The sequence below is a fragment of the Lissotriton vulgaris genome, chromosome 4_2 (genome assembly GCF_964263255.1).
Source record: "Lissotriton vulgaris chromosome 4_2, aLisVul1.2, whole genome shotgun sequence".
Lineage (NCBI taxonomy): Eukaryota > Metazoa > Chordata > Amphibia > Caudata > Salamandridae > Lissotriton > Lissotriton vulgaris.
In genome coordinates this window covers 17,960,820-18,104,998 of record NC_141692.1, presented here as the reverse complement: position 1 = coordinate 18,104,998, position 144,179 = coordinate 17,960,820, and the positions used below count along the sequence as shown (strand labels likewise).

Sequence of the window (144,179 nt, the reverse complement as noted above, 5' to 3'; positions counted from 1 at the left end):
TCGCCGTTTTACCAGCAGGAAACTGCCACTAGAACGGCGATAATGGGCTTGTTAAAATGCGTTATAGAATCCCAATAGAAGCCCAGGTTAGATGTGCAGGACACCTAACGCAGGAGCAGCAGCTGTGAAGATTGTAAGAGCCTCCCACTTGCCCGAAGTGCTCTGGGTCTCGGAGTCCTGCAAGGTCTGCTGCACCAGATGTGTTGGACACTAAATGGGTAATATTTCCTATTCGCAATCCAATTTAAACCAATTTGAGGTTATATTGCATTTTCTAACTCCAACCTAAAATAACTTATGGAAGGTGTTGGACACTAAAGGGGTGAGATTTTCTATTACCACTACAATCTAATCCAAATTTGGGAAGGAGTTGGAAACTAAAGGGGTAAAATGTACTATACCCAACCCAATCTAAACCAACTCTGGGAAGGTGATGTACACTAAAGGGGTAATATATACTATTCCCGCTACAATCTCAACCAATTTGGGGAAGGTGTTGGAATGTGTTGGACACTAAAAATGTCAAACTTACTATTCCCACTCAAAAAGGAAGCTAACTCAGGGAGGGTGTTGAACAGTAAAGGCTTGACATTTATTATTCCCACTCCAATCTAAACTAATTTAGGGAAGGTGTTGGACATTAAAGCATTGAAACTTACTATTCCCACTCCAATCTAAACCAATTTGAGGAAGATGTTCGACACTAAAAGGGTGGCATTCACTATTCTCACGTCAATCTAAACCAATTTGTGGACCGTGCTGGAACTAGAAGGGTGAAACATGATATGTCCACTCTAATATAAACCAACTCAGGTAAGGTGTAACGTTTACAATTCCTACTCCAATCTAAGCCAATTTAGGGAAGGTATTGGACACTAAAGGGTTGAAATTTACAATTTCCAATCCAATTTAAACAGTCTCGGGGAAGATGTTGAAAACTAAGGGGTCAATTACGATGTTGTCTGGAAAGGCTCTGAATGGCATTTGGATGTAAGGTGCGGACAGCTTTACTGAATTGGTTGTACTGAGATGGATCGGCTGTTGAAATCTGACTTTGGGGGCCCTTAGCAGACTCCCCTTCAACCTAGGCTCTCCAAATCGGTTCTTCCCTTCCCCATGTATGCTCAGTGTGGCAGGCACCATGGGGTTTACCTCAAAACCCCCTGTTGTCAATGGGAGCCTGTGTTCTCGTTCTGAACACAGGCTCCCATCGAAGTCAATGGGAATCCGACTGAACGATGTTGAGAAGCGTAGCAATGGGTCAGTTGGACTCCCAGAACCCAAATCATTCAGCAAGCATTCCAAAACCAATTCAGTTGGACTGCTTTCCTGACAACATCGTAATTAGGCCCTAAAGGTTGACATTTACTAGTCCCACTCCAATCTAAACCAATTTGGGGAAAGTGACCATTAAAAGGGTGAACCTTACTATTCCTACTCCAATATAAAGGGAAGTTGTTGGCCTCTAAAGGGGTGACATTTACTCGTGAATCGTAGAGACGCCAACTGGGGGCATCGAATGGGACCCTGACAGGTAACTACCTGAATGTGACTGTTTCGTCAGAGCCGACTAGGGATCTACGAATCTGAACAAGTGACAGTGAATAATACGTATATTCCATACACTTTAAGGTTAACATCCAGCAATAAACTGCAGAGCCTATTGTCACTAAAGATGAAAAAATGAAAAAATAGAAAAAATAGCAGGAAGGCTTTCGCAAGGAGCTTTTCCTTTGGAAGATATAAGGTAACTACCTTTTTCGAATTTGGCATCCGGTGACCTAACTCAGTCACCAATATCCAGACATAGGACATAGATATTTACGGCAGTTTGTTATCCCGGCTCAGAAAATTTCTACATTCGTCAACTATCATCACGCCCTGAAGAAGTTCCGCTTGACGGAACGAAACGCGTTGGCTGGTTTTTCAATTGGAACATTAAAGAAATCCTGAACACTTGTTTGCAATTTCGGACCCAGCGTTCTCTTATTTGGATTATTTCTTTCGAACATAGACTCCTTCACCGACACATGGTGTCAATTTGATTGTTGAAGTGGTGCATTTCAGAACTTGTTGTAACATTATGTTATGAGCTTATGTCAATCTATTAAGATATATCTTTTTTGATTACTTTTCAAACCATAAAAGCATACAGCACCACTAAGAGCCTCCATCAATGCTGCAGCCAGACTCATCATGGGCTAGAAAAGCAGGTCCCACATCTGCCCTGACTCAAAAGCCTTGAACTGCCTACCATTGGAAGTCAAAATTCTCCTGAAAATCGCCTGCATGACTCACAAAGCCATTCACCATAAGGCACCCAGCTATCTCACTCAGAAACAGACTATCTCTGAGGGTAATAGATCCAGAAGAAGTCCGGAAAACCTGCTACTGAAGCCACACAGATTCAACAAGACGAAAACGTATAAACGTTCCGTCTCAGGGATGGTTCCTAGGACTTGGAATGCACTACCCCCAGAAACCAGACTTATCACATTTACTGCATTTTTCAAAAATTCACATGACCATTACCTAAGGAAACTATGTCCTCACTAGTACCTCTACTGGTAGTTCTTTTATCACATGGGTACAAACAGACAATCTAATCTCCACAGTTGCTTTCTTGTTCTGCACCTTTTTGTTTGATTTACTTTGCACAACATGTTACTTATATTTGATCTACCTCTTTTTGTTTCAATTTACTTTTCACATTATGTCATGTATACTTGATCAACCTGTTTCTATTGTATTGTATAATTTTGCATCACTGATTGTAAAGCTCTCTGATATCCGCAAGGGTCTGGTTCGCACTCTATAAAACTTTCAAAATAAAAATAAATAAATCTGAATCACTCATAGTAACAACAGGGACAGAAAAGATTCATTACAATTTAGCAGCAAAATGTATCTTTTTGTGAACTCCTGACGGTAAATAGAATACACTCATCAGGTAACATCTGTAAAGATAAGAGAGCTGGACAAAGTTGTAAAAAGTCTCTGTCTCTAAGTATGGAACAATAAAAGGATGAAATTTACAAAACAAAATGACGTGCATTGTGCTCTGTGGAGAGCTATTGTTGCAGCTGCAGGGACCCAGGGATTTACAGTCATAACATCCACTTTGGTGGGCTACATACAGATGTAATAAATTAAACATAGCCTAATGAGTCAAAATATTTCCCTATTGTTTTTCATCAATGCTAAATAAGGCTCCATGTCCTGAATAGAGGTTAACACAACAGACTTTTGAAAGGAGGGTTTCAACAATTCATACTCCTCTCAAAACAATGTGTTCCGTTCTAAGAAGAGGTCTTTCATCCATTTATAGTTTCTCTTAAGTATTCCCTCCGGGTTGTGAAATGACTCCACCCTTCCCATCCCCTGAAATGAATCTCTCATAAACTCAAGCTGGGGGGTTTTAAATGCATAAGTAAGTGGCATGCAGTCCCTCAGTATTAGCCAGTTCAGGCAAAGTTCCTCCTTGGTCCATTCCCTAATCCATCCCAGCAAAGGGCGGAGGGGTATCTGGTCATTGAGGTACTTGACTCCCAACTCCTCAGGAATGCAAAAAGCTGATGTGCTTTGGGAGACACACATAAAATGTCCAAGGAATATGTTTTTAACGGTTTAGAGTTCATGCAGGCCACATAACCCCAGATGTCACTTACATAGGATACCCTAGAGATGCACTTAGCCTGATCAATCTAAATAAGTGCCTTGAGCGCTCTACTTCCTATTCTAGTTGTGAAGCTAAATACAGCTGCATTGGTCCAAATGAACTCCTCTTCTTTTGCCATGATTGAGAGTTTCCTGCTCATGTTGGATTTGAACAACACACCTAAATAAGGGAAGGCATTAACCTTTGCAAGAACATGTTTACTCACACTGAATGTTTTTGATCTTGTTGAGTTGGGACCCATCACCATGATAAAAGTTTTTGGAAGATTAACGGTGAAGTCCATCTTATTCATAAATGCATCAAAGGAATTAAAGGCTTTGTTGGCCTTTAACTTTCCTGGGCATAATTACTGCATCATCCATGTATAAAGGTACCAGGAGCTATCAAGGACCCATATGGGAGCTATCTACCATATCTGTCACTAATGCCTGTTCAAGCCATTGATATAAAGGTAAAATAGAAAAGGAACAAGTATACACCCTTAACAACCCCCTCTCCTTGTTATGAAACTGTTAGTACTTGCGGATCAATTTATCTATCTAACTGAAGCTGTCGCAATGGTATGCAGGCCCCGTAAAAAATAAACAATAGCAGGGTCCACCCCCATTCCAAAAAGACTACTCCACAATTTGATGCAAGGTCCATAAATGTGAGATGAACTGAAGCCAAGCAGGCTACATTGTATTAATAATGACCATATAAAGATTTAAACACTGATCTTTTGTAGATTTACCCCATCTAAAACCAAATTGTGAATCTGAAATAAACGTGTTCTCCTCCGCTCAGCTAGACAATCTATCAAATAACACCAGCCCCAGAACTTTTTCACCACAATCACTAAGTGATATGGGCCTGTAACACTGATTATTATCGCCTTTTTAATGACAGGCACTACAATCGCTGTGGAGCAAGAAAAATGGGGACCATCCATGACTACCATATTCAAAAACAGTGTCAATGCGGGTCCTCAAAAATCCACTTCACTAATAAACAGGTCTGGAGGGGGGATTGCATCTAGGCCTGGGGCATTTTGTTCAGTAAGACCTGTGATACCCTGATTGCTCTCTTCTAGAGTAAATTTGAGGTTTCACCTCCACCAGGTTGATATCCCAGTCTCAGGCGGAGATAAGCAATTATATATACCTTGGAATTGAGTGACCCATTGGCTCGGGGTTTTATGATGACATCATGCTGGGGCATCATCTTGAGCAAAACAGGGATGGTTGATGATATACCAGAAGACAGAGCTATATTTCCAGGTGCTCGCTTGAATGAGATCAACCCAATCTGCAACCTCAATACGTTTTTACACCTGTTGAAGTTCCTCCTATCTGTTCACCCGCAGATGGCTACCCGCTTGCCATTTTTGGGTGCCATTTTTGGGGCACACTTTAGGTTCCATAGGGCCTTAGTGCAGCTGGTGTCAAACTACGTTGGATCAGGTAGATTGGGTTTACTGACAGGTGGATGTAAAAGTTCAGCTACCTTATTAAAATGCTCCTAAAGGTAATTAAAGTCAGGTGGTCTTAGAAATTAATATCAAGATAATTGAAATGAAAAATTCTGAACGCAGAGACAAGATGGTGTCTCTGTGAGAGACCGCAGTGGTCACTCTCCCCATCCTGTGCTGCTCAATGCACTGTTGAAGAGGGGAGCGGAGCCTAGATGCGTCAGCCTAAAAAGAAAGCCAACAGCATGCAGATTTCTTACTTCGGGCAGGGGACCAACTCCATGGCTTGTGTGGCTATCAGGGCGCAGACAGTCCTGGTGGTGTCGGGAGCTTCGCTGGCAAGGGTCTCCCTCACCCTCCAAGCTGTTGCCAGGTTCCTGGCTGTGGATGCAGATAGGCTCAGGGGGCTCTTGGCAGGGAAGCGCTCCAAAGCCAAAATGCCTCCCAAGTCGAACCGCTCTGTCCGAGATCAGAATAAGGAAGTTGGGCCGGCTAGACTGGCTGTTGCCACTATGGGCTCATGCCCCTCCAAGCTTCAAGAGGCCACAGACCTCTCTCAGTGGAGGAAACAAGATTGCCCATAAAGGGAAGAAGGGCTTGGAGGCCACAAATGGGGACAAAGAAGAGATGGGATCAAAAATAGACTCTCCCCAGCCGCAATCAATCACTGTGTTTTTTACCCCAATGACTTGGAGGTTGGAGATATGCAGCTGATCTTCACTAATGAGGTAGGAGGATAAGGGGGGTAAGATCATCAATCTATAAATCAAGGCAAATTAACTGAATCGTGATGACTGTTCTAACCATAAGGGAGGTGAATCTGGGTCAAAGCAAATGGCACACAAATTGCCGAAAGTGACTCTTCCTGGGGCCATAGTCCATGATGTTTCACAGGTAGGGCAAGAGTTGGGTGCTGCTCTTCCAGAAGAAGTGGTTTGAGCCCCAGATCACAGTAAGGTCACTCCAGAGGCATGAGGCCCCCACCCTGCAGTGCGGTAAACCTTGAAACAAAGGTTTTACTAAAGGGTGTCATAGGCCTTAGGTCTCTAGCCCCTTCGCTGCTAGGCCTTTTCCCCTCCTATGCGTAGCCTTTTTTGGCTATTTGGGGTAGTGTGCGCTTAGGCCCCTGTAACTTTTTGACCACATAAGGTATTCACCCCAATTTTGCTTCCTTTTCTTGCTACATCATGTGGATTTTAAAGGTACCCAGGGTGTGTGGATTCCCTTGGAGGGGTCTCAGAAATTAGCCACATTTCAGCAAAATGTTGGGGTTTTTCAGAAAAATGGGGAAAACAGGCTACAAATGAAAGTGTCTGAGTTTTTCCCTGCAATTGTTATCAAAAAAGGGTTTATGGGTCTGAAATCACCATTTTCCTAGCTTTTAGGGAATGACAGACTTTTGTCAGAAAACCAACATTTTTTACACAGTTTTGGCATTTTTCTGAGACTTAGCCTATTTTGCAATGTTTAGTGCTTCAACCTCTTTCCAGTTAATAGTAAAAATGAGTATGAAAGCAATAATGTATACTGGAAAGCTATACATTTTAGAAAAGTAGACTAAATTCTGAATTCACAAAGGGGGCATTTTTGTAGACCCATCAAGGTTTCTTAATAGATACTAACAGTTAAATATTGGAAATTTTTTAAATTAGTTGAAAAGAACAGTCTTTTGTGTCAATGTTTTCACCTGTAACTTCTTGTAATTATGACAGCTCTTTGAAAGCAATATACCGTTACATCCCCTGGACCTTTCTGGTTGTGGGGATATGTAGGACTTGTAGGTTCACTAAGAACCAGACGAACTCAGAGTCAAAAACTGAGCAGCAATTTGCAATGCCTTTTTATTATGTACCGGGCATATAGTAGTTATTGTGTGAAAGTGTATACATGGAAAAATCGGTATGAAAGACACCCATGTATTTCTGAAATGGGTACAAGTTATAGAGTTTAGAAACAGTAAATATTTGCACATTTCCAAAATTGGGAATACTCATACTAGCATGAGAATTATTATTTTCATTTTTTTTAAATTTCTAATTTTTTTACACAATGTCTTTCATTTGGAAGGAAGAAATGCATCAAAAGTCAATAGGTAATAACAGTTTCTTTACCAAATCTGATTTACCCCAAGTCTCCTGATAAAAATGGTACCTCTCTTGTGTGGATAGGCATAGTGTCCACGTCCGGAAAGGGCTCAAAACCCAACGTGAACACACCACATTTTCTCAATGAAAATGTACCCTTTTTTACAAAGTGTGTAGCTGTCATTTTTTAACCCTAGTTCTGCCGGCACCTAATGAAAATCCTTGCAAAGCTATACATTTTTCAAAACTAGACACCCAGGGGAATACAGGATGGGGTGACTTGACTGCCAGCCACCAGGTTCTGTTACCCAGAATCCCTTTCAAACCTTAAAAAATTGTCAAAACAGCCACATTTTCCCCTCATTTCTGTGGTGGAAAGTTTTGGAATCTACATGGATCCACACATTTCTTCCAGAGTCTGGATGCCTTCCAGAGTACTTGCTGCAGTGCCTTCAAGTGGTGCAGAACGCCGCGGCCAGGGCAATCTTCGGCCTTAGTAGGCGCTCCAGTGCCTCGGGCTTGCTGGTAACGTTACATTGGTTGCCCATCCGCAAGAGGATCGCCTTTAAGGCTCTGACCTTGGTCTATAAAGCTCTTCACAAGGGGGGAGCTAAGTACCTCCAAAAGAGACTGGTCTTTTATCATCCGACCAGGTCTCTGAGGTCGGAATCCCTGCACCTTGCTGTTGTCCCTCGGGTAAAGAAAGCGCGCCTTGGCGGGCGCTCTTTTGGATTGCTGGCATCTCAGCTATGGAACTCTTTGCCGTTGGCCCTGCGGGGAGCCACTAGCTTGCTGGCTTTTAGGAAAGGCCTTAAAACGTGGCTTTTTACTCAGTAGCCGTTCTCTCTTGAATTCCTGGCTCACTGCTCTTTTAGTCTTTCATTTGGTGTTATGTTATTATGTTGCAGCTTTTTTGCCTTCTCCAAAAAAAGCGCCGGGACACTCTTTTTGAGTAGCCGTGCGCTATAAAAATGAACAAATAACATAACATAACATAACATAACATAACATAACACATTTCTACCCACCCTGCATTTTTCAAAGTCTTACGAGAAAAAAGGTACCTCACTTGAGTGGGCCGGCCTAGTGCCCGCTACAGGAAACGGCGCAAAACGCAACATGGTCATTCCTCAATCTCGCAGTGAAAAATTACCCTTTTTTGGCAAAGTGCCTAGCTGTAGTTTTTGTACCCTAGCTCTGCCGGCACCTACAGAAACCTAGCAAAACTATACATTTTTAAAAACTAAACACCAAGTCGAATCCAGGATGGGGTGATTTGACCACCTCCCACCATGTTCCGTTACCCAGAATCCCTTGCAAACGTAAAAAATGTCCCCAAAAAACAAATTTTCCCTACATTTCTGTGGTGAAAAGTACTGTGTTCTGTGGGGACTCACAAATTTCCTTCCACCCCGCGTTCCCCTAAGTCTTCCGAGAAAAATAGTACTTCACTTGTATCGGTCGGCCTTGTGCCCGAGACAGGAAACGGGGCAAAACGCCACGTGGTCACACCTCAATCTCGCAGTGAAAAATTACACTTTTTTGGCAAAGTGCCTAGCTGTAGTTTTTGTACTCTAGCTCTGCCGGCACCAAGGGAAAGCTAGCAAACCTATACATTTATGAAAAGTAGACACCCAGGGGAATCCAGGATGGGGTGACTTGACTGCCTCCCACCAGGTTGTTTTACCCAGAATCCCTTGCAAACTTAAGAAATTTAAAAAAAAACATTTCCGTACATTTCTGTAGTGGAAAGTACTGGAATCTGTGGGGATCCACACATTTCCTTCTACACTGCATTCCCCAAAGTCCTCCAAGAAAAATAGTACCTCACTTGTGTGGGTCGGCCTAGTGCCCGGGACAGTAAACGGCGCAAAACGCAACTTACTCTTAAAACGTGGTAACATTGTTTATACCTGATTGGCATATTTAGTTTACCTATTAGTTTACCTATAAGTCCTTTGTAAAATGGTAAAATAATGGTGTAAGAAATACATAGGGACTGCAATTTATATGGTACTATTGGGCCGGCAGCACTGATTGTGCCACCCACAAATGTAGTCTTTCAAACCTGTCTGATGCCTGCCATTGCAGGGCTACTTGGAGAAGTTTACTGCCACTTCAAATAAGCCTTTAGACCATGTGCCAAGACTTAAACTCCCCTTTTATTGCACAAAGGTCAGGGTGCTGTGTAAGTAAAAGGTAGGAGATGTATGTTGAAGTTTTTTAGGTCCAGGTAGTGACAAACAGCTACATTTGTTTTTCACTACTGTGAGGCCAACTCCTCTCCCAGACTAGCAGTGGGAATTCTTTAAAACACTTCTAAGCTGTAATTCCTTACTCAAAAGGAGTAGCTAACTAAAGTTTCATATCTTTGGAATGGTAAGGATAAATCCTATTTAGGATTTGACTTTACTATTTTAGAAGTGTCACTTTTAGAAAGTAGACATTTCTATGCTCTTAACTTTACTCTGTTTGCCTGCAGCCTGTCTCCAATACATGTCCGCGCTGGGTGACAGCTACACTTTGTGCATTCCCTTTAGACAGCCACATACCCAGGAAGGGAGGGTTTGACAGAGGACTAATCAGCTATTATCTGTATGCTGAAAACCTTTCTTTGCCGTAATGGGAAGCTCATACTTACACCAGAATAGGCACTGTTCTGTCCCCCCACAAACAATTGATTACCCCCCACAAACAGGGCTGGTATGAAAGGAGAACTGTGCAGTGCAAGGATCTGTTTGAAGTCACCCATCATTTTAAAGGCACATTCAGATATAAGTACTGGGGCTCTGAACCTACCAAATCAGTACACGACTGGACTGTAGAAAGAACTTTACTGGAGTAAGGACTGATGTGCTGTAAGGATGGCCACTTTGCCTTGACTGACTGTTATGAGGAACTGCTTCTCTGCTTTGCTGAGCGGCTCTGCTGCCTGATGATCTCTACCCTTCTGAGGATAAGGACTGTACCCTTATCACTTACAAACTGCTGTGCTGTAAGGATAGCCACTTTGCCTTGACTGACTGCACTTAGGAACTACTTTTCTGCTAACCAGTGCTAAAGTGCACGTGCTTTACTCCAAAACATGGCAACATTGGTGGATACCTGATTGGCATATTTAGTTTACCTGTAAGTTCTTTGGGAATGATACAAGAAATACCCAGGGCCTGTAATCTAAATGCTACTTTTTGGCCACAGCATTGATTATGCAACTCACACAAGTATCCTTTCAAACCTTCTTAGGCCTGCCATTGTAGGGCCTCTGTATGCAGTTTACTGCCACTTCAAGTAGGCATTTAATCCACATGCCACAACTTAACCTGCCCATTTATTACACATATGTCACCCATAAGGGAGGCCCTAGGAGCCCTTAGGGCAAGGTGCTGTGTAAGTAAAAGGTAGGACATGCACTTTGATGTTTTTTAGGTCCCGGTAGTGACAAACCGCTACATTTGTTTTTCAGGCCCTAAGGACAGGGTGCTGTGTAACTATGTTTCATATAATTGGATCGTATTTCACATTATTATTTTATAAATGACACTTTTAGGAAGTGGAATTCAAGGGTTCGACACCCACCAACGAGGGTGAGGATTTGCAAAGTTGTCGCGTGCTGCTGGGGCTTCGCTCTCTGAACCTTGGAGCGTGTGGAAGAAGTATCGGAAACGCAAATCCAGAATTGGAGTTGTCCCCCTATGCACAGCATTCAAGGTACCCGACAAGGTACCTAAATCCAAATCACTAGATTAGTCCATTATTGATTTAATCTCATTAATGGTTTCAACAGTTCAATCATATATTGCAGGTTAGATGTAACAAATTATGTCAAAAATGCTTGAATTGTAAATCCCTATGCATTTCGGGCTTTCCAATGAGCCCTTCGTTAGGGAAAATCTAAAGAGAAGAACAAATGAACGGTCTGAGAAATAAGAAATATATCTCCATCAAATACATCATAAATATGGTACTTAATCAATCATGGTTTCAAAAAACACAATAATTAGTCGTAGAGTAATTATGCAGCTAAATGGAATGTGTGCTTGGAACCCAAGTTACCCAGAAAGAATATGTCGAAATAATGTATGATAAATGCCTGCTGTGGACTGAGGAAAAAACGTGTTTAAAAACAAGCAGTAAAAAATGTGACAGAGAACTGTGCGCTTGAGTGAATTTAAAGCACGGTGATAACGTTCAGCGTGAGCCTGTTCGGAGAATCAATGGTGTTCAAAAGAGATGAGAGAAAGTGTCGACCAAGTATCAACCAATACATGGTCTAACGTGGAAAAGTGCGGGCGGTATTGCGGAGTTAGTACTTACTTCCAGCATTCGTGTAGGACAGTCAGACTGCTTTACGCGTGTTATGCAGCTAGCGTTTAGGTAAGTGTTAAGAACCAGTGGACGTGTAGCATGGCCGGTTAGTGAAGATAGAAAGTGGACTGCGGATGAGAGAGTGTGGCGGCCATCTTAAAGTGGTGTAGATGAACGAAAGAAGAACGTAGTGTATAAAAACAGTGAAACAAAGATCAGGGATGTGTATGTGAGTACATAAAACGGGTGAGAATAATGTAAAGCACACATTGAAAAATACCAGTGAGTATGAATTCATCACAAATAATGAAGCAACAGTGATGTGGAAAGTACAGTTCATAAGTAGCAAAGAAATTCCATTCTATTGTTGAGCCCAGTGGGCTGCATCGAGCACAGGTATCTGATCCAAAAGTTCTCTCTTTGAAGCAACTTGTCCTTCATGTTCATGGTGACTGTGGTTTGTACATTTTCAAGCACAGTGAATTTCAGTTGTGCGACATCGTGTCTGTTTTCAGCGAAATGTGATGCAATGGTGGATTTCATATTGCTGGTCCGAATGTTACTTTTGTGTTCCAAAATTCTTGTCCGAATTTTGCGTTCAGTATGCCCTACATAACAAAGGCCACAAGGACACTTGAGCAAGTAAATCACATTGTTGGTGTTGCACGTGGCATTCACTTTTAATTTGATGGGATTGCCTTTCATTGGATGATGTAATATGTTGCCCTTGACACTGGCAACTTCTCAGCAGAGAGTCAGACTTTCAAGGTCTGTTTGAGCAACCTCCAATCTTCTCCTACACCCGTGGGCCCAATCTCAAAGAAATACTCACCCACCCCAAAAATCTCAAACCTCATGACACATACAAAGGATTGCAACCTTGCTACAACTGCAGCAATTGCAACAACATAATCAAGGGCAACAGTTTCTCTACTGTTCGACTCGCTGGAGTGGGAATTGTCATTTTCATTTACCCGCTAGAACATTTTCCCTACTGTACCTCTTGTTGGAGTGAAAATAGAAATTGTATTTTTTATGCTATGCAATTTTTTCAGTATTGTTATATTTAATGTAGTGTAAAATCTTTTTTTAATAAAACTAATTTCAATGTTTTAACTTTTATATCATTTATTTTTATATTATAGGTTTATTTATATATATGTAATTATATTTGAAATTATGTTTTTGCACATTTAATTATTAGCAATATAGATTATTTTGTAATATTATTTTTTAAGTTAATATATATGTAATAAAAAATGCATGATTATTTAAGTATTTTTAATTATGTTTTACTTAATTATAGTTATTATTGCATTAATTTTACATTACTTTTAAAAGATTTAAAAAAGTCGATATTTTAGCAAAGTGTGTTATTTGCAACAATATTTAGGATTCGATAATTTTGTACTTACCTGTTTGTAGATAGGAATTTGTTATTCTTGTAGTCGATATTTTGTCAGCAATATTCTGGCAGCTCGATATTTTGATGGTCGATATCCTGTCAGTGATTCTTCAGATAGCCTGGCAGACATGGCTGGGATTAAAGGAGACCTGTGCACTTCAAGGAACTGCTTTGAAGTCACCCCTCACTTCAAAAGAACATTTGGATGGAAATACTGGGGGCCTGACATAACAAATCAGTACACAACTGGACCATAGAAGAAATTTGCTGGAGTAAAGACTGCTGTGCTGTAAGGATGACCACATTGCCTTGACTTACTGTTTTGAGGAACTGCTTCTCTGCTTTGCGGAGCTGCTCTGCTACCTGATGATCTCTACCCTGCTGTGGACAAGGACTGTACCCTTATCACTTAAACCTAGAGTGTGTTGGTCAAAACCGACGCATCAACCTTGAACGTCAACCCAGAGGCTGTTCAGCAGCAGTGGTTATACAGCCTGCAAGTGCCAGCTATGATGCTCGATGCTGCTCAACGATGATGCATTGCCTTCATCTCAACGGAGTTTAAAGACAAAGCAGTGACCCATAATGCCCTCAGCATCAATGCTTTGCTCCATCCAAGGCCCTTTTTCAGCGGGACCTGCATGAGTCTCATAGCCACCCTGCCCTCCATCATGGTCAGTTTGAACACTGTATTTAACCCAGTCCCCCGCAACCTCAAGTAATCTTCTAGCGCTAGACTTCAAAGCACTGCTTTACCATTTATTCTTTAGCCAGCATGCTGGTGAAGGTGAAGGTAGCTACTAGTTGTTCTCGCTTGGGCTGCTGGGCGTGACATAACCAGTACACTTGATATGTTAAAAAGGATCCCCACCTTGGTCTAATTTTTTAGATAAAAGAGGGACTGCTGGCTTCTTAACACTGGCAGGTCTAAAAGAAATGAAGAGTTGGATTTTTTTCACTTAGGTCCTTGATGTGTTAAATAGGATCCCCAAATTTAGCTGTTTTTTAGTTAAAAGAGTTTTTTAGGGATTGCTGGTTTCTTAACTCTGGCAGATCTAAAAGAAGTGAAGAGGTAGATGTTTTCACTTAGAATGCTGGAGGTCAGGCAGGTGGTATGCACTACCCCTGGATGTGACAGAGCGTGTAATTAAGAAGTTAGGAAACATTTTGACCTTGTTGAATGAGGTGTAGCTTGTATCTGGCCACAGAGGGCTGTTAATTATCAGGTTATTCCTTTTGTCCGCACATATCATTGTGATTTTTCTCCACTGAGCCGATATTGATAGACTATAGGGCTTACTAAGCTCTGTGTATTACATGAGGCATCCCCTCTGCTCGGGCTGTAAGCGCTAGAAGGGGGCTAACGTTTTTAGGACAAAATGATCATTTTTCTGTCAACATTCTTGTCTTCATGTTTAAATGTGTTATGTTAGTGAGTTTATTAGTTTATGAAATGATAATTTTTTTCAACAAATCGGAACTCCATATTTGCTAGTTTACTGCTACAATCAAATCATACTGTTCTGAACTAACCATTTCACTTTGCTACAGGTTGTTGTTACTTCCTTCCATTTGTCTTTGTCAAATTATTAAGAGTTTGTGTATGCATCTATTTTTATAGAGCTCATGTTAGAAACAGGAGTCTCTAGTTAGCAGGTTTGTACCCTGTCAAAGTAGGGACCCTTCTTTCTAGCTAGGGTAAGGGGATTACACTTCTAAAATAACCCCTTCTCACCCACATGGTAGGTTGGCACGAGCAGTCAGTCTTATCTCAAAAGCAATATCTAAAATATTTGCACATAACACACATTAACATAGTGAAAACACAACAAAGGACACCACACCAGTTTTAGACAAATAGCTAATATGTGTCAGTGTAAAACAAAACCATATTGATAAAAATCCAACATACAGCATTAAAGATATGAATTTGGCAAGAATAGACTTAAAATGCAGTTCAATGACGTTGATAGCCATCCATGGCTAACACAAAGTTGTGAATAAACAAATTCAACAGTTCAGACCAACCGCGAGGTCGCGGGCTAGCTATGGTGTCGGGGAGACCCACAAACAGTAACTTGGAAATACAGGGTGCCGTGGACCGTCCAAAAAAGATCCGGAGATGCATCATCACCGTTGGTGCAAGAGGTTGATGCAGGAGTTTTCAGGACTTGAATTCACACGTGTCCAGTTCGAACTCTATAAATATATAATGTAAATGTGTTTGTATTTATATAGCGCCTTCTATCCAGAGGTCTGGTAGCACTGTGGAACCCTTCCTGGCTTTCCTGTGAGATGTCCCCTCCTGGGCACCCCCAAGGTGAAGCCAGGCATCCAAGCGCTGCTGGGGCCATTGTGGAGATTAAGCAAGCTATTGTCGAGAGTCACAGATTGGGACCGATGATTAGACTAGGCACCGAGGCGAGAATTATCAGGTCCGGGGAGATTGAGTCCAAGAGACGCCGAGGCGGGAATTGAACCCTGGTCCCGGGTCAGACCTCTGCATCAGGGTCTGCCACTCTAACCATTGAGCCACGCTTCTCCACCTGTAAAATCAAGGGTGTTGAGGTTTCAGTCAAGTGGAGCGGTGCTGCGTGTGATACCCTCCGGTCACGGTGCGGGCAGCAGCTCGGTGACGGCATCCAGCAGTGTCAGTGAGACCAGGGCTACAAAGTGAAGTGGAGTGGTGTTCATTGGAGTGCTCGCTGGTCACGGGCAGACAGCAGCATTGTCATTTCCAAAGCACTGTTGTCTGTAGACCCAAGGCAGTCATGCAAAACAAGGCAATGAATAGTGCACGGTGCAGAGGACACTGTGGAAGCAGTGGCATAAGTTTACAATCTGGAGTCGATGGCGCAGGCATCGGTGGGCCAAGGCTGCAGTGTGGGATGGAGCAGTTCATTGAGTCAAAGCCCCCCAACCCAAGAGACTGGCATCTGTTAGAGCAGGAAGGGAGAGAGGGATACTCTTCAGGTCATGTACCTTGACTTGCCACCAACCCAGGTCCATCCTGATCTTAGGGGAGAGAGGAATCTGAGCAGATCATGGATGGGCTGCATCAAAAGACCCATAATGAAAGCCTGGATCTTTGCCACTCTCACACCTGGCAATGTGACCATGCCCTAATAATTACAAAACCTTGCCCCATTAAATTGACGGTCTTGGTCTGGGATAAGACAGGACTTTTCTGGATTGACAAGAAAACTGAACCCTTGCAAAATGGCGAGCACCATCCCAATGTGTTTGAGAACTAACAGTGTTGTGGGAGTGTGAACCAACCAATTGTCCAGGTAAGGATGAAGGAAGATCCCTTGATTGCCTGCCAACACCACCAAAGGGGCCAGTCACCTTGTAAAGACCCTTATTGCAAATTACAGAAATCTCTGATGATCTTGTACCATGTGAACATGTAGGCAAGAGTCTTGGAGATCTTGGGAAGTCATAAAGTCCTGGACACTTATCAAGGGAATTATGGACTGTAAGGTCAATATCCTGATCCACCCATTCACCCTCTTCAGATAGAGAACAGGACTGAAACCCCCGGACACCTTCAGCACTGGAAAAATAGTTGAATAGCATATATTACCTTTCTCCACCATGGGAATTGGAACTATTATCCTCTTTAATAGAAGAGCTTGAAGCCCATCCAAAAGAGCCTATTTCTTCTCTCGATCCTTGGGGACAGGAGTATGGATGGTGCCCCATCCGGGAGGCTGTTTGATAAAGTTTATAAGATAGCCTTACAAATCTCAAGGCCCATCGATCTTTCAAATCCTATCTTCAGGCCTCCTGGAAAAACAAAACTCTGCCACATACAGGAATCAACGACATTGCGCAATAGTTCTCATGGCTTCTGTTTGAAGATACTTTGTTGCCCTTTGGCCCCAGCTGGGGCAGATTACTTTTTGGGCTGGAACGTCCTCTGATGATCTGAAAATAGTCTTAAAGGTTTCCTGGAGGAATGAATAGAAGAAGAGGAAGAAGATTGATCCCAAAAGCGCTGAAAGGAATAAGCTTTCCCTTTGTATGGTACAGCATGTTTGCGATCCTTGAACGCCTTGGTAATCATGAGGTCCAAGTGAACAGCGAACTGCAACTTTCTTTCAAAATGCATTTTTCACTGAGTAGACTCCTCCGAATAGTCTGCCTTTCAACCCCAAATCCAAAAATTCCTTCCAGCAAACACCATGGAACCTGTCACCATGGCCGAAGATTTCAGGTCATCTGAAGGCACGTCAGCTAGTACATGGTCTGTTGCTCCATGAACACCATCAACTCAGCACCATCAATTCAGAACAATCCTCTCCTAAATTGCTGTGGCCAAATTTTCAAACTCCAAAAGTAGAGACTGAGCTGCATCAGCCGAATAAATCCCAGCTTTCAGAATTAGATTCTCAGCAGAGCTTGCCTTCTTTAGGGCACCTTCTACCTACTTGTCGATAGGATCGTGAGGGAGCAATCTTCAGGATGTATGGCAGTATGACCAATTAAAGTGTCTAGAATGGCATGCACCTTAACGGTGTGTAGAAGAGAGACCTCACCTTTCTCCAGTGAATACAGTTTCTGCACAAACCTGGTAACAAAGGAGCATTCCAGGTCCCACCATTAACCAGTAATCAAGTCCCTAATCCTGCCATGAATCGGTATCGCACTTACTGGAGGTTTCACACATTGCGGTAACATGGCTTCTGCCACCTCAGAAAATGAGAATGGCGAAAAAACATATTTCTCCCGGATGTGCTTCAGAATGTCTAGGACCTCTTCTTGACGCAAAAACTTTCCTGTAGAGGTGGACGGAACGTCAGCCTCCGAAGCTGATGAATCCTCAGAGGGTCAAAGCACAACACCCAAATCATGATGTGAGCCTTTGCGCCTGGGCTCAGCTCTGTCATCCAATGTTCTGGCCGCAGTCGTCTCAATCATAGCCTGGACGTCAGTGAGAGAGAACTAAGCCAAAGGCTCAACTAAGCCCCTGGACCTGCTCCTAGGAGTTGCAATCGGCTCATCCTCCTCAGAAGAAGACAAAACAGGCCTTCCCCTGGATGTTAGCTTCCCCACTATTATAACAATAATGACCAAGGAATAGGCACCCCCTTCAAATAGTGAGAAAACACCACAAGGAACTAATCCAAAATAAAGTAACAAAACAACATGCCATTGTACCAATATGGACAGCTGTAGAAGAACCAACCAATCCCCAAAGTACACAGTTGCAGCAAAAGTAAGTAAAAATGACCTCATATGAGGGGGAAAACTACCAACAGAGGAGCCACGCTGTCCCCCAAATGCTGCAGCCTCCCCGGCTGGTCACCAAGGTGGAAGCACAGCCCCAATCACCGCAAGCTGACAAAACACTGTATTTCCAGCCTGCAACAGATGCGCTGGCTATGAGGGCACCACGTCTCCCTTGCCACAGTGCATCGTGGCCCCCATGCTGATCGGGCTGGCCCCACAGCAGGGGCGGCCTTAGGCATGTGCAAGCTGTGCACTTGTACAGCGCCACCAAACCCCAGGGGCCACCACGCCAATATATATCCTTAATATAATAATCCTCTGAGGATGGATACAAATTTGCGTGGCGGCCCCTGGCAGGGATTTGGTGGCCTTTGGCTCTGTTCCACTTCCAAACACCCTGACCCTCCCCTCTTCACTGGGCTCCGCGCTCCGCACGGACCCCCTCTTCTGGGGCCCCCTACCTACGTTCACTGCCCAGGGCCGCCATGAGCCTAGAGCCACCCCTGCCCACAATGCCCAATAAGCAGCAGCTCCGCTCCAGCGCAAGCAGACACAACATAATCCTGAGAAAGAAAAACAACTGCAGCACCGCAAAAGGCCAAAGCATGGAACGGGCACGAAGTAAGATAAAAAAAAAAGGGGGGGGAGTTTTTATTTGTGTAAGAACATCACGTGGTATTGGTGTCTAGTGAGGCAGGAATGCCTCAATGTCGTATTGAAGGGAAGCAAGGGAGGGGACCATGAGGAAATGTTAAGTGCTTAAACTTGGGTTTAGCCGCTAGAGGCTATTTTTAGGTCGAGCCTTCAACAGTGCTTGTGCAAGACCTGTTGTATCTCTCTATGGGCTTTTAGCAAACCTCCCAATATCTATCTGTTATGTGTGGCATTTAAAACTGCTGGCTTATTATTGGTGCATTTGTGGAAATGTCCCTCCTTTGTGTGCTGAGCTCCCTCCCTGGCGATTTCACTAAGACATTCAGCTGTTATTTGAATTTTTTGTTTTTCTGATCTGCTCCGTATTGCTATTTGTAATAAAAAGCAAAGTGCCGGACCTTTTAAAGCTCTTGCTCAACGTGCAGTGACGTGTTTTGAAAATGAAGCTTAATTTGTAAAGTTATATACAGGAATGATTAGGATTCCCCATGTGTTTAGAGAAATCATTTAATCATGCATGACCCTTATGAACGTTATGCAATATAAATGTATTCAGTTCTATAAGATGATTCGTCTAGAGACATGAGTAGCTGGTGTGCATTAAAGAACGTTCTTAGGTTAGCCAATCGTGTAGGCCTACTTTCGTTTTTCTTAAGTTTTGTATCTCCTTGTTTGCTCTCAAGTTATAAGTGAATTAGAATGTATGTGTGTGTAGAAAGTTGAGTTACTGCAGGTGCAGCAATTCAACCTCGATATTTTAGATTTAAGAAGATACATGGGGAGTAAAGGAATGTCTTTGAAGAGCCTGAACAGAGAGGAGGGAGGACACCTTTCATGCCCTGAGAAACCTGGAACCCAAAGTCATTGGAAAGAGCTCAAACTAATTGGAGTTTGTGGAAAGTTACTCAAAGGGGGTGTCCACAGAAAAAGTTAGAAATGACTTATGTTTGGACTGAGGAAAGGGAGCATCTTAGAACAAGCTCTGTAGCTTTACGCTACTTAACCCATTTAACGTGAGTGCACTTCTTAGGAAGTCGACAGGTGCTAACACCGTTTGAGAGGAATTAAAATGGGAAGCTAGGTAGGGATGTCACTCTAGAAGAGGAGTATGTACAGATTATTATTTTAATTCCTGAAATACAAATGAAAAGGCATTTGGACAGCGTCTATGCTTAGTTGTGTTCTGATATTGGAGTTCATTGTTTTGTGCCTATTGTGTCAAATGAACTATATTCATAGACTTGGCTGTGTATTATTATTCATGTATCTTTATACTCTGATATTGAGGTGTTTCTATGTTCTGCTATTTGTGGCCTTGTGAACGTGCCTAGCATCGGCCATAAAGAACAAACGGCGTTACAGGACATTTTTGGGTAACTAAATCAATGAAATTACATCATCAATAATATTGTTCAATAAAGTATAGTATTAATAAGGATAGCAACGGTGCTATATTTTATCGATGTATTTCATGAAACAAACCAGGTATTACCTGCACTGATTACTATGTGGTTTCCACACACATGCCCTTATATTTTGCTTAACCCCTTCGACACTCATGACGAGCTGGGCTCGTCATGGTGTAGCCCGCTCGCACACTGATGACGAGCCCAGCTCGTCACGCAAAGTGCGATTTTGAAAAACCCAGCGCGCTAGCGGAATTCCGCTAGCGCGCATGCGGTTAAATCATCTTGAATGTGCGAACGCCTATTTAGCAGAGGGCTGCTTGCTTCTTAAGCAGTACTATAGCTGATTCATAGTTAGTCACTTCAGCTCATGTGGATCACGATATCCAAATTGCTTTCCTAACATTTGCGTGCACGTTTTGTTCATAGGATTATGCCACAATTCCCAAACTCCGGGAAGGTCACATCAATTTTAAAGCTCACTTGTCTCTCTTTTTTTATACTATCACAGCCTCTCAAACAAGGAAGCGTGATTAAGAACATTTACCCAGGCCCCCATTCTCTGGCTGAGTGCTGATCCACGGAGGTCAGACCAAGCACAACGCTGCTTTCCAGGGTTGTGATAAATTTGTAAATACATTTTCCAAATATGGTTTGATTTAGGTTTGTTCATTTTCCAACTTTTGTGGATTTACAGATTGTACTGTCCATAAAATTATTTAATTGCATGAATTGCCTTGTGTTTTGACTATCTATCTTATACAGCACTTTAACTTTATCAGTTCTTACTTTTCAAATGTGTCGAGAGTATGACACACAATGCTGGCTGATTTCTTCACGTTTGGGCTGCTCTCCCCCACCGGGGTTCCCAGGGACATTTCTCCGAGGCCGGGCTTGGCTCCGCCCCTCCCACACATTGGACGACCGGCTGGGCTTGGCTCCGCCGGTCTAGCTCCATACTACATCCCCCAGCATCCTTAGGGGCTTGACGACGACGTGAGCAGGAGCGCGCCAGGAGGCGCATAAAGACTGGACAGGGGCCGAGTCCCCTGGTGTCCTGCTGGCTGATTTCTTCACGTTTGGGCTGCTCTCCCCCACCGGGGTTCCCAGGGACATTTCTCCAAGGCCGGGCTTGGCTCCGCCCCTCCCGCACATTGGACGACCGTCCGGGCTTGGCTCCGCCGGTCTAGCTCCATTACTACATGCCCCAGCATCCTTAGGGGCGCGACGACGACGTGAGCAGGAGTGCGCCAGGAGGCGCATAAAGACTGGACAGGGGCCGAGTCCCCTGGTGTCCTGTTGGCTGATTTCTTCACGTTTGGACTGCTCTCCCCCACCGGGGTTCCCAGGGACATTTCTCCGAGGCCGGGCTTGGCTCCGCCCCACCCGCACATTGGACGACCGGCCGGGCTTGGCTCAGCCGGTCTAGCTCCATACTACATCCCCCAGCATCCTTAGGGGCGCAACGACGACGTGAGTAGGAGCGCGCCAGGAGGCGCATAAAGACTGGACAGGAGCTGAGTCCCCTGGTGTCCTGCTGGCTGATTTCTTCACGTTTGGGCTGCTCTCCCCCACCGGGGTTCCCAGGGACATTTCTCCGAGGCCGGACTTGGCTCCGCCCCTCCCGCACATTGGACGACCGGCAGGGCTTGGCTCCGCAGGTCTAGCTCCATACTACGTCTCCCAGCATCCTTAGGGGCGCGACGACGACGTGAGCAGGAGCGCGCCAGGAGGCCCATAAAGACTGGACAGGTCCCTCGTCCCGCGAGGACGCGCGTGGGACGCGCCGGGCGAAGCCTGGGCAAAGGGCGGGCCCTCTGTGGCCCTCCGTGGACTGACAGGGCCGGGACGGGCCCCTCCCTTGATCCTACTGTGAGAGGAGGTAGAGTCATTCTAATTACTAATTGGCTTTTTTGTTTGGTCCGATTAATCCTACTCTAATAATGCTTATTATGGGTTATTAGGTTATGCTGTCCAAAGACGGCTGCGTGAGAGAACCCACGAGTGAATTGAGACTCGCCTGAGACCAGAGCCGACTCCCGTGCCTGCCCGCTTCCCCCTGCCGGGTCCTCCCTGTCGTGGCGCAAACTACTCCAGCGACGCAGGTAGAAGGAACTCGCTTTCCCAGGGAGCACTGCAACCGCGCATTGGAGCGCGTCACCAGCCAGCGCCAGGCGGTGCTACAAAGCAGGAGTCTGACCGGCCAATTGTGTGTTATGCTGTCCAAAGACGGGTGCGTGAGAGAACCCACGAGTGAATTGAGACTCGCCTGAGACCAGAGCCGACTCCCGTGCCTGCCCGCTTCCCCCTGCCGGGTCCTCCCTGTCGTGACGCAAACTACTCCAGCGAGGCAGGTAGAAGGAACTCGCTTTCCCAGGGGGCACTGCAACCGCGCATTGGAGCGCGTCACCAGCCAGCGCCAGGCGGCGCTACAAAGTGGGGGTCTGACAGCAACGCGGGACGCGAGCGGGACGCCCGGGGCGAAGCCTGGCCAAAGGGCGGGCCCTCTTAGGCCCTCAGAGTCCTGAAGAGACTGGGCTGGGCCCGAAATCCTGGTTTAATTGTTGAGTAAGTAGTGATTCACCTACTATCATAGCCCCTCCACTGTTATCACTGCATGATGGCCACAGCTGCTGCTAGCCCTGCTAATGTTGGTTTGGACAAAAATGGGGGAATGTTAAATCGAACTCTGGAAGACTATTTCCCTAAAGTAGCTTCTGAGGGTAGTAAAGAACTATTACTAGCAGAGCGGCGGGCAGATCGTCGCTGTTCAATTGAACACATCAAAAACAGGACTCTGTCTGAGCCCAATATTTCTGTCACCTTGGACAATGATCTGAATACCATACTGTCAGATAATATATCACCGACCGCTAGTGTGCCCCTACTACTTAAGGAATGTCTAGCTCCTGCCATTTCCCCCACGCAAACCCAGCCAGAAACACAAATCGTGATACACGATCTCCCTAGCACACCTAATCCTCTCAAAACTATGATTTCGCCTACAATTAGGCCGGGGAAAGTAGTAAGAGGCAAAAACCTGAGGCCATTGCCACACAAAATACATGGGCCCCCACCTTCCAAAAGGAGACGGAAAAAAATGGACTTAAACAAGCCTAGATTAAGCCACACTGAATTTGGGAAGAAGTCCAACTCTGTTACTAACACGATTATGGGAGAACTTGCTAGCAAACAAACAATAGGAACTGACTTAACCCCCCCCAACACATGTGATACCATCCTCCCAAACAGCTACAGAGTCTGATATTATCCACATTCCAATGGAAGAAGGACCGCAACCAGCCTCCCCTAAGACTCTTTTGGACAATATAGAACTGATTGTGCGAAGTTACATGCTGGCCATAGCTGAAAGACTCAAGGGAGTGGAACTAAGGCTGGGGAAAATAGAGGTGGATCTGACAGCTTTTGGGAATTCTGTCAGGTCATTAGGGCCTCCGAAAGCATTACAACCTCACAAAGCTCTAACTCCGATACATACCCCCTCAACAGATGTAGTGGCTGTAACATCCTCCACTTCCACTATTGACAACAATCAGAAAGCAGTTATCCCAGTTGCTTCTAATCACTTGCCAACAGATGCATCATCTGTTAGTAAACCTCCCAATAAACCTAAACCAAAACAGTCAAAAACATCTATGGGTAGACCAATTACAACACCTAACTGTAACACTGATATTCCAGTTAACATCCAAGCAAGGGAATTAAGTATCCCCCCGAACAGACCCCTAAGACCGGAAGAGAACAAGATTAGCCATGTAAGAGGGGGACAGGTTAGGAGACCACCCACGGAACTCCCGCCGGAAGCTCTACCATACGTGGTGGTACTCACTGGGGTTCCTGAACTGTCAAGAGGTAAACGGGAAGGCTACTTTCAATTAAAAAACAAGATAATGCACTGGTTGTCACTGTATAGACCCAAAGATAGTCATGTAAATGGAGAAATAGTCCATGTCCGTCGCTTGTCATGGTTGGGAGGAAGAACAAAAGATATAGGGGGTGATATTGTTGTTGTAAACTTTAGGGACAAAAAAGCTGTTTAATACATCCTGAATTGGCCTTATGGCAACAAAAACAATTGTATTGTACCGCGCCCTTTGACCTATTTTTACCCAAGATCTACAGTATTTCCCCCCCAATATTTAACCAACAATATCCCCTTCACCAATCATTTTTCTAATATGGAGACTGCCAGGAATCCTGCCTACATGCATCAATTAGCCCCAACTCCTGCGATGCTTGGGTGGAATATTATACCGACTAGCCACAACTCAGGAGAAAATGGAAATATGGCTCACTTGATACCATTTACTCCCTTAGAGTTATCAAACAGGTTTGAGGTATTCAGTGGCATGGAGGAGTGTGATTGAAGTTTAAAGAGCAGAGAGGATGATAGGAGAGTTGAAAATGTATCATGCACTGTGGGGTATAATGAAGAAAAAGGGACTAGTTGTCCAAAGATGGGCTCACGTACTGTTGTAATAGGTGATGAAGTTAATAGTAATTTGTCCGTTGTCTCACCAGTAGTGCCTCTTGGGTCAAATGAGGGAACCCCCTTGTTTTCACTTGTTTCATGGAATATAGCAGGGGTGCGTGCAAAATTATGTGATCCTGACTGGAACAAATATATGAACACTTTTGATATCTGTGTGTTACAGGAAACATGGGCCACAGCACAGTTGCACAGGGTTGGCTACAAATCCTATCAAATAGAGGCTGTGCCTTCATTAAGAGGTTGTGCATCTGGAGGTCTACTAATATGGATCAGTGTTTCCATCAAAATAGGTATAAAAATGCTTAACACCGATTCTCCAGACATTCTTGGTCTGGAAATAAGCACAGCGGACAACAGGGTGATCTACCTCTTTAATGTGTATAACAGTCCCCACTCTTCCCACAAGGAATCACCATGTATAGGGAAGTTAGAGTCATTCATGGATACATTAAAAACAGATGTAAGTGTTATCCTATGTGGGGATCTGAATTGTAATTTTGAACCAATTACAGACATAGCCCAATTGTTTGAAGATGAGGACATTGCCAATGGAATACCTGCCCTGAATGAAAATAGAATGGTCGTTGGCACTGCACTGGCTCTTCAGATCACAAGGTTGTTAACTTCTCATGGCCTGAGAGCATGTAACGGGTGTATGCCATCTGACAGCCCGAAAGCCCCCACTTTTAAGAGGCGTGACTACGAAAGTAAACTAGATTATGTCATTGTCTCTTTTGACCTGTAGCCGTTTACAGTAGACTTAAAGGTCAAAGAGAGATATGAAAGTGACCATTGCCCTTTAGAAACGAGTTTCCTCCAAAGTATGTTAAAGGGGCTGGGAGCTACAGAGGGAGGCCATAGCCTAGCATCCTTATCTACAATAGACGATATTATCCTTAGTAACAATCGCAGGGCGGTTAAATGGGCCTACATATTGGAAAGAGAGGATTTACTGGCCAACATTTACTGCACCTTTACAGATACCTTTGACTCATATTGTCCTTATAGCTGCGATTCTAAAGAATTCATTAAATTGCATACGTCCCTTTTCAGTAAACTATTAGAACTTCTTACAAAAAAACCTAAAAAAGGTGCAGGTACGACTAATGCCAAATCTATAGGTACACCTTGGTATAACAAGGAATGTCGTCTTGCCAAAACTTCACTGATTGATGCTGTCAAAGGGAAAGGTCCAACAGAATTTAGAGATAAAAGGAAGGCTTACAATAAAATAATATTAAGAGCGAAATCCTCTTGGGACGAGGAAATATGGCTCAGTATGTTATCAGCTGCCAAAAATAAGGACCAGAGACAATTTTGGGAACTTGCAGCTAAGGAGAATAAACGTGAGAAAGGCTCCAGGGAGGTCTATCTAGACGAGGATACTTGGGTCAAGCACTTTACATCGCTGTATGCAGCCAAAACTTCAATTGATGTTGCAACAGACGTATCCACTGTCACAATACCAGCTAACACCCACCCGGTAGTCTTTGACATACAAGAAACAGAGACAGCAATTGCCACGATAAAGAAAGGGAAGGCGCCTGGGCTTGATAAAATTCCGGGCGATCTTTATCTGTATAACGCTGACGTCTGGGCACCCTATTTGAATCATTTATTTAATATAGTTGCGGCTAGCGGCCATATTCCGGACACATGGAATGGCGCAGAAATCATTACTATTTTTAAAAAAGGGGACCGTGGCGATCCAGCCAATTATCGCCCCATTAGCCTTTTAGACATAACACAGAAGATATATGCCAGGCATATTTTAAATCGAATAAATTCATGGTTGGAGGATGAGTCAGTTTTATCTAAATATCAGGCGGGATTTAGGAATAAAACGGGAACCATTGACCAGGTATTTAGGCTATGCTGCTTGTATTGGAAATACGTTATTATCCGCAAAGGTCACTTGTATGTGACCTTCGTAGACCTACGAGCAGCATTCGACCTAATTCCTCGTGATTTACTCTGGAAAACTCTGAATAGGCAAGGCCTGCCAGGCGAATTGATACAACTAGTGATGGGCTTGCATCAGGAGAATTACACTAAGGTTAGGTGGGGCCCAAATGGGGAACTTACAGACCCAATCCCCATAAAAAGGGGAGTACGCCAGGGATGCGTACTGGCCCCCACACTTTTCTCCCTTTACGTAAATGATATAGCAGCCTATATGGAAAATTGTGACAATGACTCGCCCCGATTGGGGGGGGAACGTGTTGCGTCCCTCCTCTTCGCGGATGACACAATTTTAATTTTGCAAACGCCACGCGGCCTACAGACCCTACTAGATAGGTTCCAACAGTATTGCATTTCAAAAGGATTAGAAATCAATATAAAAAAAACAAAATACATGGCACTAAACCTGCATAAAACTTTTAAAAGGAATTTAATGTTGAACGGTCAAAAACTAGATTACGAGCACAGTTTTACATACCTGGGGGTCCTGCTAGACTCGTTAATGGGATGGGGCCCACAACTAGAGAAATCAAAATTGGTGTTTAAACAAAACTGTTTTCCTATATTACAGAGATACAATAAAAGTGTGAATAAGGCAGTCACCCCAGCATTAGAGCTCTTTAGATACAAGGTTCAATCTGCCGCACTGTATGGGGCGGAAATCTGGGGGCCAGTATGCAAGAAAACCTTTGAAATACTGGAGAATAAATTTATCAGGGGGATTTTAAAAGTTCCCATCAATACCCCTTTGATACCCTTATTCCTTGATTTAAACATCAAACATACAGATCATCATGCAATATTGAGACCAGTACTGTTGTGGGTCAGATTATGGACAACCTTTGAACTATCCGACTATAAAAATGGCTTGAAAGAAGTCCTTGAGCTTGATAGTGACAGTAACATTTTTTGGTTCAAGCATGTAAAAATCTAGTTAATTAAGCTCGGATTAACACACTTTTGGAATGAGCCAGAATGTCTAAATTTAGCCTCCAAGAAAATAGTCAAACTGTCTTTTTGGTCATATGTGAGCCATGATTCCGTGTATATAAGAACACACGGCCTTCTTACAGAAAAATTCCTTATGGTAAAAAATGAGGCATCCTTTGAACAATTTTTTGATGAAATCCACCCACCATTGGCCAAATCTTTGTATATAAAATTCAGATATGGAACGCTGAGGACAAAGGTAACCGAGAAAAGATGGGGGAAAGCAGATAATGACTATTGCACCTTGTGCACCAACAACCAAAGGGAGGATATTTTTCATATATTGTTTTTCTGCCCTAGTTATGGTAAGGCAAGGAAAAGATGGATATTCCCTTTGTGCCGCAATATTGGCTCTACCTCCCATAGGGAAGCTGGCAGGATCTTAAGTACGGACACCAGCCAAGTAATTGTGTTCGGAATCAGCAAATTTTTATTGGCCGTACATTTTATTAGAAGGAAACTAATTCTTTCATTTTAATTAAGAAAAAACTGCTTATCCTGTACTTGTTCAAACCATGAATCATGTTTAGCTAGTTGTACCATCTTAAATTCCTGGCTGTTATAAACCAATTTAATGTTTTTTTAACTTGATTTTTAAACATTTTAAATATTTATTCAACTTCTGTGATGAATTCAAACTACAATTTCGTGTGTCCAAATAAGATGAAATGTAGATTTTATAATAGGGTGCTCAATTATAATGAATTGTAAATTCAATTATTGTTGTGAGTTTTATCATGTTATGTTTATATTTTATTGTTATCTTTTATGTTGCAATGCAACTAAATAAAGATTGAACTTGACTACTCTAATAATGTCATGCAAGGGGGGAACAAACATTGCTTCTGAGAGGGGCCCGTGCCAAAGGCTACAAGAGCATCACATGATTAGCACCAGCACACTGCCTACTGTTCATGAGATAGACTATAACTCTCCTTGCCACTCCTTAACCAGTATGCAATCTCCCTTATAAACTCCAGTAAGAGTGCAAAACCTGTCTTTGTGGGACGAATTAAACATCCTATGCAATACCAAGTACGCCGTAGTGGAATCACCCTCTCCTGCTAAAGGCACCAGCTCCTCAAGTACAAACGGCAGTTTACGGGATCCTCCCTTTTCAGCTAAGAAAGACAACATCCAAGATCCAGCCCTCCTTCGGCCTTTACCCACTAAAAGGAAGCATCATGAGGACAATCCCGAAGGGAATCATTCCCACTTACAAAAACTATCCGTAAGTCCTACATTACCTGTCAACAACCTCCCTACTACCATGGAGTCTGCAGACAAATCAGACAATACAATACTATACCCTCAGTTGACTCTATTGACCCAGATCGAGCATCTTGTCAAAGCCATCATCTCTCCACTAGTTGAAAAAATCAATTCCATAGGGGAAAGGCTCTCAGGACTAGAGAATACAATCCCGACCATTCTGAAACCTATCAATAATATGGTAACATCTAACCATTCCCAACCACTTACAATCTTGGAAACATCTAAGCCAACTCCTAAACGTGTAAACGCCCAAATCACATCACAACCACTCAAAACCCCAGCCCCAATTGCACCCAAAGCCCCCTTCAAACCTGCTCCATCAAGGTTCACAGGGGTTACAACAGAATCAAACAAACCACCTCGTATACACCTTCCTCCAGAAGCCGCGCCATATGTGTCCGTTCTTTCAGGAGTACCAGCACTTGCTCTTGGGAAAGCCGAAAGACAGCAGGACCTATTAAACAGGTCATATTTTGGTTGGGGAAAAATAGACCCCTACCACCGGATCAAGATGGTGGAATCCTGAGCGTTAGAAGGGTGGGCTGGCTGGGCTCATTACCAAAAAACATTCCCGGGGACTTGGTACTGGTTAAATACAGGAACAGGAACATCGTCCCATACCTAAGATCTTGCCCGCCCCAAGAAGGAGATGGCCCTATATGCACTTGGGATCTACTTGATTTTTATCCATGCAGGCCAAACATCCCCCTGCTTAGACCAACTGTAGAGCACCACCATCCGCTGGGAAGAGGGGTTCGTGCATCCAGTGGCTTTAGTTTCTCCGCTCCCAATAGATTCGAACCATTATATAACTGTCGCAACTTTTGAGTGCTCTATGTATTACCACAGTCGATAGTGATAAACTGTACGAATAACTTGTCTTATTATTGAACCCTGAGGTTGGGCATATGTCCTTTTAACTTGTAGTCATATTGTCATTGTATGTATGTATTCATTTTAAGACTGTTTTTATATGTACGCTTTTATGATTTTAAAACAAAATCGAATAAAGCATTATCGTTTTGGGACAGACACTGATGGTGCGACTCTTGCTCTGTATAAAATCTAAAGAAAATGCTTTCTTATCTTCATCTCTTCATTGATTAATATGATTGTCACTGTTGGACTTGGCCTTTTTCCCCCAAATTTTTTCGCTTTTGACCCCCTTACCTAGGATGTCTCCCCCATGGGATTAAACCTGTATAGGCCATGAGTGGTGTGAGACACTTTGTGAAAATGTAAAATTACATGTGGTTAAATGGTGTACAGAAAATATCCCCCATTTTAAAACTGCACCTGACTGAAATGTATTGTATTTTAAAATGGATGCCATGGCCTGGGTAGTGCCACCTGACTGCGTTAGGTTGGCGGTCTAGTCATTAATACCCAGCAACCCCTAGCTTTTGGAGGGAAAGCCCGGCACCCAGGGTGCTCACCCCCTCCCCTAGAACCAGTTTAGGCTAGATGTGCCAACATTCTAGAAGGTCCTGGCACTGCCTGGGAGGAGGGTATAAATAGGGGGAAGTGTCACCAGAGAGTCAGTCAGCGCTGGGAAAAGGAAGGGAGGGGACCTGCTGTGAGGTGCTACCGCCACATGGGCCTGTGAGCTGTGCCCTGCACACCTACAAACCCCCCCGCTGCTGTCCCCATGGGCCCCTGACAAGGGAGGGCCCCTACCTAGGTCACTGACGCTGTTGGACCGGGTACCACGCCAGCACTGCGGAGGAATGCTGTGGACCTGAGCCCCCCAGGAGGTGAGGAGTGTGCCCTGGGGCTGGCTAGAGGAACTGTTGCCCCCTTGTGAGGTACTGCCTGGCAGGCGCTATTCTGGGGAAGTTGATGCCCCCAGGGAAGTTGTGGCCCCTGTGGAAGCGCTGGACGGGGAGGAGCGTGCCCTCGAGGAAGTGCGACTCTTAGACTGCCCCTGGACTGCCTAGCAAGCGCTGTGGGGAGAGAAGCGCTGGGGCTAGTGTGGCCCCTGGAATGCTGCTGGCCCTGGAAGTAGTATGGGCAGGGAGAGGAGCAGTGCGCTGTGCATAGCGCCATTCTCCTGAGGAGAATCACGCTGGAGGAGCCTACCCTCGTGTCAGCGCGCTATCTGGCATATGATTAATTAATTAAGAAGGGAGCCTACCCCTTTATCGCAGCCGGAAATCACCGTCGCAGCCCGGGCGCTGAGGGAACTGTGAGGAGAAACAGCGCTGAGGAGCCTACCCTCGTGTCAGCGCGCTGTCTGCGTATAAGTAATTAATTACAAGGGAGCCTACCCCTTATCGCCGCTGGAAATCACCGCCGCAGCCCGGCGTGTGTGTGGGACCCCCCACTGTGGTGAGTGTCGTTGCGGCGGCGCTGGGACAAGGAAGGGAGGGGACCTGCTGTGAGGTGCTACCGCCACATGGGCCTGTGAGCTGGGCCCTGCACCCCTACAAACCCCCCGCTGCTGTCCCCATGGGCCCCTGACAAGGGAGGGCCCCTACCTAGGTCACTGACGCTGTTGGACCGGGTACCACGCCAGCACTGCGGAGGAATGCTGTGGACCTGAGCCCCCCAGGAGGTGAGGAGTGTGCCCTGGGGCTGGCTAGAGGAACTGTTGCCCCCTTGTGAGGTACTGCCTGGCAGGCGCTATTCTGGGGAAGTTGATGCCCCCAGGGAAGTTGTGGCCCCTGTGGAAGCGCTGGACGGGGAGGAGCGTGCCCTCGAGGAAGTGTGATGCTTAGACTGCCCCTGGACTGCCTATCAAGCGCTGTGGGGAGAGAAGCGCTGGGGCTAGTGTGGCCCCTGGAATGCTGCTGGCCCTGGAAGTAGTATGGGCAGGGAGAGGAGCAGTGCGCTGTGCATAGCGCCATTCTCCTGAGGAGAATCACGCTGGAGGAGCCTACCCTCGTGTCAGCGCGCTATCTGGCATATGATTAATTAATTAGGAAGGGAGCCTACCCCTTTATCGCAGCCGGAAATCACCGTCGCAGCCCGGGCGCTGAGGGAACTGTGAGGAGAAACAGCGCTGAGGAGCCTACCCTCGTATCAGCGCGCTGTCTGCGTATAAGTAATTAATTACAAGGGAGCCTACCCCTTATCGCCGCTGGAAATCACCGCCGCAGCCCGGCGTGTGTGTGGGACCCCCCACTGTGGTGAGTGTCGTTGCGGCGGCCCCCGGTACCAGGAGAGGGCCGCCGAAGTGAAGGAAGGGCCGCGCTCGGCCCTGAGGCCGCCGACTCCCGCATCACGTGACGGGGGGACAGGCCGCGTCATCGGCCCGCCCCCGCCGCGCACGGATTGGCCGGCGCGGCCGTGACCTGTGAAGGCCGCGCAGGGATTGGCTGACGGCCGGCAAGGCCAGAAGAGGCGGGATCGAAGCCCCGGGTCCCCGTGAGGTAGGAGGGGGACCCGGGTGAAGCGCTGGTGTGGGGCCCCCGTGGACGAAGGGGGAGCCCCGAGGATCGAGCGACCGGAGCGGGAGGCCACCCCGCCGGTCTGTGCCCCACGCGAGGGGCCGGTGAAGAAGGCGGGGCCGGGGCACACTGTCGGTGCTAGCCCCGCCTCCTGACTAGAGGCGACCGGAGAAGGGAGCCGTGCGAGGTGGGAGGAACGCCAGGCAGGCTTCCCCCCACGTGTGCCGAGACACTTCGTGTGTCCCCTGAGGCCTCCCTGAGGTTGGATTAAAACCCCGGGCCCCTGTGAGGAAAGGAGGCCCGGGTGAGGCGAGTATAGTGGCCCCCCAGGCCCCCGAGAGGAGGAGGGGCCCGAGTGTTGCCGCAGAGAGGAGGGGCCTCGAGGCACATTGCCGGTGCCTGCCCCCTCCTCTGGAAAGGAGTCCTGCGACTCGAGGCACATTGTCGGTGCCTGGTGACCCCCCCCCTGCAGAGGACGCCCCGCAGGACCTATTGAGCCCCGCAGGAGCCATCGAGGAGAGCCTGGTGAGTGGGGCTTGGATTAACCTGTGTGGAGGTCGGGGCACAGGGTCGGTGCTCGCCCCAGGACTTGGGCTAGCCCCTGGAAACTGTACTGAGCTTCATTGGCCCTATTGATCCCCTTTTTAAGCCTCTAGACTGGGCTGGGACATTACTGAGGCCCCCCCCCCGGGATTGGTACAGGGACAAGTTAACCCCTAGCTAGGTGTTAGGCCCTGCAGAGTGAAGGGCTGGGTAATTCAGCCTGGTTGTTAATGGCTTGTTGATCCCTGAGCCCTGCAATGGTTATTTGCCATGTTCATTTCTGATCAGGATGCTGGTTGCCTAGGGTAACGCAGCGTTTCATGTTACCTGTCCAGGTGTGATGCGCCACTGCGCCTAGTGGTTATTGCCTGCCTGACCTCCCGAGTTAGGGCCAAGCTTTATGCCAGTGTGGGGTGCCCTAGGGAGTCTATTAGAGGCCTGGATCTTATGTTGTTGATGCCAATGCCCTGCTTAATGGTTGTGTTGCAGGTTGCAGGGGGGCTGAGGATTCATGTTCCTGTCTGGTATTATATGATGTTTTTCCCTTACAGGGGTTGGGTTGGCGTTGTCACGCATGAGGTGTAATTACTCTAATATGCAACTTACAATTTCAGCCAACCTCCCAAGGATGAAGGCCTGAGTAGGCCCTGCCAGACGCGTAGTTCCCTAGGTGGAGGGGGAAGAAACCTGATGTTTTATTACAGGTGTTCCTGCCTAATGTTAATGCCAGGTGATTCCTATTCTCTTTGCAGGAGTCGCCAATGCCAGCTATTTTGGGTTCTTACCCCTAATGTTTGGTTGCATGTTTAATGGGCGAATACGCCAAGTGCATTTTTCCCTGATATAGGTGTCATTGATGTTACGTGCCAAATGCTAACCTTTTGATATTTCAGCCATGGACTTTGGACTCAACCCTTTTTGTCCCATGTAAATAATCCCCCACTGAAATACTTGGCTTGGGTGCCAGTTGGCGCCATGTTATGATTACCAGTGTATTTTTCCTTTTTACCTTACAGGTTGGAGATACCACTAAATTACTTATTTTCCAACCAAAGGTGGAGTTGCGTCTCTTTTGTAGTGTGCCTGGTGTGTCGTCTGTGGGTACGGCGTGAATGCTTCACATGTCCTCGAAGTTTGGCCTGCCCGCTTGATGCCATGCTACCCCCTTTGAGATTTGGGTAACTCCCATTTCTTACAGTCACCATATTAGGTGTCATGTTTGTGGCATAAAATTCTGTACACATTTTGTTTTTCCGAGTTGTTCAGTTTGATATCTTTCCATTTTTATATCATACTAGCGGCCCATCCCGACGTTATCCGGGTATGAAAGAGAATGTCTGCAATGGTTCGAATAGGTAAGAATATGTTATTTCAAGACCTCATGGTATACAACATTTCTTGTTTAATGAGATTGTGGATTTAGAATACATTGGTTATCGGCATTCCCGGACCTAGAGAGTGCGACATATAACTGGCCATGAGTAAAGCAGTCCTCTCGTAAGTCTATCTCTTTGTATGTCTGACCGTGTGATTTTCTGAAGTTCTTTGTCGTTGGCGCTGAAGCTGAGCGTGTGTGCCCGCTCCCAAATAGTCTGGCCTCACAGTTTGCAAATTGCACAGCCGTCTTGCCGTGCACATTGTGCCCAGGTGTCTTTGTACTTTGACGCACTTCAACCACACGGCGTGGTGCACTGAGACACCACATGCCGCGTCAACGTCATCCGACGGGGTACTCGGACGCCACACATTTTCTATGTGGTTGAACGCTATTCTCTCTAGAACGCTATTCTCTCTAGAACGCAATTCTCTCTACGTGATAGAACGCTATTCTCACGCTTTACAATGCTGAACGCACACGCCCAACACAATGCTGAGCACACAAGCCCACCTCAGAGCTGCTGCTACATCCAACGTTTCAGAAAAGGGGGTGGTGATGAACAGAGTGTCTGAATTAAGCAGACTACTCTTACCCAGTCCAAAGATCAGGGCTTGATCCATCACCGTTATTTATCTCACTGCCCCATCCCAGCTCAGAAACTGGCTATATGCAAATCAGTCTGTCCCTGGCCCAGTGCATCATGGGAACAGGGCAGACTAAACTACCAAGCCAATTCTTCACCAGAAAGGAGACAAGCTACTGGGGACCGGTTTCTGGCATTTCAGCCGTCTTCGGCCCGGCTTGCTTGAATCCTGATGGAGCAGTGAGAAAGGGACTCATGTCTGAGTATACCCTGCCACACCTATAGTGGCCAAAAACGATTCAGAAAAGGGGGTGGTGATGAACAGAGTGTCTGAATTAAGCAGACTACTCTTACCCAGTCCAAAGATCAGGGCTTGATCCATCACCGTTATTTATCTCACTGCCCCATCCCAGCTCAGAACCTGGCTATATGCAAATCAGTCTGTCCCTGGCCCAGTGCATCATGGGAACAGGGCAGACTAAACTACCAAGCCAATTCTTCACCAGAAAGGAGACAAGCTACCGGGGACCGGTTTCTGGCATTTCAGCCGTCTTCGGCCCGGCTTGCTTGAATCCTGATGGAGCAGTGAGAAAGGGACTCATGTCTGAGTATACCCTGCCACACCTATAGTGGCCAAAAACGATTCAGAAAAGGGGGTGGTGATGAACAGAGTGTCTGAATTAAGCAGACTACTCTTACCCAGTCCAAAGATCAGGGCTTGATCCATCACCGTTATTTATCTCACTGCCCCATCCCAGCTCAGAACCTGGCTATATGCAAATCAGTCTGTCCCTGGCCCAGTGCATCATGGGAACAGGGCAGACTAAACTACCAAGCCAATTCTTCACCAGAAATGAGACAAGCTACCGGGGACCGGTTTCTGGCATTTCAGCCGTCTTCGGCCCGGCTTGCTTGAATCCTGATGGAGCAGTGAGAAAGGGACTCATGTCTGAGTATACCCTGCCACACCTATAGTGGCCAAAAACGATTCAGAAAAGGGGGTGGTGATGAACAGAGTGTCTGAATTAAGCAGACTACTCTTACCCAGTCCAAAGATCAGGGCTTGATCCATCACCGTTATTTATCTCACTGCCCCATCCCAGCTCAGAACCTGGCTATATGCAAATCAGTCTGTCCCTGGCCCAGTGCATCATGGGAACAGGGCAGACTAAACTACCAAGCCAATTCTTCACCAGAAAGGAGACAAGCTACCGGGGACCGGTTTCTGGCATTTCAGCCGTCTTCGGCCCGGCTTGCTTGAATCCTGATGGAGCAGTGAGAAAGGGACTCATGTCTGAGTATACCCTGCCACACCTATAGTGGCAAAAAACGATTCAGAAAAGGGGGTGGTGATGAACAGAGTGTCTGAATTAAGCAGACTACTCTTACCCAGTCCAAAGATCAGGGCTTGATCCATCACCGTTATTTATCTCACTGCCCCATCCCAGCTCAGAACCTGGCTATATGCAAATCAGTCTGTCCCTGGTCCAGTGCATCATGGGAACAGGGCAGACTAAACTACCAAGCCAATTCTTCACCAGAAAGGAGACAAGCTACCGGGGACCGGTTTCTGGCATTTCAGCCGTCTTCGGCCCGGCTTGCTTGAATCCTGATGGAGCAGTGAGAAAGGGACTCATGTCTGAGTATACCCTGCCACACCTATAGTGGCCAAAAACGATTCAGAAAAGGGGGTGGTGATGAACAGAGTGTCTGAATTAAGCAGACTACTCTTACCCAGTCCAAAGATCAGGGCTTGATCCATCACCGTTATTTATCTCACTGCCCCATCCCAGCTCAGAACCTGGCTATATGCAAATCAGTCTGTCCCTGGCCCAGTGCATCATGGGAACAGGGCAGACTAAACTACCAAGCCAATTCTTCACCAGAAAGGAGACAAGCTACCGGGGACCGGTTTCTGGCATTTCAGCCGTCTTCGGCCCGGCTTGCTTGAATCCTGATGGAGCAGTGAGAAAGGGACTCATGTCTGAGTATACCCTGCCACACCTATAGTGGCCAAAAACGATTCAGAAAAGGGGGTGGTGATGAACAGAGTGTCTGAATTAAGCAGACTACTCTTACCCAGTCCAAAGATCAGGGCTTGATCCATCACCGTTATTTATCTCACTGCCCCATCCCAGCTCAGAACCTGGCTATATGCAAATCAGTCTGTCCCTGGCCCAGTGCATCATGGGAACAGGGCAGACTAAACTACCAAGCCAATTCTTCACCAGAAAGGAGACAAGCTACCGGGGACCGGTTTCTGGCATTTCAGCCGTCTTCGGCCCGGCTTGCTTGAATCCTGATGGAGCAGTGAGAAAGGGACTCATGTCTGAGTATACCCTGCCACACCTATAGTGGCCAAAAACGATTCAGAAAAGGGGGTGGTGATGAACAGAGTGTCTGAATTAAGCAGACTACTCTTACCCAGTCCAAAGATCAGGGCTTGATCCATCACCGTTATTTATCTCACTGCCCCATCCCAGCTCAGAACCTGGCTATATGCAAATCAGTCTGTCCCTGGCCCCTGCATCATGGGAACAGGGCAGACTAAACTACCAAGCCAATTCTTCACCAGAAAGGAGACAAGCTACCGGGGACCGGTTTCTGGCATTTCAGCCGTCTTCGGCCCGGCTTGCTTGAATCCTGATGGAGCAGTGAGAAAGGGACTCATGTCTGAGTATACCCTGCCACACCTATAGTGGCCAAAAACGATTCAGAAAAGGGGGTGGTGATGAACAGAGTGTCTGAATTAAGCAGACTACTCTTACCCAGTCCAAAGATCAGGGCTTGATCCATCACCGTTATTTATCTCACTGCCCCATCCCAGCTCAGAACCTGGCTATATGCAAATCAGTCTGTCCCTGGCCCAGTGCATCATGGGAACAGGGCAGACTAAACTACCAAGCCAATTCTTCACCAGAAAGGAGACAAGCTACCGGGGACCGGTTTCTGGCATTTCAGCCGTCTTCGGCCCGGCTTGCTTGAATCCTGATGGAGCAGTGAGAAAGGGACTCATGTCTGAGTATACCCTGCCACACCTATAGTGGCCAAAAACGATTCAGAAAAGGGGGTGGTGATGAACAGAGTGTCTGAATTAAGCAGACTACTCTTACCCAGTCCAAAGATCAGGGCTTGATCCATCACCGTTATTTATCTCACTGCCCCATCCCAGCTCAGAACCTGGCTATATGCAAATCAGTCTGTCCCTGGCCCAGTGCATCATGGGAACAGGGCAGACTAAACTACCAAGCCAATTCTTCACCAGAAAGGAGACAAGCTACCGGGGACCGGTTTCTGGCATTTCAGCCGTCTTCTGTTGTAAATATTTTTGTCCACCCTAAGCGTGGAAGGGTATTCTCAGATGTGAGACCCTTGCTCATTGCACCATCAGGATTCAAGCAAACCGGGCCGAAGACGGCTGTAATGCCAGAAACCGGTCCCCGGGAGCTTGTTTCCTTCCCAGTGTAAGAATTGGCTTTTGTAGTTTGGTTTGCCCTGTTCCCATCATGCACTGGGACAGGAACAGACTAATTTGCATACAGCCAGGTTCTGAAACTGGGATGGTGCAGTGAGCTAAAAAACGGTGTTGGATCTAGCCCTGATCTCTTGACTGGGTGAGAGCTTTCTGCTTAATTCAGAGACTCTGTCCCTCACCACCCCTTGTTGTAAATATTTTTGTCCACCCTAAGCGTGGAAGGGTATTCTCAGATGTGAGACCCTTGCTCATTGCACCATCAGGATTCAAGCAAACCGGGCCGAAGACGGCTGTAATGCCAGAAACCGGTCCCCGGGAGCTTGTTTCCTTCCCAGTGTAAGAATTGGCTTTTGTAGTTTGGTTTGCCCTGTTCCCATCATGCACTGGGACAGGAACAGACTAATTTGCATACAGCCAGGTTCTGAAACTGGGATGGTGCAGTGAGCTAAAAAACGGTGTTGGATCTAGCCCTGATCTCTTGACTGGGTGAGAGCTTTCTGCTTAATTCAGAGACTCTGTCCCTCACCACCCCTTGTTGTAAATATTTTTGTCCACCCTAAGCGTGGAAGGGTATTCTCAGATGTGAGACCCTTGCTCATTGCACCATCAGGATTCAAGCAAACCGGGCCGAAGACGGCTGTAATGCCAGAAACCGGTCCCCGGGAGCTTGTTTCCTTCCCAGTGTAAGAATTGGCTTTTGTAGTTTGGTTTGCCCTGTTCCCATCATGCACTGGGACAGGAACAGACTAATTTGCATACAGCCAGGTTCTGAAACTGGGATGGTGCAGTGAGCTAAAAAACGGTGTTGGATCTAGCCCTGATCTCTTGACTGGGTGAGAGCTTTCTGCTTAATTCAGAGACTCTGTCCCTCACCACCCCTTGTTGTAAATATGTTTGTCCACCCTAAGCGTGGAAGGGTATTCTCAGATGTGAGACCCTTGCTCATTGCACCATCAGGATTCAAGCAAACCGGGCCGAAGACGGCTGTAATGCCAGAAACCGGTCCCCGGGAGCTTGTTTCCTTCCCAGTGTAAGAATTGGCTTTTGTAGTTTGGTTTGCCCTGTTCCAATCATGCACTGGGACAGGAACAGACTAATTTGCATACAGCCAGGTTCTGAAACTGGGATGGTGCAGTGAGCTAAAAAACGGTGTTGGATCTAGCCCTGATCTCTTGACTGGGTGAGAGCTTTCTGCTTAATTCAGAGACTCTGTCCCTCACCACCCCTTGTTGTAAATATTTTTGTCCACCCTAAGCGTGGAAGGGTATTCTCAGATGTGAGACCCTTGCTCATTGCACCATCAGGATTCAAGCAAACCGGGCCGAAGACGGCTGTAATGCCAGAAACCGGTCCCCGGGAGCTTGTTTCCTTCCCAGTGTAAGAATTGGCTTTTGTAGTTTGGTTTGCCCTGTTCCCATCATGCACTGGGACAGGAACAGACTAATTTGCATACAGCCAGGTTCTGAAACTGGGATGGTGCAGTGAGCTAAAAAACGGTGTTGGATCTAGCCCTGATCTCTTGACTGGGTGAGAGCTTTCTGCTTAATTCAGAGACTCTGTCCCTCACCACCCCTTGTTGTAAATATTTTTGTCCACCCTAAGCGTGGAAGGGTATTCTCAGATGTGAGACCCTTGCTCATTGCACCATCAGGATTCAAGCAAACCGGGCCGAAGACGGCTGTAATGCCAGAAACCGGTCCCCGGGAGCTTGTTTCCTTCCCAGTGTAAGAATTGGCTTTTGTAGTTTGGTTTGCCCTGTTCCCATCATGCACTGGGACAGGAACAGACTAATTTGCATACAGCCAGGTTCTGAAACTGGGATGGTGCAGTGAGCTAAAAAACGGTGTTGGATCTAGCCCTGATCTCTTGACTGGGTGAGAGCTTTCTGCTTAATTCAGAGACTCTGTCCCTCACCACCCCTTGTTGTAAATATTTTTGTCCACCCTAAGCGTGGAAGGGTATTCTCAGATGTGAGACCCTTGCTCATTGCACCATCAGGATTCAAGCAAACCGGGCCGAAGACGGCTGTAATGCCAGAAACCGGTCCCCGGGAGCTTGTTTCCTTCCCAGTGTAAGAATTGGCTTTTGTAGTTTGGTTTGCCCTGTTCCCATCATGCACTGGGACAGGAACAGACTAATTTGCATACAGCCAGGTTCTGAAACTGGGATGGTGCAGTGAGCTAAAAAACGGTGTTGGATCTAGCCCTGATCTCTTGACTGGGTGAGAGCTTTCTGCTTAATTCAGAGACTCTGTCCCTCACCACCCCTTGTTGTAAATATTTTTGTCCACCCTAAGCGTGGAAGGGTATTCTCAGATGTGAGACCCTTGCTCATTGCACCATCAGGATTCAAGCAAACCGGGCCGAAGACGGCTGTAATGCCAGAAACCGGTCCCCGGGAGCTTGTTTCCTTCCCAGTGTAAGAATTGGCTTTTGTAGTTTGGTTTGCCCTGTTCCCATCATGCACTGGGACAGGAACAGACTAATTTGCATACAGCCAGGTTCTGAAACTGGGATGGTGCAGTGAGCTAAAAAACGGTGTTGGATCTAGCCCTGATCTCTTGACTGGGTGAGAGCTTTCTGCTTAATTCAGAGACTCTGTCCCTCACCACCCCTTGTTGTAAATATGTTTGTCCACCCTAAGCGTGGAAGGGTATTCTCAGATGTGAGACCCTTGCTCATTGCACCATCAGGATTCAAGCAAACCGGGCCGAAGACGGCTGTAATGCCAGAAACCGGTCCCCGGGAGCTTGTTTCCTTCCCAGTGTAAGAATTGGCTTTTGTAGTTTGGTTTGCCCTGTTCCCATCATGCACTGGGACAGGAACAGACTAATTTGCATACAGCCAGGTTCTGAAACTGGGATGGTGCAGTGAGCTAAAAAACGGTGTTGGATCTAGCCCTGATCTCTTGACTGGGTGAGAGCTTTCTGCTTAATTCAGAGACTCTGTCCCTCACCACCCCTTGTTGTAAATATTTTTGTCCACCCTAAGCGTGGAAGGGTATTCTCAGATGTGAGACCCTTGCTCATTGCACCATCAGGATTCAAGCAAACCGGGCCGAAGACGGCTGTAATGCCAGAAACCGGTCCTCGGGAGCTTGTTTCCTTCCCAGTGTAAGAATTGGCTTTTGTAGTTTGGTTTGCCCTGTTCCCATCATGCACTGGGACAGGAACAGACTAATTTGCATACAGCCAGGTTCTGAAACTGGGATGGTGCAGTGAGCTAAAAAACGGTGTTGGATCTAGCCCTGATCTCTTGACTGGGTGAGAGCTTTCTGCTTAATTCAGAGACTCTGTCCCTCACCACCCCTTGTTGTAAATATTTTTGTCCACCCTAAGCGTGGAAGGGTATTCTCAGATGTGAGACCCTTGCTCATTGCACCATCAGGATTCAAGCAAACCGGGCCGAAGACGGCTGTAATGCCAGAAACCGGTCCCCGGGAGCTTGTTTCCTTCCCAGTGTAAGAATTGGCTTTTGTAGTTTGGTTTGCCCTGTTCCCATCATGCACTGGGACAGGAACAGACTAATTTGCATACAGCCAGGTTCTGAAACTGGGATGGTGCAGTGAGCTAAAAAACGGTGTTGGATCTAGCCCTGATCTCTTGACTGGGTGAGAGCTTTCTGCTTAATTCAGAGACTCTGTCCCTCACCACCCCTTGTTGTAAATATTTTTGTCCACCCTAAGCGTGGAAGGGTATTCTCAGATGTGAGACCCTTGCTCATTGCACCATCAGGATTCAAGCAAACCGGGCCGAAGACGGCTGTAATGCCAGAAACCGGTCCCCGGGAGCTTGTTTCCTTCCCAGTGTAAGAATTGGCTTTTGTAGTTTGGTTTGCCCTGTTCCCATCATGCACTGGGACAGGAACAGACTAATTTGCATACAGCCAGGTTCTGAAACTGGGATGGTGCAGTGAGCTAAAAAACGGTGTTGGATCTAGCCCTGATCTCTTGACTGGGTGAGAGCTTTCTGCTTAATTCAGAGACTCTGTCCCTCACCACCCCTTGTTGTAAATATTTTTGTCCACCCTAAGCGTGGAAGGGTATTCTCAGATGTGAGACCCTTGCTCATTGCACCATCAGGATTCAAGCAAACCGGGCCGAAGACGGCTGTAATGCCTGAAACCGGTCCCCGGGAGCTTGTTTGATTCCCAGTGTAAGAATTGGCTTTTGTAGTTTGGTTTGCCCTGTTCCCATCATGCACTGGGACAGGAACAGACTAATTTGCATACAGCCAGGTTCTGAAACTGGGATGGTGCAGTGAGCTAAAAAACGGTGTTGGATCTAGCCCTGATCTCTTGACTGGGTGAGAGCTTTCTGCTTAATTCAGAGACTCTGTCCCTCACCAGCCCTTGTTGTAAATATTTTTGTCCACCCTAAGCGTGGAAGGGTATTCTCAGATGTGAGACCCTTGCTCATTGCACCATCAGGATTCAAGCAAACCGGGCCGAAGACGGCTGTAATGCCAGAAACCGGTCCCCGGGAGCTTGTTTCCTTCCCAGTGTAAGAATTGGCTTTTGTAGTTTGGTTTGCCCTGTTCCCATCATGCACTGGGACAGGAACAGACTAATTTGCATACAGCCAGGTTCTGAAACTGGGATGGTGCAGTGAGCTAAAAAACGGTGTTGGATCTAGCCCTGATCTCTTGACTGGGTGAGAGCTTTCTGCTCAAATCAGAGACTCTGTCCCTCACCACCCCTTGTTGTAAATATTTTTGTCCACCCTAAGCGTGGAAGGGTATTCTCAGATGTGAGACCCTTGCTCATTGCACCATCAGGATTCAAGCAAACCGGGCCGAAGACGGCTGTAATGCCAGAAACCGGTCCCCGGGAGCTTGTTTCCTTCCCAGTGTAAGAATTGGCTTTTGTAGTTTGGTTTGCCCTGTTCCCATCATGCACTGGGACAGGAACAGACTAATTTGCATACAGCCAGGTTCTGAAACTGGGATGGTGCAGTGAGCTAAAAAACGGTGTTGGATCTAGCCCTGATCTCTTGACTGGGTGAGAGCTTTCTGCTTAATTCAGAGACTCTGTCCCTCACCACCCCTTGTTGTAAATATTTTTGTCCACCCTAAGCGTGGAAGGGTATTCTCAGATGTGAGACCCTTGCTCATTGCACCATCAGGATTCAAGCAAACCGGGCCGAAGATGGCTGTAATGCCAGAAACCGGTCCCCGGGAGCTTGTTTCCTTCCCAGTGTAAGAATTGGCTTTTGTAGTTTGGTTTGCCCTGTTCCCATCATGCACTGGGACAGGAACAGACTAATTTGCATACAGCCAGGTTCTGAAACTGGGATGGTGCAGTGAGCTAAAAAACGGTGTTGGATCTAGCCCTGATCTCTTGACTGGGTGAGAGCTTTCTGCTTAATTCAGAGACTCTGTCCCTCACCACCCCTTGTTGTAAATATTTTTGTCCACCCTAAGCGTGGAAGGGTATTCTCAGATGTGAGACCCTTGCTCATTGCACCATCAGGATTCAAGCAAACCGGGCCGAAGACGGCTGTAATGCCAGAAACCGGTCCCCGGGAGCTTGTTTCCTTCCCAGTGTAAGAATTGGCTTTTGTAGTTTGGTTTGCCCTGTTCCCATCATGCACTGGGACAGGAACAGACTAATTTGCATACAGCCAGGTTCTGAAACTGGGATGGTGCAGTGAGCTAAAAAACGGTGTTGGTTCTAGCCCTGATCTCTTGACTGGGTGAGAGCTTTCTGCTTAATTCAGAGACTCTGTCCCTCACCACCCCTTGTTGTAAATATTTTTGTCCACCCTAAGCGTGGAAGGGTATTCTCAGATGTGAGACCCTTGCTCATTGCACCATCAGGATTCAAGCAAACCGGGCCGAAGACGGCTGTAATGCCAGAAACCGGTCCCCGGGAGCTTGTTTCCTTCCCAGTGTAAGAATTGGCTTTTGTAGTTTGGTTTGCCCTGTTCCCATCATGCACTGGGACAGGAACAGACTAATTTGCATACAGCCAGGTTCTGAAACTGGGATGGTGCAGTGAGCTAAAAAACGGTGTTGGTTCTAGCCCTGATCTCTTGACTGGGTGAGAGCTTTCTGCTTAATTCAGAGACTCTGTCCCTCACCACCCCTTGTTGTAAATATTTTTGTCCACCCTAAGCGTGGAAGGGTATTCTCAGATGTGAGACCCTTGCTCATTGCACCATCAGGATTCAAGCAAACCGGGCCGAAGACGGCTGTAATGCCAGAAACCGGTCCCCGGGAGCTTGTTTCCTTCCCAGTGTAAGAATTGGCTTTTGTAGTTTGGTTTGCCCTGTTCCCATCATGCACTGGGACAGGAACAGACTAATTTGCATACAGCCAGGTTTTGAAACTGGGATGGTGCAGTGAGCTAAAAAATGGTGTTGGATCTAGCCCTGATCTCTTGACTGGGTGAGAGCTTTCTGCTTAATTCAGAGACTCTGTCCCTCACCACCCCTTGTTGTAAATATTTTTGTCCACCCTAAGCGTGGAAGGGTATTCTCAGATGTGAGACCCTTGCTCATTGCACCATCAGGATTCAAGCAAACCGGGCCGAAGACGGCTGTAATGCCAGAAACCGGTCCCCGGGAGCTTGTTTCCTTCCCAGTGTAAGAATTGGCTTTTGTAGTTTGGTTTGCCCTGTTCCCATCATGCACTGGGACAGGAACAGACTAATTTGCATACAGCCAGGTTCTGAAACTGGGATGGTGCAGCGAGCTAAAAAACGGTGTTGGATCTAGCCCTGATCTCTTGACTGGGTGAGAGCTTTCTGCTTAATCCAGAGACTCTGTCCCTCACCACCCCTTGTTGTAAATATTTTTGTCCACCCTAAGCGTGGAAGGGTATTCTCAGATGTGAGACCCTTGCTCATTGCACCATCAGGATTCAAGCAAACCGGGCCGAAGACGGCTGTAATGCCAGAAACCGGTCCCCGGGAGCTTGTTTCCTTCCCAGTGTAAGAATTGGCTTTTGTAGTTTGGTTTGCCCTGTTCCCATCATGCACTGGGACAGGAACAGACTAATTTGCATACAGCCAGGTTCTGAAACTGGGATGGTGCAGTGAGCTAAAAAACGGTGTTGGATCTAGCCCTGATCTCTTGACTGGGTGAGAGCTTTCTGCTTAATTCAGAGACTCTGTCCCTCACCACCCCTTGTTGTAAATATTTTTGTCCACCCTAAGCGTGGAAGGGTATTTTCAGATGTGAGACCCTTGCTCATTGCACCATCAGGATTCAAGCAAACCGGGCCGAAGACGGCTGTAATGCCAGAAACCGGTCCCCGGGAGCTTGTTTCCTTCCCAGTGTAAGAATTGGCTTTTGTAGTTTGGTTTGCCCTGTTCCCATCATGCACTGGGACAGGAACAGACTAATTTGCATACAGCCAGGTTCTGAAACTGGGATGGTGCAGTGAGCTAAAAAACGGTGTTGGATCTAGCCCTGATCTCTTGACTGGGTGAGAGCTTTCTGCCTAATTCAGAGACTCTGTCCCTCACCACCCCTTGTTGTAAATATTTTTGTCCTCCCTAAGCGTGGAAGGGTATTCTCAGATGTGAGACCCTTGCTCATTGCACCATCAGGATTCAAGCAAACCGGGCCGAAGACGGCTGTAATGCCAGAAACCGGTCCCCGGGAGCTTGTTTCCTTCCCAGTGTAAGAATTGGCTTTTGTAGTTTGGTTTGCCCTGTTCCCATCATGCACTGGGACAGGAACAGACTAATTTGCATACAGCCAGGTTCTGAAACTGGGATGGTGCAGTGAGCTAAAAAACGGTGTTGGATCTAGCCCTGATCTCTTGACTGGGTGAGAGCTTTCTGCTTAATTCAGAGACTCTGTCCCTCACCACCCCTTGTTGTAAATATTTTTGTCCACCCTAAGCGTGGAAGGGTATTCTCAGATGTGAGACCCTTGCTCATTGCACCATCAGGATTCAAGCAAACCGGGCCGAAGACGGCTGTAATGCCAGAAACCGGTCCCCGGGAGCTTGTTTCCTTCCCAGTGTAAGAATTGGCTTTTGTAGTTTGGTTTGCCCTGTTCCCATCATGCACTGGGACAGGAACAGACTAATTTGCATACAGCCAGGTTCTGAAACTGGGATGGTGCAGCGAGCTAAAAAACGGTGTTGGATCTAGCCCTGATCTCTTGACTGGGTGAGAGCTTTCTGCTTAATCCAGAGACTCTGTCCCTCACCACCCCTTGTTGTAAATATTTTTGTCCACCCTAAGCGTGGAAGGGTATTCTCAGATGTGAGACCCTTGCTCATTGCACCATCAGGATTCAAGCAAACCGGGCCGAAGACGGCTGTAATGCCAGAAACCGGTCCCCGGGAGCTTGTTTCCTTCCCAGTGTAAGAATTGGCTTTTGTAGTTTGGTTTGCCCTGTTCCCATCATGCACTGGGACAGGAACAGACTAATTTGCATACAGCCAGGTTCTGAAACTGGGATGGTGCAGTGAGCTAAAAAACGGTGTTGGATCTAGCCCTGATCTCTTGACTGGGTGAGAGCTTTCTGCTTAATTCAGAGACTCTGTCCCTCACCACCCCTTGTTGTAAATATTTTTGTCCACCCTAAGCGTGGAAGGGTATTTTCAGATGTGAGACCCTTGCTCATTGCACCATCAGGATTCAAGCAAACCGGGCCGAAGACGGCTGTAATGCCAGAAACCGGTCCCCGGGAGCTTGTTTCCTTCCCAGTGTAAGAATTGGCTTTTGTAGTTTGGTTTGCCCTGTTCCCATCATGCACTGGGACAGGAACAGACTAATTTGCATACAGCCAGGTTCTGAAACTGGGATGGTGCAGTGAGCTAAAAAACGGTGTTGGATCTAGCCCTGATCTCTTGACTGGGTGAGAGCTTTCTGCCTAATTCAGAGACTCTGTCCCTCACCACCCCTTGTTGTAAATATTTTTGTCCTCCCTAAGCGTGGAAGGGTATTCTCAGATGTGAGACCCTTGCTCATTGCACCATCAGGATTCAAGCAAACCGGGCCGAAGACGGCTGTAATGCCAGAAACCGGTCCCCGGGAGCTTGTTTCCTTCCCAGTGTAAGAATTGGCTTTTGTAGTTTGGTTTGCCCTGTTCCCATCATGCACTGGGACAGGAACAGACTAATTTGCATACAGCCAGGTTCTGAAACTGGGATGGTGCAGTGAGCTAAAAAACGGTGTTGGATCTAGCCCTGATCTCTTGACTGGGTGAGAGCTTTCTGCTTAATTCAGAGACTCTGTCCCTCACCACCCCTTGTTGTAAATATTTTTGTCCACCCTAAGCGTGGAAGGGTATTCTCAGATGTGAGACCCTTGCTCATTGCACCATCAGGATTCAAGCAAACCGGGCCGAAGACGGCTGTAATGCCAGAAACCGGTCCCCGGGAGCTTGTTTCCTTCCCAGTGTAAGAATTGGCTTTTGTAGTTTGGTTTGCCCTGTTCCCATCATGCACTGGGACAGGAACAGACTAATTTGCATACAGCCAGGTTCTGAAACTGGGATGGTGCAGTGAGCTAAAAAACGGTGTTGGATCTAGCCCTGATCTCTTGACTGGGTGAGAGCTTTCTGCTTAATTCAGAGACTCTGTCCCTCACCACCCCTTGTTGTAAATATTTTTGTCCACCCTAAGCGTGGAAGGGTATTCTCAGATGTGAGACCCTTGCTCATTGCACCATCAGGATTCAAGCAAACCGGGCCGAAGACGGCTGTAATGCCAGAAACCGGTCCCCGGGAGCTTGTTTCCTTCCCAGTGTAAGAATTGGCTTTTGTAGTTTGGTTTGCCCTGTTCCCATCATGCACTGGGACAGGAACAGACTAATTTGCATACAGCCAGGTTCTGAAACTGGGATGGTGCAGTGAGCTAAAAAACGGTGTTGGATCTAGCCCTGATCTCTTGACTGGGTGAGAGCTTTCTGCTTAATTCAGAGACTCTGTCCCTCACCACCCCTTGTTGTAAATATTTTTGTCCACCCTAAGCGTGGAAGGGTATTCTCAGATGTGAGACCCTTGCTCATTGCACCATCAGGATTCAAGCAAACCGGGCCGAAGACGGCTGTAATGCCAGAAACCGGTCCCCGGGAGCTTGTTTCCTTCCCAGTGTAAGAATTGGCTTTTGTAGTTTGGTTTGCCCTGTTCCCATCATGCACTGGGACAGGAACAGACTAATTTGCATACAGCCAGGTTCTGAAACTGGGATGGTGCAGCGAGCTAAAAAACGGTGTTGGATCTAGCCCTGATCTCTTGACTGGGTGAGAGCTTTCTGCTTAATTCAGAGACTCTGTCCCTCACCACCCCTTGTTGTAAATATTTTTGTCCACCCTAAGCGTGGAAGGGTATTCTCAGATGTGAGACCCTTGCTCATTGCACCATCAGGATTCAAGCAAACCGGGCCGAAGACGGCTGTAATGCCAGAAACCGGTCCCCGGGAGCTTGTTTCCTTCCCAGTGTAAGAATTGGCTTTTGTAGTTTGGTTTGCCCTGTTCCCATCATGCACTGGGACAGGAACAGACTAATTTGCATACAGCCAGGTTCTGAAACTGGGATGGTGCAGTGAGCTAAAAAACGGTGTTGGATCTAGCCCTGATCTCTTGACTGGGTGAGAGCTTTCTGCTTAATTCAGAGACTCTGTCCCTCACCACCCCTTGTTGTAAGTATTTATGTCCACCCTAAGCGTGGAAGGGTATTCTCAGATGTGAGACCCTTGCTCATTGCACCATCAGGATTCAAGCAAACCGGGCCGAAGACGGCTGTAATGCCAGAAACCGGTCCCCGGGAGCTTGTTTCCTTCCCAGTGTAAGAATTGGCTTTTGTAGTTTGGTTTGCCCTGTTCCCATCATGCACTGGGACAGGAACAGACTAATTTGCATACAGCCAGGTTCTGAAACTGGGATGGTGCAGTGAGCTAAAAAACGGTGATGGATCTAGCCCTGATCTCTTGACTGGGTGAGAGCTTTCTGCTTAATTCAGAGACTCTGTCCCTCACCACCCCTTGTTGTAAATATTTTTGTCCCCCCTAAGCGTGGAAGGGTATTCTCAGATGTGAGACCCTTGCTCATTGCACCATCAGGATTCAAGCAAACCGGGCCGAAGACGGCTGTAATGCCAGAAACCGGTCCCCGGGAGCTTGTTTCCTTCCCAGTGTAAGAATTGGCTTTTGTAGTTTGGTTTGCCCTGTTCCCATCATGCACTGGGACAGGAACAGACTAATTTGCATACAGCCAGGTTCTGAAACTGGGATGGTGCAGTGAGCTAAAAAACGGTGTTGGATCTAGCCCTGATCTCTTGACTGGGTGAGAGCTTTCTGCTTAATTCAGAGACTCTGTCCCTCACCACCCCTTGTTGTAAATATTTTTGTCCACCCTAAGCGTGGAAGGGTGTTCTCAGATGTGAGACCCTTGCTCATTGCACCATCAGGATTCAAGCAAACCGGGCCGAAGACGGCTGTAATGCCAGAAACCGGTCCCCGGGAGCTTGTTTCCTTCCCAGTGTAAGAATTGGCTTTTGTAGTTTGGTTTGCCCTGTTCCCATCATGCACTGGGACAGGAACAGACTAATTTGCATACAGCCAGGTTCTGAAACTGGGATGGTGCAGTGAGCTAAAAAACGGTGTTGGATCTATCCCTGATCTCTTGACTGGGTGAGAGCTTTCTGCTTAATTCAGAGACTCTGTCCCTCACCACCCCTTGTTGTAAATATTTTTGTCCACCCTAAGCGTGGAAGGGTATTCTCAGATGTGAGACCCTTGCTCATTGCACCATCAGGATTCAAGCAAACCGGGCCGAAGACGGCTGTAATGCCAGAAACCGGTCCCCGGGAGCTTGTTTCCTTCCCAGTGTAAGAATTGGCTTTTGTAGTTTGGTTTGCCCTGTTCCCATCATGCACTGGGACAGGAACAGACTAATTTGCATACAGCCAGGTTCTGAAACTGGGATGGTGCAGTGAGCTAAAAAACGGTGTTGGATCTAGCCCTGATCTCTTGACTGGGTGAGAGCTTTCTGCTTAATTCAGAGACTCTGTCCCTCACCACCCCTTGTTGTAAATATTTTTGTCCACCCTAAGCGTGGAAGGGTATTCTCAGATGTGAGACCCTTGCTCATTGCACCATCAGGATTCAAGCAAACCGGGCCGAAGACGGCTGTAATGCCAGAAACCGGTCCCCGGGAGCTTGTTTCCTTCCCAGTGTAAGAATTGGCTTTTGTAGTTTGGTTTGCCCTGTTCCCATCATGCACTGGGACAGGAACAGACTAATTTGCATACAGCCAGGTTCTGAAACTGGGATGGTGCAGTGAGCTAAAAAATGGTGTTGGATCTAGCCCTGATCTCTTGACTGGGTGAGAGCTTTCTGCTTAATTCAGAGACTCTGTCCCTCACCACCCCTTGTTGTAAATATTTTTGTCCACCCTAAGCGTGGAAGGGTATTCTCAGATGTGAGACCCTTGCTCATTGCACCATCAGGATTCAAGCAAACCGGGCCGAAGACGGCTGTAATGCCAGAAACCGGTCCCCGGGAGCTTGTTTCCTTCCCAGTGTAAGAATTGGCTTTTGTAGTTTGGTTTGCCCTGTTCCCATCATGCACTGGGACAGGAACAGACTAATTTGCATACAGCCAGGTTCTGAAACTGGGATGGTGCAGCGAGCTAAAAAACGGTGTTGGATCTAGCCCTGATCTCTTGACTGGGTGAGAGCTTTCTGCTTAATCCAGAGACTCTGTCCCTCACCACCCCTTGTTGTAAATATTTTTGTCCACCCTAAGCGTGGAAGGGTATTCTCAGATGTGAGACCCTTGCTCATTGCACCATCAGGATTCAAGCAAACCGGGCCGAAGACGGCTGTAATGCCAGAAACCGGTCCCCGGGAGCTTGTTTCCTTCCCAGTGTAAGAATTGGCTTTTGTAGTTTGGTTTGCCCTGTTCCCATCATGCACTGGGACAGGAACAGACTAATTTACATACAGCCAGGTTCTGAAACTGGGATGGTGCAGTGAGCTAAAAAACGGTGTTGGATCTAGCCCTGATCTCTTGACTGGGTGAGAGCTTTCTGCTTAATTCAGAGACTCTGTCCCTCACCACCCCTTGTTGTAAATATTTTTGTCCACCCTAAGCGTGGAAGGGTATTCTCAGATGTGAGACCCTTGCTCATTGCACCATCAGGATTCAAGCAAACCGGGCCGAAGACGGCTGTAATGCCAGAAACCGGTCCCCGGGAGCTTGTTTCCTTCCCAGTGTAAGAATTGGCTTTTGTAGTTTGGTTTGCCCTGTTCCTATCATGCACTGGGACAGGAACAGACTAATTTGCATACAGCCAGGTTCTGAAACTGGGATGGTGCAGTGAGCTAAAAAACGGTGTTGGATCTAGCCCTGATCTCTTGACTGGGTGAGAGCTTTCTGCTTAATTCAGAGACTCTGTCCCTCACCACCCCTTGTTGTAAATATTTTTGTCCACCCTAAGCGTGGAAGGGTATTTTCAGATGTGAGACCCTTGCTCATTGCACCATCAGGATTCAAGCAAACCGGGCCGAAGACGGCTGTAATGCCAGAAACCGGTCCCCGGGAGCTTGTTTCCTTCCCAGTGTAAGAATTGGCTTTTGTAGTTTGGTTTGCCCTGTTCCCATCATGCACTGGGACAGGAACAGACTAATTTGCATACAGCCAGGTTCTGAAACTGGGATGGTGCAGTGAGCTAAAAAACGGTGTTGGATCTAGCCCTGATCTCTTGACTGGGTGAGAGCTTTCTGCTTAATTCAGAGACTCTGTCCCTCACCACCCCTTGTTGTAAATATTTTTGTCCTCCCTAAGCGTGGAAGGGTATTCTCAGATGTGAGACCCTTGCTCATTGCACCATCAGGATTCAAGCAAACCGGGCCGAAGACGGCTGTAATGCCAGAAACCGGTCCCCGGGAGCTTGTTTCCTTCCCAGTGTAAGAATTGGCTTTTGTAGTTTGGTTTGCCCTGTTCCCATCATGCACTGGGACAGGAACAGACTAATTTGCATACAGCCAGGTTCTGAAACTGGGATGGTGCAGTGAGCTAAAAAACGGTGTTGGATCTAGCCCTGATCTCTTGACTGGGTGAGAGCTTTCTGCTCAAATCAGAGACTCTGTCCCTCACCACCCCTTGTTGTAAATATTTTTGTCCACCCTAAGCGTGGAAGGGTATTCTCAGATGTGAGACCCTTGCTCATTGCACCATCAGGATTCAAGCAAACCGGGCCGAAGACGGCTGTAATGCCAGAAACCGGTCCCCGGGAGCTTGTTTCCTTCCCAGTGTAAGAATTGGCTTTTGTAGTTTGGTTTGCCCTGTTCCCATCATGCACTGGGACAGGAACAGACTAATTTGCATACAGCCAGGTTCTGAAACTGGGATGGTGCAGTGAGCTAAAAAACGGTGTTGGATCTAGCCCTGATCTCTTGACTGGGTGAGAGCTTTCTGCTTAATTCAGAGACTCTGTCCCTCACCACCCCTTGTTGTAAATATTTTTGTCCACCCTAAGCGTGGAAGGGTATTCTCAGATGTGAGACCCTTGCTCATTGCACCATCAGGATTCAAGCAAACCGGGCCGAAGACGGCTGTAATGCCAGAAACCGGTCCCCGGGAGCTTGTTTCCTTCCCAGTGTAAGAATTGGCTTTTGTAGTTTGGTTTGCCCTGTTCCCATCATGCACTGGGACAGGAACAGACTAATTTGCATACAGCCAGGTTCTGAAACTGGGATGGTGCAGCGAGCTAAAAAACGGTGTTGGATCTAGCCCTGATCTCTTGACTGGGTGAGAGCTTTCTGCTTAATTCAGAGACTCTGTCCCTCACCACCCCTTGTTGTAAATATTTTTGTCCACCCTAAGCGTGGAAGGGTATTCTCAGATGTGAGACCCTTGCTCATTGCACCATCAGGATTCAAGCAAACCGGGCCGAAGACGGCTGTAATGCCAGAAACCGGTCCCCGGGAGCTTGTTTCCTTCCCAGTGTAAGAATTGGCTTTTGTAGTTTGGTTTGCCCTGTTCCCATCATGCACTGGGACAGGAACAGACTAATTTGCATACAGCCAGGTTCTGAAACTGGGATGGTGCAGTGAGCTAAAAAACGGTGTTGGATCTAGCCCTGATCTCTTGACTGGGTGAGAGCTTTCTGCTTAATTCAGAGACTCTGTCCCTCACCACCCCTTGTTGTAAGTATTTATGTCCACCCTAAGCGTGGAAGGGTATTCTCAGATGTGAGACCCTTGCTCATTGCACCATCAGGATTCAAGCAAACCGGGCCGAAGACGGCTGTAATGCCAGAAACCGGTCCCCGGGAGCTTGTTTCCTTCCCAGTGTAAGAATTGGCTTTTGTAGTTTGGTTTGCCCTGTTCCCATCATGCACTGGGACAGGAACAGACTAATTTGCATACAGCCAGGTTCTGAAACTGGGATGGTGCAGTGAGCTAAAAAACGGTGATGGATCTAGCCCTGATCTCTTGACTGGGTGAGAGCTTTCTGCTTAATTCAGAGACTCTGTCCCTCACCACCCCTTGTTGTAAATATTTTTGTCCACCCTAAGCGTGGAAGGGTATTCTCAGATGTGAGACCCTTGCTCATTGCACCATCAGGATTCAAGCAAACCGGGCCGAAGACGGCTGTAATGCCAGAAACCGGTCCCCGGGAGCTTGTTTCCTTCCCAGTGTAAGAATTGGCTTTTGTAGTTTGGTTTGCCCTGTTCCCATCATGCACTGGGACAGGAACAGACTAATTTGCATACAGCCAGGTTCTGAAACTGGGATGGTGCAGTGAGCTAAAAAACGGTGTTGGATCTAGCCCTGATCTCTTGACTGGGTGAGAGCTTTCTGCTTAATTCAGAGACTCTGTCCCTCACCACCCCTTGTTGTAAATATTTTTGTCCACCCTAAGCGTGGAAGGGTGTTCTCAGATGTGAGACCCTTGCTCATTGCACCATCAGGATTCAAGCAAACCGGGCCGAAGACGGCTGTAATGCCAGAAACCGGTCCCCGGGAGCTTGTTTCCTTCCCAGTGTAAGAATTGGCTTTTGTAGTTTGGTTTGCCCTGTTCCCATCATGCACTGGGACAGGAACAGACTAATTTGCATACAGCCAGGTTCTGAAACTGGGATGGTGCAGTGAGCTAAAAAACGGTGTTGGATCTAGCCCTGATCTCTTGACTGGGTGAGAGCTTTCTGCTTAATTCAGAGACTCTGTCCCTCACCACCCCTTGTTGTAAATATTTTTGTCCACCCTAAGCGTGGAAGGGTATTCTCAGATGTGAGACCCTTGCTCATTGCACCATCAGGATTCAAGCAAACCGGGCCGAAGACGGCTGTAATGCCAGAAACCGGTCCCCGGGAGCTTGTTTCCTTCCCAGTGTAAGAATTGGCTTTTGTAGTTTGGTTTGCCCTGTTCCCATCATGCACTGGGACAGGAACAGACTAATTTGCATACAGCCAGGTTCTGAAACTGGGATGGTGCAGTGAGCTAAAAAACGGTGTTGGATCTAGCCCTGATCTCTTGACTGGGTGAGAGCTTTCTGCTTAATTCAGAGACTCTGTCCCTCACCACCCCTTGTTGTAAATATATGCTACATCCAACGTGCTTTGTCCCTTCCAAACTAAATTTCGTGCTGGTGTATAGCCGATGTTCATCTGCTTTGCCTCACCTTTCCAATCCTGTATGCGGTGTTCCGTTTGGCGCTGTAGTTCCGGAGCTTACCCGCCTCAACGGTTTGGTCTCTCTCTTTATATTATTAGTATGGATATGGATCATATGAATAATTCTAACAAGTGTTTTGAATTTCTCATTTGTGACCCTTTTCCCCCTCTTTTGAATTTTGTTTTGTTACTTCTGTGAAATGTCTTTCTTATTTACATTATCATGTTCACAACTATGTAACTTCTGTTTACTTTTCTTACCATCAACCGAAAAATCCTTTTGGCCTTGACGAAGCAGCATGTTGTCACGAAACAGGTGATGGCCAAAGTAAAAATATCTCTTGATTTGAGAATATGGAATAAAATTACAATGGATTACTATTCAATCATTGAGTTTGTACTCAATCTGGGTAAAGACCTCAAAAAAAGTCTGTGTTTACATGCATGGCGAGGGACTGCAGGACTGATGAGGCTAACACTTAAAAATTGCCCAAAGGGTATGTTGTTCTTTTGGGTCGCAGGGTGGTAGCTATTAAAATGGAGCATAGTGTTGCGGTCAGATGGTTTAGTGTATAACTCCACTGCAAGGGTGCCTTCCACATTTTTTATCGTTATATCGAGAAAATTGCACATCTCATTACTGTATGCGGAGGTGAACCTTAAGTTCTCGTCCCCTAAGTTAAGCCAAGTGATGAACTCAGTTAAATATTCTTCACTGCCTTCCTAAATTTAGACCAAATAGAGCCTCTAGACAGCCAGTAACATGCTCTTTTAGTTGCAAAAATATGTTGATTGTTAGAGCAAATACACTAGATAACCAGTGGTATAACCAGAACACATCCTCTTAACAGGACTGAAGCGTGTCCCCAATCTTTACCAAAACAAGTGACGCTCAACCAAAGACATTTGCATAAGGTAAAACATTTTTGGAATAAGTTCTTTATAGTGCAAAAACAACAGTTAAAGTAAAAAACAAGCACAGTTATCGATCAAGACCTACGATACAATTTTTCTTAGAAATAAGTGATAAGGAAAGACAGCGAGCACAAGAAGAAACGTGTTCAATCTGAAATACAAGAAAGATCACCAGGATGTTCGCACCTGGGTAAGTTAAAGGGTTCAGTTTGAAATTTAAAAAAATCAAAGAACCCACTAAGGCGATATATCTACCCTGAAAGTGAGAACCTGTAAGGAGTAGAACACTAGGTGTCTAAATAACAACAATTAGACCCCCCATAACACAAGGGATGTATTCCATCCCTGGCATTCTGTTAACAAAATGAATGCTAAGAAACCGCAGGGCGCTTGTATTGATGTTCATAGTTACCAAATATTAGCTAAGTCTAGAAATGTTATTAAATATCTATGTGCAAATGTACGAAAATATGGGCCTAACATTATGTATCACTGTATGTTTTCAGAGTAGAATAACTGAATCGTGAACGAGTCCTTGAAGAAGGTGCAAAATAAAGAGGCACCGAAACGCCGCGTCGACACTTTTTCGTTCCTATGTCCCAGTAATTTTTAACAAAAACCATTGTATAATTGACAGTATAATGTTTTAATAATAATCTTTTTTTAAATGATGAATGTTTTTTGCGTTTATAAAAAACCTAGAACAAATTTGTAATTTTGTACATGTTGTGACTTATTATAAATTGTTTGCATTATGTTTTTTAAATAAATAATTGATCAATATTTTTATACAACAACACTATTGTTTCATGTTTCTGCTGATACCTATGGGCACCATTTTCATTGAAGTGTAAATTTGGTAACTACTGTAACACTACAAACCCCCTTGCTTCTCTAGGGAAGACCCCATGACTAATTAAAGATTTGATAAATAGTGAATCCAGGAGAAGGAATTCTGAATTTTTGCTATTGTTGACCCAATCCTTTTCCTGATAGAAAGGGTAGCTCCCAAACAACCTATTTTGTAAAATAGTGGTATGCCACTGGAGCGTCAAATAAAGTGACTCTTTAAGTAAATGTGTAAAATAGTGGTACGCCACTGGAGCGTCAAATAAAGTGACGCTCAGGTGGCAAAAAGGGTTTGTAAATATGCCCCAATGTGTCAGCCCCGTCAGCCATTGGCTCTCTTTTCTGTGACCGACAGCATTCTGCTTGCACTCGTGCACATCCCTCTAAAAATTAGTTGCAGGGCTGGTGGGCCAATGATTTAGTTTGCTGATTGTTTTTCTTTTCTTTCCATTCTTTATCTTTGTTTATTTATTTTTGGTCACTCTTGTATAAACTAACTACAGGTTATAGCAACTCAAAGCCAATGTCGGTGCCCATTAAAATCATGTTTTCCCGTGATGTTCTTTCACAATAAAAAGGGTTTCTATACTTCTTCTTTGTACCTGCCAAGAAGCAACCATACATTTTCGCTAAAACTGAATGTGATGCTAAAATTTTTTTTGAAAAGTAAAAAATGTTCATTTGACATTTGCCACCATGTGTAGACAGTAGTAAGTTTTATTTTTAATTTGTGCCACATGAATGTAACAAAAATAAAACAAATGATATTGCATCTGCTTTCGAAGGCCAGACCTACTGATTTTGCCAATGCTTGTTTCAGGAGAGTCTTCAGGAGGGCAAAGAGGCAAATCATCAGGTTGTTTTTCCTCAATTCTGGATTGCGAATCGAGGAGAGCTGTAGATCACAATTTCAGTTCCAGCAGAACAGACAGCCTTTCAACCTCCAGGGCTGATAAAACGAGTACCAAAGATGTGGTTGTATGGACAATTAGTTACAGTTCAGTCTTTAGTGTGAGCTATGTAAATAGTCATTACAATTGGTAGGACTAAGTAATCACACTTTGAATAGTAAATTTAATGACCAAGATCACACAGAGAGCATTTGCTGATATCATAACTATACTGGTAAACCCAGCACTGCAACAGGAGGAGCAGGACTGGAATGCAAGACTGACCTAGAAGTCAAATAAACACCACAACGCATGATAAGTCTTATATCTATCCACCAGTTACAGAATTAGAAGATGCTTATATTTTCATTTGTTGTATAAGCACAAGGAGGTGAGATGAAGTCTGTCTTCATATTGATGAAGTCTCTGAGGTAGTCAGCATTTATTTTGTACATTTAAAAGGGTAGAAAGGGGGTCCTCATTCTGGTCTCACATGATGTTCTCCTCAATTTCTTTTTTTTATAATGCAGGTGACACAGGCAGTCCACCTTTTGACCTGCTGCCTTCCACCTAGGAAAAAAGAATAAGATTGACAAAATTTAAATGACTTAAACAATGAAAGCTATCATTGCAGTTTCATAGGTTTGTAGCGCTGCGAATAACCAGATTCAGTTGCCTCCATCTTCCGAAGGCGAGAGGCGTCTGCCCCTCCACATCTTCTCGGGTGTTTGTGGACCAATGGGAGGATTCCTTGACCCATCCGGAGGGACTTTGTTATGATTGAACTGTGTTTTTGTTCTCAGTATGGGCATTAATATGACCCCCCAGTGATTATTTTGGTATCAATCCCTATTGCAATATTTATTTTAGAGTCACAAGTCTTGAGAGCAGTTTGGATTTTTTGGGGGCCGCGCTGAATTGGGACTTTTGAGTATTGACACTTGTGGGGTCATAGATGGCCTATACCTGCTCGGTTTGGCTTCTGTCCATTAGTGCCTTATGTTGGAGATGTTGACATCACCCCCATCCTGATGGAACTCCCTTGGCTCCCCTCGCCAGCCATCGCCGTATTCAAAGCAGCTGCAGAATTGACGACAACTCCTGCTTATCTTGCAGACAAGCTCATCATTTCCGGTGCTTTGTGGTGCACTTTCATCCCACTCGGAAGTGCAAAAAAGAACAAGGCAGCAGGCCTTTTCCATCTATGCACCCAGGATCTGGAACAACACCCCTTTATGGACCAGGACCACCCCAAACGCTGCTCCAACTCGTGAAAGAGTTGAAGACGCGCCTCTTTGAAGAACACTATATCACAGGGCATTAACCGTACACAACCCAGGTCCATCTCCTCTCACCCAATGACTTTATGCGCGTCTTTGACCATCTACGGCCCCCGCTGCCTGCTTGGCTTGGTTTGGGCTCCACCAATACATACATGTATACAGCTGAATCTGAAGTGCTTGAATCAAAAATGTTAGCCTTTTTGTGTCTCACAGATGTCTATAAGAAGTTCACAGCTCACTGAGCTGTTGTAAATGCAATGGGCAGTGCTTTTCAAAACCCATGAATAACAAATACACTTTCTTAAACCACTTCAACATTCCAACCCCATCCCCTCAGTACAGATAAGGAAGAGTCAGTCACACATCAGGCTAAGATTAAAGGTCTTTCAAAGTCTCCATTTCACACAAAGTCATGTGAATTTCTCTCTCTGGGTCTGTGCTGTACCCTCTCTCCTGACAGATACCAAAAATGGAACACATGTTCTGGGTACAAAGAGAGAACAAACACACAGAGGTCTAGAAGAGGATGAAGTCCATAGGTTTCACCATCCACACTGAAGGCTAGCTCATTCTATAGTGACTGTGATAAACTTAGCCTGGAGGTCACCTAGAGGTGACGATTGTAGGTAGTTCTCAATGGGAATCATAGTCTGGCTAGACTGCTTTCTCCTCTTCAGCTGGGCTTTTGTGTGAAGGTGGATGGCCCTGGTTTAAATACAGGATGGTGGGACTTCATTAATTTTTGTGCGTGTGGTTGTGAAGGTATTTCTCCTCGTTGTGCCTCCATGAATGTTGCGTGGAAACAACCAAAAAACACCCCTTTCACGCAGAGTAATGCCATGTTTACAAGGCCGTGAAAAGCCATGCAGGGTTGCTTTATGTGGCCTTGTAAATATGGGCAGGAACACTGCGCCGCGGGTGCGTCACACAAGTTGACACACCAACAGCGCACAGGAACAAAATTTATTTTTTTCATAAATATTTGTCAGGCAGGTAGGTGTGTTTTTTGAGAATCTAACCAACAACTGTTTTCACATCTTAAGTTGCCATCCGATGATCCTTCTTTGACATGATTGGTGAACAACATATGTTTTGTGTATATGTAAATGTAAATTGATACTTGTATAGCGCACTACTCACCCGCAAGGGTCTCAAGGCGCTTGTACGAATACCGCTGTGGAACCCATCCTGGCTTTCCCTGTGAGGCGTCCACTCCTGGGCACCCCCAAGGTGAGGCCAGGCATCCTTAGCGTTTTGGGGGCTGTTGTGGAGATTAAGCAAGCTATTGCCCCGAGTTGCAGAGTGGGACTCCATGATTGGAATGGGCACCGAGGCGAGAATTATCAGGTCCGTGGAATTTTGAGCCCAAGACCCGCCGAGGCGGGGAATTGAACCCTGGTTCCGGGCTAGACATCTGCATCAGGGTCTTCCGCTCTAACCATTGAGCCACACTTCTCCACAATCATTTTTGTAAGAGGTAATTAAAGTATTGTTTGTGTTTTTGTCAATATGCTTTGTGATTGATCTGCATTTGTGCCCTCTTCGCTGCTGTTGCTCCTGTCCTATTTGAGTAGTACTGAACTGTGTTCAGGTGTAGATGGGTGAACCTACACTGCGAATACTTCAACGTCATTTCTTGTGTGGCGAGTAGACTGTGATATGATGAGTGTGGTCCAGCACTTGCATCCGTCCTAAATCAAAGTTCAATTCACACCCATCTGAGAATACCTCGCTTCGATTGTTTCGGTTTGGTTTTAATAATGGGAGGATCCTTCATCATGGCTATTCCATTGCTCCCCTCAGTTCTGTGTGGTTGTATGGATGGGGGGGGGGGGGTTGTCTGGATGATTTATGGAGTGAATGATCATTGATTTAGGGGTTTTGACACCTTAGGGACCACTCCATGATGTTGGAGTGCAAGTGGCAGCGGAGTGCAAATGCAGGAACTCTAGCCCTATGGTTCATGGGTCCCTACCTTACAGGCTAGATTGTTTTTGTTTAGGAAGGGGCACCTTCCAGCACAAAAACAATACTGTGAGGCATTTTCCTTGTTCTATGTGTGTTGCTGAATGCAGCACACAAAAAAAGAGGAACTAACACTGAAAAATAAAGATATTTCTCCCCATTATGTCTCCGTTGGGGAGGCGTAGCATTTTCATGCATTTACAGGTTCACAAGTCTTTGTGAATCTGGAAGTGCACCAACATACATGGATGGATGCATGGGAATGGTGTGCTTCACTCCTAGAACGCCTTCCTGATGCAGAGTAATGCAAGGCAGCGATTTACCCTACTATGCATTACTCTCGATCAATCAAGCCACGTCGAGCCACGCAAGGTGATTCTGCGTGGCTCATGAAATCTTATCTAAGCCTGTGCCTTGCGTCATCTTGCATGACTCAAGGGAAATGCAAGGGTCTAGTAAATCTGGCCCTACGTTTCTATAGCAACTTTGTTTGTAGAAAGTCTCAATGATGGTACCAGGTGTAAATAGGGCCTGTACGTTAAGTGTCCCTCATGGACTGAGACTGCCACCCTGAGTGTGACAATGCAAAGTATGATTCTCAGCCGTAATTCCGACAAGGTCACGGGACAGAGACTGCGCTAATTAAGGCGGCAGACGAAATAAGGGCCACAATGGACAAAGGGGGACAGGCTGTCCTGATTTTATTGGACCTGTCGGCGGCTTTCGACACGGTCGATCATGCAACTTTGATCGGCCGTGTCGAGGCCATTGGTATTAAACATAGAGCCAGGGATCTTATCTTATCCTTCCTGGCTGATTGTAAGCAAGCTGTCAAGATGGGTACTTTTACTTCATCCACCTTCAGCCTTCCTTGTGGAGTCCCGCAGGGTTCCTCGCTAAGTCCGACCCTTTTTAATATCTATGTTTCGGACTTAGCGAGGGTAATAAAAGAGTACAACATCAATTTGACAACTTACGCCGACGATACCCAGTTGGTATTATCCATACACAAAAACGGACCCACTGTTGCAGCAAACTTTAAGAATGGTATGAGGGCTATTAGCAGTTGGATGGCCTCCAACTGCCTAAAACTCAATTCATCTAAGACGGAGGTCATGCTCTTTGGAAACATCCAACCTTTGTGGTCCCCCTTATGGTGGCCTGAGGAACTGGGAACTCCACCTCAACCTGTCAGTAAAGTCAAAAATCTGGGAGTGATATTTGATGACAAGCTCCTTTTCCATCATCATGTGAATGCGGTTGTTTCATCATCCTTTAACATCTTAAGGAAAATAAAGAAACTCTTACCGTATCTCCCCATAACAACGGGAAAAACACTAATATCCACACTGGTGTTTTCACGCACTGACTACTGCAATGCCCTCTTCCTCAATGCCCAAAAAAAGGTTATTTCCAAACTGCAACTGATACAAAATGCCTCCGCTAGAGTTCTATTGGGTATTCCCAAACATAGCTCTGTTTCTGGACATCTGGACCAACTGCACTGGCTCCCAGTCAGAAGTCGTACGAAGTTCAAGACCCTCTGCATTGTCTATAAGGCAATGTAAATGTAAATGTATAGGCATTTATATAGCGCACTACTTACCCGTAGGGTCCCAAGGCGCTTCGACCGCTGCGAAACCCTTCCTGGCTTCCCTGAGAGATGGTCCCTTAATGGGTATCTCCAGGGTGAAACCAGGCATCCCCGGTGGTCTGGTGGGGCCGTTAGTGAAGATGAGGCAAGGTAATGCCCAGAGTTGCCGAGTGTGATCACTGATCAGAGTGGGCACCGAGGCGAGAGAATTATCGAGTCCGCTGACCCTGGTCCAGAAACCTGCCGCGCCGGGAATCGAACCCTGGTCCCGGGCCGTCCTCTGCTCTCGGGTCTGCCGCCTCTAACCAGTGAGCCACACTACTTCACGCAATAAACAATATGGGACCCAAATTCCTGAGAAGTTCTTTTAAGCCTTTGGCAACCCCCAGAACGCTGCGTTCCAATACGGCTCATATGCTTCAGATTCCTAGAACAAGGAAAGTAAACTGGGGAGACAGATGTTTTTCCATAGCAGCAGCAAAACTATGGAACTCCCTTCCCCTCAATATAAAAAGTAGTCCATCCTTGATTGTCTTCAGAAAACAGATAAAGACGTGGCTGTTTTCTCAACGGCACGATTCATAGATCTCTCAACCAATGTCTTAAAGTTCTAATTACTGGTCTTCAGCCTTTAGCCTCTAGCGCCGAGACACCCATGGGTAATTGTAGCGCTTTAAAAATTGCAAAAATAAATAAATAAATAAATAATTACAGGCTGGTAGGGTGGGTTTTAAACTGATTACTCAACTTTGCAATTTTAACCAATTGCAAAGTCCACTAGTCACCTCTTAGTCAAACCTTTTGAGCCCTACAGGCGGGGTGCAATATATTTAAAGTAAAAAATGTGTTTTATTAACTTTACACATCCTCTCAGTACAACTCTTGCATTGCAGTTTTTAGTGTGGCAAGGCTAGCAGTTCCATTGGGGAGTATGGAGTTATGTGCTGGTAGCTCAGCCATACTTACTTCCAAATGGTACTTCTAATTATGATACTCCAAAGTATTAAAAGAAACTTTGCCTTAAACCTGATTTGTTCCTCAAGTTGAATATCAGGTAACTATTTCACAAGGGACAACTTTAATAATGTTTTTAGTACTGTTTATGTTTATGTTTGCACACAGTTGCTGTCCTAGGCAGGCTACTGCCCTCCAGGGGGTAGAAGTGAACGACCCTCAGGAAGGGCATCAAAGCACCTGCTGAGGTGGAAATTGTGATCTCCTCCTGGCAGGATGGGCAGAGTGGGTGTGAGCCCCAAAGAGGAACTTCAAAGGGGAACCCACCTTTCAAGGGCAAATGGTAGTCACACTAAGGAAAAATTGCTGTTTTGTATAGACAGACAGGCTGGCATCCTGGATGGAGTGGGAGAAGGTGTTGTCAAACAGGTTTCTCAAGGGGAGTGTAGCTCCCAGGTAGCTACACCTATGGTTAGGCTAGGGAGCACCACATACTGAAAGAAGAGTCCTGCCATGTTGGGAGACGGCAGTCTAGTGCTAAATGTCATTATTGAAGAGTGAAGTTGCACTAATACACCATGTCTTCACACCATCTCATTGCAGTGACAAGGATTAGTTTCTGTTTTATAGCACAGACATGCAAAAAACATCAAGAACGCATAGCAAACGCGTGCCCAAAGCAAAGATGGATGGCAACTCTCAGACGGGGGGCTCAGGTTGAGGTAAAGGAGCTCCTTTCTGGCATTGATAGGTAAATATTAGGAATAAAGGCAAGGTTTGAGAATAAAGAAAATATGAACAGAAGGGGATTGGATTAGTGAAGCATTAAGAGACATGTAGGAGTGTGTGTGGGGGGGGGTTAGCTGCACTTACAAAACAGAGAAATACTGTCTCTTTAAAAGGTTTCATGAGAAAGAGTGCTAACCAGAGCCCAGAGATAGATGGTTAGTGCCTCTTCAAGAGGATGATAGGTGCAAGAGGGCTGATTAGAGTTATGAGTTAAAGGATGAGTGTCACCTTAAGAATGTAATCAAACTGAACTCAAGCTGAACAGAGCGGATAGTTGGAATGTTATTGGACCAGATCCGTAAGAACTAGGGGTCAGTGTACACCTGAGAGACAGAGGGTTAGTGCCACTTTAGGATAGATGGAGGAACGGGGGAGCTCAGCAGAACTCAAAGAGCAGTATAGTGTCCATTTATTGCACAAAAGAGCCCTGGTATGAGTTAGTGTCTCTCTTGAAGAGGTTTGTAAGAGCAGAAGACCTGAGACCCAAGTACAGTCATGAAATCAATGGTAAGTAGCACCTTAAGAAGTTTCAAAGAGCAAGTGAGCTAAGCTGAGCTCGCAGATACAAGGTTAGTTTTATTTTGAGTGATGGAGGAGAAGGAGGAGAGAGTAGCAAAGCTCAGAGATAGCTGAGCGACTCTTTCTTGGCGGAGCAGAGTTCCCATATAGGTTAGGGCATCATTAAAAGGTTTACAGGATCAGTAGAGCATAACAGAGGTCATATATAGACGGTAAGTGTCTCTTTAAGAAGGTTGTAGGTGCGAGAGGGATTAGCAGAGTTAAGAGTTAAAGGATGAGTGACACCGTAAGAATGTAATCAAACTGAACTCAAGCTGAGCAGAGCTGATAGTTGGAATGGTATTGGACCAGATCCGTAAGAACAAGTGGTCAGCGTACAACTGAGAGACAGAGGGTTAGTGCCACTTTATGATCGATGGAGGAACAGGGGAGCTCAGCAGAACTCAAAGAGCAGTATAGTGTCCATGTATTGCAAAAAAGAGCCCTGAAATGAGTTATTGTCTCTCTTGAAAAGGTTTGTAAGAGCAGAAGACCTGAGACCCACGTACAGTAATGAAATCAATGGTAAGTAGCACCTTAAGAAGTTTCAAATAGCAAGCGAGCTAAGCTGAGCTCGCAGATACAAGGTTCGTTTTAATTTGAGTGATGGAGGAGGAGGAGGAGAGAGTAGCAAAGCTCGGAGATAGCTGAGCGACTCTTTCTTGGGGGAGCAGAGTTCCGAGATAAGTAGGGCATCTTTAAAAGGTTTACAGGATCAGTAGAGCATAACAGAGGTCATATATAGAAGGTAAGTGGATCTTTAAGAAGGTTGTAGGTGCAAGAGGGTAAAAAGTTAAATGATTAGTTTGAAGGTTATTGGCTGAGTAACCAGTGATTAGGAGCTAGAGAAAAGAGTAGAACTGAGAGATAGAGGGCTAGTGCCACTTTCAGCGAGGTGGAGGAGCAGGGGAGTTCAGCAAAACTCAGACATAGATCAATGCAGAACAGAGCTTTGAAACTACCTAAGAAGGTTTGTAAGACCAGGAGACTGGAGCAAAGACAAGAGATACATGCTAGGTATCACTTTAAGAGGTTTAAAAGTGCAGGAGAGCTAAAATAGAATGTGTCACTTTGAGACATGGAGAAGTTGGCGAGAGCAGCAGAGCTAAGAGATAGGTGGGTGATTCTTTCATGGCAGAGCAGAGATGCGAGATAAGCTGGTGTATCTGTAGCACTCAGCTGACATCAGATGTAGAAGGTTAGTGTTTCTTTAAGAGGTTTCTAGGATCAGTAGTGATCAGTAGAGCTCATACAGAGAAGGTTAGTGTCTCTTTTAAAGGTTTGTAGGGGCAGTGGAGCATTGCCTCAGACATAGAAGGTTAGTGTCTCTTTCAAAGGTTTGTAGGGGCAGTAGAGCATTGCCTCAGACATAGAAGGTTAGTGTCTCTTTCAAAGGTTTGTAGGGAAAGTAGAGCATTGCCTCCGACATAGAAGGTTAGTGTCTCTTTCAAAGGTTTGTAGGGGCAAAGGAGCATTGCCTCAGACATAGAAGGTTAGTTTCTCTTCCAAAGGTTGGTAGGGGCAGTAGAGCATTGCCTCAGACATAGAAGGTTAGTGTCTCTTTCAAGGGTTTGTAGGGGCAGTAGAGCATTGCCTCAGACATAGAAGGTTAGTGTCTCTTTCAAGGGTTTGTAGGGGCAAAGAAGCATTGCCTCAAACATAGAAGGATAGTGTCTCTTTCAAAGGTTTGTAGGGGCAGTGGAGCATTGCCTCAGACATAGAAGGTTAGTGTCTCTTTCAAGGGTTTGTAGGGGCAGTAGAGCATTGCCTCAGACATAGAAGGTTAGTGTCTCTTTCAAGGGTTTGTAGGGGCAAAGGAGCATTGCCTCAAACATAGAAGGATAGTGTCTCTTTCAAAGGTTTGTAGGGGCAGTGGAGCATTGCCTCAGACATACGAGGTTAATGTCTCTTTCACAGGTTTGTAGGGGCAGTGGAGCATTGCCTCAGACATAGAAGGTTAGTGTCTCTTTCAAAGGTTTGTAGGGGCAGTAGAGCATTGCCTCAGACATAGAAGGTTAGTGTCTCTTCCAAAGGTTTGTAGGGGCAGTAGAGCATTGCCTCAGACATAGAAGGTTAGTGTCTCTCTCAAAGGTTTGTAGGGGCAGTGGAGCATTGCCTCAGACATAGAAGGTTAGTTTCTCTTCCAAAGGTTGGTAGGGGCAGTAGAGCATTGCCTCAGACATAGAAGGTTAGTGTCTCTTTCAAGGGTTTGTAGGGGCAAAGAAGCATTGCCTCAAACATAGAAGGATAGTGTCTCTTTCAAAGGTTTGTAGGGGCAGTGGAGCATTGCCTCAGACATAGAAGGTTAGTGTCTCTTTCAAGGGTTTGTAGGGGCAGTAGAGCATTGCCTCAGACATAGAAGGTTAGTGTCTCTTTCAAGGGTTTGTAGGGGCAAAGGAGCATTGCCTCAAACATAGAAGGATAGTGTCTCTTTCAAAGGTTTGTAGGGGCAGTGGAGCATTGCCTCAGACATACGAGGTTAATGTCTCTTTCACAGGTTTGTAGGGGCAGTGGAGCATTGCCTCAGACATAGAAGGTTAGTGTCTCTTTCAAAGGTTTGTAGGGGCAGTAGAGCATTGCCTGACATAGAAGGTTAGTGTCTCTTCCAAAGGTTTGTAGGGGCAGTAGAGCATTGCCTCAGACATAGAAGGTTAGTGTCTCTTTCAAAGGTTTGTAGGGAAAGTAGAGCATTGCCTCCGACATAGAAGGTTAGTGTCTCTTTCAAAGGTTTGTAGGGGCAAAGGAGCATTGCCTCAGACATAGAAGGTTAGTTTCTCTTCCAAAGGTTGGTAGGGGCAGTAGAGCATTGCCTCAGACATAGAAGGTTAGTGTCTCTTTCAAGGGTTTGTAGGGGCAGTAGAGCATTGCCTCAGACATAGAAGGTTAGTGTCTCTTTCAAGGGTTTGTAGGGGCAAAGGAGCATTGCCTCAAACATAGAAGGATAGTGTCTCTTTCAAAGGTTTGTAGGGGCAGTGGAGCATTGCCTCAGACATAGAAGGTTAGTGTCTCTTTCAAGGGTTTGTAGGGGCAGTAGAGCATTGCCTCAGACATAGAAGGTTAGTGTCTCTTTCAAGGGTTTGTAGGGGCAAAGGAGCATTGCCTCAAACATAGAAGGATAGTGTCTCTTTCAAAGGTTTGTAGGGGCAGTGGAGCATTGCCTCAGACATACGAGGTTAATGTCTCTTTCACAGGTTTGTAGGGGCAGTAGAGCATTGCCTCAGACATAGAAGGTTAGTGTCTCTTTCAAAGGTTTGTAGGGGCAGTAGAGCATTGCCTCTGACATAGAAGGTTAGTGTCTCTTTCAAAGGTTTGTAGGGGCAGTAGAGCATTGCCTCAGAAACAGAAGGTTAGTGTCTCTTTCAAAGGTTTATAGGGGCAAAGGAGCATTGCCTCAGACATAGAAGGTTAGTGTCTCTTTTAAAGGTTTGTAGGGGCAGTAGAGCATTGCCTCAGAAACAGAAGGTTAGTGTCTCTTTCAAAGGTTTATAGGGGCAGTAGAGCATTGCCTCAGACATAGAAGGTTAGTGTCTCTTTCAAAGGTTTGTAGGGGCAGTGGAGCATTGCCTCAGAAACAGAAGGTTAGTGTCTCTTTCAAAGGTTTGTAGGGGAAGTGGAGCATTGCCTCTGACATAGAAGGTTAGTGTCTCTTTCAAAGGTTTATAGGGGCAGTAGAGCATTGCCTCAGACATAGAAGGTTAGTGTCTCTTTCAAAGGTTTGTAGGGGCAGTAGAGCATTGCCTCAGACATAGAAGGTTAGTGTCTCTTTCAAAGGTTTGTAGGGGCAGTAGAGCATTGCCTCAGACATAGAAGGTTAGTGTCTCTTTCACATGTTTGTAGGGGCAGTAGAGCATTGCCTCAGACATAGAAGGTTAGTATCTCTTTCAAAGGTTGTTTGTAGGGGAAGTGGAGCATTGCCTCAGACATAGAAGGTTAGTGTCTCTTTCAAAAGTTGGTAGGGGCAGTAGAGCATTGCTTCAGACATAGAAGGTTAGTGTCTCTTTCAAGGGTTTGTAGGGGCAGTAGAGCATTGCCTCAGACATAGAAGGTTAGTGTCTCTTTCAAAGGTGTGTAGGGGCAGTAGAGCATTGCCTGACATAGAAGGTTAGTGTCTCTTTCAAAGGTCTGTAGGGGCAGGAGATCATTGCCTCAGACATAGAAGGTTAGTGTCTCTTTCACAGGTTTGTAGGGGCAGTAGAGCATTGCCTCTGACATAGAAGGTTAGTGTCTCTCTCAAAGGTTTGTAGGGGCAAAGGAGCATTGCCTCAGACATAGAAGGTTAGTGTCTCTTTCAAAGGTTTGTAGGGGCAGTAGAGCATTGCCTCAGACATAGAAGGTTAATGTCTCTTTCAAAGGTTTGTAGGGGCAGTGGAGCATTGCCTCTGACATAGAAGGTTAGTGTCTCTTTCAAAGGTTTGTAGGGGAAGTGGAGCATTGCCTCTGACATAGAAGGTTAGTGTCTCTTTCACAGGTTTGTAGGGGCAGTAGAGCATTGCCCCAGACATAGAAGTTTAGTGTCTCTTTCACATGTTTGTAGGGGCAGTGGAGCATTGCCTCAGACATAGAAGGTTAGTGTCTCTTTCAAGGGTTTGTAGGGGCAGTAGAGCATTGCCTCAGACATAGAAGGTTAGTGTCTCTTTCAAAGGTGTGTAGGGGCAGTAGAGCATTTCCTGACATAGAAGGTTAGTGTCTCTTTCAAAGGTCTGTAGGGGCAGGAGATCATTGCCTCAGACATAGAAGGTTAGTGTCTCTTTCAAAGGTTTGTAGGGGCAGTAGAGCATTGCCTCAGACATAGAAGGTTAGTGTCTCTTTCACAGGTTTGTAGGGGCAGTAGAGCATTGCCTCAGACATAGAAGGTTAGTGTCTCATTCAACGGTTTGTAGGGGCAGTAGAGCATTGCCTCAGACATAGAAGGTTAGTGTCTCTTTCAAAGGTTTGTAGGGGCAGTAGAGCATTGCCTCAGACATAGAAGGTTAGTGTCTCTTTCAAAGGTTTGTAGGGGCAGTGGAGCATTGCCTCAAACATAGAAGGTTAGTGTCTCTTTCAAAGGTTTGTAGGGGCAAAGAAGCATTGCCTCAGACATACACAGTTAATGTCTCTTTCAAAGGTTTGTAGGGGCAGTGGAGCATTGCCTCAGACATAGAAGGATAGTGTCTCTCTCAAAGGTTTGTAGGGGCAGTGGAGCATTGCCTCTGACATAGAAGGTTAGGGTCTCTTTAAATGGTTTGTAGGGGAAGTGGAGCATTGCCTCAGACATAGAAGGTTAGTGTCTCTTTCAAAGGTTTGTAGGGGAAGTGGAGCATTGCCTCTGACATAGAAGGTTAGTGTCTCTTTCACAGGTTTGTAGGGGCAGTGGAGCATTGCCTCAGACATAGAAGGTTAGTGTCTCTTTCAAAGGTTGGTAGGGGCAGTAGAGCATTGCCTCAGACATAGAAGGTTAGTGTCTCTTTCAAAGGTTTGTAGGGGCAGTAGAGCATTGCCTCTGACATAGAAGGTTAGTGTCTCTTTCAAAGGTTGGTAGGGGCAGTAGAGCATTGCCTCAGACATAGAAGGTTAATGTCTCTTTCAAAGGTTTGTAGGGGCAGTAGAGCATTGCCTCAGACATAGAAGGTTAGTGTCTCTTTCAAAGGTTTGTAGGGGCAGTAGAGCATTGCCTCTGACATAGAAGGTTAGTGTCTCTTTTAAAGGTTTGTAGGGGCAGTAGAGCATTGCCTCTGACATAGAAGGTTAGTGTCTCTTTCAAAGGTTTGTAGGGGCAGTAGAGCATTGCCTCAGACATAGAAGGTTAGTGTCTATTTCAAAGGTTTGTAGGGGCAGTAGAGCATTGCCTCTGACATAGAAGGTTAGTGTCTCTCTCAAAGGTTTGTAGGGGCAAATGAGCATTGCCTCAGACATAGAAGGTTAGTGTCTCTTTCAAAGGTTTGTAGGGGCAAAGGAGCATTGCCTTAGACATAGAAGGATAGTGTATCTTTCAAAGGTTTGTAGGGGCAGTAGAGCATTGCCTCAGACATAGAAGGTTAGTGTCTCTTTCAAAGGTTTGTAGGGGCAGTAGAGCATTGCCTCAGACATAGAAGGTTAGTGTCTCTTTCAAAGGTTTGTAGGGGCAGTAGAGCATTGCCTCAGACATAGAAGGTTAGTGTCTCTTTCAAAGGTTTGTAGGGGCAAAGGAGCATTGCCTCAAACATAGAAGGATAGTGTCTCTTTCAAAGGTTTGTAGGGGCAAAAGGAGCATTGCCTCAGACATACGAGGTTAATGTCTCTTTCACAGGTTTGTAGGGGCAGTAGAGCATTGCCTCAGACATAGAAGGTTAGGGTCTCTTTCAATGGTTTGTAGGGGCAGTGGAGCATTGCCTCTGACATAGAAGGTTAGTGTCTCTTTCAAAGGTTTGTAGGGAAAGTGGAGCATTGCCTCTGACATAGAAGGTTAGTGTCTCTCTCAAAGGTTTGTAGGGGCAAAGGAGCATTGCCTCAGACATACGAGGTTAATGTCTCTTTCACAGGTTTGTAGGGGCAGTAGATCATTGCCTCAGACATAGAAGGTTAGTGTCTCTTTCAAAGGTTTGTAGGGGCAGTAGAGCATTGCCTCAGACATAGAAGGTTAGTGTCTCTTTCAAAGGTTTGTAGGGGCAGTAGAGCATTGCCTCAGACATAGAAGGTTAGTGTCTCTTTCAAAGGTTTGTAGGGGCAAAGGAGCATTGCCTCAGACATAGAAGGTTAGTGTCTCTTTCACAGGTTTGTAGGGGCAGTAGAGCATTGCCTCAGACATAGAAGGTTAGTGTCTCTTTCACAGGTTTGTAGGGAAAGTGGAGCATTGCCTCAGACATACGAGGTTAATGTCTCTTTCACAGGTTTGTAGGGGCAGTAGAGCATTGCCTCAGACATAGAAGGTTAGTGTCTCTTTCAAAGGTGTGTAGGGGCAGTAGAGCATTGCCTGACATAGAAGGTTAGTGTCTCTTTCAAAGGTTTGTAGGGGCAGTAGAGCATTGCCTCAGACATAGAAGGTTAGTGTCTCTTTCAAAGGTTTGTAGGGGCAGTAGAGCATTGCCTCAGACATAGAAGGTTAGGGTCTCTTTCAATGGTTTGTAGGGGCAAAGGAGCATTGCCTCAAACATAGAAGGATAGTGTCTCTTTCAAAGGTTTGTAGGGGCAGTAGAGCATTGCCTCAGACATAGAAGGTTAGTGTCTCTTTCAAAGGTTTGTAGGGGCAGTAGAGCATTGCCTCAGACATAGAAGGTTAGTGTCTCTTTCAAAGGTTTGTAGGGGCAAAGGAGCATTGCCTCAGACATACGAGGTTAATGTCTCTTTCACAGGTTTGTAGGGGCAGGAGAGCATTGCCTCAGACATAGAAGGTTAGTGTCTCTTTCAAAGGTTTGTAGGGGCAGTAGAGCATTGCCTCAGACATAGAAGGTTAGTGTCTCTTTCAAAGGTTTGTAGGGGCAAAGGAGCATTACCTCAGACATAGAAGGTTAGTGTCTCTTTCCCAGGTTTGTAGGGGCAGGAGAGCATTGCCTCAGACATAGAAGGTTAGTGTCTCTTTCACAGGTTTGTAGGGGAAGTGGAGCATTGCCTCTGACATAGAAGGTTAGTGTCTCTTTCAAAGGTTTGTAGGGGCAGTAGAGCATTGCCTCAGACATAGAAGGTTAGTGTCTCTTTCAAAGGTTTGTAGGGGCAGTAGAGTATTGCCTCAGACATAGAAGGTTAGTGTCTCTTTCAAAGGTTTATAGGGGCAAAGGAGCATTGCCTCAGACATAGAAGGTTAGTGTCTCTTTTAAAGGTTTGTAGGGGCAGTAGAGCATTGCCTCAGAAACAGAAGGTTAGTGTCTCTTTCAAAGGTTTATAGGGGCAGTAGAGCATTGCCTCAGACATAGAAGGTTAGTGTCTCTTTCAAAGGTTTGTAGGGGCAGTAGAGCATTGCCTCAGAAACAGAAGGTTAGTGTCTCTTTCAAAGGTTTGTAGGGGCAAAGGAGCATTGCCTCAGACATAGAAGGTTAGTGTCTCTTTTAAAGGTTTGTAGGGGCAGTAGAGCATTGCCTCTGACATAGAAGGTTAGTGTATCTTTCAAAGGTTTGTAGGGGCAGTAGAGCATTGCCTGACATAGAAGGTTAGTGTCTCTCTCAAAGGTTTGTAGGGGCAGTGGAGCATTGCCTTAGACATAGAAGGTTAGTGTCTCTTTCAAAGGTTTGTAGGGGCAGTGGAGAATTGCCTCAAACATAGAAGGATAGTGTCTCTTTCAAAGGTTTGTAGGGGAAGTGGAGCATTGCCTCTGACATAGAAGGTTAGTGTCTCTTTCACAGGTTTGTAGGGGCAGTGGAGCATTGCCTCAGACATAGAAGGTTAGTGTCTCTTTCAAAGGTTTGTAGGGGCAGTGGTGCATTGCCTCAGACATAGAAGGTTAGTGTCTCTTTCAAAGGTTTGTAGGGACAGTAGAGCATTGCCTCAGACATAGAAGGTTAGTGTCTCTTTCAAAGGTTTGTAGGGAAAGTACAGCATTGCCTCTGACATAGAAGGTTAGTGTCTCTTTCAAAGGTTTGTAGGGGCAGTAGAGCATTGCCTCAGACATAGAAGGTTAGTGTCTCTTTCAAAGGTTTGTAGGGGCAGTGGAGCATTGCCTCTGACATAGAAGGTTAGTGTCTCTTTCACAGGTTTGTAGGGGAAGTGGAGCATTGCCTCTGACATAGAAGGTTAGTGTCTCTTTCACAGGTTTGTAGGGGAAGTGGAGCATTGCCTCAGACATAGAAGGTTAGTGTCTCTTTCACAGGTTTGTAGGGGAAGTGGAGCATTGCCTCAGACATAGAAGGTTAGTGTCTCTTTCAAAGGTTTGTAGGGGCAAAAGGAGCATTGCCTCAGACATACGAGGTTAATGTCTCTTTCACAGGTTTGTAGGGGAAGTGGAGCATTGCCTCTGACATAGAAGGTTAGTGTCTCTTTCACAGGTTTGTAGGGGAAGTGGAGCATTGCCTCTGACATAGAAGGTTAGTGTCTCTTTCACAGGTTTGTAGGGGAAGTGGAGCATTGCCTCTGACATAGAAGGTTAGTGTCTCTTTCAAAGGTTTGTAGGGAAAGGAGCATTGCCTCAGACATAGAAGGTTAGTGTCTCTTTCAAAGGTTTGTAGGGAAAGTGGAGCATTGCCTCAGACATACGAGGTTAATGTCTCTTTCACAGGTTTGTAGGGGCAGTAGAGCATTGCCTCAGACATAGAAGGTTAGGGTCTCTTTCAATGGTTTGTAGGGGCAGTGGAGCATTGCCTCTGACATAGAAGGTTAGGGTCTCTTTCAAAGGTGTGTAGGGGCAAGAGAGCATTGCCTCAGACATAGAAGGTTAGTGTCTCTTTCAAAGGTTTGTAGGGGCAGTAGAGCTTTGCCTCAGACATAGAATGTTAGTGTCTCTTTCAAAGGTTTGTAAGGGCAGTAGAGCATTGCCTCTGACATAGAAAGTTAGTGTCTCTTTCAAAGGTTTGTAGGGGCAGGAGAGCATTGCCTCAGGCATAGAAGGTTAGTGTCTCTTTCAAAGGATTGTAGGGGCAAAGGACCATTGCCTCAGACATAGAAGGTTAGTGTCTCTTTCAAAGGTTTGTAGGGGCAGTAGAGCTTTGCCTCAGACATAGAAGGTTAGTGTCTCTATCAAAGGTTTGTAGGGGCAGTAGAGCATTGCCTGACATAGAAGGTTAGTGTCTCTTTCAAAGGTCTGTAGGGGCAGGAGATCATTGCCTCAGACATAGAAGGTTAGTGTCTCTTTCAAAGGTTTGTAGGGGCAGTAGAGCATTGCCTCAGACATAGAAGGTTAGTGTCTCTTTCAAAGGTTTGTAGGGGCAGTGAAGCATTGCCTCAGACATAGAAGGTTAGTGTCTCTATCAAAGGTTTGTAGGGGCAGTAGAGCTTTGCCTCAGACATAGAAGGTTAGTGTCTCTATCAAAGGTTTGTAGGGGCAGTAGAGCATTGCCTCAGACATAGAAGATTAGTGTCTCTTTCAAAGGTTTGTAGGGGCAGTGGAGCATTGCCTCTGACATAGAATGTTAGTGTCTCTTTCAAAGGTTTGTAGGGGCAGTAGAGCATTGCCTCTGACATAGAAGGTTAGTGTCTCTTTTAAAGGTTTGTAGGGGCAGTGGAGCATTGCCTCAGACATAGAAGGTTAGTGTCTCTTTCAAAGGTTTGTAGGGGTAGTAGAGCATTGCCTCAGACATAGAAGGTTAGTGTCTCTTTCAAAGGTTTGTAGGGGCAGTAGAGCATTGCCTCAGACATAGAAGGTTAGTGTCTCTTTCAAAGGTTTGTAGGGGCAGTGGAGCATTGCCTCAGACATAGAAGGTTAGTGTCTCTTTCAAAGGTTTGTAGGGGTAGTAGAGCATTGCCTCAGACATAGAAGGTTAGTGTCTCTTTCAAAGGTTTGTAGGGGCAGTAGAGCATTGCCTCAGACATAGAAGGTTAGTGTCTCTTTCAAAGGTTTGTAGGGGCAGTAGAGCATTGCCTCTAACATAGAAGCCTAGTGTCTCATTCAACGGTTTGTAGGGGCAGTAGAGCATTGCCTCAGACATAGAAGGTTAGTGTCTCTTTCAAAGGTTTGTAGGGGCAGTAGAGCTTTGCCTCTAACATAGAAGCCTAGTGTCTCTTCCGCAAAACTGCATTAGAAAGAGAGCTGAGCAGACCTCCGAGAGAGTAGACTGTTGTCTTTCCTTATTAATTAAGTAGAGACTGGAGAAACAGGCCCTTTTTTAAGATGACTCTAATATTGCTGCTTTCAGAGATAATTCACTCATAAATATATGGATTGACACAAGCCCCCACATACTCAGCTCCTAACTGGGGCATGTGTTTCACTATGGAATTAAACAATCATGATCCGTTGATGAAGAAGGCACATGGAGAAGAACCAGCTTACACTTCTTGGATATTGATAAAAGGGTCCATCCACCCACTACAAGAGGGCCCCACACACCTGAAAGCCTCCAGAGGTTCTGCAGTTACCCCATGGTTTAGGTGCCCCACCTGGAGCTCATGTGAGGCTGTGAAAGATAAACAGTTCCAAGATCCTCACCTCAAAGCACAGCTCGGACCAGGAGGGCGCTGATGGCTGCTGCCAGGGAGAGCAGCGTGTAGCTGATCCTTGCACTGTTCGCTCCGTTGCACAGGTCACTGGTGCAGCATGTAATTTTAGTTGTCACACCTTGAAAAGTGTCTGTACCTTCCTTACAGGATGACTCACAAGTCTTGCTGATGAGTGAAATTCCTGTGAAGAAGTACAAGGATTATTCAAAATGTACTCTAAGACCCCACTTGACCTCAGTATTGCTGAGTCAATGAATAGAGAATCATAGGCGGTAGACAGACTCTGACAATCTATTGGAAACAGTCAATGCCATATCTTAACCTCTGGTTATCAGACTGACTCTGCTTGGTCTCCAGTGTCACCTTTGTTTCTACATTTCCCTGGTGGGTGTTTCCATTTTAAAAACCAGGCCTGTTTTGAGACTATTGTCTCTTTTCTCTTATACAAATTCTGTGGGTAGCTGCATACATTCACTGCAGTCTCTGCAATAAAATAATCTGGTGTCACACCTGAGTCCTCGACTGGCTGATACCACAGGCTGTAACCATGAGCCATGAGCCATAAGTCATGATCATATTGTGCAACCTCTTACCATGACTGTGTTTTATTACCTGGGCTCCCACGTCTGAGTCCACAATCGCTGAGCTCTATTCCGGATAGTTTCCTATGACCTGGGCCATTTCAACAGGCTCTGGCCTCTAACCATGGGAGCATTTGTTCGTGACCTCTGTCATTTAACCTGGGGGCATTCTACCACCTGCCCTCTCTAGCCACCTAAAAGTGTGCCCTCTAACACAGTGTGCAATCTATAAACTGACTCCTGCCCCCTGCCAGGCAGGTGCAAGTGGTTCCTGTGAGACTAGGGATCTTCAATCACCTGAGCCACCAGTCTGCTGATACTGTGACACCGCAACCCTCTGATTCTTTAATCATATGATTCCCACACCAGCGTATACAGAGGCCTCTAGCACAGGAGGAGTTCTGTCACCTTCTAACTGAAACAGTGTCAGTATTTACCAATGTCTACATGTTACAGGGTATACACTGTATACATAGGTGTGTATTTCACCCTTTCCCATACAGGAATTGACTCAAACCATTCCCAATTTTGAAACCATGTCTATAATATCTCAAAATTTCGCTTTGTCATTCTGTAGATGAAAAATCCAGAATTAGACAAAAAGATCAAATAAAACCTTCAGCATTGGACATACCAACCTAGATGAGACATCAATAACTAAACACAATATTTCAAAAGAGTTACCACAAACTAAACACTATATCTGAGCTGTACATAGTGGTCTAGAGCTCATCATTATGCCATAGAATAACGCACCAGAAATGGGGAAATCATTTGACATGTGATCTCCAAATAAGACTCAAGATGAGACCTTGAGAATCATTCTCATATCACCTGATCAATCTCAGTCTCATGATCATCTTTTCTATTGACATCAATCCTAGTAAGAAACACGCCTCATAACATAGGCTGGACACAACCTCTTTTGACTCCGCCTAGAGGTCTATGTTAAACCTGGGGAATGAATAAATGAATGAATATAAATTTTGTAGAGCGCAAACTTAGCCCAGGGGCATCAAGGCGCTGCGGAAAGGGATCAGAGTAAGAGAGGTCTATGATTTCCAGGGCTTAGAGGTTAGGACAGGTGAAAAGCCAGGTCTTAAAGGTCTTACAAAATAGGGAGTGAGTATCCAGAGTGGAAATTGGGGAGGGAAGGGAATTCCACAGGTTAGCCCCTATTAGCTTAAAAGCCCTCCCTCTCCACCTGGCTTCCCTAACCCTGGGAACTATTACCTGGTTCTTGCTTGCAAATTTCAAATCCTTACTGGGAAGGTATCTTTGATACATTTTATTGAGGCCTTCTGACCCCCTATTGTGGGCTGCTTTGTGGACCAGGCATAAGGCTTTCAACACAATTCTCCTCCCCAATGGGAGCCAGTGCAGGCTTCTGATGGTAGCAGAAACTGATTGGAATTTGGGTAGACCGATCACCAGCCTAGCGGCGGCATTCTGCACCAGTTTAAGTCAATGTAGAAGCCCCTTGTTTATCCCTACACAAAGGGCATTGAAGTAGTCTAATCTAGATACCACAAGGGCCATCCCTGCCTGTTTCTGGGATGGAAGGGAGAGAAAACTGAAGATCTTACTGAGAGTCTGTATCATCACAAAACAGGTAGAGACAGTTATATTTATTTGTGAGCCCAGGGAAAGAGAGGAATCAACAATGATGCCTAGATGTGTGGCTCTGAGACAGGGGAAAGGGCAAGATCCAAGAGTTTCAGGCCACCAAACGTCCAACCAGATATACGTGTTGTCTCCAAAGATTAGGACCTCCATTTTATCCCTGTTGAGTCTTAGGTAGTTCTCAACCATCCATGAAGCCACCGCCCGCATGCACTTTTTAAAATTTACTGCTGAGGCTGAGACACTCTCAGTAATGGAAATCATGATCTGAGTATCATCAGCATAGGATAGCACTTCTTGGCCAAAAAGACCTTCAATCAATCAATCAATCAACGCAGTTGTAAAGCGTGCTACTCACAGGTTAGGGTCTCAAGGCGAGGAGGGGGTGCTGCTACTGCTTGAACAGCCAGGTCTTGAGTAGCCTCCTGGGATTGGTGTCAGTACAACGCGGATTTTTACAACGCATTCCGTTACAACGGAATTTTTACAACGCAGGATCCATTACATCGGATGCCATTACAACGAATGGCATTACAGAGCAGATGCTATTACAACGCATACCATTACATCGTAAGTATAGGTAAGTATACCTTTTTAAAAAAAATGTTATTAAGTTAATTTAATTAATTTAATTTAATTAATTTAATTAAAATACATTTTAAAATAGCCATTAATTTAATTTAATAAAATAATATCTATTTAATAAATTTAATTTTAATAAAAAAAGGAAATAATTTAATTAAATTAAAATAATGAAATTAATTTAATGTACATATTTTTATAATTGAAAATAAATTAAATTAATTGAAATAATTTATTTAATTTAATTAATTTAATTTAAAAATGTAATTAATGTAATAAAATTAATTTAATTTATTAAATATATTTTAATTAATTTAAAAATGGTAAATATAATTTAATTATCCCAAAACACAAACCTACCCCTGAACACTACAATACCCCTGTACCCCAAAACCCAAACCCTGCCCTAAAACCTAAAAACACTCCTGTACCCCAAAACCCAAACCCTGCCCTAAAACCTAAAAACACTCCTGTACCCCAAAACCCAAACTCTGCCCTAAAACCTAAAAACACCCCTGTACCCCCAAAACCCAAACCCTGCCCGAAAACCTAAAAACACCCCTGTACCCCAAAACCCAAACCCTGCCCTAGAACCTAAAAACACCCCTGTAACCCAAAACCCAAACCCTGCCCTAAAACCTAAAAACACCCCTGTACCCCCAAAACCCAAACCCTGCCCTAAAACCTAAAAACACCCCTGTACCCCAAAACCCAAACCCTGCCCTAAAACCTAAAAACACCCCTGTACCCCAAAACCCAAACCCTGCCCTAAAACCTAAAAACACCCCTGTACCCCAAAACCCAAACCCTGCCCTAAAACCTAAAAACACCCCTGTACCCCAAAACCCAAACCCTACCCTAAAACCTAAAAACACCCCTGTACCCCAAAACCCAAACCCTGCCCTAAAACCTAAAAACACCCCTGTACCCCAAAACCCAAACCCTGCCCTAAAACCTAAAAACACCCCTGTACCCCAAAACCCACACCCTGCCCTAAAACCTAAAAACACCCCTGTACCCCAAAACCCAAACCCTGCCCTAAAACCTAAAAACACCCCTGTACCCCAAAACCCAAACCCTTCCCTAAAACCTAAAAACACCCCTGTACCCCAAAACCCAAACCCTGCCCTAAAACCTAAAAACACCCATGTACCCCAAAATTACTAAAATTAATATATTTAATTTATAATATTTAAAAACATAAATAAATATTTTTGATTATAATTAATAATAATTAATTCAATTATATAATATTACATAAAATTAAAAAAAATGATATACTTACCAATACTTACGATGTAATGGTATGCGTTGTAATACCATCTGCTATGTAATGCCATGCGTTGTAATGGCATCCGATGTAATGGATCCTGCGTTGTAATAGCTGCGTTGTAACAGCATTACGACGTAAAAGTTGCGTTGTAAGTGTTACATACCGCCTCCTGAAGGTTAGAAGGTCGTAGGAGGATGGGGAGGGTGTTCCAGGACTTGGTAGTGTGGTAGGAGAATGATCTGCCACTGGTGGTCGCTCTCCTGATGCGGGGAACGATGGCGAGGGCGAGGTCGGCGGAGCAGAGCTGATGGTTCGAGGGTGTAGAAGCTGAGGTATGTTGAGGTATGCTGGTGCGGTGTTGTGGAGAGCTTTGCGTGCGTGGGTGAGGAGCTTGAAGGTGACCCTTTTGTTTACTGGGAGCCAGTGCAGGTCTCTCAGGTGGGGTGTGATGTGGCTGTGGCGAGGAATGGATCAGGCGGGCAGAGGCATTCTGAATGTGTTGCAGTCGTTTCAGAAGTTTAGTCAGGGCTCCCGGGGTATAGGGTGTTTCTGTAGTCCAGCCTGCTGCTGACGAGGACCTGGGTGACTGTTCTTCTGGTGTCAGTGGGGATGCACTTGTAGATCTTTCAGAGCATGAGGAGGGTGTTGAAGCAGTAGGATGAGATGGCGTTTATTTGCTGGGTCATGGAGAGTGTAGAGTTGAGGATCAATCCCAGGTTGTGTTTGTGGTCGGTGGGTGTTGGAGCTGCTCCTAGGGCAGTCAGCCACCAGGAGTCATCGCAGGCAGAAGGGGCGGAGCTGAGGATGAGGATCTCTGTCTTGTCCGAGTTCAGCTTCAGATGGCTGTTTTTCATCCACTCAGCGACGGCTTTCATACCTTTGTGGATGTTAGTTTTGGCGGTGAGAGGGTCCTTAGTGAGTGAGCGAATCAGTTGTGTGTCGTCGGCATAGGAGATGATGTTGAGTTTGTGCAGTCTAGCGACGTGTGCGAGTAAGGCAATGTAGATGTTGAACAGCGTGGGGCTGAGGGAGGATCCTTGGGGTACGCCACAGATGATCTTGGTGGCTTTGGATCGGAAGGGAGGGAGGTGGATGCTCTGTGTTCTGCCTGAGAGGAAGGAGGGGGTCCAATCCAGTGCTTTGCCTCGGATTCCTGCCTCATGGAGGCGGGTGCATTGGGTGCTGTGGCAGACAGTGTCGAAGGCAGCTGACAGGTCCAGGAGGATGAGGGCTGCGGTCACGTCATTGTCCAGCAGGGCTCTGATGTCATTGGTGGAGGCGATGAGGGCTGTTTCGGTGCTGAGGTTGGGTACAGAAACCAGACTGGGATGGGTCCAGGATGTTGTTCTCCTCTAGGTAGCAGGTCAGCTATTCGTTGTCAGTTTTCTTGATGACCTTCGTCGGGAACGGCAGTAGGGAAATGGGTCCTAAGTTCTTGATGTCCATGGGGTCTTCTTTGGTCTTCTTGAGCAGGGCGTTGATCTCGGCATGCTTCCAGCTCTCCGGGAAGGCCGCGGTCTCGAAGGAGATGTTGATGGCTTTGCGGAGGTGGGGTGCGATGGTGGCGCTGGCTTTGTTGAACATGTGGTGGGGGCACGGGTATGATGGGGTGACGGAATGGATGTTGCTCATGGTTTTGATGGTGTCATCGTCGTTGATGTTGGTCCAGGTGAGAAGAGGGTTGCCGTGGGTGGAGTCCGTGGGGCCAGAAGTGTTGGTGGATGTAGAGGAGGCCTGGTTGTCGAAGCTGTTGTGGATGTCTGTGATTTTGCGGTGGAAGAAGGAGGCCAGGGTGTCGCACAGGTCTTGCAAGGGTGGGATGTCATTGGTGCTGGCCCTGGGATTGGGGAGTTTCTTCACAAAGTTGAAGAGCTCTTTGGTGTTGTGTGCCTTGTTGTCGAGGTGGTCCTTGAAGGAGGTTTTTTGGTTGCTCTGATGAGGTGATGATGTTGGCGGATGGCGTTCTTGTGGGCTGCTTTGTTCTCTGGTGTCTGTTCATGGTGCCGTTTCTTCTCCAGCTTTCTGCAGTTTTACTTGGAGGTCTGGAGTAACCCTGGGCATAGTGGGCGTAGTGGGGCTTCGCGAAGCTACCCAAAGTGGGCAAAACACTACGCCCACCCACGCACTTCGCGTAGCCCCACTACGCGCCACCCACCTCCCTAAATGCTTACATTAATATATAAAAGAATTATGAAACCACTTGCCTTGTCCTGCCGCGTCCCCGGGGCTCCCGCTCTCATTTCTCTCATGAGAAATGCGCATGCGTGGCCGCCCGCGCATGCTCATTAGCATCAAAGACGCGTGCGCAGGCGGCGCAATGACTTGCGGGAGCCCCGGGGACGCGGCAGGACAAAGTAAGTGGTTTTATAATTCTTTTATATATTAATGTAAGCATTAAGGGAGGGTGGGAGGGAGGCGGGTGGCGGGCAACTTCGCTACGCCCATGAAGTGGGCGTAGTGTTGCCTGCTTCGCCTACTTTGCAAAGGGCGAAGTAGGCAACACTACGCCCACTTCGTGGGCGTAGTGAAGTTGCCCGCCCACCCTTAGTCTGGAGATCTGCGGTGAACCAGCAGGCAGTCTTGTTGGTGCGGCTGTTGGAGGGATTCTTGATTGGGGCGAGGGTGTTGACGATCCAGCATCTGAGGTTGTTGGCGGCGGCGGAAGGGTCGGTGGGCTCTGTGGGTGGGCTTCGGGTGAGGGCGGTGTGTAGTTGGTCTTCGGTGATTTTGCTCCAGCAACGGCGGGGGATCTGTTGGGTGTTCTGTTGGGTGTGGTGGTGCGTGGTGGGCTTCTTGAAGGTGAAGTGGACACAGCGATGGTCGGTCCAGTGGATCTCGGTGGTGTGGCTGAAGGAGATTTGGGAGCTTGCAGAGAAGATGGGATTGAGCGTGTGTCCGGCGGAGTGAGTGGGAGTCGTTACGAGCTGTTTGAGTCCGAGGTTGGCAAGGTTGTCGAGCAGGATGGTGGAATTGGTATTGTTTTTCTAATGGTGGAAATTCAGGTCCCCTAGTAGGAAGTAGTCTGTGGATGCGAGGGCGTGCGTGCTGATTAAGTTGGTGATGGAGTCGATGAATTGTGGCTGGGGTCCGGGGGGCCTGTTGATCATAGTACCTTGGAGGGTGGTGTTGGGATCAGTGTGAATCTGGAAGTGCAGCTCTTCAGCAGTGTTGAGGGTGTCATCGGAGTTTGTTTGAGACCTTGTGGGTGGACTTGTGGATGATGGTGATTGCACCTCCTACTCCATTGATGCGGTCTCTGCGGGTGATCTTGTAGCCGTCCAGGATGGCTATGGCGATGTCGGGTGTCAAGGAGTCGTTCATCCAGGTCTCTGTCAGGAAGGCAATGTCTGGGGAGGACGTGTCGAGCAGGTCCCAGAGTTCGATGGTGTGTTTGTATGCGGACGGGTGTTCAGGAGTATGCATCTGAGGTGGTCGTGTCCAGTCCTGGTGGGTGGATTGGCCGGTCTGTTGTTGGTGAAGCTGCAGTTCAGGCAGGAGAAGGGTCCATGGGTACGCTTCGGGTGGCCTGGAAGAAGGAATATGTTCATTCAGTGTTGAGTGCGTGGAGGGTGCTGACATTGTAGCAGAGTTGGGTGTTGTGCTGTTTGCGGAGCCCAGGGGTTCTGGCGCTGTGCACGGTCCAGGCACGGACGGGCACTTTTCTCTGCACATCTACATGTGATTCATTGTATGGAATACATATTTTCAATACTGTCGTTCAGTTCCTATATACCCTATACAGGATGGGTGTGTTTGGATAACATCAACTGTGGGATTGGTGGCAGACTGGTTCCGTGAGCCCCCATCGAGTATGCTAGCCTGTCTGTATCAGCTAGCTCAAAGTGCCAATATAATCTCCTCTTTTCTGGGAGAGAATAGTTTTTGGCAACCTCAGAACTTGACAACCCTGATCCCTCAGAATCGTGTAAACAATATACTACCTTTCCCTCAGGCACTCGTGCTCATTCAGTTGGTCTCAAAGATACACAGAATAAACATACTGGCCATTTTGTCAATAAGGATTTATTGAACAGTTGTTATTCTAGTGTAGAATAGATGAGCTGTAACAACCGTTAGGCAGTAACAGAGATATATGATTAGCAGTACTATGAAAGTGAAGGGATGGTACAGTTCTATCATTTTGCAGTAATCAGGAATATATACAAGTACATAAAACACATGATAAAAAGTGCATCTACGTAGGTGTTATGCCAATAATACCTCTAGGATCTAGTGAACGCCATTACCTGAGAATGAGAGAATATGGGACCCGTCCTAGTCTCGAGGGGTGTTAGATCTCTTCATGCTGGAATGTCTGCATGGAGGAACCTCAGCATCTCTGTTCAGTGTGTGAGCCGGGAAGTAACGGTCTCCTCCGTCTTTTTAAGCAGGACATGATTTATATGTACCCATAGGTCTCCCAAGGGGTCCTATCTTGCTGTGTTACTGTATCGGCCTAAAGAATTACGTCAGACCTGAACTTTATACAGAGATATTATACAGGAGATGGTAGTCCTGCTGTTCTTCCAAGAAACCTCAAAGAAATACAAAAGGGGATGATGGACAGAGTGTTTGAGCAAATCAAACACTCACCCCAAGTCAACTGATCTGGGTTTAATCCATCACCATTCTTTAGCTCACTCCGCCACCCCAGTTCAGACATGCCAAGCTTTGCACTGTCTGACATGGCTTGGCAGTTTGGTCTGGACTGTTCCCATGACGCACAGGTCAAGACTGAATTGCATATGGCCATGTCTGAACTGGGGTGGCTTGGTGAGCAAAATAACAATGGATTAAACCCAGATCTGTGACTGGGGTGAATGTTTTGCCATTGTGCGACATTCCGTCCATCATCTTGTGTTTTCCAAGAAACCTCATGCATTATGTATGAGATTAGAACAAGGGAAAACCAGCCTTCTGAATGCAGTGTCGTATCTGGGTAATAGGATACTCCCGAAGAACCATTATGTATATAATGTAGGGAAGAATATAGGTGAAAGGTTGCAATGTTAACTCCACCTATATAGGGTACCTATATTGAATATAACAATAAAACTACTTTTTAAAGGCTTCCACAACATTTTTGCTGCCTGTTTGAAATTTGCAGACGTTTGTATGACACTGGTATCTAGGCACCTTTGCAACAGAAATGTATGGCTGTATCAACTGAAATAAGCAATTATCATCTTACTCTTAACTCTGAGCCATCAATTATTGATATTTTCTTTGGAATATTGCTGAAAGTCAAATTCCACATAATTGGTAACAGAGCCAGCAGGCCGTCACATAGCACCTCTCCCGATTTTCTGTACAGAGACTGGAAAGCTCTGGACAAATTAAGATCGTCCGTCTCTGTATTCAAAGTGGAAAATAGCTTCTCCCCCTCTAAATCGGTGGAGGACAACTACAATGCCCTCTGCACAATGATTTCCAATACCTCGGACTCCCTCGTCCCCCCAAAAAAGTGCAAACTTAAGAGCAGAGCACCAGCTCCCTGGTTTGACGACTCCTTGAGAGCCCTCAAATTAGCCTGCAGACAATCGGAGAGAAAATGGAGGCAAGGCTACTCCGACACCAACAAGTCTCTCTGGAAAGATAACCTTCGGGCATATAAAACTGCTATTGTGCAAAGTAAAGCCAACTACTTTTGCTCAACCATTGCCAACGCCTCCAACAGCTCGAAAAGTATCTTTCAGATTCTCATAAACCTAACCCACCCAGATTGCGCCACAATGACTCTGCCACGTACACAAGCTTTTTGCGACAATCTCGCATCATTTTTTATAGATAAAATCGTTACCATTATCCACAATCTGAACACCTCCCCTCCGTTGGGCTGCCCCAACAACCCAGGAGCTAGTACCATCGGCTCTGACTCGACGCATTCAGGTCACCTCCCCACGGTAAGGTTGCAGGAATTCCCCCCGATTCCAGAAACCGAGTTTGAAAGACTGGCGCTCGGAATCACCTCGGGCTCCCCTCTTGATCCTCTGCCTCCAAAAATTTGGAAAAGTTTTGGAACCGAACTCTTCGGCACTCTGCGCAGAATCTGCAACCAATCCCTGCATTGCGGATATGTTCCAACTCTTTGGAAGCAAGCTCTTGTCACCCCGCTGCTGAAAAAGCCCTCCTTAAATCCTGAATGTTTGTCGAACTATCGGCCTATCTCCATCCTGCCATTCCCAGCAAAAGTTGCCGAACGATGGGTCAGCTCCTGTCTCTCTACTCACCTGGAGCAGAACCACATCCTGGACGACCTCCAATTTGGCTTTCATCCAGCCCATGGCACCGAAACTGCTGTCTTGACAGCCATGGAGGATCTTCGTATGCGTGCAGACAGGGGCCAGGCAGTAGCTTTGATACTGCTGGGACTGTCTGCCGCATTCGATACGGTCAACCACAGGACTCTGTTGGAGAGACTCGGTGAGGCCGGGGTGGATGGCACGGCTCTGCTATGGTTCCATTCCTACCTGCGGGACAGGAGACAGGCGGTGTCCCTCCCCCATTCCAATCCGCATTCGCATCCGTACCCCAGGGAGTACCCCAGGGCTCCTCCATCAGCCCCATTCTTTTTAACGTGTATCTTAAGCCCTTGATCACGTTAATAAAGACCTACAGGTTAAAAACTATCAACTACGCGGACGACACCCAGCTCATTCTCTCTTGGGAGGGAGAAGACTCTATCCCCTTAACATCATTTCACGACCGCCTAAGAGAGACGGCTGGGTGGTTGCACAAAAACTCCCTGCAATTTAACTCCTCCAAAACTGAGATTCTGTTTTGTGCTGGTAACAGAATACCTCGCCCATTCCCGAGCGATTTCTGGCCTCCAGAAACACCGGATAAACCACAGCCAGTGACCTCGGTCCGCAACCTGGGGGCCATGCTTAATAACAAGCTGAGTATGGAAACCCAGGTTGCAAAAACAGTGGGGACTTGCTCCGCCCTTTTGCGTTCCCTGCACAAAATTATGCCACTCCTTCCCGCACAAGCTCGGGCGTTGATAGTCAGGTGCACTATTCTTAGTCGCCTCGATTATTGTAACGCGTTGTTACTTGAGTCTCCAGCTGTGCTGTTGGATCGACTCCAAAGAATTCAGTCGGCTGCTGCCAAGCTAGCTCTTGGCTGGACCAGGAGATCCTCTGCCACAGCGGCCTTAGCCGAGCTACACTGGCTACCTCTGAAGCAGCGTGTGGCATTCAAGGCCCTTTGCCTTGTCTTTAAGGCTCTGCATGGAGTTGGGCCCAGACCTCTGCAAGCCTTGTTCTCTTGGTACACCCCTAAAAGAACCCTTCGCTCTGCCTCAGCCTGTCTGGTAAAAATTCCTAGATACAACAAAGTCAGAACTGGGGGCAGATCCTTCAGAGTCGCAGCGGCTAAATTGTGGAACAGTCTGCCCTTGGACATCCGCCAAATATCACAACTCCTCCCCTTTCGGAAACGTATCAAGACCTGGCCATTTCCCAAACTCTATTTGCCTGCTACTCGTTCTTGTTCTCCTCAGTTAAAGAGTATTCTCCAGCGCCAGGAAACCTGCAAGTTGTTAGCCGCGCTATAAAAATACTTTAAATAAATAAATAAAATAAATAAAGTAGTCATTCATCCTCTACTTGCTATTATGCACAATAGACAAAAAGACAGTATTTATCAAGTCAAAAGTAAATCATATGTTACGTAGAATTTTATCACAAATCAAAAACTATCAGTGACCTTATTAGCATTAAAATGTGTATATTGCTTAGCCCTTGTGGCCAGTTATCCTAAAACAACTATAAACACAGATCAAATAAATAAGCAGCACCATGATATTGATATCAATGCCTAAACATTTGTCAGACATGAAAAACAGCTATCACAACATTGAATTCCACCTTTTAATTGCACGTTTTAGGAAGGAGCAAATGTTAACACAGTGCCAAGGGTACTACATTGTTTGCAAATACTCCAGGGCAGGCAGAGGGGTCCAAATGCCCCGGCTCCTGACAACGAGAAGCTGACACATCTTGCTAAATTCCTGGTAAAATTAAAAAAAAAGCAAAGTGTAACAGATTTTGAGATGACACTTCATCGCAAGGGCATATCACAATGTTAGCCACCTCAGTCTGCCCTATTGGGAAACTCAGATGCCATCTCCTGAAACCTAAACAGAATTGTCCAAGTAGCTTTCTCACCCTTGAGAAGTCAAACCAGCCCAAGTATGAAGCCATTCCCAGAGTCGCCTGCAGAGCAGCGTGTCCTCTAACCATGGTTTTGGAGGACTCATTCAGTTCTCTAAGAATTAGTCTATTTTATTTAAACAAGGACTTTACCCGCACCATTGCTAGCTTTACCATCCTTTTGAGCTGATAGAAAAGTAATAGGTGGACCAAGTAGGTGGGATCCCCATAAGTCTCCTTAATACTCTGTTTTACACTCCTTGAAGGGTCTTAGATTTTTTATATAGCCCCACAGGCCAGCACCATACATTAAGATAGGGATACACTTTCTCCTAAAGATCTCCAAAAGGGAGACGATGGGCTTTTTCCCAAGCCTAACTAAACACAAACTCAATAGACCCATTAAAGTTTTGCCTTACAGTCGAAATATAAGATCCCCATTTCCCCTTCGAATCAAAAACCACACCCAAATAGGAAGATTCAGGGGTGAGGGCCACAGGTTGACCTTCTAACTTGATATCCCTAATCATAGTTAGCGCTAGGTTACACATAATCATGAATGTTGCCAGACTCAGAGAACCCATAAATAAAACAAATTAATCATATAATATCTTTAAGCCACTGGTAATTCTGGCCACCAAAACCGTGTCATCCGCGTGTAACAATACAGGGTTTCCTTTCCAGCTACAGAAGGGGTTATCTGTAACTCTGGCGGACAAGACAGAACCAAGGTCAATAATATGCACTTAAAAAAGCAACAGAAGCTAAAATGCACCCCTTACATACCCCACGTCTAATTAAGTATTTTCTGCTCTCCCGCATAACGGACCATACTGACTGAGGCAGAGAGATCATAATGGAAGGCTCCCAAGATCATGACCAGATTGCCATTGACTCCCAGATCAGTCAGTATGTTCCAAAGCTTTGACCTCACCACACTTTTGAAGGTGCAGGACAGGTCCCTGAAGGCCAGGTACATGAAACCCTGCTTAGAAATGGTATACTTGGTAATCAGCAAGTGCAGGTTTAAATATTGTTCCATTGTTCCCAGCCGCCCACAAAGTCTGTACTGTGCCTTCGACAGAATGCAAGTTGCCGCTACCCAGTCCAAAAGTCTGCCCACTAACTTGCCAGCCGAGTCCAATATTGAGATTGGACCATAGCATTCATGCAATTGCGAAATGCCCCTTTTAGAGGCAGGGACAATAATAATGGCTGAATGCCAAGATTGTGGTAAACCAGTCTTACATAAGCATGAAAATACTTACAAATTAAAGATGCCCATAGGTTTAGGGTGATGTTCCATAGGTCCATTTGGAACCCATCTGGACTTATCGCCTTCAATGATGACTTTTCTTAAGAGCCACTCTTACTTCTACAATAACAAGAGCAATTCTACCTCCTCCTAAGCATCCCTCAGATCATTTAGGGAGTCCTCTTACTGTAAACTTTGTGTCCTGAATTTTTATTATTTTCTTGAAAATATTGCCTGAATGTAATCATTTATCCTCTACCTGTTATTCTGTTTTTGAGAGTTTATATTAATAATTTAAGTTATTAAGTCATACAATCACACCTGGTTGGTGTTTTGTATCCGATTTTGGGTTAATTCCCTCTGATTATATGTGATATGTTCATGTCTGAGAAGAGTATAAGATTACCTTAATATTTTCTTTAATTTCCCATATTCGACTTCTTCTAATTTTCACATTACCAATGATAAAATGGGATATTTGTAGGTAGTAATCCTCACTGAATGATGTATATTATCATTTTTAAAGAATACCATGAGTTGCACTTGTATAATTTACTTTGATAGATAACATTTGAACCATATTTCCATCATAAGAACTGTTAGATTTGGGGGTCTATAGTTGGCAGAGGTAGGTACCTTTGTCCGAATAGGGACCCTTGTGTCTAGTCAGGGTAAGGGGGATACACTCCTATAATGACCCGTGCTCAACCCCTTGGTGGCTTGGTATGAGCAAACAGGCTTATCTCAGAGGTAGTGTGTAAAGCATTTTTGAACTCTTACAGTAATACAGTGAAAACACTACAAATGGACACCACACCAGTTTAGAAAAATAAGCAATCTTTATCTAAACCAAAACAAGATTAAACAAAAAAAAATCCACAATATAGTTATCAAGATATCCTTAAAAATAGATGATTCACTCAAATAAAGCATGTAACAACAAATAACTCCACCTGGAGTTATAGCAACGTCGTGACAGATAAAATTCCCTAAGTACGGTGCCAACCGTGAGGTGAGCAATGTCAGACCCACAAAGAACAGTACCTTTAAATTGATGAAAGCAAAGACGGTGCACGGCGTCGGGGAGGTGATGCTTCCTTGGCGCAGAATACCAAACAGGTCCGATTCCAACCAGAAGACCACGGGGAGAGGAGCACCAGGAGGAAGACCTACAGATGGTAACCGGGGGAACCCCCAGGACACTGCCCATTTCAAGCCCAATAATCAACTTATCAAATCATACTCTTACTACAGAGGAAACCCGTATACTCTGCAAAGGGTTATCTTTTGTACCAACTTCCAACCCTAACAGATTCAATGTACAAGCAGAACTTACTAGGTTCTTCATAAAATTAAGATTGAAAAACTTTTTCACCAACAGACCATCAACTGCCATGAAGGCTTTCACCAATTTATGACCTCCCTCAACATTTATGCCCATCATGGCATCAGTCCCTCATAAAATCCTGACATATGAGAGCGTGGTACTGAGGGACGTTCTGAAAACATGTGGTAAAAGATCATATGTGAAACATAATATCAGCCCGGGTGAGCGGAAAGCGTTGGATACGCTTTAAAAACAACAAGTCGGTGGTGATCAAACTAGCTGACAAAGGGGGAGCCATAGTCATGATGGATGTGGAGGATTACTAAACAGATTTCTACTCCCAATTAATGGATGGCATCAGCTACAGACCAGTAGTACGAGACCCTACTAAGGAGATTAGGACAGAGATCCTGGCAATTACCAACAAAGCCCTAGAGACGGGATTCCTGACCAAGAAGGAATTTGAATACCTTAATGTGGACCAACCAAGGGTACCAACTATATACGTACTACCCAAAGTACACAAAAACCCAGTCAAACCGCCGGGACGGCCCATCATATCCGGCTGCGGGTCCCTTTTAGAACCACTCTGTAAATACGTGGATGTATTTCTGAAACCACTAGCTGAGGCGACCCCCACTTACCTAAGGGATACCATGCAAGTCATCAACTTAATCGATCAAACCCCCTTCAATAAAAACAACCAAATCCTGGTGACAATGGATATTGTCTCCTTATACACCAGCATCCCGCAGAGACCTGCATTGGAGTGTAGAAAGCGAGTTCTACAAAGGCGGGAACAACCGGCAGAGGTCCCTACTGAATTCATTGTTGATCTATTGGAAATTGCTATGACCAAAAATGTATTTGTGTTTCAAAATAAATTCTACATTCAAAGCAAAGGAGTCGCCATGGGCGCTGCCTTCGCCCCTGACCTGGCAATCCTATTCATGTCAGAATATGAACATCACTGCATTCTTTCAGAAGATAACCCATACCGAAACATGATTTCAATCTGGCATCGTTACATAGATGATGTCCTTATGATATGGACAGGCGAGGAAGATGATCTACATACATTCCTGGAGTGGCTGAACACCCAATCTGATGACATCAAGTTTACAATGCACATGAGCAGAGAATCTATCGATTTTCTTGACATCAGCATAAAGGAGATGGAAGGGTGTTTTTACACCACCCTCTTTAGGAAACCTTCAGAAAGAAACTCACTCTTAAGGTATACCAGTCATCACACCAGAGGTCTAAGAGACAACCTACCCTATGGCCAATTTCTCCGTATTCGGAGAAATTGTTCTCTCAAAGAAGATTTCTGTAAAGAATCAGAAGATCTTATCCACCGCCTGATAGACAGGGGATATTCGAAACGCCTGGTGAAAAGATCCCGAAAAAGAGCATGGTTCCAAGACAGATCTATACTATTGGTACCCAAGGCACGTACTACAACCAACGAACGAATGATTTGTGTAACGACATGTTGCACAAAAAGTAATGAAATAAGAAGAATTGTCAACAAACATTGGGACCTGATTGCGGACACTTTAGACAGCCCACAGCCACCGATGCATGCTTTTAAAAAGGCTAAGAGCATAAGGGACCACGTTGTACGATCATTGCTGGATACACCACAGGCACTGACTATCCAAAGACTATGGAGTCTACCAGAAGTAATAGGGCATTTCAGATGCACAAAGTGCAAAGCATGTCCAACATGCTGGGAAACCAAGCAAATGATTTACAACAACCTCACGATAGATCTGAAGTCTTTCACAAATTGCAACACAAGTGGAGTGATCTACGCAATTCTATGCCCATGCAATTTGATGTATGTTGGTCAAACTCAGCAAATGGTGAAAAACCGCATATTCCAACACTGCACTAGGATTTGTTGTTGTTTGTTGGGGCACCACTTGTGGATCATTTCAAAGAAAAAAACCACACCCCAGAATCAATCAGATGGGTGGTACTTGAAAAGGAGGAGGCAATCTGAATTCCATTCTGAACATCAGAGAGTGCAAATGGATGCATAAATTGAACACTATCAACGGAGGGCTCAATGAACTAGATGCTAACTATGCCCAAATGGCGGGTCTAAACCAAGAATAAACATTATGTCCCTCATACTTATCCAATATAACCTGAGTGCTCATATCACAAGGTTTCTAAATTGCCTTAGTTCCGTTATTGCCTTAGTCCCAAATGATGACCTACACTTGCAACTACAATGCACGTTGTTATTATCATCTTTACTAAGTGTCTTACTACCCATTGGAAGTGAACCACATTTTATGTTCCAAATTTTGTGGTTTAATACACTACACTAGCTGTCTGAGACTAATATCACCATTGTATTATAATATATACCTGCAATGTAATCCAGGTTTTTTAACTGCAATTCTTACTAAATATGTATATTTCTCTCAAACTATGCACTGTCGGACATTAAAACTACTATTGTATTACAATGTCCATTTTGTGATGCAATCCAGGCATTTTAGCTGTATTACCATGTCCATTTTGTGATGCAATCCAGGCATTTTAACTGTGTTTCTTAATTAGCATGTCTCTGAATCTGTACATTGTACCATTCGGCGTTAAACATGTGAGAGAATTATCTATGTGCCATTATCCGAGCGCAATTCGCTATCCATGCCAAGTCAGAGCGCAACCTCGCTATAACATTGCTTTATTCTTGAATTGACCGACAACTCTTCTCTCAAGCAACCACTCTTTTAACCAAATCCCTCTCTGCCTAACTAAACCAAACTCCTTGGGGCACCTTTGCAGACGATCCCTTGCTCACGCACTGCGCGGTGACAAGGCGTTCTGCAGTAGTCGGCCGTGATTGGCTTAGAACAGGCGAGCCTCCCTTTACCATCAGTATCCAGCGGCGGCACCGCGAGCATCCGCAGATGCATCGAGGAAGCTGCGAGCACTGACGGCGGCGGTTTCACGCCGGAGAGATAAGAACAACTATGATATCCCTGCATGCTAGGCAGGCCCCGATAACGCCGCATAAATATGGTTAACCAAACCTCACCTTTGATATACTTGATCCCCATATCTTAAGTGGCATCACAACCAACGTGAGTGATCCCATTTCTCAGCTCCGTGGTTTGCCAATTTAAATGTCGGTACACCCGTTCTCATTTGCTAATTATTTTTTGACCTTACATTAGTTGTGTAGCCATCGACCAGTATGCAACCCTCTTTTACAACTAAGTTGCCCAATCTTGTTAATTCCCCAGAACGGCGAACGCTGCGCATTGAACCCAAGGAATGATCTTTTGAAACCACACTTGACACGGTGATGTCCATTTTCCAATGAGGAATCTTGTCCAAGTAAGTCTTCCCCAGTTCTTCTTTTGCAGTTGATAAAACTTGGGGCCCGAGCCAGAGACTTTTTTCCACATTATGTATTCCAGAATTTCCAGGAGCGCGCACAGGCCCTCTCAAGGATGGCACAGATGTCTACTGTCCTTTGATGTATGTAAACTCTGACCTTTTTCTCTGTTTTTAAAGACAGATCACCACATAGTGATCTAATCATAGCCTTCGCATTATCTTATAGGCTCTCTACTTTCACTGTCCTGACGAAGACCCCAACATGAGGCATGAATAACCCTTTAGCGTACATGGGGGTCGAAACGTAGACTACAGCAACCTAACACACCATAGGATTCAAAGAAACTAATTTGTTTCAACCTATGTGCGATGTAATTTGGGAACTCTCATACCACTTTGATTGTAAAGGCGTTTTTTGATTATGACGCGATGTTCTTAAACAGTCACACCACCTTTACCCAGTCCCTCACAACTCTCACACTTCCCTTCCCTTCCTCACTGAGAGCACTTTAAATGTAATGATTTCACAATTACATAATGCTGTTGAAAATATATGACTCAATATGATGGAAAAATACACAAGTAAATCATTGCATAACTAAATGCAAAGTTGAAATTTGTAAACTGCATATTTTCTTTTCTAGAATTATTCATTGATACAATTAATTTGTGGTGTCTGTCTGTATGGTGTAAATACAGAACTTACTTTATGAACTAATTGACCTGTAACTCGGACCTCCTTTTCTATATACTGTTCCTTGGCGCAGGTAGTGTATGTTACTTTTGAACCATGGGGAAGGGAAGCCTCGGTTCCTTACTGCGGTGCAGGGGAGGTGAGACATTGGTTCCTTACTTGGTCGGGGAGGTGACATTGCGATGGGGGTGAGGTGGCAGTTTCTTACGACGGTGCAGTGGTCGAGGGATTAAGGAGTCACCCACAACGAGGATCAGCACTGCGTTAATGAAGCCCTGGCATCGGTGAAGTCGGGGTTGTGGTGCAAGACGGGAAGGTGCGTTCTGAATGTCACAAGCGGTGTCCTCGGTTCTGATGCAGGCAGCGGTCTCTGTAATGGCTTCGGAGTCAATGCATCACCGCGGCAGCAGGTGTGGGGCCCACAGTGCAAGTCGGGCAGTGCGTCTTGCTCTTCACAAGCGGTGCCCATGGCTTCAGTGCAGGTTACGGCATTGCTCGCCGGCTTCAGTGTTGCAATATTCTTCTTTGGTAACAGAAGGGTTAAAGTCTTTGTGTCCCTGAGACTTCAGAACAGGTGGCAAGTTCAGTTTCAAGCTCTTGGAGATCTTCTGCAAGCAGGGGGTACAACAAACAGCAAAGACCATTCTCCTTTCCTTGGCAGTCAGCAGTCACTGCAGGCCAACCCCAGACAGCAAACAGCAAAGGGGCAGTATTCCTCCTCAGCTTCTCCTGTTTTTGTCCTTGGCAAAGGTTCCACTTGATTACCAGAAATGATCTAAAGTTCTGGGGTCTGGGCCCCAATATTTTTACAGCAAAATCCTTTGTTCTCTGGTGGCAGAGAAGCCCTGTGCTTGGTTAAACCAGTTCTGACCTATCTGGTGCAACTTCCTTGCAGGAGGTTGTGCCAGCATTGTGAAAGGCAAACTGGGCCCAGTCAGGTGAAAGGAAATATCCTCCCCTGACACTAAATGCAGCCCAGGTCTACTCAGCCCAGCCCTGACTCATCAGACTTCTGGAGCCACTGCCCCTCTCCAGCCCCTGTCATCCAAAAGCCAGACATGCAATGCACAAACCTAGCAGAGGCACACTAGATGGTTGAGCAAGAAAATACCTACTTTCTAAAAGTGGTATTTTCAAACACATAATGTAAAAATCACTCTCATTAAAAGATGTAGTTTAACATTCTGAGTTCAGGCATACTAAACCTTCGTTTCCTACCTTGTTCCCAGGGCCAGTTATGTTTATAAGATGTTATAAACAAACTCCCCATAGGTAGCCTTGCAATAGTGAAAAACTAAGTTGGCAGTAATTCACTTTCAGGGCATGTCACACACACCAGGGCATGCCTTACCTTTCACAAACACTGCACCCTTTCCACAGGGGTACCTTGGGCCTACCTTAAGGGTGGCTGATATGTAAGAAAAGGGATGGTTAAGGCCTGGCAAGTGGGTGTTTTTGCCAAGTTGACATGGCAGTACCAGACTGCACACAGGCTCTGCAATTGCAGGCCTGATTCACATTTTACAGGCTGCTTCTGTGGGTCCAAATTGGGGTGGCATGGTGAGCAAACGAACAATGGATTAAACCCAGATCTTTGTGACTGGGGGTGAATGTTTGCGTTTTTCAGCATTCCGTCCATCACATGTTTCTTTTGCTTTTGTCGCCCTAAGTTGGCAGGGTTTGCCCAGATGTGGGTCCCATGCTCACTGCACCATTGGATACAAGCTAGCCTGGCTGATGAAGAGCGATGCCCTGAAACTGGTACCAGGATGCTTGTTTCCGGTCCAGGGAGGACCTGGCTTGACAGTTCGGGCTGGACTGTTCCCATGGGGCACCGGGTCAAGACTGATTTGCATATGGCTGGGTCCAAACTGGATTGGCCTTGTGAGCAAAAGAACAATGGATTAAACCCAGATCTTCTTCTTCACATGTTTCTTTTGCACTAGCCCACTAGCAGCATTTGATTTACAGGCACTGGGCACACATAGTGCACTGTACTAGGGACTGACTAGTAAATCAAATCAGCCAATCCTGGAAACACCAATCCATAACACACAGTTTATAGGGAGAGCATATGCACTTTAGCACTGATCAGCAGTGGTAAAATGCTCACAGTCATAAAACCAACAAAAGCAGGTCAGAAATAGAAGGCCAAAAAGAAAAAAACCTTATTGTTTCTACACAGGTGTGATGGTAATGGCACATCATTGGAGCTCCCCAGACCCAATCAATAGCTGGGTTGTGCCATCCCTCTGGTACCTCAATTCAGCTTAGTTGACATTGCTGAGCACAAAACATGATCCCGGTGATAATCTGATCAACATTGCCCTGCAATTTTTCCACACAAGTCAAACTACAAGTGACCAATTGTCACAAGTGGTTTTTACCATTGATCGCAAAAGTAAAGTTTCACTGTATTATAATTGCGCTGATTTCATATTGCTTCTAAAATCCATTATTCTGGTTATATTTATCTGATCAAGATTGTTTTCGTATTTAAATTTAGATAACGGTCTGCTTTAGTTTCATAAATTGATGTCAGATTTATTTTGAGTTGCTTCAATTACGTATTGTCCATGTTAGTTCTCTGAAATACTAAACACATATTCCGCTAGTAAATCTTGACTGCTAATAGAATGGCTATCCTGGAAGATTTCGTCAAAGATTTAACAACAAGGATAGAAGCCAATTAGGAGGATATCCACTCTTTAAAAACAAAAGAGGAAGTCATCAGGACAGGTTTGAATGTTGGAAAACAACCAGAGACAAAATCATCTGTTTCTTCAGAATGATCGGAAGGGACAGAGGGGAAGGCCTAAAAACCTTTGAATCAAAATAGGGACACAAATTGAGGACACGGAACAGGATACCCTTAAGGATATGGAAGGGTACACAGAGCCCCCTTAAGGCTAACCCCGAACAGAACTAAACCAAGAAAGATTATGATTAATTGTATAACTTACAGTCTAAAGGAACGTAGACTTTCAAGTGCCCTAAAACTGAAATCACCGAAAGTAGACCGGATTACATGTGAGGTAGGATCTGGTATTTCCCACATTACATAAAACAAACAGTGGGAACTGGAGAAAAGGATAGACCCATCAAAAGAACTGGGAACAACAGTTCAGCTGAAATTTCCATTAATCCTAAAGTGAAGTTTAATAACAAAATGCATAGTTTCCATTGCTCTAAAGAAGTTGATGTATTTATAGAGAGTATTTTTTTGTTTAGCACTTAATCAGACTGGAAAACCAGGAGTGGATGGTCGAGAGTTGCATTTTGTTTTTCCCTTCTTTCTCATTTTATTCTTCCGTTTTTCTTTACCCACATAAGCAATACTAGGTTTACTTGTTTGATACAAAGCTTTCTAACACCTTTTTTTCCTAGGCACATATAAATCAATTCAGCACATTGTGGGGACTTGCTCCTAAGGGGCATATGCCATCAGAAAGTTAGGGCAAGGTCTCCAGAGATGGGGGGAGGGTATGGGGTAGGGATGCTCTGTGGGAACATTTGAGATTAAAGCAAAAATAACCTCAGACTCTTTGGGACCATTGAAGATCTTTTATCTAACGTGCATCTGTTTTTATGGGCACCCGCGTCAAAGTTTATAAAAAGACAGTAGGAGCTATGACAGCTCAAATTAAGATCTTAAAATGGATAATAAATGGTTTGAGTGTGAAAGGGAGAAGAGAAAGACATATGCAATATTTAAAAGAACATCCAGCTCAGGTTACTATCCTGCAGGAGACACACTTGACTGGAAAGGAGTGTATAGACTTTTTTAAATAGAGGAGATGGGTTCAACAGATAGCACGTCCAAAGCACAATTCAAATACAAAGGTGGTGGCCATTTTGATAGATAATAATCCGAGGTTACATAACAGGGTGTGAAAAGGTGCTTGCATCAATATGCCTTCGAAATATTACAGGAGGAAAATAGCTTCTGTTTACATAGTAATATAACCCCCTAGCAGTGGAGCAAGCAACTAAGGACGGTGAACAGGGCAAGGCAGCAGGTCCAAATAGTCTTTTGCATGAAGTAAGTAAAGCTTTATCTGAATCTTTGCTACCAATCCTGACAAAGTTCTTTAAATAGATCTTTGAAAAAGGGTTAACTATACCTATATCATGGAATGAAGCTGCCATCACATTAATTTTTAAACCGGGTAAATGTGCAAGGGATTGTGAATCATATAGACCTATTTCAATTTCAATTGTGATTATAAAATATTTGCTAAGATCTTAGCGGAAAGGCTTAGTGGTACTATAGGGGATCGTATTCATGAGAATCAGAAAAGTTTCATAAGAACAATGCATGAATTTAAATATGCCTTCATTGATTCTATTGTTCTTGCTACTTGATATAGGACCCCTATGGCAGTAGTAACTCTAGATGTTACCAGAGCATTGGAAAAAGTGAACTGGCTATTTTTGTAAACCATTATGAAATTCCTATAACTTAGGAGATGGATTGTGTAAGACATGTGCTTTAATCTACCACTCCACTTGTGCTAAATTGTTAGCAAAAGGGAATTTGATCCCCTCCTTTAGAATAACTATAGGGACTAGCAGTGGCATAGCTAGGCCTGTGGCCACCGCTGCAGCCCCTGCATTTTACGCCCACGGCGGGAGCAGGGGTGGCTGGCAATTCCTGCTGTGGCCACCCCACAATGGCCACAGGTAAGAGCAGGGATAAGGCCACCGCCCCCAAAAACTGATGCTGCCTGGGGTAGACCGCCCCCCCACCCCTCCCAGCTATACCACTAGGAACAAGGCAAGGCTGCCCCTGTCACTGTTACTGTTTGATTTATACATCGAAACATTGGCAAGAAGAATCAGAAGAGAATTGGATATACTTTCCTTTAGAGGCAATGGCTGGGAAAAGAATGTATCTCAAAAAAGAGAGGGGTCCAACTATCAAAAGGGACAGGACACCAAAATGACACTCAGTCTAAAATAAACTCCCTTTGGGATACTTCAATTACATACCGTGATAGTACCACACCACATTCAGCATCTAACCATCACCAAATTCGTATCACAGTAGCCAAAAAGTCCAATATGGAAATATTTATTTGGTTGGTTTAAAAACTTATGTTCTTTTGTTATATATTTCAATGATCATTTAAAAAGTTAAAATACAATAACATCAAAGATCACAATATGAAATCACAAATATAGAAAAAAGTGCAAATCGATCAACACAGTTTCAAGAATAATTATAAACATTAATTCAACATTTAATCTTATTTTTTATCCTTTCCATATATCCAAACGGAATTCATATGATTCACAACACTTTAATTTCAAGCAGAACAAGAAGCAAAATGTTTCAGAGGTATATACAGGTCCAACCTCCTCCTTCAGGCTTTATAACTAATGTGCCCCAGCACTTTTGTCTATGTAAGAATATATAAAAGAATCAGAATATTTAAAAAACATGATGTGTTGTTATTGTTATTAAAAACCAACAAAATATACACAGTTGATATTAGTATCTAGGTAATAAATACATTTAAAACAATCTATTTACTTTATAATAAGAACACATCATGTTTTTTTTTAAATATTCTGATTCTTTTATATATTACACTAGTATAATATATGTGTATGTAACTTTTCTGTAGGCCTTGCAGGCACAAGGTAGGGTGCAATGTATTTAAAAGTGAGATATGTAGAAAATTAATCTTACCATGTCACTACAGGCATAAGGCCCAAAAAGCTCTTTTCACTACAGCAAGTCTAGCTGTCCAATGTAGAAAATCTGTGGTCTTATTAAAATACTAATTATGTGTCTCAGCAATGAGACCAGCTTCAACATTTTACAGATTAATTTTTAATAGTTATTAAAAATCTAATGGTGAAGTTGGATTTCTAATAAATATTTTAAAAAATGACTTTTAGAAAGTCACCATTTTCCATATCTGAAGGACCAGGCAGCTAATTAGCTTTCCATATTCTCCCAACCTGTTCTCAGCTTTGATTAAGAGAAAATAAATGTGAAATGCCTCTCAGGAGCAAACAAGATGCAATTCAGAGGAGTCTCTGAATGGGCAGAGACTCCTCTGAATGCCACAGAATATTCAAAGTGGGGGCTGTTGGCATTTTGTGACACCACATTGCGAGACCCTACTTAGCAGTTCAGTTGAGTCACATGTAACACAGTGTGCACATGAAAGATAGAGAACAGGATGCCAAGATAATTCTAGTGTATCCCCTTTATGGTCATTAAAGGGTAGTCATTTATCCTACCAGACGTCTGTCTCTAGCTTTGTTGTGGGATAACCATGGTACAATTTCCACACACACCCAGCCTTTAGAGCTCAAAATTAGTTTGGCCAAAGATTTTGCCATCTCTAAAATGGCCAGGTACATTGCATTTCAGGCCTGATTGCAATAAGGGAAACATAAACTACGAAAACTATGTAAACAGGGTTTGCCGTGTGAACTTTTACTCCATTGGTTAGAGAGTGCCCATGAGTCTCCGCCAACTAGCTAGTGACAGACATATAATTTGGCACTCCAAGGCACCTGGACAGAATAATTACTGTACCTGCCAAAGATCAGAAGAGGACTGCACATGCTGTATGTGACCTGAGAGGAGCCTTTGGGGACTGGGCCTGCTCCCATTTGTGCCCTGGACAACGCAGTAGAATACTAATGTTAGTTGCCTGGCCTTCTGTGTGGGTAAAGGAAGACAATTTTTCCTGAAAGTAACCATCTGACCAGTGGCAACTGGCCCTAGACCGGGCCCTGCTGTTAACCTCCGGCTGACACTCGGTGCCTTTTTACGATGACAGGCAGACTTACATCTGCCCAAAACCATTGCGGTCTCGGAACTGACCGATCTCCGGTCGGCCGTCCCGACATTGATATTAAAATACAACCTCACATGGTGCGGTTGCATACTCCAATTTCCCTATGGGTGCTTGAGCTGCAGTCATAAACTGGAGTTTCTGTTAATCCCTGTGCCTTGCGGCAGGCACCTCACCAAAATGGAGGCTACAAGGAGAAGGGTGCCCTGCTAGGGCCCCCAGAAGTCGCTTTCACTTAGGCTTTCCATGTCGGAAAGCCCTAAATGGAAATCATGTTGATACCAACAACGTAATCCCATCAGCAGAAATGACATTCTTAGGGGTTATGGTGAGAACTTCGACTGGCCGAAGGGCTCCTTGAACCCATTGGAATCTATCCGGAATGATCGGCCTCTTTCACTTTCGACTGACTGCATTGTTATGTGGTGGTCGGAAGTGAAACCTAAAATGTGGCTCCGAAAGACTCTGACCTCCAGTAAGAGTCTTTCTAAGTCACATCGTAATGAGGCCCTCTGTGTGACTCTACTTGCCTCCCTTGTGGTCCTGGGGGCATTAGAAGTGTGCATCTGGGGTTATTTCAGCAGCAGAAGAAAGTTGGGAAAATTGCTAAAACATTTCCTACAGAACAGTGGGACTTAGAAACATTTTCAAATGTTCTAAAAATCGAATGCCTTTCACTGGGATCAATCCACTAGGTATATCACACACAGTCTCCATTGTGGGTTGCCTGAAGTTGCACCTTGTTCCTTGTCTACGCGATTATTGCCTATCATTGGCGCTTTACTTTGTCTTGCTGAGTCTGCCACTTGAAATTTATATCTGCTGTTGCCTCTATTGATTTTCTATGATTTTGGTGTCATTCTGTTTATTAATATTAGTCTATAATTTTAATTCATTTTGGGATTTTTATTATATTTTATTATTGTTGTATATTGCATAAATACTTTACACCTTGCACTACGTTACCTCTGTCTGCTCTGTACCGTACCTACCTACTAGGGGTTTGAGCTCAGATTAATATAGTGACTTAAGGGGTCACCCTGAACAGGGTTGTGTCTATTTCTCAAGATAGGCAGCCGCCCACCCCAAATATGAATCTATTTTCGTACCCACTTCTCCATATTTTTGATGATTAAGTAAGCTCAAACTTCAAATAGGCGTGTAAGTGGGTTCTTTTTTTACACCCACTGGGTGACAGTTATTGTTCGAAGGTATGTGCAGGTTTTCAACATGCAGCAACAACCACGCATGGAGTATTCTCTCATTATTTTGAAATAAAAGCCACCTGTGTTCCATTTCTATTTTTGCATGTGTCATCATTGACCAATTTCTAATCCCACCAGTATGCATGCATTTGCACATGTTAATCTCCTGCCACCTTTGGCAAATGCTTACATTTTATATTTCCCTTTCATGCCCCCAATATCTTCTCAGATGGGTCACCTGTCCCAGACTGGGATGCAGATGGACCCTGGTAAGTCAATCATTGCCCAGCTATGTTCAATGTGACCTTTGCTTGCTCCTAAGAAGCAGAAGTACTTGCACACTTCACACACATGTAATACGGTCTAGTTTTGCGATTTTGCACCGCTCAGCCCACAGCCTGTCCATGTCAGTAGGGCTCCAAATTTTGCTAATTGGGAATTCTCAGGCACACCCCCAATCAAATAATTTAAAATCATACGCCTTTGTATACAATATTAAATTTTGCATTAACAGCACGTCATATATTTCCGAATTCACAGGAATCCGTATACAGATACAAGGCTGGGTTTTGTGCATTCTGGGAAATACCTAAGTGAGGTTGAATGCTTTATTTAACATCAGTGTTTGCATAGTAGTGGGCAGCATACCTTACCTGTGCCATATGAGTAGACACTTTTGCAGTAAGTATCATCATTAGTGGAGCATACCGAGTGCGACGTGCAGTCTGCGTTGATCTGTGCCTTATTGCATGTGTAACATTCCAAGGCATGACCTGAGGAAGGAGAAACAACGGGTAAGAGTTGGATAACATTCACTGATCATTTCCTCTCACTCAAAGGCCATGAAACAGTGTATGTATTGTCACTATGAGCCTTTCACAGGCTGTTTCGCTTCTGCTGTGGACCCTCCCTCAGTCTGTATGAATTGTATGTGATATTAATATATAAGAGACTCATGGTGCTCTCTGTGGTGCATCTGCTGTGCACCCCCTCAGCCTGTATGAATTGTATGTGATATTAACATATAAGAGACGCATGGTGCTCTCTGTGGTGCTTCTGCTGTGGGTCCTCCCTCAGCCTGTATGAATTGTATGTGATATTAACATATAAGAGACGCATGGTGCTCTCTGTGGTGCTTCTGCTGTGCACCCCCTCAGCCTGTATGAATTGTATGTGATATTAACATATAAGAGACGCATGGTGCTCTCTGTGGTGCTTCTGCTGTAGCCCCTCCCTCAGCCTGTATGAATTGTATGTGATATTGACATATAAGAGACGCATGGTGCTCTCGGTGGTGCTTCTGCTGTGGGTCCTCCCTCATATTTTATTATAGACAAAAATGGTCCTAGACGTTGATTCAACATATACAATGTAAAATTATATCAAATATTCATTTTACTTCTGATCACCATCCGATTAAATCCATTATGGTTGATACAAGTCAAAACACAACAAAGATATTAGCCCGAAGTATTCATTGATGCAAGAAAACCACACTTGAAACAAAAAACTGTGTCTCACCATGGTCCGAGAGACTCTCATATTTAATATATACTTAGAAAAATGACATAATATGCTTCCACAACGTCAAAAATACAGTTATTTACACAAGGGGTTCACTGTCAAGTGACGTGCACAGAAAAGAGTGATAGTAAGTGCTCGTGTAGGTAGAGCGACCAAGAAGGTCTATTAGAGGATATAGGTTGAAATACAATAAGGTTTTTTGAACAGAGACTAAGGTTCAATCCTTAGTGTAAAACATGAGTGAGCCTGCCCTTGATGTTTTAATCGCAAAAAATGTAACTCTTTCTTGCTGGCACGTGATTGATTGATCCTCCGTATTCTATTTGGCACAAGGGAAAGGGACGTTGGAAGAGCAATACAGGTACAGGCTCGGGGGAAAGTTGTCGATGTTTCGACCCAAACACAAACAGGGTGGCTGATTTCCTCAGGGACGGGTCTTCATCAGGACGGGAAGAGGGTGGGGACTCAATAGGCATGAAAACAAAGTAACCCCAAAGTGAGTGGGCACCCTTCACTGGTGTGCCACGTTCCTTTCTGGAAAAAAACTGCAAAAAACACAGTTGATGGACAGAATGTAGAACAATGTCATACATTCACCCCAGTACAAGGATCTGGGCCTAAATCCATCGTTTTTTTGCACTCCACACCACCCTGGGTTAGACACTGGCTATATGCAAATCAGCTCTGACCCTGTGCCTCATGGGAACAGTCCAGTCCGAACTACCAAGCCATGTCTTTCCCAGACCAGAATCAAGCACCCAAGGACCGGTTTCTGGCTATCAGCCTTCATCAGCCTGGATAGCTTGACTCCAGTGGTGTGGAGAGCCTGGGACTCACGTCTGAGTATACCCAGCACACTCGGGGTGAAAATTGCAAAAAACACAGTTGATGGACAGAATGTAGAACAATGTCATACATTCACCCCAGTACAAGGATCTGGGCCTAAATCCATCGTTTTTTTGCACTCCACACCACCCTGGGTTAGACACTGGCTATATGCAAATCAGCTCTGACCCTGTGCCTCATGGGAACAGTCCAGTCCGAACTACCAAGCCATGTCTTTCCCAGACCAGAATCAAGCATCCAAGGACCGGTTTCTGGCTATCAGCCTTCATCAGCCTGGATAGCTTGACTCCAGTGGTGTGGAGAGCCTAGGACTCACGTCTGAGTATATCCAGCACACTCGGGGTGAAAATTGCAAAAAACACAGTTGATGGACAGAATGTAGAACAATGTCATACATTCACCCCAGTACAACGATCTAGGCCTAAATCCATCGTTTGTTTGCACTCCACACCACCCTGGGTTAGACACTGGCTATATGCAAATCAGCTCTGACCCTGTGCCTCATGGGAACAGTCCAGTCCGAACTACCAAGCCATGTCTTTCCCAGACCAGAATCAAGCATCCAAGGACCGGTTTCTGGCTATCAGCCTTCATCAGCCTGGATAGCTTGACTCCAGTGGTGTGGAGAGCCTGGGACTCACGTCTGAGTATACCCAGCACACTCGGGGTGAAAATTGCAAAAAACACAGTTGATGGACAGAATGTAGAACAATGTCATACATTCACCCCCGTACAAGGATCTGGGCCTAAATCAATCGTTTTTTTGCACTCCACACCACCCTGGGTTAGACACTGGCTATATGCAAATCAGCTCTGACCCTGTGCCTCATGGGAACAGTCCAGTCCGAACTACCAAGCCATGTCTTTCCCAGACCAGAATCAAGCATCCAAGGACCGGTTTCTGGCTATCAGCCTTTATCAGCCTGGATAGCTTGACTCCAGTGGTGTGGAGAGCCTGGGACTCACGTCTGAGTATACCCAGCACACTCGGGGTGAAAATTGCAAAAAACACAGTTGATGGACAGAATGTAGAACAATGTCATACATTCACCCCAGTACAAGGATCTGGGCTTAAATCCATAGTTTTTTTGCACTCCACACCACCCTGGGTTAGACACTGGCTATATGCAAATCAGCTCTGACCCTGTGCCTCATGGGAACAGTCCAGTCCGAACTACCAAGCCATGTCTTTCCCAGACCAGAATCAAGCATCCAAGGACCGGTTTCTGGCCATCAGCCTTCATCAGCCTGGATTAGGCATGGGCGGAAAATCCGTTCCGCCCGCGGATTTTGCGGATTTTCGGGAAATCCGCAATCCGCGAGATTTGCGAATTTCCTGCAAAATCCGCAAATCCGCGAGCAGCGGATTTTGCTCGCACTGCTCGCACTGTTCGCGTGAGTTCGCGCCCCGCGAATAAGTGCGAAATTGCAGAAATACGATCTAAGCAAAACTGAAAGTAACTACTTACCAGGTTCAAAAGTTCAGGCACATCATTAGTAGCCATTTCCTGTAGTGCTTCCTGAGGGGCCCCTCCAGAGTTCAGTTGCCAGTTGAAACTATTATGTGACCCTGCTCTGAACCTCAGAATAGTTACACATATGCCACAAAGGTCATGAATTACAGCTAAGGGAGACAAGCAGGAGCCAGGCTGGAAGTTAAAATCCATTAATCAGCCCCTAATTCATTATTGTCAGTTGGGGCAGGGCAGGTGTTGTAACTAATTTTGCAACAATGAAAGCACTTAGCAAGTGCAAAAGATCACTAATCAGGGCGCACTAAGGAAGCAGGTGCCAGCTAAAAAAATATTCTGTGACACATTAATCAGCCCCAAATTAATCCAGGTCACTTGAGGCAGGGAAGGTGTGCTTTGCTTTGCCGAAAATAATGTACACTGGACAACCAGAGGGTGTGGTGATGAAACAGAGGGTGGCATGGGTGGGCCAGAGGGTGGCATGAGTAGTCAGAGAGTGGCAGTGGTGACAGAGAGTGGCAGTGATGAAGAAGAGTGTCCCAAACAGGTTGGACACGTAGAAACAACAAGTTCGCAAAACTTGCGACCCGACAGGTAAGTTCGCAAATTGCGAAATTGTAAAAACCCTCGCGAACTGGCAGAAACACGGGCGAACACAAAAAAAAAAAAAATCCGCAAATTCGCGGGAATTCGCGGATTTTGCGGATTGCGAATCCGCAAATCCGCGAAATTCGCGAACGCGAGATCCGCAAAATTCGCTCATGCTTAGCCTGGATAGCTTGACTCCAGTGGTGTGGAGAGCCTGGGACTCATGTCTGAGTATACCCAGCACACTCGGGGTGAAAATTGCAAAAAACACAGTTGATGGACAGAATGTAGAACAATGTCATACATTCACCCCAGTACAAGGATCTGGGCCTAAATCCATCGTTTTTTTGCACTCCACACCACCCTGGGTTAGACACTGGCTATATGCAAATCAGCTCTGACCCTGTGCCTCATGGGAACAGTCCAGTCCGAACTACCAAGCCATGTCTTTCCCAGACCAGAATCAAGCATCCAAGGACCGGTTTCTGGCTATCAGCCTTCATCAGCCTGGATAGCTTAACTCCAGTGGTGTGGAGAGCCTGTGACTCACGTCTGAGTATACCCAGCACACTCGGGGTGAAAATTGCAAAAAACACAGTTGATGGACAGAATGTAGAACAATGTCATACATTCACCCCAGTACAAGGATCTGGGCCTAAATCCATCGTTTTTTTGCACTCCACACCACCCTGGGTTAGACACTGGCTATATGCAAATCAGCTCTGACCCTGTGCCTTATGGGAACAGTCCAGTCCGAACTACCAAGCCATGTCTTTCCCAGACCAGAATCAAGCATCCAAGGACCGGTTTCTAGCTATCAGCCTTCATCAGCCTGGATAGCTTGACTCCAGTGGTGTGGAGAGCCTGGGACTCACGTCTGAGTATACCCAGCACACTCGGGGTGAAAATTGCAAAAAACACAGTTGATGGACAGAATGTAGAACAATGTCATACATTCACCCCAGTACAAGGATCTGGGCCTAAATCCATCGTTTTTTTGCACTCCACACCACCCTGGGTTAGACACTGGCTATATGCAAATCAGCTCTGACCCTGTGCCTCATGGGAACAGTCCAGTCCGAACTACCAAGCCATGTCTTTCCCAGACCAGAATCAAGCATCCAAGGACCGGTTTCTGGCTATCAGCCTTCATCAGCCTGGATAGCTTGACTCCAGTGGTGTGGAGAGCCTGTGACTCACGTCTGAGTATACCCAGCACACTCGGGGTGAAAATTGCAAAAAACACAGTTGATGGACAGAATGTAGAACAATGTCATACATTCACCCCAGTACAAGGATCTGGGCCTAAATCCATCGTTTTTTTGCACTCCACACCACCCTGGGTTAGACACTGGCTATATGCAAATCAGCTCTGACCCTGTGCCTTATGGGAACAGTCCAGTCCGAACTACCAAGCCATGTCTTTCCCAGACCAGAATCAAGCATCCAAGGACCGGTTTCTAGCTATCAGCCTTCATCAGCCTGGATAGCTTGACTCCAGTGGTGTGGAGAGCCTGGGACTCACGTCTGAGTATACCCAGCACACTCGGGGTGAAAATTGCAAAAAACACAGTTGATGGACAGAATGTAGAACAATGTCATACATTCACCCCAGTACAAGGATCTGGGCCTAAATCCATCGTTTTTTTGCACTCCACACCACCCTGGGTTAGACACTGGCTATATGCAAATCAGCTCTGACCCTGTGCCTCATGGGAACAGTCCAGTCCGAACTACCAAGCCATGTCTTTCCCGGGCCAGAATCAAGCATCAAAGGACCGGTTTCTGGCTATCAGCCTTCATCAGCCTGGATAGCTTGACTCCAGTGGTGTGGAGAGCCTGGGACTCACGTCTGAGTATACCCAGCACACTCAGGGTGAAAATTGCAAAAAACACAGTTGATGGACAGAATGTAGAACAATGTCATACATTCACCCCAGTACAAGGATCTGGGCCTAAATCCATCGTTTTTTTGCAGTTTCTGGAGTCACGGCTTCAGTTGTAGCGTGTGCGGACGGAGCGAGGCTTACGGCTCGCGGTCTCTTGATGTTAATTTAGTTACATCTTAAATCAATCCTTTGGATTCTTCATGTGAAATCTATTGTGGTGCTGACAAGCATGTTGGAACAGCTTGAGTTATACCATAGCTCTTGGGTGCTGATTGAGTTCGCACTAGTGGCACACCAGTAAAGGGTGCCCACTCACTTTGGGGTTACTTTGTTTTCGTGCATATTGAGTCCCCACCCTCTTCCCATCCTGATAAAGACCCGTCCCTGAGGAAATCAGTCACTGTGTTTGTTTTTGGTCGAAACGTCGACAACTTTCCCCCGAGCCTGTACCTGTATTGCTCTTCCAACGTCCCTTTCCCTTGTGCCATTAAGAATACGGAGGATCAATCGATCACGTGCCAACAAGAAAGAAGTACATTTTTTGGGACTAAAACATCAAGGGCAGGCTCACTCATGTTTTACACTAAGGATTGAACATTAGTCTATGTTCAAAAAACCTTATTGTATTTCAACCTATATCCTCTAGTAGACCTTCTTGGTCGTTCTACCTACACGAGCACTTACTATCACTCTTTTCTGTGCACGTCACTTGACAGTGAACCCCTTATGTAAATAACTGTATTTTTTACGTTGTGGAAGCATATTATGTCATTTTTCTAAGTATATATTAAATAAGCGAGTCTCTCAGACCTTGGTGAGACACAGTTTTTTGTTTCAAGTGTGGTTTTCTTGCATCAATGAATACTTCGGGCTAATATGTTTGTTGTGTTTTGACTTGTATCAACCATAACGGATTTAATCGGATGGTAATCAGAAGTAAAATGAATATTTGATATAACTTTATATTGTATATGTTGAATCAACATCTAGGACCATTTTTGTCTATAATACTTGATACCCAGGTCCTTTGACCCCAATTGGGTTAACCCCCCCCCCGTTAATAACGTGGGGCTCCCACAGCCTGTATGAATTGTATGTGATATTAACATATAAGAGACACATGGCGCACTCTGTGGTGCTTCTGCTGTGCGTCCTCCCTCACTCTGTATTAATTGTATGTGATATTAACATATAAGAGACACATGGTGCTCTCTGTGGTGCTTCTGCTGTGCGTCCTCCCTCACCCTGTATGAATTTTATGTGGTATTAACATGTATGTATTAGTATGTGATATTAATAAATAAGAAAAGCATTTTGCTCTCAGTGGTTCTTCTGCTGTGGGTCCCCTCCCACCCAGTATAAATGGTATGTGATATTGCCATGTAAGAGACTGACGGTGCTCTCTGAGGTGCTTCTGCTGTGTGTTCTCCCTCTGCCTGTATGAACTGTATGTGATATTAACATATAAGAGATGCATGGTGCTCTCTGTGGTGCTTCTGCTGTGGGTCCACCCTCAGCCTGTATGAATTGTATGTGAATTTAACATATCAGAGACTCATGGCGCTCTCTGTGGTGCTTCTGCTGTGTGTCCCCCCTCAGCCTGTATGAATTGTATGTGATAATAACATATAAGAGACGCATGGTGCTCTCTGTGGTGCTTCTGCTGTGGGTCCTCTCTCAGCCTGTATGAATTGTATGTTATATTAACATATAGGAGACACGTGGTGCTCTCTGTCGTGCTTCAGCTGTGGGTCCCTCCTCAGCCTGTATGAATTGTATGTGATATTAACATATAGGAGACATGTGGCACTCTCTGTGGTGCTTCTGCTGTGTGTCCCCCCTCAGCCTGTATGAATTGTATGTGATAATAACATATAAGAGACGCATGGTGCTCTCTGTGGTGCTTCTGCTGTGGGTCCTCTCTCAGCCTGTATGAATTGTATGTGATATTAACATATAGGAGACACGTGGTGCTCTCTGTCGCGCTTCTGCTGTGGATCCCTCCTCAGCCTGTATGAATTGTATGTGATATTAACATATAGGAGACATGTGGCGCTCTCTGTGGTGCTTCTGCTGTGGAACCACCCTCAGCCTGTATGAATTATATGTGATATTAACATATAAGAGACGCATGGTGCTCTCTGTGGAGCTTCTGCTGTGGGCACTCCATCAGCCTGTATGAATTGTATGTTATATTAACATATAAGAGACACATGGTGCTCACTTTGGTGCTTCTGCTGTGGGTCCTCCCTCAGCCTGTATGAATTGTATGTTATATTAACATATAAGAGACACATGGTGCTCTCTGTGGTGCTTCTGCTGTGGGTCCTCCTCAGCCTGTATGAATTGTATGTGATATTAATATATAAGAGACGCATGGTGCTCTCTGTGGTGCTTCTGCTGTGGGTCCCTCCTCAGCCTGTATGACTGCATGTGATATTTACATTTAAGAGACGCATGGCGCTCTCTGTGGTGCTTCTGCTGTGGGTCCCCCCTCAGCCTGTATGAATTGTATGTGATATTAACATATAAGAGACGCATGGCGCTCTCTGTGGTGCTTCTGCTGTGGGTCCCCCCTCAGCCTGTATGAATTGTATGTGATATTAACATATAAGAGACGCATGGTGCTCTCTGTGGTGCATCTGCTGTGGGTCCTCCCACAGCCTGTATGAATTGTATGTGATATTAACATATAAGAGACACATGGTGCTCTCTGTGGTGCTTCTGCTGTGGGTCGTCCCTCAGCCTGTATGAATTGTATGTGATATTAACATAAAAGAGACACATGGTGCTCTCTGTGGTGCTTCTGCTGTTGGTCGTCCCTCAGCCTGTATAAATTGTATGTGATATTAACATATAAGAGACACATGGTGCTCTCTGTGGTGCTTCTGCTGAGGGTCATCCCTCAGCCTGTATGAATTGTATGTGATATTAACATATAAGAGACACATGGTGCTCTCTGTGGTGCTTCTGCTGAGGGTCATCCCTCAGCCTGTATGAATTGTATGTGATATTAACATATAAGAGACACATGGTGCTCTCTGTGGTGCTTCTGCTGTGGGTCCTCCCTCAGCCTGTATGAATTGTATGTGATATTAACATATAAAAGACTCATGGTGCTCTCTGTGGTGCTTCTGCTGTGGGTCGTCCCTCAGCCTGTATGAATTGTATGTGATATTAACATATAAGAGACTCATGGTGCTCTCTGTGGTGCTTTTGCTGTGGGTCCTCCCTCAGCCTGTTTGAACTGTATGTGATATTAACATATAAGAGACTCATGGTGCTCTCTGTGGTGCTTTTGCTGTGGGTCCTCCCTCAGCCTGTATGAACTGTATGTGATATTAACATGTGGGAGACGCATGGTGCTCTCTGTGGTGCTTTTGCTGTGGGTCCTCCCTCAGCCTGTATGAACTGTATGTGATATTAACATGTGAGAGACGCATGGTGCTCTCTGTGTTGCTTCTGCTGTGCTCCTCCCTCAGCAGGTATGAATTGTACGTGTTATTAACATATAAGTGATGCATGGGGATCTCTGCGGTGCTACTGCTGCGGTTCCTCTCACAGCATGTATGAATTGCATATGATATTAACACATTAGAGAAGCATGGTGCTCTTCAGTAATTAAATATTCACATAGTTTGAAACTTTTGGTCTAAACAAATGAAGTATTGTGAAATGATGATGTTGAAAGTCATCCTATATTTCCAATACAAAGAAAAATCCAGGTATATCAAATTTTTTATCAAAGCTTGAAACAAAATAAATAACAGCTCCAAAATCAATCAAATAAGGCCTTAAATGGCTTGATAGAGCCTATAAATATGCATTGAAATTCATCAAACAAGGAACATTTAACCATTGTAAAGGACAGAAGTGAGAAATCATTTATCAACAGTAAAACTCAACTGATGTTCAAGCCTGAGTACTGCTCTAGAGGCAGACATTATATATTAAATCGAGGTAATATCCTATGTCTTTTTAAAGCTATCCCTTCATTAGAAAAAGTTACAAGTGAAAACATCGAAGCTATTGAATTTCTTTTAAATAAAGAAAGCAGCCAAGAAATGACGTTGATAACGTTGAACTATGCCGATATATCGATTTAGTCATTAAGGAAAATGAAACCTTTTTAAGCTGGGAAATAAAAATCAGTAGGCTCCGCCAAACTGTATACCCAAGTCCATTTACTACATATGAGAGCCCTAAACTCCAAAAGAAAAATACAAATCTGCTGATTTTTTCAATATTGAAAAATCCTATATGCAAAATGGATAAATCAGCATTATAGATAATGAGCCACTTTAAAATAGAAAGCCAATTAGATTAAACAAAGAGTGGATTACAACAGCCCCTCATGGGATAAGCCAACATTGACAGAATAAACCTAGAAGACCCAAGGAGGAAACGAATAAATACAGTAAATCCTTAGAATGTTGCTTATAGAATGTAAATTGGTTCGTTTAAAAATAGAAAAAAATGCACATCTGACCTCAATGTCAAACAATTATCAGGTTATATTTTTACAGGAAACTTGGTCTACAAACTCCGTAATGCTAAAAGGATACAAAGAATATTTTGAGCCGGCAATCAAACAAAATAAATATGGACACCGTAGTGGGGGCATAGCAATATTTATTGCCATTGACTTGAAAGTGGAGCACAAACAAGTAATTTTGAGCAATATTTGATCTTTTAACAGTACAGCTACGGTACATGGAAAGCAATGAATCAAAATCATTAATATTATTAAATGTATATATATACCATTCAGCAAGCTCATGGAAGAACATGAGCGCTATTCTTACCTAAACACCACTGAAAGATAGTGTGAATGTGGGAGATATGTTAAGAATGGATTTTGACTATGATATGTATATAACAAAAAATCAAGTATGCAAAAACAAAAAGATGGTGTTCCTGGTCCTAATGGCATTCCGTTTGCATTATATAGGGAAAACACGGTTTAATGGGCAGAATATCTTACCAAGGTATTTAAGGAAACTGTGAAGACAAAAATAGTACCTGAAACATGGAAAGGTTCATTAATATCACCAATATTTAAAAAAGGTGATTGGGCACGTCCTGGAAATTATCAATTAATCCCTTTACAAGACACTGGTGCTAAAGCTACTACCAAAACTATCTTTATGGGCAAAGGAGAAACAGATAATTCCACTGAATCAAATTTTGTTTATATAAGGATTAGGTACCACAACAAATATAATAGTGCTATCAGTATTAATGGATAAATACATTACAAACAACCACTATATTTGTGTGTTGTAGACTTTATTTTGGCTTTTGATTGTATACACAGACAACTACTTTGGCATAAATTGGAAAAACAAGGAATCCCAAGCTCTCTCTTAACAACAATCCAATTACTCTATTCAAACACTTGTGTTAGAGCTTGGATGGGAGATGGTTTGTGTGTAACAAACGAAATTCCAACGTCCACAGGCCTAAAGCAAGGTTGTGTTTTGGCCCCATTACTTTTTAATCTGTTCTTATCAGACCTAACACAAGCATTGGATAAAGTGAATGCTTACCCTCCAAAATTGGCTAGTACTCAGATATCAAATCTGTTATATGCAGATGACGTTATCCTGTTAAGTCAAATAAAGGTTGTGCTGCAACATCTGTTTAACAGGATAGCGAGGTACTCACAGTTGAATGGAATGCTTATAAACGAAACCAAGACAAACATCATTGAGGTTAACAAAAATCTGAGGTCAAAGTATAAGCATAAATGATTCCTCGATAAGTCACAATTAGAACAAGTAAGTTCATACAAATATTTGGGAGTACTATTTGAAGATAAAGGAACATTTCATCCACATATGAATGACAAGCAATGGAGAGCTAATACCCTATTAACTCCATTTAGAATCTTGCAGAAGTCAGTAGGAGGGCACAGTTACCTACCGCTTTTAAAAGTTATATCTGAATTTTTTTTGCCAACGCTGAAGTATGGTAGTGAAGCACTGTGTGGAAAAGACTCTACAATCATCAATAATGCTGTGACAAAACGTTTTAAATCACCTTTTTATCTGCCAAACAATGCACCTCCTGCACAGATTAGATTGGCATTTGGTTTAACCAGCTAATTGTACAAAAAGGTGCATCTGCTGCGGTTTCTCCCACAGGATGTATGAATTGTATGTGATAATAACCTGTAAGAGATGCATTGTGCAGTCTGCAGTGCTTCTCCTGTGGCCCTCACTCAGCCTGTATGAACAGTATATGTCATTAACACGTAACTGATGCACAGTACTCTCTGTGGTTCTTCTGCTGTGGGACCTCCCTCAGTCTGGATATATTGTATGTGATATTAACATGCAAGGGACATACAGTGCTCTCTGTTGTGCTTCTGCTGTAGGCCCTCCCCCATCCTGTTTGAATTGGTTGTGATATTAACATATAAGACATGCGTGGTGTTCGCTGTGGTGTTTCTGCTTTGGGGCCTCCCTCTACTTGTATGAACTGTATGTGACATTAGCATATAAGAGACACATGGTGACCACTCTGGTGTTTCTGCTGTGGGCACTCCCTCACTCTGCATGATTTGTACGTGATATTAACATATGAGAGACGCATGGTGCTCTCTGTAAAACATCTGCTGTGGGCCCTTCCCCAGCCTGTATGCATTGTATGTGAGATTGAATCATAACAGACTCATGGTGCTCTATGTGGTGCTTCTGCTCTGGGCCTTTCCTCATCCTTTATGATTGTACTTGATATTTACATATGAGAGATGCATGGTGCTCTCTGTGGTGCTTCTGCTGTAGGCCCTCATTCAGCCTGTTTGACTTATTTGGGATATTAGCATATAAGACATGCATGGTGCACTCTGTGTTGCTTCTGCTGTGGGTCCTCCCTCAGCATATATGTATTGCATGTAATATTACCATGTAAGAGACACATGATGCTCTCTGTGCTGCCTCTGCTGTGTTTCCCCCCTCAGTCACTATGCATTGTAGATGATATTAGTACATAAGAGATCTGTGGTGCTCTGTGGTGTTTCTGCTGTGGGCCCTCCCTCAGCATGTATGAATTGTATGTGATATTAACATATAAGTAGGCTGTCTGGTTTTAGGTTTAAACCTATAATAACTGATAAAACACCAAAAGGAAAATAGCAATCACCGGTGTATACATATAAACACTGAAAAAACACCTTCGCAACCACAAACTAAGTGCCATTCAAAGAAAGGAAAAGATGAGTGAAAGAGTCATTTTTATTTCTTCCTGAAGGGGCCAATACAACTGTTACAAAGAAGAGGCGTACAGGCATAGTTTCAGGAGTCTTCTTTATTCCATTTTCACACCATCGCAGGTTCCAGTCAGCTGGAGTCAGCTGTGGAATCTTCACACATTCTTGCCAGTGCTGGACTAAGGAGAGAGAGGGCAAGGGGGGGGGGGCAGATCAAACCAAGAGATTACAATACAACTCCTTACCAAGGGAACAGAGGGGAAACGAAGGAAGAGAGGGTACAGGGCTGTAGCATAGGGTGGAAGAAAACTTTGTAACAATTGACAAAGTCCGGGGACCACTTGAAAGCAAGTGAGACCATAAATGTCAGGATAGAAATTTCAAAGTATGCCATTACATATAGGACAGTTCCTAAGTGACACAGTAGTCTTTATTCCACTGGGGTGCAGTTGTGGGTCTTGACGACCTAAGCAGGGCTACAACAGTCGTACCACACCTTTGCATCTCTGCTCGGGATTATACATTTTTTTGTGAGGGACAATCCTGTCCAAAATACATGTTTGTCCGTTGGCCAGCTGGACTACTTTCCTACTCACTTTAGTTACACGCATTTGTTCAGAGAACTTAGTGGCATCCCTCCTCCAAGGCTTAGGAAGGTCTATACAGACCCAATCCCCTTCCCTTACCATGCTAGCTTTCACGTGTTTGTCAGCATTGTACCTTGCTTCATACTTGTTTTGGTGATTTCTAATACGCTCTCCAATTTTGCTACGTTAACATGGCAACTGGTTTGCCTATTGACTGGAGGTGAAAGCCTTTTTTTAGGGATCCTCCCTTTTAATGAACTGAAGGGAGACATCCCTGTGACTAGGTTAGGGGTAGTGCGGTGGGCCCAGAGTGTTTCCTGTAGTGTTTGTGCTGCTGAAATGCCTAACAACTTAGCGCATTGTATACAATCTTTTATCATATTCCTTCATGCTCTCCGAAGTAAACTGTACCCCATTTTCGGTGAATAAACTGTCTGGGATGCCTTCCTCAAAAAAAGCATCTTTAAGGAAGCTCATGAGTACTTTTGTGTCAATTTGGTGGACACACTTATAAACCACCCACTTAGTGTGGTAATCCACAAGGACCAGTATGAATCTTTCCTTTAAACTCTTGAAGTTAAGGGGGCCAAATATCTCGAGAGCTAGTTTCGACCAAGGACTTTCTGGTACCACTACAGGGGAAAGGGGTGGTTTCCTTGCCTGAAATGTCTTGTCAGATTTGCTGCATTCCATGCAGTCCCTAACCGTGTGTTCTGCCATGGTATCCATCCCCTGCCACCAGTAGTCTAATCTTATCTTGTTTTTCATTAGGCTATGCCCTAAGTGACCCTCATGCGCTAAATCTACGATTTTATGCCTGAGGGAGATAGGTAGAACAATTTTATCTTTCCTATACACCAAATCCTCTTGGATGTTAGGTTCCAGTTTCACTTCCCAGTATCCACTCAGAGCAGGTGCCACCTTATTTCTCTCATTGGACCAACCTTTAATTATACAATTTTTTAACATTTGCATATCATCATCATCACTTAAAGCTTCTTCTTTGCTTAGGCACGTAACCTTCAAAATCCTATTTTCATTTTCACTTAACACCTCACCATCGTTGGTATCATTGGGTGAGCGAGACAAGAGGTCCGCCACCACATTTTGTGAGCCTGGCATGTACTTCACTGAGAAATTATACCCCCCAAACCCCAAATCCACCTTGAAATACAAGGAGTAGTTTTTTCGGACCCTTTGGTTGTAAAAGCATACATGAGGGGTTTGTGGTCGGTCCTCACAGTGAAGGGAATGCCCCAGAGGAAGAAACGGAAATGCTTGGTGGCCCATGTGCAAGCTAATGCCTCCTTTTCGACTACGGAGTAGTTAACTTCTGCCCCTTTAAGGGCACGAGAAGCAAAAGCCACCACTCGTTCCTTGTTGGTAACCATCTGGGTGAGACTAGCCCCTAACCCCTTTTTACTGGCATCGGTGTACAAAATGGTGGGTTTGGTAGGGTCAAACCTATCCAGTAATAGGGCTTAGGCAATGCCTTCCTTCACTGTGTTGAATGCCACTTGACAGTTTTCCCACCACGTAAAAGGAGTTCTGGTCTTAAGTAACAATCTCAGGGGTTCCACAATGCTTGCATAATGCTTTACAAATTTAGCATAGTACTCCGATAAACCTAGGAAGTACTAAGTTCTTCTACATTCATCGGTGGTTTGGTTCCTTGTATGGCTTATACCAAATCTACTTTGGGCTTGATACCATCCTCCGAAATTGTGTGGTCTAGGTATTGGGTATAGGGGGAAAAAAGTTAAATACTTTATTTGGAAAATTCAGACCACTACCTGTTGTCCATGGGCACAAGCAGTGAAACTCAGTGAACATGACTGTAGGTCAACCACAAACATCAAAATTGTGATTCCTCCCCTGGAACGTAAGAGGTCTTAATGACCATATTTAAGCATACCTTAAAAGGCACACAATACAGGTAGCGATTCTACAGGAGACCCATCTGGCTACAGGGCAAACTGCCCTCACCTCACAGCACCAGAGAGGCCATTTTTGAGTAGCAGATTCTGAGGTGGTAGAAATTCTTTGTATACATATAACTGGGTGTTGCAATGTACCATATCTGCATGCCAACTCCACAAGGGAGGGGGCCGGCCTTCTAGGCCATCTCATTGCCACTCTCTGTTTTGCCTATAGTAGGCTTATTGCAATCGTTTTTGTGTTGGCTTTATCTATTCTCTTATTGTACCTCAGGAGAGCAAACATTGGGTCCATGTCTATAGTTATGCCCGTAATGTTCACTAGTTCTTGGATGGTTGCTTCCCAGAATCCATGTATAGTGGGGGACTGCCACGCGACCTGCAGAAAACCTGCCTCTAGCTTATGACATCTCTGACATTCCACTGTGTCCCTCAACCCATACCTGAATAGACTCTCTGGTGTGTAATACACTCAGTTGACATATTTGAAGTGTATGAGTCTGTGTCATCCATTTATCAATCCATCGTGGGTCATGGAGCAGCAATATTTCCAGTAGCCGTCATCAATGGCTCTTCCTATATCTATTTTCCATTGTTGTCTTGCTTTTTTCATACCTGGCCTACGGGCCTCCTGTGCATGGGCTTATTGTTTTGTTAAAAATTTGGCGGGGGACTCTGATTGGATCAAGGCAGTAAGTGCCAGCATGGTGGGCGATCTACCATATTGTCGCCTAGTAGGTCTCTTAATGCATGCTGTACTCTAAAGTATTGAAATTGGGTTGGTCAAGACATTGGCTATGCTTTTCTTGTAGTGTTTCCCAGTCCTTGACAACTCCTTCTTAGAAAAAGTCCCCTATTTTTCTTATCCCTAGTGTACACAGTGCCTTCTTTTCATTCTGATCCTGTCCTACCTGAAACCAGGCACACCACTTCACTTGTTCCGTCAGGGAGTACAATATGGAACCGGCTTGCTTCTCCAGGAAATTCCACCTTGTGGTGTTCAGAGAGTCAAGCATACACTGACACCTGTGTGGGGTAGAAAAAACCATCTGGGGTAATGTATGAGGGTTCGCTGCATCTCTCTCTGTGTCTGAGCGGTAGGTCATGTGGGTCATATAGTCACTAGTCTGCAAAAGAACTCTGTACCACCTCGTAGTAAAGCTCTAAGTCTGGTGCATTAAGACCTCCCATGTTGTAGGGCAGAGTGAGTATCTCCCATTTCACCAGTGGTTACTTCCCTGCCCAGACCAGTTTAATTGGCAACATCCGCAGTGTGACAAACACCAATCCTGGAGGTGTCATTGGAATGCTCATTGGTGTGGTCTAGAAAGAGATTCTTTTATAGAAAATATATGAGCTCTATATGGATTTCTTTTCCACTACTTTGACTGAAAATGGGAGGCAATATATTGGGTGATAGCTGTTGGTTTCAAGGGGGTTTAGTGTGGAATTTTTAGAGAGGTAAAATAGATGCTTTTTCCAGATATTTGGAAAAGATCCCACCATGAACATCTCATTGATGATCTTCGTATGCTGAGGCACTACAGGCTCTGAAGCCATCTGTACTGTTGCTGGGGAACAAGGATCAGATGGTGATCCAGAATTAACCAGATCCAGTAGTCTGTTAACCTGATTTACGGGAATAGGGAACATTTGATTAGTGTTTTTAGTACTTGTGATGACAAAAGGACTTCAGTGGCAGTTTCGCTAACCTTCTCAGTTGATGAAAAATCATAGTAGACTTTGGCTAAATTATTTTGAAAGAATTCTTACAATTTGTTACAGAACCTTTGATTGCTAATCAACTTATTGGTTTTAGTTGAGATGAGTTAAAGAATCAATTGTTTGGAAGAGGATGTTGGCTGAGTTTTTGGCGGATGCCATTTTGTCTGTAAAATAAGAGAATTTTTCTCCCTGATTCATATTTTTATAATCTGAAACATTGTTTGTATTTTTGTTTCTCCTTAGGATCCTACTCATGTCATTTGTGTTCTTGTTTGCGACATCGTTTTTTCATCCATCTGAGTTTATCAGAGAACCAGGGAGCGGACAGTTTGTTTCTGTGGCAACAACTGCAGATTGTAACTAATGGTGCCATCTAAGTCCTTCATGACATGAGGTACTGTGTCAGATAGGACCTGGTTCTGTTGTGCCGGCTCACTTTGTGCCAGGTTTGGGTTAGTACCATGCGAGTTGTGTTGCTGGGGGGTGGTGTTTTGGGGATCTGTGGATGAAACATAGAGGCATTGTGGTCTAACCAACTCAGTGGTAATATGGGAGTAAGCGAGAGAGCTTGGATATTAGAAAGATCCCAACTAGAATATGTCCCGCTTTGTGCATGGGTTGATAGACTGTTTGTCTTCGATTCATGCTGAACATTTTATTTATCCTTGGATACTTCCAATAGTGGTTAAACTCTCCTAATACAGTAATATCCGTCAATTGAAGATAGGGTTCTAATAGTGAACAGATTGTTTGCTCAAAAATAGTTGTGCAGCGTGGTGGGCGAAAAATAAGTATTTCATTGAAGGATTGATTTTTAGAAATGTCAGTTTCAAAGGAAAGTGCTTCACAATCTGGGGCATGTATTGGTAGAAATGAGGCTGCTCTATTATTGTGATGCACAACTGCTGGGCCTCCTCCTCTCTTGGTTTGTTGATCCTATTTACGGTGTGTCCTGAGGGTATCACTGTTACCAGGTTCTGGTCCCGATGTAGTGCCTGCCCAGGTTTATGTGACAAATATTAAGTAAATTCTAAGGTTATCTATAAATTTAATAAATTTAACCTCATGGATCAAAGTGCAGTAGATGCTGTTGTTAATAGAAGTTGTTGCAGGATCATTGGTGTTTGTCGCAGGGTGGGGATTCATGCCAAGAATTCATATTCCTTGAAAAAAGATGTTTTTTAAGTTGGTTATGCTGGCAGAGTCTAAGGATAAGCATTTGTCTTTTTTTTTACACATTTTATTATTGAAGTTCTTGTATGAAGTTTCAACTGGTACAGAAAATGCATATATTGACACCCAAAGAATACAAAATCAATTTACATAGTACAGTTTCCAAAATCACTCAAAAAATGATTTCCAAATTTTATCAAATTTCCTTATCCCCCCAATTCTCTTTGCATAACGAAATTCACTTGTTCTAACAGCTTGGGATGATTTCCAGTTCTGTAGAACCAAGGACCTCGCAACTGCCATCACAATAAATATTAATTTAACCGACTGTCCAAACAAGCAGAGATCACTATCATATCCATAAAGTATTAATTTAACGTTATAATCAATCTGAATCCCACAAAACTTTTGTAAATATTCGAATATCTCATTACAAAAAGGGACAATTTTAATACAGTGAGCTGTAATGTGGGACCAATTAGCGGGACTATATTGCTTACATCTAAAGCAGACAGCACTAGCATTCGTAAACATTTTTGAGATGACAGCAGGAGTTCGATAAAGAAGCCATTTAGTAAAAAAAATCATTCTCCTCCAATTAGATCCACGAAGAACACTAAAATTCAATTTGTTTATACACTTCCAAGTATTCATAGTAAGAGCATGATTTTCTTGTTCTTGCCATTTTTTAATGGCTTTTGTACTAAGATCTAAATCAGTGTATTGAGCTAAATAACGTTTCCATGCTCCTGGTTTCTTATTCTGAGAAATCAGAAATAAATCATCCCGCATCAGACAAGGAGAATCAATCATTCTTACTTCCACTTGTCCCAGAACTTTAAAAATCGAAACATATGAATTAAATAACATAAACTTCCCTGGGATTAATTGTTGCATTTCTCTTGGTGACAGCCAAGTCCCTTCTCTTATAAAGTCAAATAAAGTACGAAACCCAGCTCGCTCCCATTGACAGGCAATATCAAGGATAAGCATTTGTCCATACCAACTCTTAGAAGCCAGCAGCCCCTATCATGACTATACCTTCCTGTAAATTGTGTGGTGGTTGATCGGGCCAGGGTTCCTGGTGAGAAGTGCGATAGAGGTATGGACAGGTGCAGACGGGCTTCCCTTTTGTGTGTCCGCAGCAGGCCCAGTGCACGCATCTGTTGCAGCATGGAGTAGTTTATGTACTGATTGCAAATAGTGGGAGGACTGTTGGTCCCACTGCTCGAGCTCTGAAAAATGGCGACCAATCAAGTTCTTCAAATAAGATAATAAATTACTTTAAATTGAAAGTGGGTCTGGTCTTTAACTGTACAGCCTACAATAATGGTTATTCCACCATGATACAATTATGTGTTTGGGGAGCTCCCAGTTATGAACCCTATAAAGCTACTAGCACAAGTCAACATGTCCAGCAAATTATTAAATGGGCGGACAGTCACAGTTGATTAAAAGTTGACAAGCGGTATGCACATATTGAATTGGAAGGGCTATGACTACCCCATGGACCACGGGGCCCAGAGCGAGGGTAGGATCATAGCTAGTTGTTAGCTACCCAGTCCGTCAGATCAACTACTGCTCCGTGATTCCCCCGTCAAGCCGTAGACCTAGATACTGCGGGTCTTTCTCTGCCGCCCAGTATAGGTCTACTAGGGCGCCACTCTAGGTAGTCAGGTCACCACCCAACAATTTTAGAACCAGACTGCTAGAAGTGCTCCACATTATTCACTTAAGTCCTGAAGAAGTGCCACCCTACTCGTTAGGAGCAATAGAGGCAAGAAACATGTTGACCCATCTCACAGCGATAGTCTCTTAGCAACATTAAATCCACATAGGGCATCCACACTTTTAATCAAGCTGTAACTACCTAATCATTAAATCTTTGGCTAGGACTGCTCCAGACTTAGTATTAAATACACACCACCTGTGCACTACCCTTTCCCTCGTACCTGCACTCACCCCACGGCTTCGCCAAAACAATCTTTGCCAAAGACGGTGGAGCAAAGCCCAATGACAAAGCATAACATCCCTTGGAGTGTGAGCGGGCATCACGAAGAAAGAGTTGTGTGCCTCCGTCCCCCTAGGAACTGCATACCTCGTGTAGCACAGGTAGCTAGGAGTCCTGTATGCAGGACCTTTTAAAATAACGGCTCCCCTCCTTTTGTCATACCCCAAGGGCCCTCATATTATGTGTCCCATCACCTCTCTCAAATCGGATTCCTTCATTCTCAGACCTCCTGCAAAAGGCCTCTACTGAAAACGACAAACTTCAGTGCAACAGGAACATTGTGGCTCTATAAAAGCCCTTATCTCTCCCTCCACAGTCAGATAAACTGGTTATTGGAGCTGTGCTGACCATGCGGAAGCAGGTACACGGCTTCCTAAGAATGCCTCTGCTCCCTTCTGGAGCAATTGTGAGGGGACAATAGGATGCTCCACTGTGTCCTGGCCACTTTGAAAATCCCTCAGCCTCACATGCATGGACCAGTGGGTTATGGGTTCACTCTCCATCACTTCAACTGTGCTTGACCTACCCCAGTTCCAATGTTGGCCATATACAAATATATTGTTCTACATAGGTGGTAATGTACTGGGATTGCAGGGCTCTCCTCTACATCGATACTTAGAGACCTGGGATAGACATAAAGGAGTGGATTCAACCCTGTACAGCCTCTTGATTGATAAACTCGTTTCTCCATCCACAAGGGAGTTAACCAGAAAACATTGGCAGCCTGTGCTGGAGCGAGAACACCCCATAGGATTGGGCACCCTCCTTTACACACAGAATACTTTCCACTATGAGTCAATTCAGTTATTTCGACATTGTCCATACCTGTTATTGGACTCCTCGAGACTGCATAAACGGGCCATTTACATCAGACACTTGCAGGAGATGTGGGACCGGATGTTGCAATCTTCCACGTATCCTCTGGCATGTATTGCACCCTCCTTTGACTGGGCCACCATATGACCCACACTAGAGAATACACCTGGGACCATCTTACCTAATGAGGCACAGTTTCCTTGCTAGCAGCGGGTGCACCTTTCAAACGGTGCGCTCAGTGCTAACAAGGAGAGTGCACAGTGTTGCATTGAATGAACCGCCCCCAGGGCATTCGCAAACCGTGCTTCCCTGGAGACAGCGGATTCAAGTGAAATACGGAGCGGCTTTGAAGCAGCCTCTCTGTTTCACAGTGCAGGCCGCAATTCGCCTTCACTTTAAAGTGGGAAGAGAGAGACTGCAGGGAGCGCACTGTCAGTGCACTAACTTATACGTGGCGCACTGTCAGTGCACTAACTTATATGTGGCGCACTGTCAGTGCACTAACTTATACGTGGCGCACTGTCAGTGCACTAACTTATACGTGGCGCACTGTCAGTGCGCCTCCTGTCAGCTTCTTTGCCTCTTCACCCGTGTCTATACCATGGCGCAGACGCAAAGGAATTCCCTCATTTACATGGAGCCGCACCCCAATGCAAATGAGGGAATATCCTCTGCTGATAGCGCTGGTGCTATATATACTCCAGCGCTATCTGCATTACAGGAGGGGCTGCACAAGCATCTGCGGCCCCTTCTGTAATACCATTGTGCCTGTTCTGGATGCATGCAAAGCAGGCACACATGCTCGTTGCGTCCCAGGTGCACTCTCCATAATGCGGCCCCTGGACTGCTGAGCACTCCATCAATGCCTCTCAACCTCTTCCATGGAGTAGCAGACGGTGCAGCGCCTACGAAGCATAATCAATGGAGGCTAACGACAGCACCAGCTACTGCAAAGGTGTGTTACGTGCATCACTAAAAGAAGTCTTCCCTTTCCACCGTCTCCCTATGATTATCTGAACATGTCCGAATCGCAGAATGTGAGAGTAATGCACAAACTCGCAGAATGTGAGAGTATTGCACAAACCCACAGAATGTGAAAGTAATGCACAAACCCGCAGAATGTGAGAGTAATGCACAAACCCGCAGAATGTGAGAGTAATGCACAAGCCCGCAGAATGTGAGAGTAATGCACAATTCCGCAGTATGTGAGAGTAATGCACAAACCCGCAGAATGTGAGAGTAATGCACAAACCCGCAGAATGTGAGAGTAATGCACAAACCCGCAGAATGTAAGAGTAATGCACCAACCCGCAGAATGTGAGAGTAATGCACAATTCCGCAGTATGTGAGAGTAATGCACAAACCCGTAGAATGTGAGAGTAATGCACAAACTCGCAGAATGTGAGAGTAATCCACAAACCCGCAGAATGTGAGAGTAATGCACAAACCCGCAGAATGTGAGAGTAATGCACAAACCCGAAGAATGTGAGAGTAATGCACAAACCCGCAGAATGTAAGAGTAATGCACAAACCCGCAGAATGTGAGAGTAATGCACAAACCCGCAGAATGTGAGAGTAATGCACAAACCCCATGATGAAAGGATCGGTTTGATCCGATCAGGGAACTATTCATTATACTCCCAACTGCAAAGGACTCACCAGTACCTCCATGTCTGCCTGTCAGCAAAATCCACTGCCCCAATAGAAGGTACCATGCTTTGATTGTATACATTGCCTTTACTGTTTACAAGGCATACACTGTCTATTAGGTGTGAGACGTCTCACTCCACCCTGCCCTTCTCTCTGTTCCCCCCACACACAGCTTTGCTCAGATCCAGGAGAAAACAGTGCGACAAATATACTGTTAATTAAGTGGGACCAGGGACTCAGGGGCTTATTTATGAGACCCCACGTCACATTTGCACCACGTAAAGTGGTATATGCATGACGCAGGGCTCCTAGTTTGTGTGGCTTTGAGTGGCCTCATAATTCATGAATACGTCAACGCAGCACACATCTCGCCTTAATCTGCACTCGAGCGCCGTTCCACGGGTGTTGCGGTGGGTTTTTCTATACAACACCCATGGTATTTTATGCTGTCCAAGTTTTACAAAGTGATGTAAACCTGGGGAAATGCCAAATCCATGCGCCTCCCGAGACTAGGCGTAACAAGGAGGAATATGTTTATTTCTCCTTGATTTTTCCTCTTTCTATGAGGGCTACGGTATTCCACGGCACAGATGGAAAGAGGAAACAGCTTTTACAATTGCTTTTGTGCAGGAAGATGCCCCTATCTGCACAAACACAATCCTGCCTGCAATCGAGGCAGCCTTGCGCCATGGTGCCAGGGGTGCCTACATTGGGGCTTTCCTTTGGTTTTACTTTGCTCGCCATAAGTGTGGCAGGGTATGCTCAGACGCGAGTCCCTTGCTCACTTTGCCACTGGATTCAAGCAAGCCGGGCTGAAGACAGCAGGAATGCCAGAAACCGGTCCTCGGAAGCTTGTTTCCGGTCCAGGGAAGACATGGCTTGGTAGTTTGGGCTGGACTGTTCCCATGAGGCACAGGGTCAGACTGATTTGCATATAGCCATGACTGAACTGGGGTGGCAGAGTGGGCTAAAGAACGGTGATGGATTAAACCCAGATCAGTTGACTGGGGAGGAGTGCTTGTATTGTCAACGCTCCGTCCATCATTTCCTTTGGTTTTTCTACATTGGGGCTAGGCTGCTAAAACCGCGCCAGCGCAGGGAGAAAGGACAGAAACGCACTGCATGGCTTAAATAAATGAGGCCCTCAGTCTCGAACCCTTATGGGGCTAATGTGTGATTTGGTTGGGGATGACTGACTGCAAGGCAGAGACTCTCTTGGTGGGGCTAGAGTGTGGTGGGAACTTCAGGCCCCTCCCAGTGTGATCAACAAGGGTGTGAGGGCACAGTGTGGCAACACTGTCCACAAGGAGAGGGGCTGCTATTGCTTACTATTGAACCACTTCATTAACTCTACAGCCATCCCTCCTACCAAAGTGATGAAATGCTGGTCTATCAATGAAAGGAATTTTAACAATGTGTATGAGTGCTTAGTTGACAGATTTCTGCAAAAAATAAAGACTTCATTAAGAACAAAGTAAAAAAACCTGATAATGGGTCGGAATGCAACCTATCTCATTAATATTAATGAGGTAGGTCACAAATGGCAAATCACTATGACAACCATGTCTGTGAGTCAATTTCATTAAAGTATATATATTTTTAAATATAGCCTGTTTTCCTTAAAGAACTCCGGGTTGTGTTAAAAGAGAAAAGCTTGTTTTTTTTCTTGTCTTTAGTTTGAGACTTTGCAGTGGTGCCAATGGTCCAAGACACATTTTTTTTATCATTCTCAAACGGGGGAGGGGTTAACCCCTTCCCTTTTACAAGTGGGTGTCCCCCCATCTTGGGGTCAGTAATGTTTAAATTGTTAGTTGAGTCTTGAAGCATAGTTAGGTACGGATAGAAATCCCTATTTGGAAGGGTCCCCCACAGACTTCGCCTCCAAAGAGCGATTCCTTATCCATTTTCAATCCCATTTTGGGAGTTGGAATAAAGGTTTGAGGCTCCTCGGCTGGGTTTAGTTCATCACTGAAGGCAGTGTTTCGGAGGCCAGGGCCGAATTTGAGCATCAGGGGCTGAAAAACTGCTTTGTACATCCGGGCCTCTGTCCCAAAATTACGAGTGAATCCAAGGTCAGTGCATGGTTTGGTAATACATGTTTCTCACTGACAGTGGTCAAGTATATGTTTTTCACCTCAACTGATATGATATTCAGTTGGCAGTGTTGATAAATTGGTCCTTCCTATAACAATCTTCCCTTCCTCATTCAAAGCGCTGGACTGTCTGGGGTTCAAGGGTTAAACTGGCCCCAGCCAACCTCTAAGAAGTGTCCCACTGTTTACAGCCAGCTGGCTCTGCCTCTCCCTGATGTCCAGGTGCCTCAGCACAGCTCCCTCTGCCTGTCTCAGCCTCGCTCTGATGTCCAGGTGCCTCAGCACAGCTCCCTCTGCCTGTCTCTGCCTCTCCCTGATGTCCAGGTGCCTCAGCACAGCTCCCTCTGCCTGTCTCTGCCTCTCCCTGATGTCCAGGTGCCTCCGCACAGCTCCCTCTGCCTGTCTCAGCCTCGCCCTGATATCCAGGTGCCTCAGCACAGCTCCCTCTGCCTGTCTCAGCCTCGCCCTGATGTCCAGGTGCCTCAGCACAGCCCCCTCTGCCTGTCTCTGCCTCTCCCTGATGTCCAGGTGCCTCAGCACAGCTCCCTCTGCCTGTCTCTGCCTCTCCCTGATGTCCAGGTGCCTCCGCACAGCTCCCTCTGCCTGTCTCAGCCTCGCCCTGATGTCCAGGTGCCTCAGCACAGCTCCCTCTGCCTGCCTCCGCCCCTCCCTGATGTCCAGGTGCCTCATCACAGCTCGCCTCTGCATGTCTCAGCCTCGCCCTGATGTCCAGGTGCCTCATCACAGCTCCCCTCTGCCTGTCTCTGCCTCGCCCTGATGTCCAGGTGCCTCATCACAGCTCCCTCTGCCTGTCTCTGCCTCGCCCTGATGTCCAGGTGCCTACGCACAGCTCCCTCTGCCTGTCTCTGCCTCTCCCTGATGTTCAGGTGCCTCAGCACAGCTCCCTCTGCCTGTCTCAGCCTCGCCCTGAGGTCCAGGTGCCTCAGCACAGCTCCCCCTGCCTGTCTCTGCCTCGCCCTGATGTCCAGGTGCCTCAGCACAGCTCCCTCTGCCTGTCTCAGCCTCGCCCTGATGTCCAGGTGCCTCCGCACAGCTCCCTCTGCCTGTCTCAGCCTCGCCCTGATGTCCAGGTGCCTCAGCACAGCTCCCTCTGCCTGTCTCAGCCTCGCCCTGATGTCCAGGTGCCTCAGCACAGCTCCCCTATGCCTGTCTCTGCCTCGCCCTGACGTCTAGGTGCCTCAGCACAGCTCCCATCTGCCTGTCTCTGCCTCTCCCTGATGTCCAGGTGCCTCCGCACAGCTCCCTCTGCCTTTCTCTGCCTCTCCCTGATGTCCAGGTGCCTCCGCACAGCTCCCTCTGCCTGTCTCGGCCTCGCCCTGATGTCCAGGTGCCTCATCACAGCTCCCTTCTGCCTGTCTCAGCCTCGCCCTGATGTCCAGGTGCCTCAGCACAGCTCCCTCTGCCTGTCTCAGCCTCGCCCTGATGTCCAGGTGCCTCAGCACAGCTCCCTCTGCCTGACTCAGCCTCACCCTGATGTCCAGGTGCCTCAGCACAGCTCCCCTATGCCTGTCTCTGCCTCGCCCTGATGTCCAGGTGCCTCAGCACAGCTCCCCTCTGCCTGTTCAGCCTCTCCCTTATGTCCAGGTGCCTCAGCACAGCTCCCTCTGCCTGTCTCTGCCTCGCCCTGATGTCCAGGTGCCTCAGCACAGCTCCCTCTGCCTGTCTCTGCCTCTCCCTGATGTCCAGGTGCCTCCGCACAGCTCCCTCTGCCTCTCCCTGATGTCCAGGTGCCTCCGCACAGCTCCCTCTGCCTGTCTCTGCCTCGCCCTGAGGTCCAGGTGCCTCAGCACAGCTCCCATCTGACTGTCTCTGCCTCTCCCTGATGTCCAGGTGCCTCAGCACAGCTCCCTCTGCCTGTCTCAGCCTCGCCCTGATGTCCAGGTGCCTCAGCACAGCTCCCTCTGCCTGTCTCTGCCTCGCCCTGAGGTCCAGGTGCCTCAGCACAGCTCCTATCTGCCTGTCTCTGCCTCTCCCTGATGTCCAGGTGCCTCCGCACAGCTCCCTCTGCCTGTCTCTGCCTCTCCCTGATGTCCAGGTGCCTCCGCACAGCTCCCTCTGCCTGTCTCAGCCTCGCCCTGATGTCCAGGTGCCTCAGCACAGCTCCCTCTGCCTGTCTCAGCCTCGCCCTGATGTCCAGGTGCCTCCGCACAGCTCCCTCTGCCTGTCTCTGCCTCGCCCTGATGTCCAGGTGCCTCAGCACAGCTCCCCTCTGCCTGTCTCAGCCTCGCCCTGATGTCCAGGTGCCTCAGCACAGCTCCCATCTGCCTGTCTCTGTCTCTCCCTGATGTCCAGGTGCCTCAGCACAGCTCCCTCTGCCTGTCTCAGCCTCACCCTGATGTCCAGGTGCCTCCGCACAGCTCCCTCTGCCTGTCTCTGCCTCTCCCTGATGTCCAGGTGCCTCCGCACAGCTCCCTCTGCCTGTCTCAGCCTCGCCCTGATGTCCAGGTGCCTCAGCACATCTCCCTCTGCCTGTCTCTGCCTCTCCCTGATGTCCTGGTGCCTCCGCACAGCTCCCTCTGCCTGTCTCTGCCTCGCCCTGAGGTACAGGTGCCTCAGCACAGCTCCCATCTGCCTGTCTCTGCCTCTCCCTGATGTCCAGGTGCCTCAGCACAGCCCCCTCTGCCTGTCTCAGCCTCGCCCTGATGTCCAGGTGCCTCAGCACAGCTCCCTCTGCCTGTCTCTGCCTCGCCCTGAGGTCCAGGTGCCTCAGCACACCTCCCATCTGCCTGTCTCTGCCTCTCCCTGATGTCGAAGGTGCCTCCGCACAGCTCCCTCTGCCTGTCTCTGCCTCTCCCTGATGTCCAGGTGCCTCCGCACAGCTCCCTCTGCCTGTCTCAGCCTCGCCCTGATATCCAGGTGCCTCCGCACAGCTCCCTCTGCCTGTCTCAGCCTCGCCCTGATGTCCAGGTGCCTCAGCACAGCTCCCATCTGCCTGTCTCTGCCTCTCCCTGATGTCCAGGTGCCTCAGCACAGCTCCCTCTGCCTGCCTCAGCCTCGCCCTGATGTCCAGGTGCCTCCGCACAGCTCCCTCTGCCTGTCTCAGCCTCACCCTGATGTCCAGATGCCTCCGCACAGCTCCCCTCTGCCTGTCTCAGCCTCGCCCTGATGTCCAGGTGCCTCAGCACGGCTCCCCATTGCCTGTCTCTGCCTCGCCCTGATGTCCAGGTGCCTCCGCACAGCTCCCTCTGCCTGTCTCAGGCTCGCCCTGATGTCCAGGTGCCTCAGCACAGCTCCCTCTGCCTGTCTCAGCCTCGCCCTGATGTCCAGGTGCCTCAGCACAGCTCCCCATTGCCTGTCTCTGCCTCGCCCTGATGTCCAGGTGCCTCAGCACAGCTCCCCATTGCCTGTCTCTGCCTCGCCCTGATGTCCAGGTGCCTCAGCACAGCTCCCCATTGCCTGTCTCTGCCTCGCCCTGATGTCCAGGTGCCTCCGCACAGCTCCCTCTGCCTGTCTCAGCCTCGCCCTGATGTCCAGGTGCCTCAGCACAGCTCCCTCTGCCTGTCTCAGCCTCGCCCTGATGTCCAGGTGCCTCAGCACAGCTCCCCATTGCCTGTCTCTGCCTCGCCCTGATGTCCAGGTGCCTCAGCACAGCTCCCCATTGCCTGTCTCTGCCTCGCCCTGATGTCCAGGTGCCTCCGCACAGCTCCCTCTGCCTGTCTCAGCCTCGCCCTGATGTCCAGGTGCCTCCGCACAGCTCCCTCTGCCTGTCTCAGCCTCGCCCTGATGTCCAGGTGCCTCCGCACAGCTCCCTCTGCCTGTCTCAGCCTCGCCCTGATGTCCAGGTGCCTCCGCACAGCTCCCTCTGCCTGTCTCAGCCTCGCCCTGATGTCCAGGTGCCTCCGCACAGCTCCCTCTGCCTGTCTCTGCCTCGCCCTGATGCCCAGGTGCCTCCGCACAACTCCCTCTGCCTGTCTCAGCCTTGCCCTGATGTCCAGGTGCCTCCGCACAGCTCCCTCTGCCTGTCTCTGCCTCGCCCTGATGTCCAGGTGCCTCCGCACAGCTCCCTCTGCCTGTCTCTGTCTCGCCCTGATGTCCAGGTGCCTCAGCACAGCTCCCCTCTGCCTGTCTCTGCCTCTCTCTGATGTCCAAGTGCCTCAGTACAGCTCCATCTGCCTGTCTCTGCCTCGCCCTGATGTCCAGGTGCCTCAGCACAGCTCCCTCTGCCTGTCTCTGCCTCGCCCTGATGTCCAGGTGCCCCAGCACAGCTCCGTCTGCCTGTCTCTGCCTCGCCCTGATGTTCAGGTGCCTCAGCACAGCTCCCTCTGCCTGTCTCAGCCTCGCTCTGATGTCCAGGTGCCTCAGCACAGCTCCCTCTGCCTGTCTCTGCCTCTCCCTGATGTCCAGGTGCCTCAGCACAGCTCCCTCTGCCTGTCTCAGCCTCGCCCTGATGTCCAGGTGCCTCAGCACAGCCCCCTCTGCCTGTCTCTGCCTCTCCCTGATGTCCAGGTGCCTCAGCACAGCTCCCTCTGCCTGTCTCTGCCTCTCCCTGATGTCCAGGTGCCTCCGCACAGCTCCCTCTGCCTGTCTCAGCCTCGCCCTGATGTCCAGGTGCCTCATTACAGCTCCCCTCTGCCTGCCTCCGCCCCTCCCTGATGTCCAGGTGCCTCATCACAGCTCGCCTCTGCATGTCTCAGCCTCGCCCTGATGTCCAGGTGCCTCATCACAGCTCCCCTCTGCCTGTCTCTGCCTCGCCCTGATGTCCAGGTGCCTCATCACAGCTCCCTCTGCCTGTCTCTGCCTCGCCCTGATGTCCAGGTGCCTACGCACAGCTCCCTCTGCCTGTCTCTGCCTCTCCCTGATGTTCAGGTGCCTCAGCACAGCTCCCTCTGCCTGTCTCAGCCTCGCCCTGAGGTCCAGGTGCCTCAGCACAGCTCCCCCTGCCTGTCTCTGCCTCGCCCTGATGTCCAGGTGCCTCAGCACAGCTCCCTCTGCCTGTCTCAGCCTCGCCCTGATGTCCAGGTGCCTCCGCACAGCTCCCTCTGTCTGTCTCAGCCTCGCCCTGATGTCCAGGTGCCTCAGCACAGCTCCCTCTGCCTGTCTCAGCCTCGCCCTGATGTCCAGGTGCCTCAGCACAGCTCCCCTATGCCTGTCTCTGCCTCGCCCTGACGTCTAGGTGCCTCAGCACAGCTCCCATCTGCCTGTCTCTGCCTCTCCCTGATGTCCAGGTGCCTCCGCACAGCTCCCTCTGCCTTTCTCTGCCTCTCCCTGATGTCCAGGTGCCTCCGCACAGCTCCCTCTGCCTGTCTCGGCCTCGCCCTGATGTCCAGGTGCCTCATCACAGCTCCCTTCTGCCTGTCTCAGCCTCGCCCTGATGTCCAGGTGCCTCAGCACAGCTCCCTCTGCCTGTCTCAGCCTCGCCCTGATGTCCAGGTGCCTCATCACAGCTCCCTTCTGCCTGTCTCAGCCTCGCCCTGATGTCCAGGTGCCTCAGCACAGCTCCCTCTGCCTGACTCAGCCTCACCCTGATGTCCAGGTGCCTCAGCACAGCTCCCCTATGCCTGTCTCTGCCTCGCCCTGATGTCCAGGTGCCTCAGCACAGCTCCCCTCTGCCTGTTCAGCCTCGCCCTTATGTCCAGGTGCCTCAGCACAGCTCCCTCTGCCTGTCTCTGCCTCGCCCTGATGTCCAGGTGCCTCAGCACAGCTCCCTCTGCCTGTCTCTGCCTCTCCCTGATGTCCAGGTGCCTCCGCACAGCTCCCTCTGCCTGTCTCTGCCTCTCCCTGATGTCCAGGTGCCTCCGCACAGCTCCCTCTGCCTGTCTCTGCCTCGCCCTGAGGTCCAGGTGCCTCAGCACAGCTCCCATCTGACTGTCTCTGCCTCTCCCTGATGTCCAGGTGCCTCAGCACAGCTCCCTCTGCCTGTCTCAGCCTCGCCCTGATGTCCAGGTGCCTCAGCACAGCTCCCTCTGCCTGTCTCTGCCTCACCCTGAGGTCCAGGTGCCTCAGCACAGCTCCTATCTGCCTGTCTCTGCCTCTCCCTGATGTCCAGGTGCCTCCGCACAGCTCCCTCTGCCTGTCTCTGCCTCTCCCTGATGTCCAGGTGCCTCCGCACAGCTCCCTCTGCCTGTCTCAGCCTCGCCCTGATGTCCAGGTGCCTCAGCACAGCTCCCTCTGCCTGTCTCAGCCTCGCCCTGATGTCCAGGTGCCTCCGCACAGCTCCCTCTGCCTGTCTCTGCCTCGCCCTGATGTCCAGGTGCCTCAGCACAGCTCCCCTCTGCCTGTCTCAGCCTCGCCCTGATGTCCAGGTGCCTCAGCACAGCTCCCATCTGCCTGTCTCTGTCTCTCCCTGATGTCCAGGTGCCTCAGCACAGCTCCCTCTGCCTGTCTCAGCCTCACCCTGATGTCCAGGTGCCTCCGCACAGCTCCCTCTGCCTGTCTCTGCCTCTCCCTGATGTCCAGGTGCCTCCGCACAGCTCCCTCTGCCTGTCTCAGCCTCGCCCTGATGTCCAGGTGCCTCAGCACATCTCCCTCTGCCTGTCTCTGCCTCTCCCTGATGTCCTGGTGCCTCCGCACAGCTCCCTCTGCCTGTCTCTGCCTCGCCCTGAGGTACAGGTGCCTCAGCACAGCTCCCATCTGCCTGTCTCTGCCTCTCCCTGATGTCCAGGTGCCTCAGCACAGCCCCCTCTGCCTGTCTCAGCCTCGCCCTGATGTCCAGGTGCCTCAGCACAGCTCCCTCTGCCTGTCTCTGCCTCGCCCTGAGGTCCAGGTGCCTCAGCACAGCTCCCATCTGCCTGTCTCTGCCTCTCCCTGATGTCGAAGGTGCCTCCGCACAGCTCCCTCTGCCTGTCTCTGCCTCTCCCTGATGTCCAGGTGCCTCCGCACAGCTCCCTCTGCCTGTCTCAGCCTCGCCCTGATATCCAGGTGCCTCCGCACAGCTCCCTCTGCCTGTCTCTGCCTCGCCCTGATGTCCAGGTGCCTCCGCACAGCTCCCTCTGCCTGTCTCAGCCTCGCCCTGATGTCCAGGTGCCTCAGCACAGCTCCCTCTGCCTGTCTCAGCCTCGCCCTGATGTCCAGGTGCCTCAGCACAGCTCCCCATTGCCTGTCTCTGCCTCGCCCTGATGTCCAGGTGCCTCAGCACAGCTCCCCATTGCCTGTCTCTGCCTCGCCCTGATGTCCAGGTGCCTCCGCACAGCTCCCTCTGCCTGTCTCAGCCTCGCCCTGATGTCCAGGTGCCTCCGCACAGCTCCCTCTGCCTGTCTCAGCCTCGCCCTGATGTCCAGGTGCCTCCGCACAGCTCCCTCTGCCTGTCTCAGCCTCGCCCTGATGTCCAGGTGCCTCCGCACAGCTCCCTCTGCCTGTCTCAGCCTCGCCCTGATGTCCAGGTGCCTCCGCACAGCTCCCTCTGCCTGTCTCTGCCTCGCCCTGATGCCCAGGTGCCTCCGCACAACTCCCTCTGCCTGTCTCAGCCTTGCCCTGATGTCCAGGTGCCTCCGCACAGCTCCCTCTGCCTGTCTCTGCCTCGCCCTGATGTCCAGGTGCCTCCGCACAGCTCCCTCTGCCTGTCTCTGTCTCGCCCTGATGTCCAGGTGCCTCAGCACAGCTCCCCTCTGCCTGTCTCTGCCTCTCTCTGATGTCCAAGTGCCTCAGTACAGCTCCATCTGCCTGTCTCTGCCTCGCCCTGATGTCCAGGTGCCTCAGCACAGCTCCCTCTGCCTGTCTCTGCCTCGCCCTGATGTCCAGGTGCCCCAGCACAGCTCCGTCTGCCTGTCTCTGCCTCGCCCTGATGTTCAGGTGCCTCAGCACAGCTCCCTCTGCCTGTCTCAGCCTCGCTCTGATGTCCAGGTGCCTCAGCACAGCTCCCTCTGCCTGTCTCTGCCTCTCCCTGATGTCCAGGTGCCTCAGCACAGCTCCCTCTGCCTGTCTCAGCCTCGCCCTGATGTCCAGGTGCCTCAGCACAGCCCCCTCTGCCTGTCTCTGCCTCTCCCTGATGTCCAGGTGCCTCAGCACAGCTCCCTCTGCCTGTCTCTGCCTCTCCCTGATGTCCAGGTGCCTCCGCACAGCTCCCTCTGCCTGTCTCAGCCTCGCCCTGATGTCCAGGTGCCTCATTACAGCTCCCCTCTGCCTGCCTCCGCCCCTCCCTGATGTCCAGGTGCCTCATCACAGCTCGCCTCTGCATGTCTCAGCCTCGCCCTGATGTCCAGGTGCCTCATCACAGCTCCCCTCTGCCTGTCTCTGCCTCGCCCTGATGTCCAGGTGCCTCATCACAGCTCCCTCTGCCTGTCTCTGCCTCGCCCTGATGTCCAGGTGCCTACGCACAGCTCCCTCTGCCTGTCTCTGCCTCGCCCTGATGTTCAGGTGCCTCAGCACAGCTCCCTCTGCCTGTCTCAGCCTCGCCCTGAGGTCCAGGTGCCTCAGCACAGCTCCCCCTGCCTGTCTCTGCCTCGCCCTGATGTCCAGGTGCCTCAGCACAGCTCCCTCTGCCTGTCTCAGCCTCGCCCTGATGTCCAGGTGCCTCCGCACAGCTCCCTCTGTCTGTCTCAGCCTCGCCCTGATGTCCAGGTGCCTCAGCACAGCTCCCTCTGCCTGTCTCAGCCTCGCCCTGATGTCCAGGTGCCTCAGCACAGCTCCCCTATGCCTGTCTCTGCCTCGCCCTGACGTCTAGGTGCCTCAGCACAGCTCCCATCTGCCTGTCTCTGCCTCTCCCTGATGTCCAGGTGCCTCCGCACAGCTCCCTCTGCCTTTCTCTGCCTCTCCCTGATGTCCAGGTGCCTCCGCACAACTCCCTCTGCCTGTCTCGGCCTCGCCCTGATGTCCAGGTGCCTCATCACAGCTCCCTTCTGCCTGTCTCAGCCTCGCCCTGATGTCCAGGTGCCTCAGCACAGCTCCCTCTGCCTGTCTCAGCCTCGCCCTGATGTCCAGGTGCCTCATCACAGCTCCCTTCTGCCTGTCTCAGCCTCGCCCTGATGTCCAGGTGCCTCAGCACAGCTCCCTCTGCCTGACTCAGCCTCACCCTGATGTCCAGGTGCCTCAGCACAGCTCCCCTATGCCTGTCTCTGCCTCGCCCTGATGTCCAGGTGCCTCAGCACAGCTCCCCTCTGCCTGTTCAGCCTCGCCCTTATGTCCAGGTGCCTCAGCACAGCTCCCTCTGCCTGTCTCTGCCTCGCCCTGATGTCCAGGTGCCTCAGCACAGCTCCCTCTGCCTGTCTCTGCCTCTCCCTGATGTCCAGGTGCCTCCGCACAGCTCCCTCTGCCTGTCTCTGCCTCTCCCTGATGTCCAGGTGCCTCCGCACAGCTCCCTCTGCCTGTCTCTGCCTCGCCCTGAGGTCCAGGTGCCTCAGCACAGCTCCCATCTGACTGTCTCTGCCTCTCCCTGATGTCCAGGTGCCTCAGCACAGCTCCCTCTGCCTGTCTCAGCCTCGCCCTGATGTCCAGGTGCCTCAGCACAGCTCCCTCTGCCTGTCTCTGCCTCGCCCTGAGGTCCAGGTGCCTCAGCACAGCTCCTATCTGCCTGTCTCTGCCTCTCCCTGATGTCCAGGTGCCTCCGCACAGCTCCCTCTGCCTGTCTCTGCCTCTCCCTGATGTCCAGGTGCCTCCGCACAGCTCCCTCTGCCTGTCTCAGCCTCGCCCTGATGTCCAGGTGCCTCAGCACAGCTCCCTCTGCCTGTCTCAGCCTCGCCCTGATGTCCAGGTGCCTCCGCACAGCTCCCTCTGCCTGTCTCTGCCTCGCCCTGATGTCCAGGTGCCTCAGCACAGCTCCCCTCTGCCTGTCTCAGCCTCGCCCTGATGTCCAGGTGCCTCAGCACAGCTCCCATCTGCCTGTCTCTGTCTCTCCCTGATGTCCAGGTGCCTCAGCACAGCTCCCTCTGCCTGTCTCAGCCTCACCCTGATGTCCAGGTGCCTCCGCACAGCTCCCTCTGCCTGTCTCTGCCTCTCCCTGATGTCTAGGTGCCTCCGCACAGCTCCCTCTGCCTGTCTCAGCCTCGCCCTGATGTCCAGGTGCCTCAGCACATCTCCCTCTGCCTGTCTCTGCCTCTCCCTGATGTCCTGGTGCCTCCGCACAGCTCCCTCTGCCTGTCTCTGCCTCGCCCTGAGGTACAGGTGCCTCAGCACAGCTCCCATCTGCCTGTCTCTGCCTCTCCCTGATGTCCAGGTGCCTCAGCACAGCCCCCTCTGCCTGTCTCAGCCTCGCCCTGATGTCCAGGTGCCTCAGCACAGCTCCCTCTGCCTGTCTCTGCCTCGCCCTGAGGTCCAGGTGCCTCAGCACAGCTCCCATCTGCCTGTCTCTGCCTCTCCCTGATGTCGAAGGTGCCTCCGCACAGCTCCCTCTGCCTGTCTCTGCCTCTCCCTGATGTCCAGGTGCCTCCGCACAGCTCCCTCTGCCTGTCTCAGCCTCGCCCTGATATCCAGGTGCCTCCGCACAGCTCCCTCTGCCTGTCTCAGCCTCGCCCTGATGTCCAGGTGCCTCAGCACAGCTCCCATCTGCCTGTCTCTGCCTCTCCCTGATGTCCAGGTGCCTCAGCACAGCTCCCTCTGCCTGCCTCAGCCTCGCCCTGATGTCCAGGTGCCTCCGCACAGCTCCCTCTGCCTGTCTCAGCCTCACCCTGATGTCCAGATGCCTCCGCACAGCTCCCCTCTGCCTGTCTCAGCCTCGCCCTGATGTCCAGGTGCCTCAGCACGGCTCCCCATTGCCTGTCTCTGCCTCGCCCTGATGTCCAGGTGCCTCCGCACAGCTCCCTCTGCCTGTCTCAGGCTCGCCCTGATGTCCAGGTGCCTCAGCACAGCTCCCTCTGCCTGTCTCAGCCTCGCCCTGATGTCCAGGTGCCTCAGCACAGCTCCCCATTGCCTGTCTCTGCCTCGCCCTGATGTCCAGGTGCCTCAGCACAGCTCCCCATTGCCTGTCTCTGCCTCGCCCTGATGTCCAGGTGCCTCAGCACAGCTCCCCATTGCCTGTCTCTGCCTCGCCCTGATGTCCAGGTGCCTCCGCACAGCTCCCTCTGCCTGTCTCAGCCTCGCCCTGATGTCCAGGTGCCTCAGCACAGCTCCCTCTGCCTGTCTCAGCCTCGCCCTGATGTCCAGGTGCCTCAGCACAGCTCCCCATTGCCTGTCTCTGCCTCGCCCTGATGTCCAGGTGCCTCAGCACAGCTCCCCATTGCCTGTCTCTGCCTCGCCCTGATGTCCAGGTGCCTCCGCACAGCTCCCTCTGCCTGTCTCAGCCTCGCCCTGATGTCCAGGTGCCTCCGCACAGCTCCCTCTGCCTGTCTCAGCCTCGCCCTGATGTCCAGGTGCCTCCGCACAGCTCCCTCTGCCTGTCTCAGCCTCGCCCTGATGTCCAGGTGCCTCCGCACAGCTCCCTCTGCCTGTCTCAGCCTCGCCCTGATGTCCAGGTGCCTCCGCACAGCTCCCTCTGCCTGTCTCTGCCTCGCCCTGATGCCCAGGTGCCTCCGCACAACTCCCTCTGCCTGTCTCAGCCTTGCCCTGATGTCCAGGTGCCTCCGCACAGCTCCCTCTGCCTGTCTCTGCCTCGCCCTGATGTCCAGGTGCCTCCGCACAGCTCCCTCTGCCTGTCTCTGTCTCGCCCTGATGTCCAGGTGCCTCAGCACAGCTCCCCTCTGCCTGTCTCTGCCTCTCTCTGATGTCCAAGTGCCTCAGTACAGCTCCATCTGCCTGTCTCTGCCTCGCCCTGATGTCCAGGTGCCTCAGCACAGCTCCCTCTGCCTGTCTCTGCCTCGCCCTGATGTCCAGGTGCCTACGCACAGCTCCCTCTGCCTGTCTCAGCCTCGCCCTGATGTCCAGGTGCCTCCGCACAGCTCCCTCTGCCTGTCTCAGCCTCGCCCTGATGTCCAGGTGCCTCCGCACATCTCCCTCTGCCTGTCTCTGCCTCGCCCTGATGTCCAGGTGCCTCCGCACAGCTCCCTCTGCCTGTCTCTGCCTCGCCCTGATGTCCAGGTGCCTCAGCACAGCTCCCTCTGCCTGTCTCTGCCCCTGCTCCCCTTTACCCTAACCAAAGTGTACTTCCACACCGATGAAACCTACCTCCGTCCTAAGATAGCGGCGACGATCACCTCACTAGAAGTTGAACCAGTCTAGACTCCCACCCTGGCTCTGCCAAAGCCACGTCAACCCCCTGATGCTTAATGTACAGGAGACACGCTCTTTCCAGACCCTGGACTGATGGTGCCACACATGCACAGACCCACCCCTTCCTAAGCAGGATGGATCTCAGAGCAGAAGAGGACCCCCCTTAAACTCCTCCCCTTGGTCTTCATTGCAGCACGTGGCTGCCACCTCCCTACCGCACAAGCAGCATCTGTATCTAGTTTGGGAGCCTGGGGCCCCCCAGCCACCTCTCAACTTTGGTGCAATGCATCCTATTCAGGTCCTCCTGGTTTCACCCTGTGACAGGCCTTTTGTTTCTCTGAACATTGCATTCCCTTTTCCTTCTTTGAAGCCTCTACACTCGAGGCAAGAGGAAAGGCGTTTTTCACGTCACAAGCTGAGGCTGGGCACCCTCATAGTGATGGGTTCTATTTAAAACTCACTTGCAGAACTAAAGTTGACAAGCCGTGCCCTGCCCCAAACACAATATGTACATGTGACTGGTAATACACAGCCCAACACAGGTACATCTAAAGATGACCGGTCCAATACAGTCCCACATATGTAAATCCAGAGGTGACCAGTCATACACAGCCCCCCCCCCCCCCCGTTAGCTCTGCAAGGGACTATGTATGTACAGCCACACACAGGTGTAGAGCCATAGTGTGTCATTTATTGTGAGTCTTACCTGTCCCCACAAGGAGGGCCGCAGCCAGAAGAGAGCCGAAGACAGCCTTCATCCTTCAGAGGGATGGAGCAGTGATGGGAAGAAGGGATGCTGTTGGTGTCTGTGGGCGTTACCTGTGCGTGATGTTTGTGTGTGATGTCAGTGCATGGGGTCTGATTGTCAGGTCTGTAAGTGTCTCATAAGGGGTCTCTGTGCTGCCTTTATATATCGTCACAGTGTTGTGTAAATGCAGCTCTTGGCAACACTCGTTCACAAAACACACCGTTCCTTGTTTTTACCCCATTGTTTACGTTTTCAATTGAATGCGCCCCAAGAACAATGCCTTCAATTACCAAGTTCCAAAGATACTAATTACAAAGTTGCATTTCTTCGTCATTGTCACTACCACTAAACACAAACCTATTCCGGCACGCGAAGCAGGTGTGTGAACACAATTAACAACAGGACCACGATGAGGGCACGCCGTTCCAGTTTTACTTTCGCTTTTCTTAGAAAAAGAAGGAGCGGTCCAGGCCGGTAATTAATGAAAGCTTTTTCTTCCCTGTCCCTCGGTTGCTATGGTTACTGGCCCGAGTCCTTAGTGTTATGTTTGCCATGTGTGTCCCTGCAAGGACACCAATGTTGTTTTGTTTCTAGTTTGTCCCTGAGAGGAAGCCGTACCCCTACTCTTGTCACTGCTGTCAGTTTGTTTTGACAGTTGAACAGCTGATGACAACCTGGGCGGCAGCATGCCTAGCCTGTGTTGGTGTGCTTACTTAAAATAAAGAGTTTGCTGTACTAAGCATCTTGTCAGGCAATTCTTAACAGAATTGGAGACGAGCACCAACACGCGGACCCCCACATGTACACAGAATGAGCGAATTAAGTGAGTACACAAAAGAGGTTATTGTGAAGAATAAACGCTGCCAAAGAAAATTCAAAGAAGGAGGAAACAATACAATACAAGAGAGGTCAGTCAGCGATAAAACAAATGGTGTACATGGAGAAGGAAGAGGGAAATACTGAAATAGTCCAACACCAGGCATGAGGAGAAAATGTAAATGATTGAACATTTGTTGTGTAGCCTTTTAGGAACAGAGCGAGATTCACCGATTCATGCCCTCATATAGATACAATTCACATTACCCTTATAGAGGCATAGAAATCATGACCATATTTAGACATAACCCATGCAGTCCAAATACAGGCATGACTACTTCCACTCGTTCCAAAATGCCTTTCTTGGAAAAATCGGCTTCAGCAGTCAGGGACATCCCCTTGCTTGAATATTGATTTGTCCTAGAAATCAAGGAGTTTTCAAAGAACTACCATTACCTTGGGATTCTTTGATGACGTTATTATGTCCGAATTTATGTCAAACTCGGCACCTTCAAGGCATAAATATGCCCACACTTGCCCTAGCAAACACACAGTGGTTCGGAGCAGCTCGACTATCAACTTGCCCGACGCAGCTCGCTACAGCAAGTGCCGAAGGAAGCCGACCCTCCAGCTGATGCACTGATCGAGAAGCTGTCCTTTCTCTTGCTGAGAATCCAGCTCCAGTGTTTCGAAGCTCCCCTCGCGGGGTGTTGGGAAATCGAGTCCCGAGACAGAGATAAGAGACCTCCTTCATTCTAAACCAAGGTACGGAGCTGATTAGACCGTAAGAGAAATCTTGGATAGATTCTTTGCAAAGAACTAAACCTAAGCTACACCAAACATACTTCTTCCCTCATACTAGACTTAGGTTAGGTACATTGGGATAGGAGTATTTTAGAAGCACCAGTTGAGTACTTTTAGCCTAATCCGTTATTTATGTATGTATTTATCTATGGTTTAGAATCCATACAATGCTTTTACAGTATTATTTTATAATACTCTCCTTGCTGTACGCATTATACTTTACAGCCAGTACTACGATTGTAGCAGTTCGTTTCTTTTGCATGAGAAAGAAGACTGTTCAATAAATCCTTTCTATTGAAAATGCCTGTCTCTCTATTTCTCTGCACCTCTGATGAAACGAAGAATGCACGATTGACTAGGTAAAATATCAATCTATTGTTTCCGTAACTGAAGATACGTTTATTTTCAGGGAAACAAAGTTGTCATGTTTATGCGGTTGTTAGAAACGAATCCCTTCATGTTTATTTGAGAAAGTTTCTCGTGACCTCTAAGCTAGCTGGCACTCACAATTAAGTCTAATATATTCAATAGAGACCCAATCGACCTAAGTCCTACGTCAAATCTATAGGATATATAATTCCAATGCGCAGAGCCTATTGGGAATATAGGAACTACACTACACATCGAGAAGTGGTTAAAAAAAAATACGAAGAAACGGACTGGAATGACTAGTTGTCAACCATGAATGAAAAACATAAAGCGGCAAAAGGTGTAAATCGGCTGGCAAAAACATGGTATTTGGTGATGAACCCACAAATCTGTGTGACAGTTCAACGGAAACAACCGCCAGCATCAACTCACACCTGAGTGGGCGTCAGGAGAGGCAGGCGCATGATCAGCTGCTAAATAAACACAGAGACGTCACGCACCGGTGGCCATCTTAAGTTACCAGAATTCAGTATACCAGTCTATTTGATGACGCTGCAAGACGTAAACGTGCCGCCATCTTAGGTTTCAACAGGAAAAACCGAAAGTAAACAACTCTTACCAGAGCAAAGAATGACCAACGCTCTTGCAGCTCTTCACCGACATTTCAATGCAAAATATACAAACGAAGTATCAGAAAATAAAGGTTAGAACATTGTATGGTGAAGGACTCCAAGCTGCACCTCATTGCCCCCAGTCTCTAAGTTACCTAAAACCACACTATATATGCCAAACACAAGTCTTCTAGAAAGTCTTCTCTGCCGCAGATATCCAAATGCATCAAGCACTGCCTGCTCCTCATCCAGACGTGGATTTCCAAGACCTACCTTGAATTCAACACAACTAAAAGAGAAATACAGCTGTTTGCCAATAACAACAAGTAATAACTAGTCCAAATCAGGCTCAACGACAATGAAGCGTACTACAAACCTCATCCAATTACAAATCCCTTGGAGTCACCCTTGATACTGACCTCATCCTCAAGGAACGCTTTGCAAAGAAAACCAAGAAAGGCCTGCTACTAGCTCACAACTAACAACAACAAAGCTGTTATTTCCATAAAGACTATGACTTTTTTATGATTACAACCCTCAGTTCCATAGCCTCACAGACACCACACAGACTCCTTTAAGGGACATATTGACTTATCAAGACCCTAAAGGAATATGGCACTTCACTCCCCCTCTGCTGGCACTCCTCTGCCTCCT

The 144,179-nt window shown here is 46.6% G+C and overlaps 1 protein-coding gene across 1 annotated transcript; it reads right to left on the bottom strand.

Annotated features, from left to right (window-relative positions):
- Positions 1-75,730: 75,730 nt before the first annotated feature.
- On the bottom strand, positions 75,731-141,039 carry LOC147718151 (prostate stem cell antigen-like). The gene is made up of 3 exons (XM_086919226.1): positions 140,884-141,039; positions 103,271-103,390; positions 75,731-75,921 (listed from the first exon to the last, which is right to left on the bottom strand). Exons 1-3 carry the CDS (start codon positions 140,933-140,935, stop codon positions 75,731-75,733), a joined length of 363 nt encoding a protein of 120 aa, XP_086775352.1. The 5' UTR covers positions 140,936-141,039.
- Positions 141,040-144,179: the final 3,140 nt, after the last annotated feature.

Bases quoted from the DNA above. Each gene is read 5' to 3' on its own strand.
- LOC147718151 (XM_086919226.1), bottom strand. From the start codon at position 140,935: ATGAAGGCTGTCTTCGGCTCTCTTCTGGCTGCGGCCCTCCTTGTGGGG. The intron at 103,391-140,883 runs GTAAGACTCACA...CTCCTTCCTCAG, and splicing joins GGCCCTCCTTGTGGGGACAG to GTCATGCCTTGGAATGTTAC. The intron at 75,922-103,270 runs GTAAGGTATGCT...ACTTCTTCACAG, and splicing joins TGTCTACTCATATGGCACAG to GAATTTCACTCATCAGCAAG.